We start from the raw sequence: 144179 nt of genomic DNA, 5'->3' as shown, positions 1-144179 counted from the left end.
CCGGAGACCTCCCCAAAAGCCTGGGGAAAATTGCAATGCTTTTTCAAGTTACGTGCATAGGTCACCCAGTTAGAGCACTATATCATCTGCATAGAGACAGATACAAAGCACGATTCCACAAGATGGATGCCCATATAGAGGCATCCACTCTAGGCCATGAATGTCAGGGGCTCCACTGCGTGGGCAAAAAGCAGGGGTGACAACGGGCAACCTTGGCGGGTGTCTCTTTCTACTGCACACTGATCGGAGATCACCCGACTCATTCTGACCCTTGCCCACAGGGTGTGTGTAGAGCAGGTAAGTCCACCCGTCCCAGTCCCATACAGAACATGACATTGCGAAGAAAGTCCCAGTCCAGGCTGTTGACGGACTCCTCAATGTCAACAAACATGATGCCAGACCAATCTGGTGAAACTGGGCCATCGTCCAGAATCGCCAGCAAGCGGCGAATATGAAGCACCATGCTACAGTCAGGAATAAACCTAGATCGATCAGTATGGATCAGATCATGCATGTGGGGCAGCAACTGCTGCGCTGGGACTCTACTTAGGAGCTTATTATTGACATTCAACATCAATAACGGCCTATATTCCAGTATATCTGTAGCAGGCTTCTCAGGTTTGAGCAGGGAGATAATAAGGGCTTCTCATAGAGTGAGCAGCAAAACACACAAGATGATGGACGGAATGTTGCACAATGGCAAAACATTCACCCCCAGTCACAGATCTGGGTTTTTAATCCATCGTGGGAGTTTGGGCTGGACTGTTCCCATGAGGCACAGGGTCAAGACTGATTTGCATATGGCCATGTCTGAACTGGGGTGGCTTGGTGAGCAAAATAACGATCTGTGACTGGGGGTGAATTTTTTCCATTGTGCAGCATTCCGTCCATCATCTTGCGTGTTTTGCTGTTCTCATAGAGTGAGGGCATGAGCAGTAAGTGCCTCCTTTTATAATGCAGCTAGACAGGGAACAAACATCAATCTAGGTCGCTTACATTTCTACCGGGAGACCATAAGCCCCTGCAACCTTCCCAGTGCCATATGGCAAACCTCAGCATTGATCTCATCCTCCAAAATGCCCCGTCTATCGCTTCCACCACCTCCAGCAGTAGTTGGTTAGGTGTGAGATCAGTTGGACACTCACGAGCTGGCCGTTTCCGCGGTACAATCCCCGTCATATAGTCTGGCATAAAAACTCAAAAAACGATCTGTCAATCTCAGCTCCAGGTTTGGGGAGCTGCGTCTAGGGGTTTGGCTAACCATACAAATGCGAGCCACATCTTCTCACTCCTTGAGTGCACAAATCATGTACTCTTTGTATTTGAAACAGCTCCAGATGTTCTGCCACTCTTTTTTCCGCTTACAATACAGCCTGGTGTACATCCGGCATCTCAGGTCGCGATCAGTCTATGATCTCTAAATGCTCATTCATGGATAAATAACAACCTTCCCCAAGAGGGTCTGCCGTGCCCCCTTTCCCCTGGAGAATGACCTTAGATGTCTCAAATTCAGTTAATATTTAGGATGTAGTACCCTCATCCTCGACAAAAAAGCGCCGGATCACTTTCTGATTAGTCTCTTTCTTTGTAAACTAACTTTATTAGCATTCTATATAATGGCAGAGTACAAACAGTGTTGCATGCACGTGATCATAACAACGTAGGCATCAACGAGTATGCTATCCCTCCAGTAGGTAACAACAAACACGAATAATCTGCAAATACTCATTTCAGGGAGTATCAATCTTCCTAGTTTTTATGATTACTATCCTGATAGTAAAAAAGAATATATTCCATTTTAGCTAGCCACCCCATACACAACTGCAGCTGCACCGCCAGGTGATAAGACTCCAAGTCTGGGGTATTCCCCCCCCTCTCTGTGGAAGGCCACTGTAACTTAGTTAGTGTAACACGTCTTCGACCTTTATTCGATATCAAGTCATTCAAAATTGTATCCAGATCTCAAAACATATTTGCAGCACCACAAACGGGAGGACTGCACAGAAGGACAGGAGACGGGGCAGCGCTATCATCTTAGCTAAGGTTATACTGTCCGCCAGTGACACAAGCAGCGTCTTCCAGAAGCTTGTGCCCGGTAGATCGCCACCCACACACTATTGCCCTCTAATACGTCATGGGTCATACAGTACATCCAGACCCCGATAATATTTCACTATTTCCTGCTGCCACCACATGCAAGACAAGCTTGGGGGTTCAGGTCTGTCACCACGGATCAGGAACAAACTGGTCTTGAGCTAATTCATGGAAAGGCCTGAGACCTCCCCAAAGGCTGGGGAAAATTGCAATGCTTTTCCAAGTTACGTGCATAGGTCACCCAGTTAGAGCACTATATCATCTGCATAGAGACAGATATAAAGCGAGATTCCACAAGATGGATGCCCGTATAGAGGCATCCACTCTGGGCCCTGAATGTCAGGGGCTCCAATGCGTGGGCAAAAAGCAGGGGTGACAACGGGCAACCTTGGCAGGTGTCTCTTTCTACTGCACACTGATCGGAGATCACCCACCTCATTCTGACCCTTGCCAACGGGTGTGTGTCGAGCAGCAAAGTCCACCCTAAAAAGCGGCATCCCAGTCCCATACGGAACATGACATTGTGAAGAAAGTCCCAGTCCAGGCTGTTGAAGGACTCCCCAATGTCAACAAACATGATGCCAGACCAATCTGGTAAAACTGAGCCACCGTCCAGAATCGCCAGCAAGTGGCGAATATGAAGCACCATGCTACAGCCGGGAATAAACCCAGATCGATCAGTGTGGATCAGATCATGCATGAGGGGCAGCAACTGCTGCGCTAGGACTCTACTGAGGAGCTTATTATTGACATTCAACATCAATAATGGCCTATATTCCAGTATATCTGTAGCAGGCTTCTCAGGTTAAGCAGGGAGATAATAAGGGCCTCTCATAGAGTGAGGGCATGAGCAGTGAGTGCCTCCTTTTATAATGGAGCTAGACAGGGAACAAACTATCAATCTAGGTCGCTTAAATTTCTAACGGGGGACCATCAGTCCCTGATACCTTCCCAGGGCCATATGGCAAACCTCAGCATTGATCTCTTCCTCCAAAATATCCTGTCTATCGCTTCCACCACCTCCAGCAGTAATTGGTTAGGTGTGAGATCAGTTGGACACTCACGAGCTGGCCGTATCCGCGGTACATTCCCCGGCGTCTAGTCTGGCATAAAACCTCAAAAAAGATCTGTTACTCTCAGCTCCAGGACTGGGGAGCTGCGTCTAGGGGTTTGGCTAACCATACAAATGCGAGCCACGTCTTCTCACTCCTTGAGTGCACAAATCATGTACTCTTTGCATTTGAAACAGCTCCAGATGTTCTGCCACTCTTTTTTCCGCTTACAATACAGCCTGGTGTACATCCGGCATCTCAGGTCGCGATCAGTCTATGATCTCTAAATGCTCATTCATGGATAAATAACAACCTTCCCAAAGAGGGTCTGCCGTGCCCCCTTTCCCCTGGAGAATAACCTTAGATGTCTCAAATTCAGTAAATATTTAGGATGTAGTACCCTCATCCTCGACAAAAAAGCGCCGGATCACGTCCTGATTAGTCTCGCGGAACATCGGGTACTCTTTGCTGTCAATCTTCCGACGCCAGTTCAGGCTGCACAGGCAGGCATTCCCCCACTGCAATGTCAACAGTAGGGGTTTGTGATCAGAAATGGTTCTAGCCTTAACAGATGCTCCCTCTCCCTTCTTTTTGTTTTCCATTTGCTTGTAAATATCGCGCAGCATGTTGGGCCGCCAGTTCGTCACGCAGCATGGGGCACCGGCGGATGTATGACGTTACAACGCATACTTTTACAACGCCTACCTTTACAACACATTTTTTACAACGCAACATCCATTACAACGCATTCCATTACAACGCATGCATTTACAACAAATTTTTAAAAACTACCTTTACAACGCATTCCATTACATCGCATACTACCTTTACAACGCATACCATTACAACGCATAACATTACATTGCATGTAAGGTAAGTATTGGATAGTGTAGGGGTAAAAATTACTATTCTAACTCCAGGGGGTGCAACAGTATGGTAAGTGTTGGATAGTGTAGGGGTAAAAATTACTATTCTAACTCCAGGGGGTGCAATAGTAGGGTAAGTGTAGGCTAGTGTAGAGGTAAAAATTACTATTCTAACTCCAGGGGGTGCAACAGTAGGGTAAGTGTAGGATAGTGTAAGGGTACTATGTGTGGTAATGCTATGCGTTGTAATGGTATGCGTTGTAATGACTGCGTTGTAATGACATGCGTTGTAGTGGTGTGCGTTGTAGTGTCATGCGTTGTAATGGTTGCGTTGTAAATGCATGCGTTGTAATGGATGTTGCGTTGTAAAAGTTTCATTGTAATGGTACTGCGTTGTAAAAGTTGCGTTGTAAAGGTTGTTTCCCGGCACCGGCAGCTCAAGAGGCTTGTAAATAAGCCCCAAGGTCTTTTTGGCTAATGCTGCACTAACTGTGACACACGCAGAGGCGAATTCTTGACAAGACAAATCTCCTTTTGCTAAAAGTTTAATTTCCTAGGAGTCACGTTTCATTTTCTGTTGTGTCCTGCTCGCATTGTAAAATATAAGTGACATGTTCTAAGGCAATAAAAATGAAGCGTGTGCTTTTAATCACTGCATCAACAGAATATGTCATGCAGAGATGAATGTCTCTGCAGAAAACCCTTCTTGACAGTCCAAGTGTCAGCTTAAGGTTTATGGGGGCCCCTGGCGAGAAATATTATAAAGGCTTCTGTTTGGGACAACTTTGAATTGTATTAGTCATTCATGGTTAAAGGAAGCTCAAAGTTAGCTAACCATATTGAATTATATGTGAAAGGTTAAAGTACAAAAATACATAGCAGTGAGCTACAGAGAGTAGAGCTACCATATACATTTTAATAGGATCAAAAGGTGGAGCTCTGGACAATTGCCCACTTTGCCAATGCCTTAAAACGCCTCTGGAGCGTTCAGATTAACCCACAAAGGTTGGAATCGTGTGCCATCGCTGCACGCCTCTTACAGGATCTGGCAGCTTTAGACCTCCATTTGCACAACTTTGATCCCACTCACATAGCGGGCAATCTTTTAGATCCCATTATTTCGAATCTTGTTGGCATCGCCTATCAATCCTCGACACCAGTCACCTGGTCAGATCACTTCGTTGTTGATTTCTCAATTACAATTGAGATGGTAAAACCCTCGATTCATGCTCTCCCTCATAAAGCTAGTAGGAACTGGAAGCATTTAGATATTGACAATCTTAACTTCACTCTTATTAAGGATAAACCTGCGCTTTCCAGTATAGCAACAAAGGACTTACCCATTATCAGACGATGGTTGACAACGGCCTTAGACACCTGTCTTCCAGCGCAAAAAAATAAACCTCAAATTCTTCATCCGCCAGCACCTTGGTTTACGGACGCGCTTCGTCAAGAAAAAGCATATTGTAAAAAACTGGAGCGCATTTGGCGTTCCAAGTACAACGCTGACCATAAAATAAAATACAAGGCAGCCCTTAAAGCCTATCATTTGTCTTGTGACGCCGCCAGAGCCAATTTTGCCAGTACTTCTATTCTAACGGCACAAAACAGACCTAAGGCGCTCTTTAAAATTGTTAAAGAGCTCTCTGGTGCGTCCACGGCACCTAAAGACCCTTGTCTAGATACTGATCAATGTGAGGTTTTGGCCAATTTTTTCGTTGAAAAAATTGATAAAATCTATGCTACTTTTAATTCTAATTCTGCGGTGTCTACTCACTCCGCTCCAACTGCATGCATCCCCACCCTTGATACTAACCTTGGTTCGTCTTCTGCTTGTCCTCCTCTGCTCGTCTGGGACCCCATTTCTCCTACACTCTTAAAAAAATATCTTCAAGATATTAAATCTGGCTCCCCCCTTGATCCAATGCCCCCACAAGTCTTGAGATCCTTAGATCCAGCTTTGCTTCAAATGATTTTAAAAATTCTGAATGCGTCGTTATCTGAAGCTATTGTCCCCAATGAATGGAAGCATGCTATGGTGGTTCCACTATTAAAAAAGGCCAATGCTGATCCTAATATTCCATCGAACTTCCGCCCCATCTCTTTGCTTTCATGCTTTTCCAAAATTTTGGAGAAACACGTTAATTCATTACTTTCTTCTTATGTTGAAACTTCTAATTTTCTTCACGACTCTCAATCCGGGTTTAGGGCTGGTTTTTCAACTGAAACCACGCTCCTTGGAGTATCGGAATCCATTAGACAAAAGGTGGACAATGGGGAGTCAGTGGCACTCATATTACTTGATTTGAGTGCCGCATTTGACACCGTCTCCCACTCCATCTTGTTGTCCACCTTGAAATCTATGGGTGTCGGTGGCTCGGCCCTGGCCTGGATTGCTAATTTTCTCCTTGATCGCACTTTTCAAGTGTTTTCTCCCACTTCTGCTTCATCCATCCTTCCTTCTAAACACGGTGTTCCACAAGGGTCCATTCTCAGTCCCCTTTTTTTTAATTTATACGTGAGACCCCTGGCCTTTTTGGCAGAGCAGGCAGGTCTCACGATTTACTCCTACGCTGATGACACGCAAGTCATCTATTCACTCTCCGCCAACAAAAATTCTTCTTCCTCGTCTCTTCAAAATGGACTCCGACAAATATCTGCATGGATGCATGATCATAAATTAAAATTAAACGGGGACAAGACGGAATTGCTTCTGTTTGGTCAAGATATTTCGTTATGGGGCCCACAGCACTGGCCTCCAGAGATGGGTCCTCTTCCTACTCCAACTACGAATGCTCGTAATCTTGGAGTCCTCCTCGACAACCAATTGTCCTTTAAGCAGCATGTAGTGAAAGTATCCGCCACCTGTACCAACATCATTAGGTGGCTGAGGAAAATCAGGTGGATGCTGCCTGCTGACACCCTGAGGACGGTAGTCCAGGCGCTTGTCATCTCACGCCTGGACTACGGGAACATCTTACTCTTGGGTGCCAGTAAGGAGGTAACTAGGAAATACCAGGTGGTACAAAATATGGCGGTTCGCCTTATTTGTAACCTTCCTGTTAGAACTTCGACCTCGTCTCACATGCGCAACCTGCATTGGCTGCGTATTGAGAACAGGACTAAATTTAAGGCGTTGTGTCTCATGCACAAAATCTTGACTGGAACAGCCCCCAACTATCTATCTGTTTTAGTGCAGCGTTATGTTCCATCTCGCGCACTCAGGTCCTCTACCCAAAATAAAGTGAAAGTACCGCGAATCAGGAGAGCCAAAATGGGTGGTCGGTCTTTTTCTTTGCTAGCCCCCTCTCTTTGGAACTCCTTACCTTTATTTCTTCGATCGGAAAGGTGTTTTCTGACCTTCCGTAAGGGTATCAAGACCTGGCTATTTGATATGTAAGCTTCTGCCTTTCTGTCTCCTTACCTTGTGTCTACTTTAGCGCCGGGAAACCTCCGGGTAGCTGCGCGCTTAATCAAGTGTAATTATAAATAAATAAATAAATAAAGACATTATCAACAACCCACACTTTACTGTTACCAATTCAAGAAACGCTTCAATGCCTCGTCTGGGTTACTAGGCACTATACAGATAATAATAGAAGTAATAGGTTTCAAAAACAAAGTGTATAAACTTTAATTCAAAAACAGAAGAAAAGACATAACAGGAGTAGCTAATAGTATCTTTTAGTCATGTAGATACATCTGTTACATATTTTCCTTTTTGCCAGGACATCCTTTACTTGACAAGAGGATTTGTTATGAAAGTATAGGGCACATTTCAGGTACTTTTAACTAGACAAAATATAATTAAGTTTAGAACTCGGCCACTGCATTCACCTCCCTAGGATCCAAGAAGAAGAAAGCTTTAGGTCGTTTAAAGAGTGGTTGAAATGGAAATATAAAAGTGTGGTTACTCAATATCTCAGAGTACCTATTTACTACTGAAAAATGCAGGGGCTCCCCCATCAAATGTATTGCACCCTTGTTGAGTACCTTTGCTGATACTCTCTGTGGGGATTGTGGTGTATTATATGGGATGGCTGTGCGACCTTACCTTGTAATACACTCACAAAACTGTCTCGGGACCAGTCAGGCTTGCTTGCAAAGCCTTTAGCTCAACCCTGGGTAGCTGTGGCTACGAGCAGAAATGCTTAAACAAAGGACTGGGTTAAAGCATTTAGAAGCACCAAACAACGAAAAAGGAAAGTCATGCAACTCGAAAGAAATCTGACACCAGTTTATAAAAATAGATTATATTGTTATTAACTTTTGATACCGAGATGAGCAAAATCCATCTCAGGGTTCCAGATATATAGATTTATAATTAAAACAATAGCAGCTCTTACTTACCGGTGGTGGTGGTGGTGGGGGTAGCTGTTCTCTTTGCCCACTTCCAGGCCTCCAGGGGTAGCATGCAGTAACAGGAAGCACCCAGGCTTCCAGGCTCCCATAGCCCATCCTGATGCAGCTGATAGCAGCGTTGTGATTGGTCTGAGCGCTGTGGTTCAGCTCACAGAGGAACTGGGAGCCTGGGCATGTTCTGCAGCCAGGCTGAGCAACACAGTCTGTTGGAGAACATGCTAAGTGTGCATGACTGTTTGGATGGCCCAAGACAAACTGTCATGTACACTTACAGAGTACCACCACTCCTCCCCCTGCTTGTCTGACACAGCCCAGCCCAGCCCCGCCCCTAACGTGTTGAGCAAGGAGAGAAAAAGAACAAGTATTTGCAATGCAATAGGTCTTGCATTTGCTGGAGTTGGAGCTATTGGCATTATTAATGGCAATGTTTTGGAGTGATTAGTTAAAGAAAAATGTGCACGCTATAACAAAATATAATGTTCATAGCAACTGTACAGTAAAGCAGCCGGGGCCTGTGCAGGTAATAGTGGTGGGGCAGCGGGGCCCAATGGGGGCGGATTTCAATGGAGGATGGCGAGGGAAAGTTAATTATTTAATTCGTTTTCACTTATCATCGTCCTTTGAAATCCGCCCAACCCGGCCCACCGCTCTTACCTACATGGGCCGCAGCTGCAGTAAAGCTATGGCAATGTTAGCAAAGTAGCTGGGAAAAGTACACACAACCATGGTAAACGCTGCTTAGAGCTCACTTTTGGATAAAAAAGGTGAACCGCAAGCAAGCACTCTGTGCAAGCAGTCATTGCACAAGATGTATATAGTTCACGCAGGTGTAACAGAGGAGTATAACACAAGTATGCACTGGTTAAAGACAGCTACGACTCAAATGTCGTGGACTAAAAAAGTTATGTAAAGAGTTTGGATATTCTAGCCCTGTTTGTGCTCAAGACGAATACTTAGACAATTTTTCAAATATTACATTGTTTACATTGAATTGGATTTCAGACTCAAAATACGCAGTTGTGTTTTTTGTTTTCTGATTTTGTGTGTGTTTTTCAGTGTATCATCAATTTTCAAACGTCCTCTCCTAAGTGCTAATAAAGTTGGCAGTTTCCCCTGTTAGCGCTAAAAAAGTAAAGTGATAACAGTGGTGATGGTGGACCATAAACCTCCATTATCCTTTAAGCAGAGACGCGTGCCCATGTTGCTGCCAGGGAGCCATCACCCTTAAATATTACATGCAGAGCTAATGGTAGTCCTAGGTTAATTTGAGAAGTGAGCCCTCGACAAACACTGCCCCAGCCATTGCCCCTTCTTTTGTTTGATGACGAATCACCCAGGAGCTAAATCCAATTTTTACCTGCTGTCTAATCCTGGAATATAATCATGCCTTATAGAACCTCTGTAAACACCAGCTGTGAGGAGGGGCACAGAGAGCAAGATCTGTGATCTGCTGGGGCAATGAAATTAAAATGCATTAAGTAGCAGGAGATATTTACAGGCTGCTAGAGAAGCGCGCATACCTAGACAGACAGGCAGCTGTGCACGTGTGCATAGAAAGATGCTTACACCGATCACACTCTTCGAACTCGGCATGTTATGGGCACAATGTCACATATTTGTAATATCGATGCTAGGACAGGGACACCAAAGGTTACTTTTTAAAACATTTCGTATTGTACTTAAGGAAAAGGGGTTACATGTATTTGCCAAAACACAACATAACCTGATTTTTACAGAGAGATGCCTGGCTTCGTTTGCACTTCACATCTGGCACCGTGGCTGACCGGCTGCCTTTCATTGGTTCTTTCCACTTCTGCAATGAGGGTCTGCACAGAAGACCCCCAAAGACCAAGCTTCCCCTCACAATCTACAGCACCAGAGCTCCTTGGGAGAATAAATACTGCCACCCAGCTCCTGGTCAAATAGGCCAGAAAAGAGGGCGGGAGGGGGGATTGGGGATTTGAAAAGTAAAGGTGCATACACATGCTACTGTGACTTATAGAGTGCGAGTAAATTACACTCTTCCTAAACTATGGATTTTAAAACTGGCAGGCAGAGTCTTGGCTGCTCCATGTGGCTAAACTGTGTGAGTTTGGAACAAACTCTTAAAAGCCCAGTGGCTCTGTTCCCTCATGCGTAAAAAGTGAGGACATAAAAAAAATATACATGCTCTGTTATCCAGATCCTTAATATACTGTACCATACAGTATATTAAGTCTGGATAACAGAGCATGCGTATACAAGCGTAGCAGTCTGTATACAAGTTGCTTCACACATGCTCATTTCCGTATCCTTCTTCCTGCGGTAGCATTTTCTTCAAAAGGGAAAGCAGGACACAAGTACTTGACAATTCCGTTGCCAGGTGCTCACTTCATTTCAACTCGAGGCAGGCCGGCTCCAGGAATTTTTATTTGGGTGGGCCAAGGGTGCATTTAGGTGGGTCACTGCAGGCTTCATTTGTCACATATATGTCTAGGCAGGCCTGCTTCAGGGCCCTCCTTTATCTCTTCTTAGTCTTACAAGGCCCAAAATCTCTTTCTAAATATTATCACTCTCAAAAAGCGTTTTTTCCATGGGATGTATGACGTTACAACGCATACTTTTACCACGCCTACCATTACCACGCATTTTTTACAACGCAGGATCCATGACAACGCATACCATTACCACGCATGTATTTACAACGCATATACCTTTACAACGCATACAATTACAACGTAAGTATTGGTAAGTATATAATATTTTTTAAATATTTAATTTAATTAAAATTAATATAATGTAATTTAATTTAATTTAATTAATTTAATTTAATTTAATGTAATTTAATTTAATTAATTTAATTTAATTAATTTAATTTAATGTAATTTAATTTAATTAATTTAATTTAATCAATTTAATTTAATGTAATTTAAATTTAAACCCAAAACTGACCTTGAACCCAAAAAATACCCCTTTTACCCAAAAACTCAAAACTGACCCTGAACCCTAAAAATACCCCTTTACCCAAAAACCCAAAACTGACCCTGAACCCAAAAAATACCCCTTTTACCCAAAAACCCAAAACTGACCCTGAACCCTAAAAATACCCTTTTACCCAAAAACCCAAAACTGACCCTGAACCCTAAAAATACCCCTTTACCCAAAAACCCAAAACTGACCCTGAACCCTAAAAATACCCCTTTACCCAAAAACTAAAAACTGACCCTGAACCCTAAAAATAACCCTTTACCCAAAAACTGAAAACTGACCCTGAACCCTAAAAATACCCCTTTACCCAAAAACTGAAAACTGACCCTGAACCCTAAAAATACCCCTTTACCCAAAAACTGAAAACTGACCCTAAACCCTAAAAATACCCCTTTACCCAAAAACTGAAAACTGACCCTGAACCCTAAAAATACCCCTTTACCCAAAAACTGAAAACTGACCCTGAACCCTAAAAATACCCCTTTACCCAAAAACTGAAAACTGACCCTGAACGCTAAAAATACCCTTTACCCAAAAACTGAAAACTGACCCTGAACCCTAAAAATACCCCTTTACCCAAAAACTGAAAACTGACCCTAACCCTAAAAATACCCCTTTACCCAAAAACTGAAAACTGACCCTAAACCCTAAAAATACCCCTTTACCCAAAAACTGAAAACTGACCCTGAACCCTAAAAATACCCCTTTACCCAAAAACCCAAAACTGACCCTGAACCCAAAAAATACCCCTTTACAAAAAAAAACAAATAATATTTTTAATAAAATAATATACTTACCAATACTTACGTTGTAATGGTATGCGTTGTAAAAGTACCTGCGTTGTAAATACATGCGTGGTAATGGTATGCGTTGTCATGGATCCTGCGTTGTAAAAAATGCGTGGTAATGGTAGGTCGTGGTAAAAGTTGCGTTGTAAAGGTTGTATACCTTTTCCATGTAATGTTCCTTTGATAGGAAGAGGAGGTTTCTGAGGTAGGAGTATCAGGCAAGTGACACTTCTCGGGTTCCCTCTGTGCGAGCCTTCAAGGAGAATCCCTCTTCATTACTGCCTCCACTTGACCCCAGACTCTGCAACACACTCCCTTACAGGCTTGATTATCCACTACTCCTCTCCAGTGCACCTTATCTCACAGATGACCTTGGGCACCAGCCTCAAATCAGGCACCATCAGGCTCCACTTTCATTTTTCCTGGTAAAAACATTAGTAAAATCACCTTCATACTAAAAAAACATCGAATATAGCAGTAAATATAATTAGCACGCACTTTAAAGTATGTTCCACAGTAGCCCTTATGGCCTGACTGCTAATTAAATAAACAAAAACAGAAAGGCCATGACAGGGCCGGCTTCAATGCAGATATGAAAGTCTTTTTTGGCGCCGCACCAATAACCTGTTTCTCCGTAAATACCTTTACTACCACCTTCCAAAAGTGCCCCTCATCCCTCCATGGCCCCCTATTGACCTCTTCCTCAGATTCCCTCACTGCCACACGCCACAAGTGCCCCTCATCTCCACATAGCCCCTCCCCCTTCTTACTTCCTCCTCAGATTCCCTCACTGCCACTCTCCACCAGTGCCCCTCATCTCTCTGTAGCCCCTCCCCCTCATGACCTCCTCCTCAGACTCCCTCACTCCCACCCTCCTACAGTGCCCCTCATCTCTCCGTAGCCCCCCTATTGAACTCCTCATCGGACTCCCTCACTACCACCCTCCACCAGTGCACCTCATCTCTCCATAGCCCCACCTATTGACCTCCTCATCGGATTCCCTCACTGCCACCCTTCACCAGTGCCCCTCATCTCTCTGTAGCCCCTCCCCCTCGTGACCTCCTCCTCAGACTCCCTCACTACCACCCATCATCAGTGCCCCTCATCTCTCCCTCATCCCTAGCTCCTCCCTCCACCCCATGACCTCTTCCTTGGAATTCCCTCACTACCACCCTCCATCAGTGCCCCTCATCTCTCCCTAGCTCCTCCCTCCACCCCATGACCTCTTACTTGGATTTCCCTCACTACCACCCTCCATCAGTGCCCCTCATCTCTGAGTAGCTCCTCCCTTCACCCCATGACCTCTTCCTCGGATTCCCTCACTGCCACCCTTCACCAGCCCCCCTCATCTTTACATAGCCCCTCTCTCATATGCATTTCATTTGTTGTATAGTGCTACTCATATCAGTGTAGTGTGTGTCAGTACTTTACACTATGCACACAACCGCCTTCCCTCTACCCTCATATGGAGGCCGCGAAGCGGTAGAGAGAGCAACCTCTGACCCTGTCACCAGGCAGTTCGCTCCCCTCACCGCCATGCAGCCCTCTGTGTGACCGGATCCGCTGCCTTTGCCTGCATCCCGGCTGTTGCTGTGTTGCCTAGGTTCTGGGCTGACTGCCCCTACTCGATTTCCTTCCCGTTTTTGCCTCGTTTTTTTCCCTTCCTTTTGTGCCTAGATTGCTTCTGTTTTGCCTCTGTTGTGCCCTTAACCCCTTTTTGCCTCCACCAGTTCCTTTTCCCCACTGTGCCCCTCTTTTCTTTCTGTTTTCCACCTCCCTCCGTACCCTCGCCGTTCCCGCCGCTGTGCCCCGTGGCACCGCCCCCTTCACTCCCATTGCCCCCCCCCGCTCGCACCTCCCAGCTGCTCCGCCCTCCCTCTACCCTCATATGGAGGCCGCGAAGAGGTAGAGAGAGCGACCTCTGACCCTGTCACCAGGCAGGTCGCTCCCCTCACCGCCACGCAGCCCCCTGTGTGACCGGATCCGCTGCCTTTGCCTGCATCCCGGCTGTTGCTGTGTTGCCTAGGTTCTGGGCTGACTGCCCCTGCTCGATTTCCTTCCCGTTTTTGCCTAGTTTTTTTTCCCTTCCTTTTGTGCCTAGATTGCTTCTGTTTTGCCTCTGTTGTGCCCTTAACCCATTTTTGCCTCCACCAGTTCCTTTTCCCCGCTGTGCCCCTCTTTTCTTTCTGTTATCCCCCTCCCTCCGTACCCTCGCCGTTCCCGCCGCTGTGCCCCGCGGCACCGCCCCCTTCACTCCCATTGGCCACCTCGCTCCCACCTCCCAGCTGCTCCGCCCTCCCTCTACCATCATATGGAGGCCGCGAAGCGGTAGAGAGAGCGACCTCTGACCCTGTCACCAGGCAGGTTGCTCCCCTCACCGCCACGCAGCCCCCTGTGTGACCGGATCCGCTGCCTTTGCCTGCATCCCGGTTGTTGCTGTGCTGCCTAGGTTCTGGGCTGACTGCCCCTGCTCGATTTCCTTCCCGTTTTTGCCTCGCCGTTTTGCACGCTGTCGAACTCTGGAACCTCCTCGACACACAACATTACCAGACGTCGCCTTCCTCACAGAAACCTGGAAGAACGCCTCCTCAGCCCCCGACATCGCCATAGCCATCCCGGGTGGCTACAAGATCAACTGGAGGGACCGCGTCAACCAAACCGGAGGAGGCGTCGCCATCGTCCACAGAAACACCATCCGAATCACGACCAACTACGACGACACCCTCACCGCCGCCGAGCACCTTCACTTCCAGATACACACCGACCCCAAGACCACCCTCAGAGGCACTCTCATCCACAGACCCCCGGGACCACGCACACAATTCAGCAAAGCCATCGCAGACTTCGTCAGCCCGCACGCCCTAACCTCCTCAGACTACATCCTCCTAGGGGACCTCAACTTGCACCTGGAGAACAACAATGACAGCAACTCCGCCACCCTACTGGACAACCTCGCCAACCTCGGACTCAAGCAACTGGTGAACACCCCCACCCACTACGCCAGCCACACGCTCGACCCCATCTTCTCCTCCAGCAAGCACATCTCCTTCAGCCACTCCACCGGACTACACTGGACAGATCACAGCTGCGTCCACTTCAACTTCAGGAGAACCACGACCCACCACCACCCGCAACAGTTTCCCCGCAGAAGCTGGAGCAAGATCACTGCCGACCAGCTCACCACCTCCCTCAGCCAGAACCCTCCCACCAACACGACGGACCCCAACGAAGCAGCCCGCAACCTCACACAGTGGCTCACCAACTGCGCCGATGACCTCGCACCACTGAAGAACCCTCCCAGCAGACCCAGCAGCAAGAAAGCCTCGTGGTTCACCAATGACCTCAAAAACTCCAAGAAAACCTGCCGCACCCTCGAGAAAGCCTGGCGCCTCGACCAGACAACAGAAAACACGACAGCCCTCAAGAACGCCACCCGCAAACACCACCAGCTGATCCGCACCACCAAAAGGACAACATTCAAAGAACGACTGGACAACACCCACAACAGCAAAGAACTCTTCAGCGTCGTTAAAGAGCTCTCCAACCCCAGCGCCTGCAACAACGACATCACACCCTCGCAAGACGTCTGCGACTCACTCGCCTCATTCTTTCACCGCAAGATCGCCGACATACACATCAGCATCGTCGCACAGACCACGCCCCCAACCACCGAACCAGCGCCCCCCACCACCACCCTCTGCACCTGGACCTCGGTCAGCACCGAAGTCACCACCGCACGATAACACCATCCACTCCGGCTCCCCAACCGACCCAGGCCCACACCACATCTTTAACAAAGCCGACTCCATCATCGCACCCCAACTCCGGGACATCATTAACAGTTCCTTCGCATCCGCCACCTTCTCGGAAAGCTGAAAACATGCTGAGCTCAGCGCCCTCCTGAAGAAACCCACCGCGGACCCCACGGACCTCAAGAACTTCCGCCCCATATCGCTCCTCCCTTTTCCTGCCAAAGTCATCGAGAAGACCGTCAACAAACAACTCTCCACCTTCCTCGAGACTAACGGATCCCTCGACCCCTCACAGTCCGGTTTCCGAGCAAACCACAGCACCGAGACCGCCCTCATCGCAGCTACCGACGACATCAGGTCCCTGCTCAACAACGGGGAAACAGCTGCCCTCGTCCTCCTGGACCTCTCAGCAGCCTTCGACACCGTATGCCACCGCACCCTGATACAGCGCCTCAGCAACACCGGAATCCAAGGAACGGCCTTGAAGTGGATCATCTCGTTCCTCGCTGGAAGAACCCAGAGTGTCCGCCTCCCCCTGTTCCGATCCGCGGCCACCGAAGGCATCTGCGGCGTACCGCAAGGATCCTCGCTCAGCCCCACCCTCTTCAACGTCTACATGAGCCCCCTCGCAGCCATCGCACGCCAACACAACCTCAACATCATCTCCTACACTGACGACACCCAGCTGATCCTCTCCCTCACCAACGACCCCGCCACCGCCAGAGCCAGCCTCAAGGAAGGAATAAAAGACGTCGCGGAATGGATGAAGCTCAGCCATCTGTAACTGAACTCAGACAAGACGGAAGTCTTCATCCTGGGCCCATCCCTCTCTGCCTGGGACGACTCCTGGTGGTCCCTGGCCCTGTGCACTGCCCCCAAGCCAACAGACCATGCACGCAACCTGGGCTTCATCAGGAACTCCTCCCTTACGATGACCAAGCAAGTCAACGCCGTCTCGTCATCCTGTTTCAACACCCTGCGCATGCTCCGAAAGATCTTCCGGTGGATCCCCACCGAAACCAGGAAGACGGTCACCCAAGCCCTCGTCACCAGCCGTCTGGACTACGGGAGCACCCTCTACGCTGGAACCACAGCCAAACTCCAGAAAAGACTCCAGCGCATACAGAACGCTTCGGCACGACTCATCATGGACATCCCCCGTCACAGCCACATCTCTGCCCATCTGAAAGACCTGCACTGGCTCTCCGTCAGCAAGAGGATCACGTTCAGACTCCTCACCCACGCACACAAGGCTCTCCACGACATGGGCCCCAAATACCTCAACAGCCGCCTCACATTCTACACACCCACCCACCAGCTCCAATCCGCCAGCCTCGCCTTCGCCTCCGTCCCACGAATTCGCAAAGCCACCGCGGGAGGAAGATCCTTCTCCTACCTGGCGGCCAAGACATGGAACTCCCTCCCCACCCACCTACGGCTGACCAAGAACCACCTCTCCTTCAGGAAACAACTCAAGATCTGGCTGTTCGAGCAGTAGCGACTCACCCCCAGTATATGTCCTGCTGGGCCTGTGCAGATTTTAAAAAGAAAAAATGTAGTAACACATTCTCTTACCAACTCCATTAATCAAACTTTGTGTCACTGCCTGATGTGATAAGCCACTGCAAGAGTCATGAAAGGTGACTAGGAATAAACAAACTTCTTTTCTCCTGCTGCTGCATAGAAAATAAATATCAACACAGCAGGACAGTAGGCAAAGGTTACCAAAGGTTACCAGTGTCAAAGAAAGGATTTGTCGCCTTTAGCCATGCAGAGATGAAGGGGTAAAAAAATAAACAAAGCCTTGGTAACATGTAAATGGTCTTTAAAGACCTGTGAAGTATTCGGGTGCGGCTGTGATCATCTCTAAAACTGTCTCTGTGTGCCTGGGAAGCTGTCTCGGCCCGGGCTGACACACACGACCTGTGCGTTGCACGCCTGCCTTCAAGTCCTCACTGCGAGGGCCAAGGCTCCTGTTTGGGTGGGCCAGGATCATGTTTAGGTGGGCCAGGATCATGTTTAGGTGGGCCTGGCCCACCAGGCCCACCCGCTAGAACCGGGCCTGACTCGAGGGTGTGGAGATCTGCTTTATCTGAGACCAACTATAACCCCTCACGAGATCTCAATCTGTCTGCTACTATGGTGAGCTAGAGTGCCCTGGTGTAATGAGTGAGTGGTCTAGATGTCACAGGCCGCTGCCGGATATGTCGCACCCACGCGCTCCCGCCGGTGGGCGGAGCGTGGATAATAAAACGAAGGGGCGTGCCCACTCGAAGCAGTCGGCACCTTTACTATGCTACTGGTGTGTGTGTCCATTCCTTTGCGCAACACGTGCATTAGCATACGTGCGGCCAGTACAGCCCTGCAGAGTTCACATTGGCAACGAGGGTGGCCGAATTCATGCTTCCACCCCTGCACCCCGTCGAGGACCCGCCGGCAGAACAACGCTGACACAACAAGGCTCACAGCTTGCTTCCTACAACCACGTGGTGGCTGCCCGCCACGAATCCGGCCCAGAGGACAGGCAACCACATACCGGGGTAGCAGTTGATCCACTCACTACACAGGCTCCAACTGCTGGAAAGGCAAAAACCCTGCCCCCATGCCACCGCCCACACGCAGAAGCGCCCACCTCACTTGCCTGCCTATGTGGGCCCTGGTTACACCGTGCATGAGGCCCACGAGAAACCACTGCGGGTGACACCAGAGTGGGCAGGCTACTCGCAAGCAGAGTGCTGCATGAGCTCACAGGGGCAGAAGACAGGCTACCTCCACCACAGGCCCCCATGGGCCCACCCACTCTTCGCCACAGCGGCAGCGAGTCCCCAGGAAAGGGAACACAGGAGGTACCAACCCCTGCCAGGCTTGAGCACGGCCACCAACCATGCCGCCCATGATAAAGAGAAAATGGGAGACAACCCAGATGGCCAGTAAGCGCCCATCCACGTCGTCACTCAACACACGCCTAAAGGCGTACTGCCCCCGTTCAGTGAGGTGGCTGACCCTACGACGGCGTCCCCACAATGGAAGACATAGCTGGGCCTTCTGGACATATACTTTATAGCCACCAGGGAGAGGGACGGGGCTGTTAAGCAGTTGCTCCTGCTCCACTATGCGGGGTAAGAGGTGTACTTACTATTCAAGCACCTCCCGGGCACTGGGGGCATAACTGAATATGAAGCAGCAGTGGCAGTGCTCAACACATACTTCAACCTGCAACTAAATCTGGACTATGAGAGATTCAAGTTGCGTGAAGAATGGGAAGGGGATTCTAATGAGACCTTCCATGCTAGATTGAGGGAGTTGGCGAGCATGCACCTAGTCGACGAAAGGGCCGTTGAGGAGATCCGAGCCCAGCTCATTCAGGGTGTGCGCAGCAGGTTCCTACGAGGGCTCATCCTGAGGCAGCCGAATATACCCCTAAATGAAACCTAGTCATGGCCCGGTCACACAACCTTTCTGCCACCCGGGCAGACTAAATGGACCTGGAGTTGACGAGCACGACCGAAAAAGAGCGCAACCGTCAAAACAGAGAGAGCCGACGCCGTCATGGCAGGGGACAAGAGGAGAAGGCCACGGGACCAAACCGCCCCAGACCCCGAGAGTCCAGTGTGGGTACTGTGGACATGAGGAACACACAAGTGCCCCGCCCCAGGGAAAACATGCACCAACTGTGGAATTCCGAACCATTTCGCGTCTGTGTGCCGGCGGAAGGGCCCATAAAGGAGAACAGAGGAGCTAAACTCATGCGCAAACTTGTGAGACAACTGTCGAGCATGTCTCTGACGTCATCCCAAGGAGGAAGAAAGAACGAGTGTGCCACCTACCAAGTCGAATACTCGTACACCGAAGACGACAAAGGAGAAATGTACCTCGTGTCATTCACACAGGCACTAAAGAAACGTAGAAGTCCACAGCCAACATGCACAGTGTAGATCGCTGGGTCAGAAGTAAGCGCTGTAATTGACACCGGCGTGTCAGTAAATGTCATGGGCATCCAACAATATAACCGGCTGAGGCCCAAACCAGAGCTCAAACCATCTAAGACAAAAATATTTGCATATGGGAGCGATTCACCCCTGCCACTCCGGGGTAAAAGTACAGTACCTATACGATTGAAAGACAATGAGATCATGACCGACATTCACGTCATCAACTAGGAGGCTGACATTCTACTGAGCAGCCAATCAGCAGAGGATCTGGGATTAGTAATGTTTGCAAAAAGTGTACAGGTGAACCAGTCCAAAGAGCTATTAGACCAGTTTGCAGGTTTGTTCCAAGGCCTGGGTCGGATCAAGAAAGCACCAGTCAAATTGCACATTGACCCGTCGATCACACTGACAGCATTGAGACACAGGAGGATTCCCTTCCACCTAAGACCCCTAGTGGAACAAGAACTGCAAAAACTATAGGACCAAGGGGTCATCGAAAGGATCTTGGGTTCACACTGTGGGTGTCCCCCATGGTGATAGACGAGAAGCCCCGATAGCCAGGGAAGATCAGGGTATGCATAGACATGCGCCTATCCAACAAGGCTATAATACACAAACGTCACTTCACACCAACGATTGATGACATAGTGGCTGAAGTCAACGGATCTCACTGTTTTTCTAAACTAGACCTGAAATCAGGTTATCATCAGCTGGTCTTAGCCAAAGAGAGCCGCTACATAACCACGTTCAGTACCCACCTTGGACTACAAAGATACAAATGCCTCAACTTCATGATATCGTCCGCAGCAGAGTTATTCCAGTACACAGTGAGGGAGAACCTAACTGACCTACTGGGGGTGCTGAACGTGAGTGATGATATCCTCATTCACTCGGAAACCGCTGACGAGCACTACCACCACCTGAGGGCCACCCTGAAGCGGCTTCAAGACCATGGTGTCACCCTACAAGGGAAAAAGTGCCTCTTTTTCCAGAAGCAAATAGAATTCTTTGACTACCTGTTTAATCAGGAAGGCTTCCAAGTGGACCCGCGGAAGTCCTAAGCGATCAAGGACACCCCAGCACCAGTGACAGTATCTAAAGTACGAACCTTCCTAGGGATGGCCACATACTGTGTCCGGTTCATCCCCGACCTAGCCACCATCGTGGAGCCACTCCACAATCTCACCCGAGCCGACGCCATGTGGAAGTGGGGAACCCTGGAAGAAACAGCATTCCAACGAATATAGGCACCCCTCCTCGACCTCACCACCCTGCTGTACTTAGACTCGACCAAGCGGACTGAAATATTGATCAATGTCAGCCCTGTGGGCCTAGGGGCAGTGATAACCCAAGAGCAAGGGCCCGGTAGATAGGTGGCTCTGGCATACACCAGCAAAGCGCTCTCGCCCACTGAAAGGCGCTATGTACAGATCAAGAAGGAAGCCCTGGCCATTCAGTGGGCATGCCGTCACATCCACTGTGGCCAGCAATTCAGAGTCATTACCGACCACCAACTCCAAGTGCTGCTGTTCAGGGGGTCTAAACCACATCCACCCCGAGGATTGAATGGTGGGCCATCGGACTCCAGCAGTTCGAGATAGAAGTGGCCTACCGTCCCGCACCACGAACCCCACCAACTTCCTCTCGAGACACCCAGCACCCCACAACGAACAAGGAGATGAGTCGATCATACATGCTCTGGAAGCCCAGTTGAACATGATTTCAATTATCACATGCCCAAGAGCCCTGACGTTAGAAGATATTGCCGCAGCCGCAGAGGGAGATCCCGTACTATCCAACGTGCGAACAGCCGTACAAGGAGGACATTGGCACCAATTCCTGCAATCGGCCAACGGCTGGGCAGGGCCTGAAAGGGAGTACCTCATGAAGATGTGGAGAATCAGGAGCGAGCTGAGCATAACCCAAGGAGGAATCCTGCTGAGAGAGTCCCAGATAGTCCTACTGACATCTCTACAACATCAAGCAACCCAGCTGACCCACGGAGGACACCAAGTAGTCGAGAGAATAAAGACCCGGATACGAGAAAAAGTGTGGTTTCCAGGCTTGGAGATGCAGGTAGAAGCAGCAGTGAAAAGATGTCCGACCTGCCAGTTGACTAGTGCCTCAGAAAGACCGGCACCCGTCCATATGGAAGAGCAAGGAAAAGCCCCATGGGGGAAGGTGAGCATTGATTTCGGGAGTTTTCCTGATGGTCGGACAACCGTAGTGATGATCGACAGCTACTCCAAGTACCTCCTAGTAGAGGTGGTCAGCTCCACTGTGTTCTCCCAGGTGGCCCGAATACTTGAGAAGACCTTTGCAATGTTCGGGGGCCCAGAGGAAATCAAAAGCGACAACAGGCCTCCCTTCCAAGGGAGTGAGTTCCGTGACTTCATACGGCAACATGGCATACAACATTGCCGCATCACCCCAGAATGGCCACAAGCCAATGGGGAGGTTGAGAGGTTCATGAGGACCCTCAATAAAGGCTTGCGGATCGCCGTGGTGGAAAATACAGAACCTGAGTGACATCTACATTGTTCCTCCGGGAGTACAGGAGCACCCCCCACAGCACCACCCGATGCACATAGTGGGTGCTAATGTTCAATTGAGTTCGCAGAGACACCCTCCCTGTCTGTCCAAGATGAGCCCCGCCTCCATACTGCGAGGAAGATGTCCTAGAGTGGAGAAAGAATCAGAATGTCACTGCCAGCAGGACCCGGAGGGCAGCCCCTAGGGAACTACTAAGGGGAGATTCCATGATCATGGAGGACAGGAGGCCAGGAGGAAAGTTCCGGACCTGGTACGAGCCAGGCCACGTTGGACAGTGGTCAACGTGAAAGGGACCATAGTAACAGTGGCGAAAGGAGGAGAGAAAGTGACACGTAACAGCTCCTGGCTCAAAAGAGTGCCTGAACCTCGCTCTATGCCGATCGATTCAGGTACGATCTCCTCTCCCACTGCCTTCACCCGCTGATTACTAATTCTCGCCTTCTTGAGGCATTCTGTCACTTACATTACTCCTTATTTATTAACAGGACCTGTGCTCCGCATCTGGACGAAACTTTGATGGCCTCGACTCTTCAAAGACCCGTCAGTATTAATTTTGAGTTTTCCCTCCACCTCGATCTTCCTTTCCCTCCCACACGGCTCTCACCATTTCCTTTTTTTAGCCCCAGTGCCCTCGTGCAGACGCGGCGCGATCCGCCGTATACGAATTTCTCACGGATTAATTCATTGATCCCGCTGGTCCAACAGGTATGCGCCTTCTCCCATCAGCACTAGCTTCCGCCTGTCCTTTTGCCCACCATCCACGCATGCTACGTACCCTGTTCACTCAGTAGCTTCTCCAATACCGGCAAGCCTAACGAATCCCCGGTTTCCCTAATGCTCCCCCTGTGGTCATCCACCCCAGTGCACCGCCATACCCGCGCAGTCCAGACCCCTTCCTGGCACACAAGGGTTTTACCCGGTAGGCCTCCGAGACTCCTCATTTCCCTTCAGATCCCAGGGTAACGCACCGGGTCACACAACTGCTTGCACGGCCTAGTCATCCGGTAGCTAAGTCTCTACATGCCCACATGATTGTTGCACTACCCACTTGCCATCCACGGCCTCTCCATTTTCCTACCTGCCCACTGACCCTGGTCACCCCGCGCGGTGCTGAGCCATTCGTATGCGTTCCCTGATCCCAGCCTCCCCCTGAATTGTCCCCCTTTCTTCGCAGCACTTCATAAACAAGACAACCTTGTCCTGATGACGATCCCAATTCAAGAGGATCGAAACGCCGTTGACTCTACAGCGCAATACTAGGCGCACTTCTCATTGTGGCTCAATACGTATTACAAAATTACCGTATACAGTGATGTCACTTTGTCACAATACTTGAGCCACCCACTGTACATTATTTGCACCATTGTTCACTGTGCGCCGTCCACGCTGTTCACCCTATCACTTGCGTCGCCACGTTCTACACAGTCAAGTCCTTGAGCACCAAGTGCATTATGGTTGTCACAGAATTTGTTCTATACACTGCTGTTTTAACTGTATATGCCCGACCATGAATAATAACTTCTAAATACAAGATGATTCACAATCTTTAATCAACCGAATAGTGGTCTCCTTATTTCTGTCATTGTAATGCCTGTTGCATGCATGCTTATTTGTCTTATACTATTACCTGTTGGGACATTGTTTATTGATCTACCTTCTTAACCCAGTCCCGACGTGGTGTATGGGTCACACTCCTGTAAGTCTTTACTACGGCCCCTGAATCAAAACATTCATTTTAGCTTTTTGTTCCAAAGTACAAACAAATATTAGTAACTGTAAAGTTTAGAAACTTTTGTGTTCGACCACCCTGGCTAGAGTAGAGCGACCAAATCCAACAGGGAGAAGGTCAGGGGGGCCACCAAGTAGTATATGGACAGTTACCTGGTCACCAAAGCAGTTGCAAGTCCAGTTCCACACGTTACATCAGAGTCTTTAGTGCAAAAAGAGGCATTTCCTTACATTCTTTCATTAAATGCATTGTACCCGGTCTGAGAAGCGGTTGTAATCTCCCATTGAAAGTACTGTATCCCTGCTGAGAAGTGCTGGTACTCGCACTTACAAACTAAAGAATGTAGGTATTCAGTGCTGGTGAGTATCTGCCCATCTTAAGCACTCTGGCCTAATTTATGAGGCCCCTTGCACTGCTGGAACATCACTTTCTGTGACGTTCCGTGGCTCTGGAGCCTGTGCCATATTTACGAGGCAGCACTAAGCCACTTTTTCAGCCTAATGCTGCCTAGTAAATATCATTCCCTTTAACACCGTTTTCTTCGCTAAAGGGGGTGTGTTCCTAGCAACATCCATGACTTTTTGACACTGCCCCAGATTTAATAGAAATCATAAATCTGAGGGAGCTCCAAAAACTTATGCCTTCCAAGGGGAGGCATAAGGGGAGGCACAATGAGGAGAAATATCTTTATTTCTCTTAATTTTTTCTTTTTCAGTGAGTGCTGCATTCTGCAGCACACATAGAAAGAGGGAAAACGTCTCTTGTGATTGTTTTTGTGCAAGAAGGTAATAATCATCCCTGCAGTGCAGGCACCCTTGCACCATGGTGGAAAGGTGCCTGCATTGGCACACAGAGCCCATTGTGGACCGGCGCAGCGGGAATGACAGAAATGCGCTGTATTCCATAAATATGGTGCATTCCTGGCCTTTTCTTTTGTCATAGGGCAGCGCAGCAGCAAGGCCTGGAGCACTGCAATGCTGCGAAAAAATCATAAACGAGGCCCTCTCTTTCACTCCTTTAGACCTTTCACCGAGAGCAAACATTGACCTTAAACAGTGCAAGCTTCCATGGGAAATCTGCTGTGCTGTCCCATGCAAACCAGGGGCCGTATTATTAAATGCTGCATATTCTCCATGTTAGCACCAGGCGTACCGTCTAAAAGGAGCGCTCGGCGCTTAGAAGGAAAGTGCACCATTTTACATTGAATGTGCTGCCCCAGGGCAGCCGCTAACTCGTGCCGCCCTGGGGGCCGCTCCATGTTTCAATGTGCAGGCTGCAACCCTCCTGCAAGGGGAAGTCTAAGGGGTCCATACGACCCCCTTTCACCTTTTAAGAGGACAGCTATAAGGGGGCGCACTGACAACGTAGGTGACACACTGTCAGTGCGCTTCCTGACAGCTTCTTTGCCTCTGCTCCTGTGCTTTAATATATGGGTGCAGTGCCAAAGAAATGCCCTCATTTGCATGGGGCCACACCCCCATGCAAAGGAGGGAACACCCTCAAGTTATAGCGCTGGCACTATATGTGTGCCAGCGCTAACTGTATTACAGACTGAGCCTCACAACCGTCTGCAGCCCTTTCTCTAATACCAATGAGTTCCGGGGGCATGCAAGTGGGCGCACATGCCTGTTGCGCTCCTGGGGCACTTTCTATAATATGGCCCCAGGTATAGAAACTGTAGCCCTTATTTTCAGCAGACCTGGATACAAACACTTGCTAATCACGAACCGAGGGACTCATTTGTTAGGCACATTTATTGGCAGGCCATGGTATAGTTACTGCACGTGCTGCTATCTACTTGAGTCTAAGACTGGTGCCCTTGAAAGGAAAGTTATGCCTGTGCAGAATCAATCACATGTATGGCCAGATCCTTGGAACGCCTAGTAGAGCTGGACAGAGTTAATGACGTGTCACACGATTGATTGTGAAATAATGGTAAAGTTGGGGAAGAGATGCTTCGTATTTCATGATTGTACCATCGAAATATTGGGACAGCTATGGGAAGAGTTTATCACGTTATGCATGCCTCAATAATGGATGAATGAATGAACTGACTAATTAATCAATTAAATTCAATTTAGAGAGTGTACTTTTGCCTTCACGGGTCTCTTAGTGCTAAAAAGAACAAGAACAGAATCGGACACCCCACCCTTAAGGCAACAATTGACAGTAGTACTGATAAGCAGAAAATGTAGGTTTTAGTACTTTCCTGTAGTGTTGGAAGCGTGCAATGAAAGGAGACATGTTCAGTCTGTACTAGGTCTTGTGCAATAACACACAGTGGGGCATATGTACAAGCCCCTATCGCCATGGGAACGTCACATTTTGTGACGTTCCCATGGCGATAGGGGCCTTGCCTTATGTACAAGGCAGGGTTAGGCCAGGCTTAACGCTGCCTTGTACACTATGGTTGTTTTTCTCTCTTTATTTTCTTTCTGCCTCTGCCTCTGGTTTTTTGGCTTTTGCTTTTCTTTCTATCACTTTTTTCCCTGCTTTCTCCTTCATTGCCCCTGCCACTGCGATCCCCTGCGGCCCGCCCCCCCTCCAGTGACCCTTCCCGATCTCATGTTTTCCCGCCTCCCAACTGTCCAGCTGCCAGACAGCACTACTTAATGGAGGCCACACGCAGCGGGTGTGCCTTCGGTGTGCCAATGACAACCCAGTCTGTGCCTGTCTGCACCTGGACCATGCCTAGCGCCAAGGATTCTGGCTTTTGGACCTTCCATTGCTATGATGCTATCACCCTGCTCACAAATCTGGATGCCACACGGTCTGTCACCTAGTGTCACTAAAGGAGACCCATGGACCTTTCGCCTCCTGGATCTGCAACCACGCCTTCACCCATGCCAACACGCCAGCTTCTCTTGACGCCCACCCGACCAATACCATACCCCATCGGCTCAACTGCCTCCTCCTCAACGTGTGATCCCTTCACAAACATGCCACAGAAATCTGGGACCTTCTTGATGCCGCCTCTCCCTTCATCACCTTCTTCATGGAAACCTGGACCAACCCCAGTTCTGCACCAAACATCGCAACTGCCATCCCCAATAGCTACAAAATCACCTTCAAGGACCGCACCGAGGAGGAGGCATCACCATCATCCATAAGAAAACCCTCCGACTGACCACACACTCAAATGACCCAATCACAACCGGAAGCATTCATTACAACGCAGTCAATACTACGACCTACCTTTACAATACAACTGTTATGACCCAACTGCCTTTACATTGCATGCCATTACAACTCATGTCACTACAACGCATGCCATTACAACACATACCATTACAACACATGCCATTATAACGCGTTATAAGGTAAGTAATGGAGATTTGTTTGTATATGGGTGTTTATGGGTTTTGGGGCACATGGGAATAGTAAATGTTACCCCTACACTAGCCAACACTTTCCCTTTTGTTGCACTCACTGGAGTGGGAATAGTCATTTTTACCCCTACACAATCCAATACTTAGTAATTATTACCCCTACACTATCCAACACTTACCCTACTGTTACCCTAAAAGTATTATGTGTTGTAATGGTATGCGATGTAATGGAGTGCATTGTGATGGTAGTTTTAAATAATGTGTTGTAATGGCATGCGTTGTAAAATCATGCAATGTAATGGTAGTTGTGATGTAAAGACTGCGTTGTAAAAGCATGCATTAAAAATTGCATGCATTGTAACATCGTATATTCAATGACAACCTTGGAACATCTCGACTTCCAGATCCAGATCAACCCCAAGACCCTCCTCCGCAGCACCCTCGTCGACAGGCCACCTGATCCCGTTCACCGATGCCATCATAGACCTCATTGTACCCCAGACTCCCGCATCTACTGAGTACATCCTACTCGGGGACCTCAATTTCCACCTAGACTACCCCAGTGACCAGAACACAGCCTCCCTACTGGAGAACCTTGCTAACATCGGACTCAAGCAGCTAGTGACCCCACAGAACCACACAGCTTGACACACACGCGACCCAGTTTTCCACGCCAGCAAGAACATCACATACAGCCAAGCAGGAACATCACCTAAAGCCACATCACTGAGCTCCGCTGGAACGACTTCCACTGTGGGAAGCTCACCCTCGCCACTCCCACCTTACACCACTGCCCTCCTCGTCCCCTGTCGCAGCTGGAACAAGGTCACTGAAGAACGTCTTGTCGACCTCCTCTGCACAAGTACCCTAACAACACCAACAGACGCCAACACCGCAGCTCACAATCTTCACTGATGTATCTCCAACTGCGCCAACGCTCTGTCACCCCTCAAGAAGACACCAGGTAAGTCACACTCTAAGAAAGCAAGCTGGTTCCTCCTGCCCTCCACGAGTCCAGACATACCTGCTGATGACTGGAAAAGAGATGGAAGAACAACAAAACCCTGGAAACCCACCCAACCTTCAAATCAGCCGCCAATGCACAATATCTTCTCCTTATAACCACAAAGAAAATGGCCTTCTGAAACAGAATTAACGTCAATGCACATTGCAATAAAGAACTCTTCGCCATCATCAAGGAGTTCACCAGGCCTAGCAGCGAGACCACAGACGTCCCACGCTCCAAAGACCTCTGCAATAAACTCAGCACCTTCTTCCACCAGATGATCAGGCAGATCTATTATGGCTTCGACACCCAAGGCCCCGTAACCATGCCCACCACCTCCGCACACTACTACGCCGCACCCCAACAGATCACACTCAACTGGACTCCACTCACCACAGATGACACACTCAAAACCATGTAGACCCCTCCAGTGCCTTGAGACCCTCACGGATGAGCAGTCGCACTGTACAAACCCCTGATTGACTGATTGATTGATTGATTGATTGATTGATTGATTGATTGTGGAGCCCTGAGGGATTCCATGAAAAGTAACCTGTAAGGCCGACTTAAAAGGTGGAAGCATTACTGATTGTGGCCAATTAGTTAGAAAATAATGTGAACCAGGCTACCACTGTAGCCCAATGCCCGAAATCCACAAGATGCCTGACCATAATATAATGATCAACTCTTTCGAATGCTGAGGACTGGTCTAAGAGGATAATTGCAAAGGAGGCAGCCTGGTCAACAATCAGGCGTAGTTCTTCCAATGTCAAGGCGTATTCAGTCTCTGTAAAGCTAAACTGCCAGTCATCAAGGTAATTCTCTTCCTCAAGTAACTTTGCCAGTTTCTGCCAGCGATGGGGTGGGGGTGGGGTGGGGGGAGTCAACACATAAGGGAATCGGATTTAAATTTGTTTCCTATTCTGTATGTCGACCCCCCTCTTTCCCGTTCCTGCCCCACATCTCTCTGCTTACCTGCACTGGCCGCCACTGCAATCATTTTAACCACTTTGTCCATAACCGGGAGAAAGGAGATGGCTCTATAGTTACTTACATTGCTACTATCCTTTCTTTAGGATTGGTTTATTAGCCCTTCTTTTCCCAGTCATTCGGGAGTACACCAGCTTTTAACGAGAGGCTAATCAATTTGTTTTTTAGGGGATCAAAATCACTGACCCCTTATTTATTTATGTATTTATTTTAAAACGTTTTATATAGCGCTGGCTGGACCCTAGGGTATCAGAGCGCTTTACTTGGGTACATCAAGATAAGTATTAGGTTACAGCAAGTCAGGAGCAGTAATGCAAGAGAGGTGAGGTAACATTAGTAAAAAGGAAAAAAAATACAGACCAATAAGGTCAATAGAAACACTGACAAACATGAGTACCAAAGACTAATGACATCCGGATTAACAATATAATATAGCGAGTAAAGAGTGAAAAACAGCAAGCGTGGTTGGGCAGGCTGAAAAAGGGAGGGGGGGGACTTGGATGGGGCGACATTAAAAGGGGAAGGGTGAAGAAGCACTGGTTCAGTGAGGACTGGGGCTAAAAAAGGGGATTAAGGTTGAATGAGAGGGGGAGGAAGATTAAATGGTGTGGCTGTAGGATGAAGGGGGAAGAGGCAGTCAGGAGATTAATAAGGAGAGGACTGGACAGAGAGACGAGGGCTAAGACAATAAGAAGACTTAGTGAAATGGGTGGGTAATGAAGTAGGATAGGGTAGATTGTGAGAGAAGGGGAGGGAGGAGGAAGTCAGCAGATCAATGAGTGTGCAACAAAACAGTGAGACGCTGTATAGGGACAAGTATCTAGTGTAGGGATTAAGGACCCAGTAGAAGTTGAGAAGGTGTAATTTCAGGGCTTTTTTGAAGCTGTAGTTATGTTATGTTATGTTATATAGGTATTTGTAGCGCGCGCGACTACTCTTTAGTAGTAGGAGTGGTTGCAGCATAATTCTATGGGGAGTGAATTCCAGGTGGTTGTCACATTTCCAGAGAAGGAGCGTGATTGTGTGGATTTTTTATTTAAATTATTTAATTTTTTATTTAAAAAAGAGTCCAGGCACTCATCATCTGGAGATCCTAGTTTGATATTATTCAAGATAGACAAGGTTTCTGCTTCCTCAACTATCTGAAAAGAGGACCAGCTAGTCTTTGGGTAGCAGTGGAATCTATATATGAGCTACTATCCAACAACTCCCTATTCACTTTAACCTCTTGGATGCTATGGGAATTCCCCTGCTGTGCTGGGATTTCGCGATCCTCGCACATTCATGACGAGCTGGGCTCGTCATGAGCGTAGCAGGAGGCTACTGCATGACGAGCCCAGCTCGTCATGAGCGTCGAAGGGGTTAATACTCTCATAAAATTTGTTGATTTCCTTTATAAAATGACAGATAAGGGAGTCACAAAAATCTTGAGAGGATGTAAAGAACCTGTGGTGCAGCTAGGCTGGAGGCAAGATCTTAAGGTATAAAAGTTCCTAAGTTGTAGTCTGAGGCCCTCATTTATGAGAATTTAGCTTAGGGCAGCATCCCAGGTCTTCTTGCTGTGCTGCCCTACGCTACTGTGAAAGGGCAGGAATGCCCCATATTTATGAAAAACAGTTCATTCCTTTCCTGTCCCCCTGGGCTGCCTACTGCCTATGCAGGCACCCTTGCCCCATGGTGCAAGGCTGTCTCTGCTGCATACTTGATTGTTTTCGTGCAGAAAGTGGCACCTTCCTGCCCTTAAACAATCCCATGAGGCATTTTCCTCTTTTCATGTGTGCTGCAGAATGCAGCCCACAAAAAGAGAGGAAGAAACAAGAAAAAGAAAAATATTTCTCCTTGTTACATCTGCTCTGGGGAGGAGTAAAGATTTACCACTTCCCCAGGTTTACATGATATCCTAATTCTGGGAAAGCATCAAAATCCATGGGTGATGAGTGTGAACACCCGCTGTAATGCCCATGGAATGCCTCCCTAACACAGAGTAAGGCACCGCTGTGACTTGGGCTGCTTTGTCTTACTCCATTTCTATGTGGCCTTGCAAAGCCACGCAAAGAGGCGTTGCGTGGCCTCATTAATATGTTTGAGAGATATTCATCACTTGAGCATCAAAAAAAGTGATGCTTGGGTGGGGCAGGATGCTCGTAACTAAACCTCTGAAATTCTAACATAATATTGCACAGATGCCATTAAATGAGGGTATGAGGGGATGCCCAAGTCCAGAATCACCCAAGCAGGCTAGACACTCAGCTAGCACCACCACCAATCACTAAATGTGAAGGCAGATCAGAGAGCAAACAGGGTCACAGATAGCAAGAAAGACCACAGGGAGCAAACGATTTCTGCCCAATAATCTTTTCAGCAGATTGTATTTTACAGCTCCTACTTGCATAATACTGCACCCACCCAGTGTTGTGAGCTTGACAGGTGTTCTGTGTTGCCCATCTAAATGGCCCTCGCTGGAGGACAAGCTGAGCTGTCCTTGAGAGCTTACACGTTTCTGATCTGTAGGTTAAACCCGACGTTACTGTATAAAGGTCAGTTCAATTACTGTGTTGATAAAACGCCTCAAAAGCATGTATCACATGCGGACTGGGTGAACCATTTTAAACCCCAATATGCTTTAAATCTAGCAGGAGGGGAGGGCGAAATTATAAGAACATTATACCTGGATGAAACATATAGCAGGGCTGAGGTAGAGACAGCACTCAAATCAGTACTGGCTGGAAAGGCACCAGGGCCAGATGGCATCCCAGGGGACATCTTCTTATATGATAAGGATAGATGGTGCCGCTATCTTTTTTTGCTGTCAAATGCTACCGCCCAAGGACCCCCTGTACCCGACTCCTGGAAGGGAGTGGAGATCATCCCTGTTTATAAGAAAGGGGACAAATCATGCCCGGGGAACTGTAGGCCAATCAGCCTAATAGACTGTCTGCAGAAAATAACTGGGAGGCAAGTGCTCAATAGAGTACAAGAATGGATTGAGGATTCTGGGGTCTTGTCCCCCTTGCAAGCTGGATTTCGAGCCTTCCTTAGCACGATTGGTCAGGTGTTTCGGTTTGTTCTGATACACTGGAAGATAGTGACCATAGGCAAGGGAAGTCTTTATGCCGCCTTTGTAGATCTTAAATCGGCATTCAACCTCGTCCCTCATACCAAATTATGGTTAACCTTACAAGGACTAGGGATTCCATCAGAGCTCCTGTCTCTGATCATCAGATTGCATGAAGACAACAGCGCAAAAATTAGATGGGGTGGCCAAGGGGAAGTTAACGAATCATTCCCTGTAGAGAGAGGCGTGCGCCAAGGTTGCGAGATGGCCCCAACGCTATTCTCATTATATATATATTCACGGGATAGTAGATTACATGAGTTGTACCCCGTCAGATGCCCCTGTTTTGGCAGGCGACAAAGTGCCAATAGTAATGTTTGCTGATGACACATTGATCTTATCCAAGACCCCAAGCGGACTTCAGAAAGCCCTAAAGACATTCGAGGGATTCTGTTCACAGCGGGGCTTGGAGGTCAATGTGTCACAGACAAAATTAATGGCATTTAATCCACATAGGGCCTACAAGCGGGGCATGCGAATTAATGATAGGCCGTTAGAACTGGTTAACGAGTTCACCTATTTGGGGGTTAACTTTCAAGACAATATGAAGCGGGACCATCAGATTGATTTAGCCTCTCTGAAACATAGGCAACTGTCAGGGATTTTACACCTGGAACACAATTCTTCACATACCAAGCCCATTAGCCCAGTTTTAGAAATTTATAACATGAAAGTCATTAGCTCATCCCTCTACGGCTCAGAACTCTGGGGGTGTGAGAACCTATTAACTCTTACTTCTTTGGAAAGTAGGTTCTTGAGAAAAATTAGTAGACTGCCAAAAAGTACCCCAATGAGCCCATTATTATTTGATCTGGAGAGAAAACCGATCGCAGCCGTAGCTAAACTTCGACCCCTCCTTTATTGGAGGAGACTCTGGTCTACGCCGGAGCTCGCAGGCTATGTGAAAGGTTTTTTAGAAATAATAAGTGCTGATGCTCTACACCGCGTTAAATGGCTATGGACGGTCAGAGACCTTTTGTCTAACTTAAGTATGTCCTCCCTATGGTGTGATCCTGAAAACTCAAACTTTCCCACAAAGGAGGTCCTGAAGGCCAAATACTGGGAAAGGTTTCAGTATAACAACTTTAGAAAAAGTGAGCCATCCTCCACAACAGGCCTTTTTTTGGAACATTAAGCCATGCCGAAGCTGGAGACATACTGGGACCTAATCACAAAACCGCTAGACCGCAAACTGTACTTTCAGTTTAGGGTAGGCACTTTGCCAGTGAGAGCAGTCACTGCTAGATGGAACACGCTAGTAGTTGACACATGCCCGGTGTGTAAGTCTAGCAACAAATCTTTGGCTCATCTTCTTTTAGTTTGTGCTGCATTTGGTGCTCCGCATCGTGTCTGGCTGCTCCCAATTTGTAAGCTCCTGGGCACCGGACGGGCCTGCAAAGCCGAACGTATCCTGGGGACCAATACCTCACCATCCATTGCAATAGCCATGGCAAAATTCCTAGGGTGGTCATGGGTATTAAGGGCCTACTCATTACGTCTAAGTAAGGATACATAATGATGTGACATAACATAGCCATTCTCTACTAAGCAATATAGTATATAACAGTGAGAATTATTCAGCAATATTCAAATGAGTTTTAAACGTAGAAGGTGGACCATAACAATTGTTAACCTTATTTAAGATTGTAAAGTGTATTGTATATATTTAAAAAAAAAAAAATTATAACATTTTTTGTATGAGCTTTTATCAAGTTTTATGATAAGTGTATTCACCTTACCTTTTGAAGGCTGGGTTTTGCATGTACTATCACCGAGTCATATGATCACAAGATTTTACAGATGGTCTTAATTAGTGCACGTTTTTATTTAAAAAATACATAAAAGGAGGGAAAAAAAGAAATAACTCCCTTTTATAATCAATAATTGAATGTTTTTCCCATTGACAGCTGTTTTATCTAATTAATTCTATCTGTATATTTGTAAAAGCTTTCATGACTTAAATTTGTATAATAAAGCTGTTGAAATGGATAGAACGCCGATTGATGACGGTACACAGCCTCACAGCTGACTTGCAGAATGAAAAGGGTGCAGGCCGGTGATATTGAAAAAAATCCAAATTAATTGCATGCAAACAGCATCTGCGTGGACCTTCATTTGACCGCATTAGCTATTAAAGCCAGAACGATTAGCTTTGCCAGTGGTTGTTTAAACAGTTTTGTGCAGGATACAATTGCAGGTCATTGGCACTGCAGTGTGGTGAAGGTTATGCAATGGTTACCTGTGGGCTGCAGTCCATCTCTGGTATACACGGAGCTCAGATGGCAGCCTTCTCAGACTGGCACCACTTACAAGCAGTGCACGTGCACCAGCGCTGGGTCACTGCACCCCATTATCTGCGAGAAATACCCATCAGATAAAAATCCATTGGCCACGCGGCCCCTGCTTCACACATGCAGAGACTGCCGAGCGCGTTCCGATCGACACGTGCGCAGGGGCAGGCTGAGTGGTTTCCAGGAAGACGTGAACCCCGGGAGAGCAATTCAATTGCAGGTATCCTCTGTAAGGGAAATAACACACGGCTAAAAGGCGGTTTTAATTTCACCGATAATGGGGCCGAAGCATCTGCCCTGTATGTAGAGATCACAGCGTAGATTGCATTGCACTGCGCATGTGCCAACCAGGGCTTTAAGTGGGGTGAAAAAAGTGATGTGTTCCAAAAGTGGAGTGGCCGATGAGTGGCTGTGCATGGCCTCATAGATATGGAGTAAGACAAAGCAGTGCAACCCTCTGCGTTGCTTTATTCTGCCCCAGAGAGGCGTTACGATGTGCTTTCCCATGCAACACCCATGGATTTTGATGATGACCCGAAGTTACTTAATCACGTAAACCTGGGGAAGCACCAAAACCTTACGCCTACCCAAAGCAGGTGTGGCGAGGACACATATTTTTACTTCTCCATCTTTTTACCTCTTTCCATGTGTGCTGAGACTCCTCTTTGGATTGTTTTTGTGCATAAAGGTTCCCTTCCCTCCATGAAAACAATCCTGCTCGCAATGGAGACACCCTTAAATCATGGCGCAAATTGGGCAACACAGCAGGGAAAAGAACGTGAATGCAGCATATTTCATAAAGACGGTGCGTTCCTGCCCTTTCAAATTGGCGTAGGGCAGCGCAGCAAGACTTGCTGCGGTGCCTTATGCCAGTTCCTCATAAATGAGACCCCTAATTTCTGTGATTTTCATAGTGCGCCACCCGAACAGTATTTTGGTCCCTCTCTAAGCTATCTGTTATTGTATCCAGATACACAACAACTGACATACACCTACAACTAACCAGGACTACTGGATTTGTTAATGATGTTTGTAGTTAATTAATATTGAATATTTTTTTAAATATGAGACTGTCAATTTTAACAACTGTGTGCCTCCTTTATACACATTTGCAAAGAATACAAATTGCAAATGAATTTCATGAAGTGCGCTCTGCAGAGAGTCCAAGGACACATTTTAATGTCCATTCTCAATTACTGTCCGCTCTGATGCCCAGACAGACTGGCCCACTTATAGCCCTGGTGCCAGTCCTTCATTGAAAGGAAGGACACACAACCTGCTCTGTCATTTCACAGATTGGCATTCAGTACATGCTGTCTTACTTCCTGCCAGTGTGGCTGATGGCATCTGTAGTGGAATTTACATGATGCGCACTTTGCCCCCTCCATAAAGCGTCAACAGAGACGGACTGGGCATCAAAAGCAGCCTTGGCAGAAATGCTCAAACCAGCCCACTCCCTTACGCTCCGCGTTCTATCTTTCCAGCCGTTCTCGCACTCTCTCCATCCTCCCCATCCTCAAAGCATGAAAATGATTCCACATCTTTATTTCTCAGCGTGTAACCGTTAACTGAACATTCTACTTCAAGCATTCCATCACCCACACCCAAACACTTACCTCACTGTTCTACAGAGTCTGTCAGGAACCAAAAGGGTCCCGTCAACTCTAACCCACAAGACACTACACTCTTCTCCCACTCTTCTCCCCCTCTGATGTCTCTCACTCTCTCCCATCCTCCCATCCTTTCCTCCTCCCTCTCTCTCTCACTCTTTTGAAGCTCCTCTGTGTCTGGTCCCATTCACCTCCATGAGGGGGAGAGTGACAGAGGCACCAGCAAAGATCCTGTAGTTTCAAACCCGACATCCAGTGGTTCTGCCCCCTGGGGAAATATCTGGTGGAAAAAAGGCCAGTCCAGGCCTGAACATCAAGGGATGACCATTAGTCCTACCTCTAGCTCTTCTGCAGATTTCTATGCTTAAGGCAAGGATTAGAAAGGACAGACAATAAACATGGCTACGGTAGTGGCCCTAGGTGTCCCGGATTTGTTGAGATACCATTGTAGTATTTGGAAGGTTGTGCCAGTACCTCAGCACCTTTACATAAATTAAACATATATGTCCCTGATTTGAGAGACATGGTGGAGAAGCATTTTGTACTAAATTGTGACGCCAACCCTTTGTGTGTTTCATGGTATTCCTCAATGGAGTGGCAGCAAGCTGGCATCACCTAAAAAACAATTATCCTTTCACTGTACTTCAGACACGCCTTGCAGCTGGCAGAGCAGGTGAGAGTGTTTGGTGTGACTGGCACGTGTTGCATAGTCCTTTGTTTCTGTCATGATTGCTGTTCAACTACAGGCCTTTCACTATTTCTATGACCTGTCGTGGTTTCAGTTTAAAAAATATGGTCGCTTTACTTTGAGAACAGTTTTTTATTTGGAACCTGTCTCTGCATTCGTCAACCATTATATATGGCGAGGAGAGGCCAGTGCTACGGTAGCAAAGAGCAAGCAGGGGTCGCAGCTGCAACGCCTGACTTAGCCATAAATGGCATTCATAGATACTAAGGGCCTGGTTTATAGTTTGAGAGATGGGTAATTCAGTCACAAAAATGATGGACGTCCAGTCCGCCTTATTACAAGTGCATTATATCCAATGGCGCTCGTAAAACGGATGACAGGATATCTGTTGTGATGGAGTAGCCGTCAACAAACTCTAAATCAGGCTTAAGTGCTTAGGTCTCCTGCATCTCTGGGCCTGAATAAACAAACTGTGCAGGGCCTAGTGATGCAAACTCTTCCAGAAGCTTGCATGGATTAGGAGTGAGTCTCTTCTCTATATTTATCAGTCCTGCTGCTTCATTAGCGGTTGTGTTGGCAATGACTGTGACAAGTCTTCTTTTACACCTGGGGGACTTTGTAGCTGTTCCTAAAATGACCATCTAAATCCGCTTCTGTCTCCATGCATTGGAAGAGAGGCATTTGAGGAGCAAACCATTGTAGTGGTAATGCAGCAAGAGGAGGATAGCATCAGGCAATTCTAGGCAGAATTAAAGTTTTAGTTGGAAAAGGTGGGATCAGTGTATTCTGGCTGTAAGTCTCCTGGAAGGAGGATAGAAGTTCCAAGGACCATTAGCAGCTCCATGGAATGACTGCTTTAGAACTAGGGAAGTGTCCGGGCCGGTCTTTGGAGGAGGAGCGAGTTCTTGCTCCTAGATCGTCTCTCACCACTCCTGATGGAGCGATGTTCCGCAAGACGGAGGGGTCCTGAGATACATGGCCTTGTGAATGAGACAACCAAGTTTGAATTGATTTCAGGCATAGATAGGAAAATTATAAAGAACAACGCTAATGTTAGTATTGGCATGGAAAAATATAAAGTGCAGTGTCAGTTTGCACCACATTTTCGGAACCCAGGGAATTCTGCTGAGCCCAGAGGCGTCAGGAGCAGTGTACATCAGTCTATAAGTCAATATGAACTGTAGGTCTTTGCTGCTCATTGTGAATGCATGCAGCAGGGAGGGTGCAGAAGATGGTCCTTCAGGGGAAACTTGCAATATGTCAAAAAATCAATGCCATCATTTCCACTACTGAGAGATCTGAAAAAAAGAATTCTGCTTTTCAACTCATTAACAGTGGCATAACACATTCTCATACCACCACATGCTCTTCTACATCAGTGAAACAAATTCATGTTTGCACCCTGCATGTGCTGCAAGTTCAGAACTCTAAGAATTGCTACATTTCCTTCATCTCCCTTCAGAAGTTGGCAGAGTATTCTAGGTAATTTGTAGAAATTTCTGCTTGAATATCTCGGGCCATGCATAAGGTAGATGGCACTGTGGGGCATATTATCAAGGAACGGCTTTAAAATTATCACCTCTTTAGCGGCAGGAAACTGCCGCTAAAATGGTGCTAATGGGCTTGATAATATGCCGTAGAGAATTCCAATAGAAGCTCAGGTTAACACTAGAACATGGGCTTCTATTGGAATTCTCAAGGGCATATTATCAAGCCTACTATCGGTGTTTTAGCGGCAGGAAACTGCTGCTAAGGCGGCGATAATTTTACCCCCGTTTCTTGATAATATGCCCCTTGGTCTTTATTCAGATGTGATTTCTTTTTTTTACAGCCTGGGCTCTGATCCTTGCCGTTAATCTTAAAAAGATTTCCAACCAATCTCTTTCGCCAGAAATAGTCCCTCTGCTGTAATTGTTACTTTCTGATTGCAAAAATGGCTCATTAATGGATGAACCATTACATTTCCAACCTACTTAGCTCTTAACAGAGGCTAACAGGCTCTAGAAACAGCAATAGGACATAACCCCAACTCCCCGTGAGTGGCAGGCCGTCTAAAGAACCCACCCTTCGCAAATTGTTTTTGTAATTCATTTTACTGGTCCCAAGACCTATCAACCCTAAACTGTCTGTCTGTCTGTCTGTCCGTCCGTCCGTCCGTCCGTCCGTCCGTCCGTCCGTCTGTCTGTCTGTCTGTCTGTCTATCTATCTATCCATCTATCTATCTATCTATCTATCTATCGATCTATCTATCTATCTATCTATCTATCTATCTATCTAGCAATCTATCTATCTATCTATCTATCTATCTATCTATCTATCTATCTATCTATCTATCTATCTATCTATCTATCTATCTAATCAATCTACTGAAAACACCAGTTTTACTTTGTATTAAAAAAGAACCACTGAAATTCACCCAAAGTGACTATAACTCGCACCATCGCCATGCTCTGATAATGACCTCACATATTCCATCACTTATGACATGTTCTATGACACCATTGGTAACATCAATGCAACATCTGAAATAACATAAGTGATGACAACACTGCACTCGGGGGAGCACGATATATAGTTACTTTAGGCATGAGTTATAGCACTCCATTTCATCATTAGTGTAAGATGTTATGTTTTTGGTTGAGAGGGTGGAAACCCCACTCAAGCAACAACTACACTCCTTGTGAGGGTGAACCACAAAAATAACTACATTGACGTGTGCTTTATCCTCTGGTACCTTGGGGGAAAAGCAGTTTGGCCTAACTTAGAGGCAATGTGTACAGTGTTTATGCAGTACACAAATATTAATAAAAATGAAAACACAACACAAGAAAAATCCCATGCCAAGTTGGAAAGTTTGAGTAAATTTTAATTTGAAAAAAATGATTTTTTGTAAAAATAGCATAAAAAAGCAGAAAGCACCACACGCGGTTATCAAGCCCCACTAGTCTGGGGGAAAGTCACAAGTGCAGGCAGACTGGGATGGAGTGCTGGTTGTCACAGGAACCAGGTTAGTCCTGCTGAAGAGTTACCTTCCTAAGTCTGGCACTAAGAGTTCTGTTCACATTGGAGGAGGCCACGAACAGCAGGTTGAGTGTCATGGACAGTCATGGCTGTAACATAAAAATCCGGTCATTGCAGGACTTTGTGTTCATGATAGGCATGGGCTGTTGCTGCTGTAGTGCGAAGTGCAGGGCTCGCGTTACCGGTTGTCGCAGACAGTCACTGTCAATGTGAAGAGCTGGTCTCACTGCAGCTTCGCACTGGCGGTCGTTGCGGGTGGTGTGAACAGGCAGATTGAAGTGATTCATTCTTATAGTTTATACTAGCAGCCCGTCCCGACGTTGTCCGGGTATGAAATAGAATGTGTGTAATGTGTGTATTTGGCAAGGGCAATTTATTTTAAAATCTCGCGGTAGACAACATTTTTTGTTTCATTAGAATAGGGATGGAGATGGCCCAGCTGCAGCCCTGGTTGATGTTAGCAGGCGCGTGTAATTGGTGTCGTGTTCCGCCGCCTGAGCCCGGCTACAGCCCTGGTTGATGTTAGCAGGCGCGTGTAATGTCGTTGAATGAGAGAGTTATCAGCCGCGGGTAAATCCGTTTAATGAGAGAGTTGAGTGACAGCGAGTAGGAGAGGCTGCAGTAATTGTCCCCACAGACACGCTCATTTGCGTGTTCCCCTGCTTGAGGCCCAGATGCAGCCCTGGTTGATGTTATCAGGCTCGTGTAATTAGTGTACTGATCCGCTGCCTGAGCCCGGCTAGTGCCCTGGTTGATGGTAGCAGGCGCGTGTAATTTCGTTGAATGAGAGAGTTCAGTAACAGCGTGCAGGAGAGGCTGCAGTAACGTTACTTACCAGGCCTCCAGGTGAACGCGTTTGTCACGCCCCCAGCACACGGCCACAAAAGACGATCTTCTGATTAATGTACGACCCACATGGCATGAAGAGCGGAACGTAGCACACGCCCCCAGCATTTCTCAGGCCCCCAGCGTGCCCCTTGATGCGGCGCATTTGCGTTCACATGGCATGAAGGCCGGACACACGCCCCCAGCATTTCTCATGCCCCCAGTGTGTCACGCCCCCAGTGTGCCCCTTGATGCTGCGCAGCAACGTATTTGGCGCTTGTATGTACGACTCACATGGCATGAAGGGCGGACACACGCCCCAGCATTTGTTACACCCCCAGCTTTTGTCACGCCCCCAGCACACGCCCACAGCCCACGATGTGATGGCCGTACCACACGCCCCCAGCGTTAGTCACGCCCCCAACCCACGCCCACAGCACAACGCAGACACGCCCACAAGGGACTACTTTGCTGGCACGGTTCTTTTACCTTTTAAATGTATAGAGGAGTTGGCCTAACGGCTAAGGCGCTCGACCTCGGACCTGGGGATCTGGGTTCGAGTCTTGGTAACAACGCCAAACATCCTGTGATTCTGGGCAAATCACTTAATCTCCCCGTGCCTAACAAAAATGAATGTGTGTCCTCATGTAACGTAACTGGTGCTATGTAAAGCGCTCTGATACCTGATTCAGTTTGGGTCAAGTTTGCGCTATATAAAACTCTGCAAAAACAAAAAATAATAATAAATATGGTGGCCGTCTGCATCGCCTATGTCCTTCTGCGGCAACTGCCCTTTCCAACGCTGTATTGGGTGTTGTGATTGGTGCTGTGGTTACTGAGATTACCCGCCTCAAAGGTTTGGGCTCTCTCTTTATAATATTAGTATGGATTTCAACTTTATATGTGAAATGGGAAACAATGCCAGATTTCCCATATTTTCTCTATTTTTACTGAACTTGACATAAAAATACTGGCCAGGCTCGTAAAATACTGGCCACAGGGCAGCCCTAGTTATCATAGACCCTCAGCTTGCCCTCAGGCACCCACAGCCTTTGATTGAATATCCCTCTCCTGCTCTCAGAGACTCTTGCTCTGTCCCTAGATCCTCAGCGTACCCTTAGCCTGCCCTCGGTCACCCACAGCTTGTCATCATACTCCACAGCTGCCCTTTTGAGTTGCTCTGTCGATCCGGGGATACCATAAGCAGCCACCAAAAGCCCCGCAGATTGTCCCCGGGTTTCTCAGCACAACTTTCAACACCAGTGCCTGTGGTATTTAAATCAGCTATTCTGAGCAGTGACCCTCGATGTGCACTCAGGCTCAGCCATCATGTACTAAGAATCCCTCGGGCACCCTCAAATTGGTCCTACCCACATCTTGTCCTTACATGTTTTCATTTGCCCTCAGAAACCATTGGTGTGTCTCTCTCCGGCCAGTCCTCAAGAGACCCTCAATTCATAAACCAATCACGTGTTTGTTAAGCGCTAATACTCACCTGTGAGGGTCTCAAGGCGGTGGGGGAGGGGGTTTTACATGTTCCAGTCTATCAAGGAGGGAGGTCTGTCAAAGAAGTGGTTTTGAGGTTTTCTGTGAAGATGGGGAGAGATGTTGCCTGTCTGAGGTGGAGAGGGAGGGCATTCCAGGCTCTGGCCACGCGGAAGGAGAAGGAGCAGCCTCCTGATCTGGTCTTTCTGGTGCGGGGGACCACGGCGTAGGAGAGCTGGGCTGATCGCAGGGTCCTTTGGGGTGCGTGGAATTGGAGTTGGCTGTTCAGGTATGCTGGACCGGTTCAGGTATGCTGGTCCTGAGCCTGTCTTCAGTGACCACAGCTGGTAATTAAATTCCAACAGACTATTAGGTCGTGAGTCTGCCCCCAGGCTCCTAAAAAAAAACCTTGTTGCACCCTCCCAGACCCTAAGCCCGACCTCACAGCTCCCCTCCAGAAGCAACCAGTTGCCCTTCGGTGAGTGACATCCAGTCTTCAGTCATCATCAATTGAATCTCGACAGGCGAGTATTTATTCCGCACGTCTTCGATGACATAAGTTCAATCAAATCTGGTAAGGGGCTCCATAATACCCTCAATTATATTTACAAACTTTCAGTCATGCAGACACCCTGGTCCGACCAGGGGTCTCCATGACAGGCTGGAGCTGCAGGATCTTAAGGCTAGCCCCTGTCAGACATATTGTGTGATCTTGGGCTTCTGCCTTTATCTGTTATTTCATTTCTTTATTCAGTTCCAGTGGATTCGATCATTACCTTTTCTGGTAGGAAGCAATAAGGAAGATATTTAACAGGCTTTTAGAAACCACTGCGCACAGCATCCCCTCACTCTTATTCTATTTGTGGAAAAGCACAGTCTGAAAGTAGGTAATTTCCTGTGGGAGCCCTTAGATGTGAGCGCATCCCAGTTAGAGCAGTTGGTTCTCCTTGGGGTGTCATTGAGCTCTTCTCCCTTTAGTTCTCATTTCGCAGGTCATTTACATAACACTTTGCCTGGTATTTCACTTGGTTGTTAAAAGGTAATAAAAGAAATGCATGACCGGATGAGGGGGGAGCGTAAAATGTCATTTTTAAATCTGGGACTTGTAGACGGGTGGTATGCTTCATGCGCAAGAGCACAGCGGTATTTATAGAAAGGAGAGCGCATACGTGGCACGAGGGTGGGAGGCGGTACCTCAGTCTCCTAGATACAGGGGAGGATGGAGGAGCAGGAGTCAGTGACCAAAATGCAGATGTGGCAGGTTTGGTAACTGGGTCCACCCACCCATCCCTCCCCCGGCTCCTTAAAATTATACCAACAAGAGAGAACATGCTCTGATTACTTACCGGTAATTGCATTACTCTGAGTCTTGCATAACTCTGAGTCCTACTTTCTGTCCATTAATTATAAATTGAAGCCTCCATGCCTCTCAGACACATTCCCCTTGAAAATAAAGAACCCTCCTTACTTCTTGTTAAAATTTCAGGCCCATCAGCAGCAGCTAAACTTGAACCTTAGGGTTGGAGGAAGGGTATAATTAATGGAAGTTGGTTTATGTCTAAGAGTAATGCAATTAACTTAACTTGGACACCAACCCAACCCACCTGGAGATGCTGAAGTGGATGATGGAGTGATAGGGCCATGTGAGTTTTGTGACATGGCTGTATTTGACGCAGTTGCTGGAGGTGGAAATTGGGTCCAGCGTGTGTCCTGTGGTGTGTGTAGGGTTGTGGACAATCCGGTCAATCCAAGGCGGCTCATACTGTCGAGTAGGTGTGTGGTGCTTTTGTCGTTGGGGTCATCGATGTGGAAATTTAGGTCACCTAGGAAGATGTAGTCCTTGGAGTCTAAGGCTAGGGGCGGAATGTTGTCTGCGATGATGTTGCAGAAGTGGGAGTTCAGGACTGGGGGTCAGTATGTGAAGGTGCTTTTGATGGTTGCCTTTTTGTTCGTGTGGAGCTTAAAGTTGAGATACTCCATGGGGTGGTGGTGTTGTCAGTGCTGGTGGTACACTGTATGGTCTCTTTGTGGATGATCACTGTTCCTCTTCCCGGCTCCTTGGTGCGGTCCTGGTGAGTGATTTTATATCCGCCGGGGATCACTGTTGCAATGTCAGGGGCAGATGTGGGGTTGAGCCAGGTCTCAGTGAGGTAGACAATGTTGGGTGAGAGAGTGGAGATGAGATCCTATAATTCAGTGGAATGCTTGCCCTTGTAAAGAAGGGCGCATGCAAGTTGGTGTTTTTGTTCAGGTGGTGTCTGTGGTGTGTTTAGGGGTGGGGCTGGTCAGTGTGCTGGTATGTGTACAGTGGCAGGTGATGTGGCAGTGGGTGCAGGTGAAAGGTCCTACTGTGGAGCGTGGGTCGGTGTGATGGGGTCTGTGTGATGGCAGTGTTTGTTGGGGCGCCCGAGGTGCAAAGCTTGATGATGGTGTATCTTTGGGGGGTAGGAGGGCCAGATGTCGTGGCACAGTGCACAGTCCAGGAGCAGACGGGCACAGACAGGCTTGTCTTCGGTGTCACTCAGGTGCGCCCGCTGCATGTATTCGCAGCACTGTCGCTTTGCAGTCCTCATTAAATAGGTCCTGGAGTGGGTGGGTCTTCAGTTGAAGGGAAGAATGATAAGTGGGAAAGCCTGGTTGGAAACCCCCAGCGGGAAAACCCGCACAGCAGCGGTGTCACTGGAACAGTCTGGAACAAGCAGGAACTGGAGGCCAAAGGCAAGTGGCAAGCTAGGTGTCCAGGTACCCACATAAGGGTATTTAGGCATTGAATAACAGATGTTTATTGTTACCCACCTCAATGGTACTCATTGTATCAACCTCAGAAGGATGAAAGGCTGAGTGGATCTGTCCAGATGCGAACCTGTGACCATGAGGTCCAACACAGGCCCCTGCAGTGGACGCAGTAGTCCACTAAACCACCAGAGCCAGCCTTTACGACCCACACTGACTTTGCCTCCGATTCTACTCTGCATGATCTGCAGTCCTTGCTTGCAGCTGTGGAAGAAGTGGAAGACAGAGTCCCCTTCTGGAGATAATGGAAAAACAGATCCACTTTTAACTGAGTTCAGTGCTTCTTAATAGCAGCTCAGTCCTTGCACCACTAGAAATATTTCTGGCGAATGAGGAAGCCCGAGGATGAAGCTTGACACTGGGGTAGGTGTTTGATGACATTTTTGTAATATGTCCACCTCCCTTGGGCATTTACACAGGACACACACACAGTACCTACCCCCTTATTTGGAGAATTCCCACTTCTGCTACAGTATTTTTCGGCTGTTGCTTTTTGTTTTGTGCATTTGTATTTGGGAAGAGTCTAGTTAGCTGAGGACTGACTGGGAGAGGAGCATATATGTTTAAATGTTTCTTTTCTTTTCTTGTTAGTGGCCTTTCAAGGGGATAGTTAACGTCGTTTACACGGAATGATGAACATTAGCGAGCATTACCCACGTCTCTGAACGCACAGATACACAGTGTACTGACTCCGGCTAATTAAATGGCTTTCCAGACTATAGATTTCTCTGACTAGACTTTGTTGTCGATGATAATTAGTTAAAAGCAATAAACACTGAACAGGCCGCAATAAACACTGAACAGGGAAAGGCCTCGGTGGCGGCATTCTCTTATGAAATGCTTTTTTCCGCTCCCTGTGGGGCTTGTGTGTCGGCCTCATTAACACCTGCTTTTCCTGTCTCTGCTGAACACAAAACGTCCTCTAAAGGAGAGCTAAATGGCTGGCAGGAAAAAAAAATGTTTTTCCTATATAAATGTGTACCTTAGAAGTGTTGGCAGCAGAGTCGAGCTCAGGAAGCTAAACGGTCAGGCCCGGGTGTGCATCAGGGTTGGGCTGCCCCGTCACTCCATGGGCAAGAAAGCAAAAGACACACAATTGATGGATGGAATGCAGAATAAATCAAAACATTCACCCCAGTCAAGAGATAAATCCATCATTCTTTTGCTCCACATGCCACCCCAGTTTAGACATGGCCATATGCAAATCAGTCTTGACCATGTGCCTCATGGGAACAGTCCAGCCCGAACTGCCAAGCCAGGTCCTCCCTGGACCAGAAAGAAGCATCCTAGGACCGGTTTCGGGGTTTCACCCCTCATCAGCCGTCACTCCATGCCAACTGAACTTTTCAGACCCTGGCTCTTTAAATCAGCATTGCATTGTGGGAAACTCCCTGTAGGTGAAGGGATCAAGAGACCCTTCCTATGATAAAGATCAATTCAAAATGGTCAGGCGATTTCAGTTGATGTTTCCTAAGTTAAATTTGCCCGGCGTAAAACGCCTCTAATACCATACGAAGTTATTCAATAAAGAGGCAGGCGCTGGAGACAGGAAGACAGGAAACAAGTTTATTCCGACGGAGTAGAACACATCAGATCAGACAACAAGGTATCGTCTCGAGGTGCTCTCCCAACCTCTCTGAGACCTGGTCTTTTATACACTGGTTTAAGACATGTGAGCGTTCTTTATGACAACAAGGGCATTGTGAAGCATGAGAACGATATCACCGGCACCCCCCCAGTTCCGGCCCATTCCAACACATGACAACAGTAGAGGCCCTTTCCCCTCATGTGATTGGGGGGGGGCTATCACGCAGCTGAGTGTTCTGCCGATTCCTTTGGAATGTGTGCGCCTGATCGAATCTCTGGGGGTGGGGACGTCATGATCAATAGTGGCCTCTTTCAGGAGAGGCGAGTGCATACGGTAGTGGGCAATAAACTGCATCCTCGGGCTAAAGGATGACCAGCGGTTCGTACATGCAGTTGGGCTCAGGGGAAGGGGTCATCAAAGGAGGGGTATTCATGGACGGAAAGGAGGTGTTGGTCAGGCGCGGGGTGTGATTCCCTGAGACAGAGTCATGGGAGGGGAGGGTTCATGACTTGTGCATGTGAGTGCGGGGGCAGCCAGGGTGCGCGGGGAAGGCTTGCAAGGTTCAGGGAAGTGTGCTGACGGACGATCGTGAACAGGGAGACCATGGTACCTAAAATGGCTGTCGTGTATGCTCATACGTGAGTCTGCAAGATGGCGAAGATGATGTTCAGTACACAAACTAAAATTCCACAGTCCTCCCTTTAACATGTCTCGCCAGCTTGTCAGTTCGGATCAACCCCCATGAGACCACGCACCTCTATCTCATATAGGGGACTATAGGTGTGAGAAAACCCTGAAGCCAACCAACAACAGTCTGAACGTCAGTGAGTTAACTGAGCACTACTTAACCTCAATAGGAAATATCGTCAATGACACCATGCCACAGACACTGAAAAGAGTATCCGAGAAACCTAAAAATCCTTGGTTCAGTGAGTCATTAAATGAGGACAGGCGCAAACTGAGAATGGTCGAAAGGAAATGGAGACAACATCCCTCCTCTCCCGAGCTGATAACCCTCAGGAATACCAGAAGCCAATATAACAAGAAGATTCTAAAAACCAAAAAAGATTTTATAAAAGCCGAACTTGACAATGCCTCGAACAGACCTCGGAAACTCTTTGAGATCTTAAAACAACAGTCGAATAAGCTAGCTAAAACAGTTCACGAGAATCCAAAAACTCCCATAAGTTGTGAGGAATTCTCTACATTCTTCACGGAGAAAACCAAACTGCTGGAAGAGGAACTCGCAACTGCTGCAATGAATATCGCGACCCTTACCTCACCTACAAAAAAGACCAAGGAGCCAAAAGAGAGTTCACAAACAAAAAATAAGGCAAAATGGGACACATTCGAACTTTATGACCAAGATAAGATCACCAAAACGCTAATGGAAATCAGACCGAACAACCACTACCAAGACCCTCTACCGGCAAAGTGCGTAAGAACAATTAGCCATACCCTAGTTCCGATGTGGACTGAGATAATAAATGCCTCACTGACCCAAGGGACTCTACCCGACTGCCTAAAAACAGGGCAGGTTGTGCCCATCATCAAAAAACCTACAGCAGATGCAAATGACCCGAACAACTACCGACCAGTGACCAACATACCTTTATTAGCCAAAATCATTGAGAAATGCGTACAAGGTCAACTGAGCCAACACATCGCTAAGTTCTCACTACTAGATGACTGCCAATCTGGATTCAGAGCTGGGCACAGTACTGAAACTGCGATCCTACATATCGTGGACGACGCCCTATTAGCCCTTGATAGAAATCAAGCATGCCTACTGATTCTCCTAGACCTGTCATCTGCATTTGACACAGTAAATCATGAAATGCTGATGAACAGGCTACAAGAAAGGATGGGCCTGTCGGGTATGGTGCTGAATTGGTTTAAATCCTTCTTGCAGAACAGGACTCAACGTTTCCTGGTCAATCAAAAGACCTCATCGCCTTGTCCTACTGCCGTCGGGGTACCACAAGGTTCAACGTTATCCCCAGATCTATTCAACCTATATGTTGAACCTCTCACGGAGATCCTTCGGAGCTCACAGATACCATATCACATGTACGCAGATGACACGCAGATATACTTAAAGATCGCCTCCCGTGCTGACATTGACCTAATGAACAAGACACTAAAGAGAGCCCTACAATGGTTATCCACGAACCATTTGAAACTAAATGCCCATAAAACAGAATTCCTGCTAATTTCATCGACAAAAAACCGTCCAGAGGTTAAGGAACTGACGAAACTGGTGACAGCACTGAACTGCACCCCTACCCTAGTTAAGTCAGCTAAATCACTTGGAATTACCTTGGATGAGAACCTTGACATGAAAGATCACATAAACTCAATGGCCAAAGGTGCCCGCTTCCATCTGAACTATCTAAGAAAATTGAAACCGTACATCTCAAAGACGGACTTAAAGCTGGCTGTACAATCCCTAGTTATTTCAAGGATTGAATACGGTTGCACTACGTTAGCGGGTCTACCCAAAACATCCATAGCACCGCTAAAAGCCTGTCTCAATGCAGCAGCAAGACTGATCACGGGATCGAGGAAATTCGACCGCATAACCCCTCACCTGAAGACACTAAACTGGCTACCCTATGAAGCCAGAATTCAAATGAAGATTGCTTGTATCACCCACAGAGCAGTTCACTTCAACACGCCGAGATACCTTGCCAAGAAAATTAAGCTATCGGGAAGCAACAGACCAACGAGAAGCGCTGAAGAACTGCTACTGAGGCCAGCCCTCTTCCGTAAGAAAAAGACCTACAACAGAGCATTCTCAGGAGCCGCCCCCAGAGTCTGGAATTCACTACCCCCTAACATCAGGAAGATTAAAAACTTGATATTATTTAAACGCGAACTGAAGAACCACATGATGAGCAAATACCTCTCTTAAGAATGAGTACTGATTACCGTTGAGAATATCTTCATCAAAAGAGACGGCCTCGACTTGACCTTCTTGAGCATCAATTATCTGTTAACAGACCGAATTCGTGCTTATACATTGGCCACGCATGTCACTACTACCTAAAATCATGGGGACTCAAAACCCATATCTTTCAGCCAATACGATATACCCTCTACCTCACTTTGCTTTGGTGCCTAGGATCCCGGATATGTGGAAATACTTTCTATGACTTAACGTTATCTACACATGATATTTGCAATGTTATGCTATACAACCCTACCTCACTCCCCTCCCCATACTAATGAGATAGGCTGAAGAACTCTTACTTATAATCCCCCTACAGCCTATCGCCTCAAACCTTTTACCCATGTTTATCTTATAATCCCCCTTACCCCACGATATTTGCACTGTTTTTGCTATACAACACTACCTCACTCACCTCCTTACACTAATTGTATAGGCTGATGAACTCCTACTTATAACCCCTTTACAGCTTATTGGCTTAGACCCTTATATTCTTGTATACCTATGTTTGAATTGCCACCGTAATGTATGTAACTTATCCTTCTTGTGAAGCGCTCTGATACCCACGGGTCTTGTTCGCGCTATACAAAACTCTATAAATAAATAAATAAAATAAAATAAAATGTGCTCAGTTTTAAAGTTCAAAGTCTTTGGGCACATACAGTTGGAAATGAGTGCACATAAAGGTGGTAAACATTGAATACCTAAGCAACACCCACACAGTATCATGATTGGTATCAATAAAAACGTTAACAATCTCCATCCCCAGTTCTTCAAAGTGTCCCAGAACCAGCCTCCAAGCGACCATCCTTCTTGTTCCTGGTGAACCTCCGAGGACAGTCTGTGGAGGTGTTCGATTGCTTTGTAGACTGAAGGTGAGTTATCTGGCACGTAGGTGCAACAGCTGGAGCCGATGATGCGGCATGCACCTCCACGGTCGGCCAGAACCACATCTAGAACAAGACGGTTTTGAAGAGCCACCAAGCGGACTGCCTGAAGCTCAGCCGTGTTGTTAGCAAGGATGCCAGCGGTGATGTTAATGGTTGTTTCTACTGCCTGAGTCAGGTGTCGGATAGCGCGGCTATTTGCCATTGGTCCCCACAGAGGAACAAGTCCCTTTGCTGCATCCAGGAACTGTGCTCCGGTGGAGTCGGCTTGTTCAACATCTCCGGCGCGCTTTTGCCGGTGGTGGTAGGCTGAAGCCACATACGTGGGAGGAAGAATGAAGGCGATGTAGCACGTACCCCTCCAGCCTTTTGGGAGCCACGTGTAAGCTTTGGTGCCACAAACAAAGTACATATTCGGGGAAGCAACAAAGGAGGGGGGGTCAGCTGAGACCAATGTTTTGGTGATGCGACAAGAACTGTGACCCACCAGCTGCGTTCCTTGTCCTTCGAGGCATACGAGTCCTGTGACATTGATGACAGACAGGGCCACGGTCAGGGTGGCAGCCGTTTGTTTCCGCAGGTGGGAGAAGGTGGGTCTGGCTGGATTGTGGAGCACCTGCATTTCGACCCTTTCTTTGGCAGGGATGTTCGTAAGGAAGGTTGAACCTGAAATTGCAGGACAAAAGGGAGCAGACGTCTTTCCTGTTTTGTTCAGCCAGAACCCATAGTAGAAGTGTGACACTGTTTGACCAGAAGCGGCGTTGTCCTTGTGGCTTTCCTGCATGAGGATCAACCAGGCGAGGCAGGAGCCGTGAACTGAGAAAGGAGAAGGGATGAAGGGGATGGAGTGTCCGGTAGCATGTGGGAGCAACCCACAGATCCAGCAGTTCGTGGCATTTGCAGCAAGGTTGTGCTGGTGCAACAGTTATACGAAGGAATTGTTCCAGAACTCCTTACGCCTTTCTCGGAGCTGAGGCGAAAGGGTGATCAGGTGGTGCTCTTTCATGGTGGTTGGCTGGACGGTGGTTGGCAACATCTGGTGAGCGGGTGTGCTTTCCTCCAAGATCCAGAAGGAAGTCATGAGGAGGAGGCAAAAGAGGAAGACAATGAAGAAAGCGATTGTCTTTGATTTGTGCAAATTATCAGTCTTTGGGTTACTGTAGTGGGTATTTCCTGTTGCTTCCGACGTCTTCTTATTTGGCGCTTCCATCATCTTCTTATCTGGCGCTTCCATCATCTTCATCTTCAAGGTGCTCGGTAGTGGGCAGAACCACAGACTTTGTTTAGCTTCTCTCCAGGTAACCCTTGGTTGTTTTGGGTCACCGTCTGAGATTTTTAACTTAGTCAGTCAGTGGCCTACTTAGCTGAAGCTCCCTCCTTTCGACGCAGGAAATACCCTTCTCGGGAAGGCACAGTGGGATCAGAGTGTTTTGCAAGTTCAAGTGCCTCGGTATCAGGATAGCAGTTCAGTGATGGTCGGTCTTTGTTCAGGAGCTCTTCTTGGATGCTGACGTTGTCCGTCGTGGCCAGGGTCGAGGAAACCTTTTTTCAGTGGTGGGCGTGCAGCCAGTGCTTCTTCCCCTCTACTCGAAGAGCCGTCCGAGTGGTGATCAGTACTTGCCAGGGGCCCGTCCACCGGGGTTCCAGACTCTTCGCTCGTTGAAAGTTCCGGACTAGGATGTAGTCCCCCGGTTGGATATCGTGACCGGGACCCCTGGAAGCATCGGGGATAGCCTGCTGCACCTGTTGATGAATGACAGACAACGTTTTAGTTAACTTGTATAAATAATCTGACAGCAGGACGTCGGGGACGTCGTGAATGGAAGTCGGTTTGGGGGCAGTCCAGAGGTTCATAGGCCGCCCAAACACAACTTCATAGGGGGTCAAGTGGTGCTTAGTGGGAGTGGAGCGCATCGATAGTAATGCCAGTGGAAGGGCATCTGGCCACTTAAGTCCTGTGGTGGCCACTATTTTTGACAGTTTCAGTTTCAGTGTAGCGTTGTGTCGTTCAACCAGGCCAGCGGATTGGGGGTGGAAGACTGCGTGGAACCTCTGCTTCACCCCCAACCCCTTCAGGATTAGTTGGATAACTTCAGCTATGAAGTGGGGGCCATTGTCGCTCCATAAAATTCGACAAAGGCCCTAGCGGGGGAAAAACTCTTTTAGTAGTACTTTGGCAGTAGTCATGGCAGTGTTATCACGGGTCGGATAGGCTTCCACCCATTTGCTGAAGGCACATACAATGACTAATACGTACTTCAAGCCTTGGCACCTTTCTAATTGGATGTAATCCATCTGGAGGACCTCAAAGGGGTGGTCGGGGATCCCAAACCCTCCCCGGGGTACCACAGTTCCTTTCCCAGGGTTGTGTTGTAGGCAGATAAAGCACTGCTGGACCAGGCGTTTGGCTGAGTCGGGGATCTTGTTGTTGTGCCAGACTCTGGAAATGAGTTCAATCATGGGGGCAGAGCCTATGTGTGCAGGGGAGTGTGCCATTGTCAGTATGGGGATCAAATATGCATCAGGCAGCAACCATTTGCTCGTGTCTTTTGTCCGCCAGCAGCCTTCATCGTCCCTTAGACCCACCCGCGCCCACTCAGTCAATTCGTGTGGTGTGCTGGCCGATTGGATGTCCCTGATCGTTTCCCTAGCGTCAGTCCATTTTTCTGCTTGTGACCTGGTCACATACATGCGTGTCGCTGTCCTATTCTCAGCTGTGGTTCGGGCAGTGATGTCGGCTAGTGCGTTTCCCTGTCCAACTAAATCTGTCACCTTCTTGTGTGCCTGGCATTTGATCACTGCTAATCGCTTGGGGAGAAGAACTGCTTCGATCAGGGCGGAGACTAGATCTCCATGAAGGATGGGCGTACCGTGGGACGTCAGGAATCCCCTTTCCCTCCACAGGAGCCCAAAATGATGAACCACCCCGAAGGCGTACTGGCTGTCCGTGTAAATGTTTGCCGTGGTCCCTGCTGCTATGATACATGCTCGTGTGAGGGCAATTAATTCTGCTGCCTGTGCGGATCGTTGTGTGATGGGAGCTGTTTCAACTACTGTTCGAGCTGTCGTCACCGCATAGGCAGCAGAAGTGGTGCCGTCTGGGAGTTTGATACAAGAGCCATCTACCCATAGTTCTCCATCAGGATCTATAAAAGCAATGTCTCGGAGGTCAATTCTACTCCTAGTCTGTTCATCCGTGAGGGTCACACAGTCGTGTATAGGGGGCACATCGGGGTCCTTTTCAGGCAAGGGTAACAGTGTAGCAGGATTCAATGTTGTGCATCTCTTCAGAGTGATGTGGGGCGCAAGTAAAGTCAATTCGTATCCTGTCAGTCGTGCACTAGTCAGGTGTTGAGTCTTGGTCTGGTTCAAAAGGGTGTCAACTGCATGGGGTACTAATACCGTGAGAGAGCTCGAAAGTACAATTCCCTCACTCTGTCGGATAGAGACAGCAGCAGCGGCTACTGCTCCAAGGCAGGCAGGTAGAGCTCTGGCGACTGGATCAAGAGTGGCAGAGAAGTAGGCACAAGGGCGTTGTTTGGCGCCGATGGGCTGAGTTACAACAGACAATGCGCATCCCTCCCTTTCGTGAGTGAAGAGGGAGAAGGGTTTGGAGTAATCTGGTGTTCCTAGAACGGGTGCCGAGCAAAGGGCATCCCGCAACTCCTTAAAGGATGCTTGGCATTCGGGAGTCCAAGGGAGTGGGAACGGAACATCTTTGGCCAACAGGGAAAGTAGGGGTTTTATAATGAGACTGAAATTTGGTAACCACTGTCGACAAAAAGAGGTAAGGCCCACCAATGAACGGACTTGCTTCTGTGTTTTTGGAATGGGGGTGTCTAGGATGGTTTGGATTCGGTCGGGCGTAAGTTTCCTCCCTTCTTTGGACAGGAGATGGCCTAGGTATGTTACTTGGGGCTGGCAGAACTGCAGTTTCTTTTTGGAGACTTTGTGGCCATTCTCCGCAAGAAAGTGCAAGAGTTGGATAGTGGCTGTGATTGCAAGTGGAGTGGTGTTGGCCGCCAAAAGGATATCATCGACATATTGGATCAACACCACTCCATCTGGTAGCTGGACGGCGTCCAGCTGTCTTTTGAGAGCCTGGCTGTAAATGCTGGGACTTTCAGTGTAGCCCTGGGGAGCTCTACAAAATCGGTAGGAACGGTTTTTTAAAGTGAAGCCGAAGAGGTAACGGCTGTCTGGATGGATGGGGATAGAGAAAAATGCATTTTTAAGATCAATAACGGTGAAGGTGGTGGCAGTGGACGGGATGAGAGTCAGAATGGTGGCGATGTCTGAGACTACGGGGTACTGTGGCACCACCACTTTGTTGACTTCTCGCAGGTCGATGATGAAGCGGTAAGCTTTCTCATCTCCCACACCTTGCTTCTTAACAATGGGTAGGATAGGGCTATTGCAGACATTACTAACCACTTCCTCTACCACCCCTGCATCTACTAAGGACTGAATAATCACCTACCAATGCCTTCTCGCCTTCGGGCGATATCCGGTACTGTGGGAGTTTCGGGAGTATTGCATCTGGTCGAACAGTTATGTGTACAGGATCGATCATCATTCGACCTACATCCGAGTCGCTTCTAGCCCATAGGTACAGGGGTAGGGTATCGAGCAAGGATAGGTCAGCATCTGTTATGGTGTACATATGTCGTGCGGGGTAGGGTCTGGACATGCTCGGGTTGTCGTACAGGATGACTCGGACTCCATCCGGGGAACACCTAATAGTAGCTCGGAAATGTTTCAGTAAATCAATACCCATAATGGCGTCAGGGGAGTTGGAGGAGAGCAGAAACGTGGTGTCAGTGGGATTGTTTCCTAGGTCAAAGGAGATAGGTACAGACAGGGGATTAGTGGAGGGCGTTCCATCGAAACCTATCGAGGTAATGTGTGAGCCAGACAAGGGTGCCCTTGGAATCAGTCGTTTTGATAATACACTACGTGTCGCTCCAGTGTCTACCAAAAATTGAGACTTTGTACCCAGGACCTTAGCAGTGACGTAAGACCTTGCTGGTCAACACAGAGCTCGACTGGATCCCTCCCTTGCCCCTGGCAGTCCTATGCAAAGTCGTGGGCATTGTTGCAATCGGACTGTTGGCACTGATTCTGTCGGGGGCGGTCAAATGTGTTTGGTCTGCCAGATCGGTCATTGGTGGTGTCGTGGGTCTGTCCTCGTCCCTGCCCTCCAGTTTTGGGGCCATTTGCCATGTCCCTTGTCTCTTTATTTTTAATCAGTTCACGGAGGGCCAGGCATTGAGACTTCCAATGTCCAAATTCTTTGCAAAATGCACACTGGTTCTCATCGAGGTCGGTTCGTGGAGTGCCAGGTGTGGGGTTGCGGTCTCTAGGGGCCGAATTCCTAGGGGCATTCGACTGGTAGTTTCCCCTATACCGTTCCCTTCCTGTAGTCACTCCCTGCAATTGAGCAATCATTACTCGTTCCTTTAAGTCCTTTTTCTTTTTCTCAGTTGCCCTCTCGTTCTCGTTCTTTTGGTGTTCGTAATACTGAGCCATCTGAAGGATAGCTGCAGGTTTAGAGGCTCCCCAACTACTCTCGCTCGTCTGTAACTTTTGGGACACCTCTTGCGATAACCCTTTTACGTAGTTTTGCACGAATAGGTGTTGTCCGGTTGCGGTGGTCATGTCTTGGCCACTGTAGTCAGAGAAAACCGTTTCAAATCGGGAGAAGTATTCTGATACGTCTTCCTGGGGTTTCTGGCGGCAAGCCGTGACTACCGACCAGTCTACCTTCTTTTCTGGGATCAACGTCTTTAGCTTCTGCACTATTTTGTCGGGAGTTCCAGTATGTCTTTTACAGGTTTCTTTCCGGGCTCTCGCTGCCTATCTAGTTCATCGAGTTTTGTCCAGGTGTGTCCGAACAGATCTGTGTGGTCGGCTTTCCGGATTTGCTTCCACACATCAGCCGGCAGACACAACCCAAAAAACAAATCCATGTCCGCTAGAGTCATTATGGTTGAGCCCAAGGCTGTGCCTAGTTCGGTATAAAATGCTGTAGGGTTCTTTCTTAAATCGGGCAGGGTTTGCCTAAAAGTTAAAATATCTTGCCGATCCCATGGTTGGTAAACCCAGTTGTACACAACACTCCCTTTGGCATCTGCGTGGTTGATATCATCGTTTGTTCCCTGACCTCTTGGGGGAACCCAGTAGGGGGCGGCTTCTCTGATAGGCATCATAGTGTTGGCTGCTTCTAACGGGGGTTCAATCGTCCCAGGGACTGTGATCTTGACCTCTGATTTCTGTTCCGCGAGGTGGCGGAAAACCTCAAGCGTTTGCATGAAGAGGTCCGTCACATCGCTCTCAGTCCCATCTCCAATATCGACCCTTCTATATAGAGCCGTCAATTTAGCAGGACCTTTATTCTGGTACCTATCCTCATACGCGTTCAGGGTGTGGTAGCTGAACCGTAAAATGAAATGCCGTCTGTGACTACCGGCATGTGAATTGTGCATATTCATTGTATATTCTTCGCTCTCCTTCCGTTCTACCAGGGTTTTTGCTATCTGGTCGATTCCATCCCGCTCATCTTTGCTCAACCTATTTGGCCTGGCTGTTAGCTGCCTGTTAGTCTCATGTTCATCTGCTGTTGTTACCAATGCGGCTGGTGCAAAGGCCGTAAGAGCCGGGGCACTAGCGCTAGGGTCACCCTCGCCTGCATTTTGAACTGGTGAGTGTTGTGCTAGAGGCTGGCAGGGAGCATAAGGAGGAGGCATGTAGATAATTGGAGGACCGAGCAATAACTCGTCATTTGCCCGCTGTTTGGAGGGCATCTCCGGGTAGAGCGTAGAGGGGGTCCTGACAGGGCATTGGCCTGCCGGTCCTGATTCTTGTGTTTGCTTAACTTCCTCTCTTCTTCTTATTTCTTCATCTAGTTCTTTTGCGGCCAGATGGGCGGCTTTTCGTAACTCTTTCACTATTTTTGCTTCTTCTCTTTTCCTTCGATGTTCTGCTTCTTTGCGCCACATGCCAATACTATCGAGCATAGTGGGCGTTGCCTTATTTATTTTTACAGCTGCTTCTAGTGTTTTTATTTTATTTTCATCAAAAGAACCTATCAGTGGCCACTGACTTTCAGGATCCTTTTTTGTATATTTATGCCATAACTTACTATAAGCTATAGCGACTAGTCCTTGCTTAGTAAACATGTCCTTATTAGGGGTGCCTTCCAGTGGAGCTGGATGGTTCATCTCTAATAAGCGGTCCGGGTTGACCCAACTATTAACCAATGGGGAGAAGATAGGCATGACGGATTACAATGGGGGGCAAAAGCCTGCACTACCTATCTTTTCACTACTTGCAAAGACTGGACAGAATATTCTATTCTACACTATTTGCAAATAGAGAATACCTCCAGAAAGAACCAATTCCAAACAGTCAATGTTTGGACAAACAATCAATCAATGAGGAATGAAATAGGCACGACGTGTTAAAGGTTTGCGTTACCTACCCTTCACTATCGGCAAAGGGAGAGAGAATATTCCTATTCTTCCCCGTTTGCGGGCAGAGAAGATCCTTTAAGAGAACCAACTTCGAACAATTCAATGCTCGATTCAATCAATCAATCAATGGGGAGAAAAATAGGCACGACGTGTTAAAGGCTTGCGTTGCCTACCCTTCACTATCTGCAAAGACTAAACAGAGTATGGCGATTCTGTGCTTGTTTGCAAATAGAGAATTTCTCAGAAACAGTCAATAAGTAATACTAGTATTTTCAAACAATCAATCAATCAATTTCGCAATTTGTCGTGTGTCACAACCTTACCCGGACCGCATGGACCGTTTCTCGTCTTCCGCTTCCAGCGCCCGATCGTCCTCTATTCTCTGTTGCTATCGCGGCACTCCTGGTGGTTCCCAGTCAGGACCGTAGATCACTCGGGAGAGGTCTGCTCGGAATCAGTGAAGTTCAGATGATCGGCTGTCAGACGAGGGTCTATCGGACAGGAGCTCTCCCGATCGTTGCAGTCGTTCACTCGGTCGTCGGGACCTCTCCCACTGGATCCACGTGTCGCTGATGGGCCCCGCGTTTGGGACGCCAATTGATAAAGATCAATTCAAAATGGTCAGGCGATTTCAGTTGATGTTTCCTAAGTTAAATTTGCCCGGCGTAAAACGCCTCTAATACCATACGAAGTTATTCAATAAAGAGGCAGGCGCTGGAGACAGGAAGACAGGAAACAAGTTTATTCCGACGGAGTAGAACACATCAGATCAGACAACAAGGTATCGTCTCGAGGTGCTCTCCCAACCTCTCTGAGACCTGGTCTTTTATACACTGGTTTAAGACATGTGAGCGTTCTTTATGACAACAAGGGCATTGTGAAGCATGAGAACGATATCACCGGCACCCCCCCAGTTCCGGCCCATTCCAACACATGACAACAGTAGAGGCCCTTTCCCCTCATGTGATTGGGAGGGGGCTATCACGCAGCTGAGTGTTCTGCCGATTCCTTTGGAATGTGTGCGCCTGATCGAATCTCTGGGGGTGGGGACGTCATGATCAATAGTGGCCTCTTTCAGGAGAGGCGAGTGCATACGGTAGTGGGCAATAAACTGCATCCTCGGGCTAAAGGATGACCAGCGGTTCGTACATGCAGTTGGGCTCAGGGGAAGGGGTCATCAAAGGAGGGGTATTCATGGACGGAAAGGAGGTGTTGGTCAGGCGTGGGGTGTGATTCCCTGAGACAGAGTCATGGGAGGGGAGGGTTCATGACTTGTGCATGTGAGTGCGGGGGCAGCCAGGGTGCGCGAGGAAGGCTTGCAAGGTTCAGGGAAGTGTGCTGACGGACGATCGTGAACAGGGAGACCATGGTACCTAAAATGGCTGTCGTGTATGCTCATACGTGAGTCTGCAAGATGGCGAAGATGATGTTCAGTACACGAACTAAAATTCCACACCTAAAACAAGAACAGTAAGAACACAGGCCAGCATGTTTAGGCAGTGGGTCTAAAGGATGTGCAGATATGTTAGAAATCCCCTGGCTATGTGTACTGTATTGCACGTCAAGGAGCAGAGGCGTAGCTTAGTCAGTGAGATTCGCGGGTGTGAATCTCAAATTTCACAACCAAAAAGCAGTGGACCACAGGGTGAATGTGTGAGGTGACCAGGGTTCGGGATAAACTGCTCCCATGAGGAGCAGGAGCAATACTGATTTGCTATAGATGGCCCTCTGGGGCTGATTGAGTGTTTGTTGGGCAAGAACTCAGGGACAGATGTAACAAAGGGTTTTGCCCATTCTGTGTCTATGGGGAAATGTGTTGATACATATGGCCATCAGTTGCTACGGTGACGGAGTACCCTTTACACCAATTTCAAGTTCTTCCCATACTCTCTTGAGTTGGGCGGAGAGCAAGTTTTATGCTCACTGGGTAAAATTTACTCCATCATTTTAAAATATCCTGCGATGGCCCGACCGAGTAGGTGTCATCAGAATAAGCCATCTGATTATCCACCCTATTTAGAGTGGACAGTCAAATGGCTTTTTCCTTTTAGGTACATACTCGCAGTAAGGCAAAGTTAAAAACGACTTCCACGCCATGGGAGAGAATTGGTGTGGGGGGTCATGATTTGTTTTTGTTTTTCAATAACAAACTCTAACTTTGGGAGTTTGTTTTAAAACTTTGACAGTCAGCTGTTATGTTTAAGAGAGCTGTCCGTTAAACTTTATCTTTATTGACTGGAACCACTATGATGACGGTTCGCAGACAATGTAGGGAGGTGTACACCCAGCTGGCGCACATCTATAAATTTGGCAGTTGGAGTAAAGCCAGTAAAGCTCTCTGCTACTCTGTCTGCCTTTACTCCATCTGCTTCTCCTTGTTACACCATCCTGAGACAAGTGCACCGTTTTGGCACAAGCCCAGCCTAGAACTCTTTGGAAGTATGTTTTTGCATCTAAATGCGTAGGTGGATGCATGGGAGTGCCATGGAAGGCCTAACTGGCAAAAGTAATGCAAAGTAACACAATGCTCTGTATTACTTTTCATACAAAGCCACACAAACTGACATTTGCACTGCTTTGTAAATATCAAAAGCGATTTAGCGTCAGGCTGTGCCAAAAAAGTAATGCAATCCAGGGGCAAAATCTTTATAAACCTGAAACTGTGTAAATATTGATTTGTGTCAAACTGCAGGTGTGGGTGCACAGGAAGACCCATGGAATGCCTACCTGATGCAAAGTAAAGCAAGGTAGCTCAATGTACTATGGTATGTTGCTTTCATGTACAGCGCCACGCAAATCAGCAATTGTGTGGCTTGGTAAATACCAAAAAGGCTTTTGTGTCATGGAGCCGACGCAAAATCTTGGAACCCTGGGCCAAAATATATTGAAGTTTCGGATCCAAAAAATGAACAAGTTAAAACCTCGTAGAAAAATCTAAATAACAAGAAAAAAAAAACACAGACATAGCAGTGCCCCGAGACTCAAATACCAATCCAAGAATGTATTTATTTGGGGGGTCCACATGAAGCTTTGCCCCTGCCAATGAGTATCACCTGTAAACATTGATCTCTTGTAACCAATACTAGTGCTGTCATGTGTGCACGGCCCATTGTAGTTTTCCCTGTTTTAGCCTAATTGTGCACGTTTTAGGCCGCATTTTCATTTGCACACATTACTAGACAAACATATTTGCTTTGTGCACACTTTACTTTAACACTGAATCTGCATATGTTTTTGCATTTTTTTCTTTTCTTGGGATTTAGCCTGAACACCCTAGACAAGGTCAAACAACAATGCCCCTTGTTATTCTCTCTGGTCAGGCGCTAGCACCTAGACATAACACTGGAACGCAGATGCTGTTTATAAGCACAAATATCCTGTCATATAACTGAGTATTAGAGAGTAAGACAACACACGGAGCAAGAGTTCTGGAACAGGATCATTGCGGCAGTAGGGATGTAGAGCGGCCATCTCTACTTGCTTAGGGATGGCTCCACTACTAATCCCAGAGATCTTTGTTATGTAATCATTTAACTTCAATAGAAAATGGGGGGATGGGGGGATTAGGTTGACCTGTCTTATACCATGCAAGAACTTTTTATAGTATATGGTTTCATAGCCATGCTAACTGTATGTTTGATACACAATTGTCTTCGAATTGTGGCACATATACTGCATTTCAGGACACTACAGTTTGAATAGTGGAGAGGTTTGGTGCAGTGGCCAGGGCAGCTGACTTCGGAGCACAGGGTTCTCAGTTCGATCTCTGGCGGCAGCTCAGCTCAGCACCATGTGACTCTGGGCAATAGCTCACTTAATTTCCACGATGGCCCCCAGCGCTTTGAGACCTGTAAGGGTGAGTAGTTCGCACTTTACAAATACAGATTTACATTTTACAATAAATAATTTAAACTTCCTTCGTGCCTCTTGTTTATTTTATTGTGGACGAATACGAGTGAGAGGGAAAGGGTGTGTCCTGTTACCTCGATCCCAGAGAGGGTCGAGAGTGTTGCGTCCTTGGGTTACAGCTCAGTTGTTTCTCTGGTAAGGTTAGGAGGGCAGTGAAGCACTATAGCTAATCGAATTCGGACTCATAGGTTCTGAGGTAGTATGGTGACTCAGTCCCTACATGCCGATGTCCTATTTTCCCAGGCATAGTTCTGTTCTTAAGCAGAATCCCTGCAACTGAGAAGTACAACTATAAAAAAGGAGAACCAGAACAATCTATTGCTCTAACTAGAAGGATGAGCGTTGCTCAAGCTGAGTGTGGACCAGCCAACTCCATCCAGGTGAGCCAGCTATTAGCCTTTACTTATAACAAGAAGAATAGCAGATGATAAGATACTTGGTCCAAATAATGAACAGTATTCATCTATGTAATTAACATTACCACACTGGAAGTATAACTACGAATCATGAGTAAACAAAACAATATGGAGAAAAAAAACAGACTAGTATCAGTGGCAAAGTTATTTGAAGAAGATATTCTGCAAGGGACCTCTTCAATTAGTGATTATAGCCAACTAAGTGCTGAACCATCCATTTCTTTGAAACTGAAACTAAACAAACAGAGAAACTATAATGACAGGTTGCCAAACAAAATAATAGCAGGAAACAAGCAGTATCCACGGAATTAAGCTTCTTCATCTAACTTGGACACAGACCTGGACAGTGTAAAGACAAAGGAACAAGAAGAAGAGAATAGCAGAAAACATATTTTGTTAGGTAAATTTCAGCTGCTCGAAAAGCAACCACAAAAAGCAGGGAAGTAGAAAAAGAAAATCAAGGAGACGCAAGCACGGGAAACAATAAGCAAAGAAATATCTGAGGAAGAGAGACTATTGAAAATAAAATAGGTTACATATAATAATATACTGGTGAATATTTCTCAAAACAACTTAACAATGCAATAGTCAAGTGTGTTAAATCTTGCACTCAATTGCTGTTTAGTGGGACATTTTGACCATGCATATGTTATGTTAGAGTTGTTTATTGAGCTTAACGTATCAACATGAGCAGGGTCTCTCAGCATTGCAGCTCTACAGATCCTGAACCAGACCTGAATAGATATATTTCAATATATCAGGAAATTAAAAAAGAATAGTTTGCCCAAAACCATCCTTCCACAAGACTACAAAGATATGTTATCAGGACTGAAATACAAATTTCAGACTTAGACACACTACATGAGCAATCAACTAAGAGTAGTGAGGATGAAGAGCAAGCATGGCTTAAAGAGTCAGAGATAGAAAATTGTACAACCAACTCTAATGTCTGAAATATGAGTCAAAATACCTCACTCAGATGAGTAATGATGCCATGGACATCTTCCATGAACCAGTGATAAAACATCCTATGTGATTTACCTAAAGGCCTTTCATAAAAATATCACTTGCAGTGATAAAAGACCACCACAATTCAAGGCTTACAGAACAACTGTGAGTTATAATTAAGATAGATGAAAAGAAAGAAAATGTGATGTTTCTAAGAAAAAAGTATTATGTGTTCAAAGGTTTGAGATAGCTCAAAGATAATAGTTGCTATAAAGTGTACACTAAAACAAAATATAAAGTCACTATACACACCATTATGAATAAATAAGTAAAGCACTGAATATGAGGAATACCATTTCTTGAAGTCATTTATCTCTGTTACCAGTAATTAATTGTATTCTGAAAATACACAAGAACAAGGCTGATAGTGTCATCATTGGGGAGTTTGTTAGGATCCACCTCAGACTATATTTATTCCTTTTTACAACTCAATGTCAAGTTGCTACCATTAGAAATAACAGACAGTGCAGATTTCTTATTGAAGATTACAGACATGATAGCAAGACAAAACTGTTGGCTAATTGCAATGGACGTGACTGCTCTGCGCACTTCTAAGGATGGAATAAAGTCTTGTGAATATTATCTACAAACACACTAATGTCACTATTTGAAACATACTAAGATGTTATTAACAATGAACAAGTGTTGACTGAACAACATCTTTATGGTTGAGAACTAGTACTACAGGCAAGTGCAATTCACGATGATGGGCACCACATTTGCCTGAACCTATGAAAATCTCTTCATGGTTTGGTTGGAAAAGAGTGTAGTGTGACTTCTGAAAATGAACAATGCAGAATACATATTGTATCTTGGTATCAATTTTATGATGATCTTTTTATGATATGGCAAGGGAAAAAAGTGAAATCACTGAAGTTGGCATGAACTTACATTTCAAAAGTACAATGAGCAGGAAAAGCCATTTAGATGTTAAAAAAGAATAAAGTAGTTTATACAGAATTGCACAGAAATGAGTCTACACAAAATTACAGAGAAACAAAACTACGGGGAACAACATTCTACATGGGTCATGCTCCCATCCTTAACCATTAAAGTGAGATATCCCATATGAAGAACTCATAATGTCCTATTCACAACTTCCATACTGTAGTACATTTTGTAGTACTACAAAAGTAGTGCAAAACGTGCTACAAAATGCCATTCACAAACATGCATGCAGATGGTATGCCTCCGCCTCTCCTATATTTTACTATGTGGAGATTCCGCCCTGACTGTGGAGTCTCTGCACACATAAGTTCATAAGTATATGTGTTAGTACTAAGTGTGGGAGGAATAGCGAGAGTGGCTTGAAAATGAGGAATTCTCATGATTTAAGAGGGGAATTAGGAAACAGTAATGAGGAGTTGTCATTGTCATAGCAAGGGCCACTCACCTGAATTCCCAGGATGTCTGTGGAAGCAAAGATCTTCCACCACTTTCTTCTGTGGGTAATCCTTAGTATCTACAGAGAAAAATGACATAAGCAACTGTGGGTAAGAGTGGCTTGGAGATAGAGAGAGAGAGAGAGAGAGAGAGAGAGAGAGAGAGAATAATAGTTGTGTTGTATCTGGAGTGTCCGTGGAAAGAATGTCGGTGTGTGTTGATGCTTTTTAAAATAGGACCATTCAGGTTCTAGTGGTAATGCCCACTCCTTCTGCCAAGAGAGGTACTCTATGACAAAATAACACAATCACTTTAGGCACCATGAATGCTTTACAATCAGCTTGAGCATGCTTTTCTTGCCCCCTTCAGTTATTTGTAGCTTACCTCCACCATACTTAAATCCAATAGAGAAGACCACCATTGAGTTTACCTTTCTACTCTCTGTAAGTTAAAATTAGACTTATGTGGAAAATTGCTATTTTTTTTAAAGTTAATTTATAGAGTTTTTTGGGAGCAGGTCCTTGAGAAAACATCAGACTAGAATTAATGAAAAAAATCCGAGCTCACTTGTGGGTCCTATCCCTGTCAGCAGGCTCTGTCTGGACACTTCTGTTTACCAAACGCTCACTCATTAGGAAATTAACTTTTCAGGTTGACGACTTGTGTATGGCATTGTAGTGATCTGATACACATTTTGGCATTTTTAATCTTTTTTGACACACTACTTGATGCATGCAGGAAGCTTGGATCGGTGTGTTAATTTGTCCCATAGGAGAACACACACGGTCTCATATATAGATTGAATCACCCATCATGCCATCCTTTTACACATGATTGGTGCTTGCTTCTCTACACTGTTCTCTCTTGTGGGGGCCCTTTTTTGATTGGTGTCACATGGACACATGGTTGGATATATAAAACATGTTCAAATCATTTAAATGTTAAATTGAACCTATGGATTTGCAGCCTTGAAAAAGTCTGAGTGGACGAAACACCTGCTTCTTGTTGGAATATAACATGTACAGAACCCATCTAGAAATTAAAAATGAAGAATGTATCATCATCTATGACTGAATTTAACTTTTTTATCAAGGACCAGAGAGAAACTGCAGTGTGTGTGCTTTGGCGCCATTGTTTGTATATGCCTTTTGTATTGTCTTTTGCTTCACACAACTCACATTGCTTCTTTTTGTTCTGCTAAAACTCCCTCATTTAAATTCACACTGTAAAGACTGTGCCTCAAGAGTGTTAAAACCAAAAACAAGAGGTGCCTGCCTAGTGCAGTAGGCTGAGGTCTGGCTAATGAGCTGAAGTAGCTGGAGCATTGAACGGTGATATGAGAACGATGGTCGTAGTTAAGGCAAAGGAGGTAGGGTTTAAAGTTGCAGCAAGTCATCTAGAAGAGATGGGATTCCAAGAGAGGCTGCAGGCCCCCAGCGTCACCCCTCTTCAGCTAGGATAGCTTTAATCCAGTGGCACAGTGAGCCCGAGACCCACATCTGGGCATACCCGGCGCACTTAGGGCGAGAAAGATGGACGCCGTCCACCCTGCCAAGAAGTTGGGCCCCACTGAATAATGTGCTGAATTTGTCCCGGTGTCATTTGCAAACGATGGGACACATTCAGCAGCGCCTGCATTTTGTTGCCTGCTTTGTTCCACAATAACGTGCAGGAGGGGAAGGGACTTTCTTAGTCCAGACTCCTGCTGGGCCCATAACAACGGCCCAGTCTGAGGGGTCATCAGGCCTCTTTTTGTCCCATCCTCCTGGCTGCAAGCAGTCAGGAACCTCATACCTAGAAGCAAATGGAGCAGAGGGGAAACAAAGGTCATACCTTGTTAGCACTTCTCACATACTTGAGAGAGGCAACTTTTCACTTTGTTTAGGAGATATGCATGCACTGTAAGAATGTCAGATGTATTGGTCTGTCACAGCATTTACATAAAATAAATAGCATTTATATAGTGCTTACTACCCCTGAGAAGGTGTTGTAATAATTTAAATATCACTTTTTTCATGTAAAGCATTATGGGTATAGGAAGTTTACGCTGGCAAAAGGCAACACTGTTTTATGTGCAGCTTACAAAAACGTGAATCTTCTGCCTAAATCAGCAGGGTTTCCCTGTATACTCGAAATTTGCTCCAATGTACTCATGGTAAATATATATGTGAGGGCTTAAGATCTGATGTCACTTCCTGTGATGCCACTTCCTGCGATGTCAATTCCTGTGATGTCACGTGCTGTGATGCCACTTCCTGTGATGTCACGGGCCGTGATGTCTTGCGCCCGTGATTGCATCATACTGATTAACTAGGTTAGTCCCCCCACTTATTTTTTTAGGACTTGTGCCCTGTGTATACTCCTTGCATGTAGGTGCAGCGGGTGTGGGCATCAGCCTTCACGGGGATGCCTGGAGTGTTCCTGGGGACCCTGTGCCCTCTCACGAGGGGCTACCTTAGGGGACATCTATGTGGTGTACAGTCAAGGCGCCTTTTGCAGGCTTTTTGCTTTTCCACCTGCATGAGGGTGCAAAGGTAAAGGATTCCCTCATTTGCGTGGCCACGCCCCTTCTTTATTACTAGTGTCCTGGGGCCCCAAATGCTGGTGAAAATGTGTCTTCAGCCGCATATAACTATGGAAGAAGCACTTACTTTGCACCTCTATTCCTTCATAGACCAAGACTCAGTTGAACTGTCCCGCACTGACCTTGGGCGAGGAAGGTGAGGGGCTCTCATGTTACTCATCTACCCCCCTCCCCCCACCGCCCCCTCCCCACGCACCCAGACCCTGCTACCTTGATTTTAGTTTATGCTTGTTTGAAGAGTTCCTTGGTGAATTGCAGTCAGTTCAGAAAATTCCTTATTCAGCTCACACTACCATAAAAGAATATTACTTCATACAATGCAATGTATAATCGTATTCATGTAATACAGCAAATAATTCAACACACTAAACAGTATGTCAATTAGAACGCTGTAAAATACAGTAATCTCAAACCCACCCATCCTGAAAACCAAGCTGGCCATACCGTATCCTAATATAAAGTGCTTCTCTGGTGTAATTTATCATGGCATAGCAGATTTCCGGGGTTTCAAGGTTAGACCCCTTCGACGCTCATGACGAGCTCAGCTCGTCATGGAGTTTCCATTGATTTCAATGGAAATTACATTGAAGCGCAGGAATGTCCTTAGCATCCAACATCTAAAACGTTCACGGTACAGGCTTGTTCATAACAAGATGACTTAATTAGGGTTTTGGCTGATCGCCAGGGGATCTGAGTTGGTTCTTTATAAATCTCTAGAAATCCTATCCCCTGAAGGCTGTGACGTATATATCTAAGCCCGGGGATACTTGGGGGCATATTATCAAGGGGGTTTATCTCCGCTTTTTTGGCTTTAAAAGCCAAGAAAGCGGAGATAAAATTATCTCCCTATTAGCTAGCTGTCGCTAACACCAGTTAGCGACAGCTAGTAGGAGATAGCGACCATCTTGGGCCCCACTTTGCATGTCAGTGATATTTATCACTAATGACATGCAAAATGGGCGTGCCAAGATGTTAGCGACTGGAAACAGTCGCTAACATCGCTATCTCCTATTACCAACTTTTGGAGATATTCGCTCTAAGCGCGAATATCTACAAAAGCTAACACCTGCCCCTGAGCAGTTCTTAGCCATGTTATCCAATGGGAGGTGGATAACATGGCTAAGAGCATTAGCTCGGTAATGCATGAATATCGCTGACTTTTCAGCGATATTCATGGATTGTGGCCGTTTTTTATCGCATTTGCGATAAACCTTGATAATAGCAAGGTTTATCTGCGATAATTTCTGACGATGCTTAGCGTTAAAAAATTCGATGCTAAGCATCGTTAGCGATAAATATCGCTTAACGTTGGTAATATGCCCCTTGGAGCTTAATCCGGGGCTAAATAGTCCTGAAGGATCAGTCTGAAAAATGGTAGTTCAGGTGTTGTCCGGATTGCAGTCAATGCTTTGGAGAACGGTGATGTTTTTTGGCATCCGGATTATTCGCAGAGTGACAGCTCCTTAGCACAGTTCAGGGAGTTTTCCTCCAATCAGCGCTTCGCCCCTTGGGTGCAGGCTGCACACCAGCATTAGACTCGCTGCCTCCTCAGAAATAGGAGTTCCTTATAACACAGCCTCGGGGGGAGGCTGAATGGTGAATTTTTCATGTTTTTTTTGCTGCCACAGCAAGCACATTGTCACCTCGTCAGTCGCAGGGTATTAATAGAGATTCCCTCCTACTAAATGGAAAGTGGGACGAAGAATGGCGCGCTTCTGCAAAACGCAGACAGATATTGAGTTCTGCTCGAATTAAATGTGAAATCGAAACCAGCGCTGAGCTTGAAAGCAGACACGAAATGACATCAGGTGTGACAGGAGCTCCTCGGTTCTGTGTCGACCCTCGTCAGATGAATGAAAGACAATTTACATAATCCTTTATTGAATGTAATGAGTGGTGAAGTTCTGAGAGACTGCTGTAAATATACAGCTAAAAACGAATGGAGGTAACTGACAAAAAGTCAAAATTCTGAGATGTGCAGCAAAGAATTCTGATACCCTATCAAACTCACACACCTGGCAGATGCACGCTGAACCTGCCTGTCAATTGTGGGAGAAGATCACATAATAAGGCAATCACAATCATTTCTGGCTTGTCTCTATTTAGAGAGTTTCCATAATAATTAAAGACTGCTTTCACACAGGCGGAACATCATATCATGCATTTATTTACCCAATAAGGCCTGTCGCCTTGTGCTTGGGGGAATGTGGGAGAAGGACCCATCGTCATCCCACTGGTCCTTGCACTGGTCATTCACTAGATCGTTGCATGTGCTGCATGTCAGTCCTCCTGGGAACAGTCTATCCCAGTCTAGACTGACTCCTGCCTTATGCTAACTAGTACTGATCCTGCTCTTCTTGAAAGCTGTCCATCCCAGTCTAGACCGACTCCTACCTTATGCTAACTAGTACTGACCTTGTTTTTCCTGGGAACAGTCTATCCCAGTCTAGACTGACCCCTGCCTTATGCTAACTAGTACTGACCTTGTTTTTCCTGGGAACAGTCTATCCCAGTCTAGACTGACCCCTGCCTTATGCTAACTTGTACTGTCCTTGCTCCTCCTGGGAACAGTCTGTCCCAGTCTAGACTGACCCCTGCCTTATGCTAACTAGTACTGACCTTGCTCCTTCTGGGAACAGTCTATCCCAGTCTAGACTGACCCCTGATTTATGCTAACTAGTATTGACCTTGCTCTTCCTGGGAACAGTCTATCCCAGTTTAGACTGACTCCTACCTTATGCTAACTAGTACTGATCCTGCTCTTCTTGGAAGCTCTCCATCCCAGTCTAGACTGACCCCTGCCTTATGCTAACTAGTACTGACCTTGCTCCTCCTGGGAACAGTCTGTCCCAGTCTAGACTGACCCCTGATTTATGCTAACTAGTATTGACCTTGCTCTTCCTGGGAACAGTCTATCCCAGTTTAGACTGACTCCTGCCTTATGCTAACTAGTACTGATCCTGCTCTTCTTGGAAGCTCTCCATCCCAGTCTAGACTGACTCCTGCCTTATGCTAACTAGTACTGACCTTGCTCTTCCTGGGAATAGTCTATCCCAGTCTAGACTGACCCTGCCTAATGCTAACTAGTACTGACCTTGCTCCTCCTGGGAACAGTCTGTCCCAGTCTAGACTGACCCCTGATTTATGCTAACTAGTACTAACCTTGCTCTTCCCGGGAACAGTCTATCCCAGTCTAGACTGAGTCCCGCCTTATGCTAACTGACACTGATCCTGCTCTTCTTGGAAGCTGTCCATTCCAGTCTAGACTGACCCCTGATTTATGCTAACTAGTACTGACCTTGCTCTTCCTGGTAACAGTTCATCCCAGTCTAGACTGAGTCCCGCCTTATGCTAACTAGTACTGACCCTGCCTTCCTAAGAACAGTCAATCCCAGTCTAGACTGACACCTGCCTTATGCAAACTAGTACTGACCCAGCTCTTCCTAAGGACAGTCAATCCCAGTTTAGTATGACTCCTGCCTTATGCTAACTAGTGCTGACCCTGCTCTTCCTGGGAACAGTCCATCCAAGTCTAGACTGAGTCCTGCCATATGCTAACTAGTACTGACCCTGCTCTTCTAAGGAACAGTCTATCCCAGACAGTCAGACCAAGCCTCCTCCTGAAAGAAACACAAATAACCCTAGACTTGTTTCGACCTATTTCGGCCTCATCGGTGAGGTATAGCCTGATCCTCTGGCACATGGTGCAAGGGACGTATGCATGGGCGTTCTGAAAAGACCAAGCTTAGCTTTTTCTTCATTTAAGACAACTTCCTTGGGAAACTGTAGATGAGGGGCGAATCATGGGATGAGCATTGCCCATCCCCAGCCTCTCAGAAGGATCACTTTCAGTGGTTATAGAGTGGGTTAACATTGATGTGGCATGTCATTTATTTATTTATTTGAAGTTTTTGCACAGTGCTTTGTGTCGTCTTCGGGTTCATTCAAAGCTAGAGAAGAGACGTAGGAAAACAGTCATAATTGTTTTACACTAAATTCAGTAAATTGCAAATTTGATTAGGTTGGTTTTCAAAGGTTTTCTGAACCACCTAAATATTATATTGGTCCAGTAACAAAAAATGAGTCTATATTTTATGTGCAGTGAAACATCTCTATGGTTTTGGAGCATCACCAGCCCTCCAGTCCCAAACCTTTCCGTATCCATCCTGTACAACAGCCAAGCTTCTCTTTAAATCCGAAAGCGTACAGGATCCTCACCAGTTTCTTGAACCTCTACCTTGTCATGAGTGTCTCCTGGGTTGCACACTCATCCTTTGTCTTACTGAAGTTCCCCAGGGCAGCATCCTCTGTTTCAGCTCTGGCAGACACATTAGTATCAGTGTAGGGATCCTTCCTCACTCCCCTCCAGCACCAAACCACAGCTGTGATCAGCAACACTGGGATATTTTTCCAGGCACCCCATTACAATCGTCAAGCTCCTGCAGACAATTCAAAATGCGGCTGCCAGGCTGAATCTTGTTGTACCTAAGCATCTGTCCGTGGAATCCTACCTTTCCTCTCTACATTGTCTCCCAATGCACAAAAGAATGTCTTTAAGACTCTTTGATTTGTACACAGAGCTCTTCAGCATTCCAGACCTACATATCTTAAGTTAGAATTCCCTGTTTACAAACTCCTTCGCAGTCTCTGATCAGCATCTAACAATCCTACGGTCAAGTTCTACTGACTGGAAGGTGGATCCTTCTCATACCTCTGGGTCAAATTATGAACCCAAGGGGCATATTATCAACAGACAGCCATAATTATCGGTGGCGGTGCTTAGCGATAATTTTATTATCGCAGGCTATCTCTGGAATTTATCGCCCTGGTAGCGCGTTATTAACAATGCGTTACTCCAGGGCGATAAAAATTCTAGAGATAGCGAGGTTATCGCCGTTTTGCAGGGAACATCGCTGGTTTTCCAGCGATGTTCCCTGCAAAACGGCGATAACCTTGCTGATACGATCCACAGAGTCGTATCAGCATAATCCACTCCAATGTTAGGGATAGGTACGTCTGCATTTTTCAGACGTTAGTTTTTGGAGAAATCAGCAGTTTTCTTCCAAAACTAACGTGTGCTAAAATGCTGGGGCAGCCTTGTAAATATCATGATGTGAACATCAGCAAAATTTGCAAGGTTGTCCATCCAGGGTACGCCCAGTGACGCCCACTTTGCATCTCAATAGAGATGCAAAGGGAGGCGTTGGGAAAAAGGGTGCTAACATGCGATTATGTATGTTAGCACCCTCTTGTAAATAGCGTGATCATTTTATCTCCGCTTTTTTGGCTTTTTAAGCTAAAAGAGCGGCGATAAAGCCCTTGTAAATATGCCCGTTATTCCTTTATCATGGAGATGCATTCAAGGAAGCTAACTCCAATGGCATGCTGGAGCGCTGGCCACTGGAGTAAGGGCATCGCACCGCCGGCCCCATTTGGGCCTGAAAGTCTGATGCCCTTTTTTCTGTCTAACACCACAAGGAAAACTGAAACTAAGAATAGTGACAACCAACACTCAGGGATAACAACTAGGGTGTGAGGGCCATTAGTTGCTTGTGTTTCAAAAATAAACTCCTACTTTTGGAACTAGTTTTAGAAAAACAAAAGTTTTGGTGGACGGGTGATGGTGGTTTTGACGGCCATTCACCAAACTTTTGGTGCCTTCAGAGGAACCGCCGTGACAGCGGTTCCTTGTAAGGTACAGAAGATCACTGCTGGGTCGGCTGCACTCTTCAACTACAGCTGATTTCTGTACCTCAAGGGGGTGGATGTTATGTCCTCCACCACCCTGATGGATTGAACACTTACCACCATACTGTAAATCAGGCCCTTAGTCTCAGACACTGGCAGTCAGGCGAAGACGTGTTTAGAGGCTGGATTTTGATGTGTCTGACTACTATATTTGTCAGCAGTTGCAGATAGGTTGACAGGCTCCTCTCAGTGAACTTAAACAGGGGTGTTTATTTCTGATTTGGAGTTTTTGTTCCCTATAAAATGTATGCATGTGGACTTGTTACTTACTATAGCAGAATTCCAGTAAAAAGAAGTGATAGACTTTCTACCACTGAGACCATTGTAGGTTGTTCCAGCAATCAACCACGCTGCTGGTCACTTGAAAGAAATAAACAGCAATTCTCTCCCCAATGTACATTACACAAGATTTTGTATTTTTTTATATAGCACACTTCTACCCAGAGGTCTCGTAGCGCTGTATTCATACCGTTGTGGAACCCATCCTGGCTTTCCTGTGGAATGTCCACTCCTGGGCACCCCCAACGTGAAGCCAGGCATCCAATCGCTGCTTGGGCCGTTGTGGAGATTAAGCAAGCTATTGCCCACAGTCACAGAGTGGTACCCATGATTAGACTAGGCACCGAGGCGAGAATTATCAGGTCCAGGGAAATTGAGTCCAAGAGCCGCCGAGGCAGGAATTGATCCCTGGTCCCGGGCCAGACCTCTGCATCAGGGTCTGCCGCTCTAACCATTGAGCCACGCTTCTCCACAAGATGCCCCTTGATTAAATCCCTTTAATCTCTGGTGATTAATAATGCATAAGTGTACCTCCTGCAATTCAGCCAGCATTAAAAACATGCTTCTGGAGAGATTGCATTCCAACCCTGTAGAGATCTTAAATTGGAGACTTGTTATGGCTTCCGATTTTTGGGCTGCCTATGGAATCGAGTCACAGAAACATGAGGCGTTTGCCCAGGATCATGCTTTTTTTGATTAAGTGGTGAAGCCAGTAAGGGAAGCCTATTTTCTTAGCTTTGCACAAAGTACTTAAGGGCTTGATTATGACTGTGGTGGTGCCGCGCAGGCTTTGCGCTGGCACTGCACCGCCAAAGCTGTGCATGGTCAGCCCGCCAGATTACGAGTTCAACTGGTGTCTGGCAGGGTTTTATTTTGCTGTTCCCACGGTGGTGCCCTGAAAATGGGCAGAACTCAAAAGCAGTTCCAGCATGACACGGACTGTGACGTCTATGTCTTGCTGGAACTTGGGGTGCATGCAAACAGAGGGGCACATGCTGTTCCCCCCTGAATGCATCCCCATGGCGGAGGGGACATGGGGGCCCTGTAGGCCCCCTTTGTCTCCCTACGTCATCCTTTTCATGGCAGGCTCACCGGCATGAAAACACTGGCGTTGGGGAAACTCTACATATGCTTGGCGGACCATGGCAGCTCTGCCTCGCATATTGTATACCCCTGTCCGCTGCACCACTGCCAGGGAATGGCTGTTCCCTGGTGCATCCATCGCTGCAGTGGCTGTGCAAATGGCTACATCAGAATGCGGCGACTGCAGGACCGCCACAGCTGCGCCACCGCGAGTCTGGCGGTCAAAAACCGTCAGACTTGTAATTTGGTCCTAAGTTTTGTGGATCCCTTTGTCCAACATACAGTAACATACCAAGCTCTCTGATTGTCCATCCTTTCTTGAATTTCGAATTCTAACAGAACTCTTTGATCTTCCACCCTGTTTTTCTCCATGCATTACCCTCTCTTAAGCTTGTTAACACCTACGGTGCTCATGCCGAGCTCAGCTCATCATGAGGCACAGTGGCGCTGTGCTCATGACGAGCTGAGCTCGTCATGAACGCCGCGGAACGCCCACGCAGGGATAATTCCCCTGCTGTGCTGAGCGCTCCATGAAAACGGGTGTGGTCATGACGAGCTCAGCTCGTCATGAGCACAGCGCCACCGTGCGCGGCCCCCCTCCCCCGCATCGCGGGGGAATTCGCCCCGCGGCGAAGGGGTTAAGAGGTCCAGGCCAAATCACTCTTGATGAGAGTCAGTTTTCCCAAGTGAAACGCAGAATTTATTTTGGGGGCCTTCACCATCCTTTCAAGCAGATCTTTCTGTCTGGACTCCAAGCACAGTACTCCGGGAGAGTGGTTTTCCGAGAAGATGACCACAAGGAGCAAGATTATGGAACAAATACGAGCGATGAGCGCGTGTTGTCTTAAAAGCCAACTACTTCCTCGCGTCTGACGCCTGAAAGGAGCTGCGGCGCTTTCAGAAACTCTTTTTCCATTTACCTCTTGATGGATGTGGAAAATTAATATTAATTCTCATGAATAATTCACTCATGCATAGAATTAAGGCATTATTGTTTAACCAAAATTGAAGTCATTAATACTGCAGTGGAGAATATCACAGTTGCTCTTTGAGAAATTGCTCTATTTTCTTTCTGTGGTTTTCTAAGATCTGAGTGAGACTGAAGTCTGATGCAGGAGCATGGGGAGAGGTGCTCACTTGTGTCTTTTTATTTTTATCAACTATTAAACAGATCCAATTAGACAAGCTGTGGATGGAGAGCAGAAACAGCAGTGAAACCAAAGGCACCTACCAGAGGCCTGAAGAAGGGCGCAGCGTGGGGGTGAGTGATTGAAACATATGGGGGCTGCAGGACATTTGCAGCTCAGGCTGTGCTAGTAATTGGAGACTAGGAAAGAACTGTACTTGGAGCAATAATGAGTCAGACCATCTTTGCAATACCAGAGATCATTAAATTGGTTTTGGAGAAAAGAAACATGTTTAGACGATGTAAATGGAAAATATTCTAAGCTGTTAAAGTAACGCGGGCGGCTGCGCTGGTTATCGACTAGAATATGTGCCCACTGACGAAATATTAGTCAGGACATTGATTGGAGTGCTGAATGTGAGATAGCCAATTAGGTTCATCAGATTACAGTATGTAACTGCTGTTAATGGACTGCTCTGGAATCTCCCTCAGAACACGATTGATTATGACTATGGGTATTATTATTGTTAACATTTTTATAATTATTATGATTATTATTATGATCATCATCATCGTCATTTATGTTTTGTTAATTTTTAATGATAATCAGAAGGCATGTTCTTATTGCTCTTTTTCATCTTCTCCATTTTCTTTTTCTTCTTCTTACTATTTTTAATAATAATTATATTTTCCTCGCATTTTATTCCGTCTGTGTGTATTTGGATATCTTGAAGACACCCTGCATGATTTAAAATCATTTGTAGGTGCTGCAGGACTCCAGTGGGCTCTGATGTTTACACCACCAATGTCCTGAATAAAGCAAGAACGTTTTAAGGACTTAACTAAACAGAAGGTGTTCTGGGCGGTGGACTTGTGGCAAAGAGTGAAAAAAGAGGCGTCTTCGGCCTTTACCTGAGTAGTTTACTCATACTTTAATGAGACCTCGCCCTGAGATTATGGCCAAGCGAGTATCTTTGAAATGTGTATCAGAGGAGTTGGGGGGGGGGGGGGGGGTTGTTGTCCTGTCACTGCTTTGTGCTCCAATGTGAGTGCTCAAGTCCACCAAAGAGCTTCTGTGTGTTCAGGGTTCTCATTACAGACTATTTATTTGTTTATAAACACTATTACAATAAACAGGTAAAATATGCAAAGGTTTTATGTCGAAACATGAAAACACAGGGGCATATTTAGAGGGGCTAAATGTTACAGGAACGTCACTTTTTGTGACTTTCTTGTGGCATTAGGTCCTTCAACTTATATACAAGGTGGCGTTAAGCCACTTGAGGTGGGTTAATACTGCCTTGTAAATATGTCCCCCTTTCACGCTACACTTAGTGTGAAAGGGACAGGCAATGAGTGTTGTAGTGGGCGTTCCGAACCAACACCCATTGATTTTGACGCTGCCCCCTATTTACAAGTGTAGCATACATATGGGGCAGCACCAAAATTAAGACCATGGGAAACCTGGTCTCAACATGGCAAAACAAGGAGAAATGTTTAATTTCTTCTAGTTTTTGCTGTTTCTATATATGCTGATTGTGCGGCACACATAGAAACAGCAAATCGCCATGAATGATTGTTTATGTGCAGGAAGGGTCTGTGGAAAATGACTAAAATCGGTATACATAAGCGGCGTTCATTTATGTTCACCACAGCCACTGTTGAAAGTAGAGCGACAATCATGAAAACAGTAGCCACGCCATCTTGTCCCTTTTAGGCCCCATCGCGAAAGTAGGTGGCAGCCATTTTTCTGTCACGACCCCTCTGCCCAGTACCAATAGCCTGCGCGCCTCTCCCCCTCACACCCCAGCCTCGCAAGCATTCCCCCGCACCCCGACAGCCCCCGGTTTCTCCTGCTTGGACCATAAGCGCACCTCTAGCGCGACCCTGTCTCCGGGCCACATCCCGTGCTGAACCCCCTCGCTCTTTCATCTCATTCAAAGAACAGGCCCTTTTTGATAACCTCTTCCTCCCTGCCCGATAGTCCAGCCCGATCCCAGGCCATCACCTAGCCCGACAGATGCAGTTTATTGCCCCCTACAGTCGGGCCCCGCCTCACATCAAAGGAGCGGTGGTTAATCAATACCCTCACACCTCCAGATCCGACCGATCGCCCCCTTTCCCGTTCCCAGCAGAATGTCCAGCTGCGCGACAACCACCACATGCTGAGGTCGAGGTGGGAACTCTACTGTAAATATGTGTGGGAACGGGGGTGAAGCGGGGATTCCGAGGATGCCTTTCCGTACATCAAAGTATTAACAAGAATGTGTTTTATGTAATAAAGCAATAAACCTGTGTATAAGAGGCCAGGCCTCAAGGATGCATTTAGAGCACCTCGAGAAGATACCCTGTTGTCTGATTTGACGTGTTCTGCTCCGTCGGAATAAACTCCTGTTTCTTGCCTTCTGTCTCCAGCGCCTGCCTCTTTGTTTGGTAATCTCGAATGGTATGAGAGGCGGCTAACGCCGGGCAAATACTGAAGGGTTCTTGGTCGAATTCGGCCCTACCTTTCGACAATTGGCGTCCTAAACGTGGGGCCCATCAGCGACGCGTGGATCCAGTGAGAGAGGTCCCAACGACAGAGTGAATGACTGCAATGATCGGGAAGTGCACCTGCCCGATAGACCCTCGTCTGGCAGCCGATCATCCGAACTTCACCGGTTCCGAGCAGACCTCTCTCGAGTGATCTACGGTCCTGACTGGGAACCATCAGGAGTTCCACAGCAATTACAGAGAATAGAGGACGATCAGGCGCTGGATGCGGAAGATGAGAAACCGTCCATGCGGTCCGGGTAAGGTCGTGTAAACACGACGAATTGCGAATTGATTGTTTGAAAATACTAGTATTACTCATTTGATTGTTTCTGAGAGATTCTCTATTTGCAAACAAGCACAGAGTCGCCATACTCTGTTTAGTCTTTGCAGATAGTGAAGGGTAGGTAACGCAGGCCTTTGCCCCCGTTGTAACCCGTCGTGCCTACTTCCCTCTCCATTTGATTGATTGTTATCCAAGCATTTACTGTTTTGGAATTGGTTCTCTTTGGATCATTCTCTATTTACAAAAAAGCACAGAGTCGCAATACTCTGTTTAGTCCTTGTGAATAGTGAAGGATAGGTAACGCAGGCTTTTGCCCCCGTTGTAATCCGTCGCGCCTATTTTTATCCCTCATTTGATTGATTGTTTGACCGAACATTGATCGTTCGGAGTTGGTTCTCTTTGGGTTATTCTCTATTCACAAATAAGCACAGGGTCGCAATACTCTGTTTAGTCTTTGCGGATAGTGAAGGATAGGTAGTGCAGACTTTTGTCCCCTTTGTAACCCGTCATGCCTATCTTTGCCCCGGTAGTTGGTTCAGCCCGGACCGTTTATTAGAGGCAGATCATCCGGCTCCACCGGAAGACGCCCCTAATAAAAAGGACATATATATATAAAAAAAAAAAAATTTGCGGGTTAGCCGCTGTATCGTGCTAGCAAACTAAAAAAAAAAAAAAAAAAAAAAATATCGTTAGGAAAAACAAAAGGAATCGAGCAAAATCAGTAGGCCACTAATGGGATCTCTTTTCTGACCTCGCTAAAATAGAAACATTAGGAACAACCCCTCATGAGAAATATGAAACTAGTGAGAAGAATCGAGCTCGACGCCATGATGGCTGCAAGACAACTCGGCTCCACCGCCCACCCCGCCCAAATAACGACAAACCCTATGCAAACATTATAAATATATACAACACTCCAGCAAAGTAACATGTTAAACTTTTTATTAAACAACTATTTAAAACTTTTTATTACACAACTATTTACATGGCAGCCGGCTGCAACAACAAACCCAACGCATTCGCCGTCTGCTTAACGCTGTTCCTGTCCCGCCTTCAATGTTGGGCTACTTTGAGCTACTTTTGAGTAGGCTTTGGGCTATAAAAAGTCTACAAAAGCCATCAGCCGGCGAGGCAGCGTCGGTAGCGACCCGTTGAGCGAATAGGCCGGAGGCTACCCAACGCGCCAAGGTCTTGCTGGCAGCCATCGGCCGAAGAGGCCGTCGGGTGGATGGCCCGGAAGCACCACGGCCACGATGTCGTTGTACTGGCCTTCCCATTCGTCAGCCCTGAGGTGGCATCCGGACGGCGTGGGGTGCGCTGGGAGGGAGAGGCGTCGCGAACGAGCCTCCCCCACCTCCCCAGGTGGAGGTGCCTCAGCTACACCCCAGCGCTTCACTCGGCCAACTGAGTTGCGCCCGCTCTTGCGGCACAGTGCCTCGCTCGGCCAGCTGAGTTGCGCCCGCTCTGGCGGAACAGTGTCTCATCCACCATCCAGCTGAATTGCACCCGCTCTTGCGGTGCAGCGACAGGCGGCTGCCACGGAGCTCACAAAATGGCGGCTGACACCCCGGATTTGGGCCTGGTCCATTGGAGTGGCGCTGGGCTGCCTTGGAACTCGGATGCTTGCCTGCTCGGGCATGAGCCCCACTCTTGAAGACGTCCTCTCAGTTTTAAAAATTCTTCGAAAGTCACTGGCCCTCGGCTACCGCAGGCTTCCGGTGGGGGCCACCGCCACTGTTGCTCGACTATCCCCCATGGATATGCCACTGCCCCGGGCGACCGCCACCTTATCCACATCTGGTATCGAAGGAAAGACTGATTCAATGTGTCGGTGGAGGGATACACCTGCTGTCCCGCACTCCGGAGTGGCCACAACGTTGTCACAAGATGGTGGTGCTCTCGTGCTGACACCGGCCTTTGTCCGAATCACTAAGAGACACTGTAGACTGCCAAACTCGATCAGCTCCGGTGGGACCTCAGCGTGACCCGGTAGGGAAGATTTTTGCCTTCCTCGCCTTTAAGCCGCAGTCCACGCCGCTTGTCCTCTCTGTTGGCGCTAACAAACTTTTTGGACTACCGAAAGGGATTCTGGTCCGGCCGCTAGTTGTCGGAGGCATTTGAACTATACTCTGGACCCACCCGGCCACGCCCCAAAATGGCGCCAGTATAGGCGAGACTTGCAACTCCTTATGACGTTTTAGTTACGTAGCCTTGATATTATGGGATATGTATACGGTCCTTGAGCACGTGGCGGGCGGGGAAGGGTACTGACTGGGCATGCGGACAACCCTACTGATATTGGTTCTTATTCACTATTGATTATTGTATTTTCGAAGTAATGCTACTCATGATGCTCGCCCATGGTATGCGTATAAACGATTTTATTGTAACTGATCTTGTTTTACTTTCAATTATAAAATCAACCTTCATTGATCCTGCAACCATTTGTCTCGTTTGAGTTTTTACAAGTAAAATGAAGCAATTTTGGTTAGGAAAAATTAGAAAGGCATGGTACATACGAACAATGCGAAAAGAATAGTCAAGATCTGTCGTATTTTTTGCATTCCTGCAGCATAAGCAATAGGTAAAAGACTCGGATATTTAGATATATCTATGAATAGGACGATAGACCAGTTCCTCTGGGCTGCAATGCCGAGATGCAAGGTACTGCTTCCCAAAGAAGATAAGTTAGGCACGTGGTAGGTAAAAACATTTTCGTGTTTTCGCGCGTTGATGTGCTTTGTACGCTGTCACCCCCCCCTTCTCTTTCTCTGCAGGTTAATATCGGAATTTCAGCTGGAGTATGGAGAAGACCCAGAATGCACCGTGTTACACGCAGAAAGAAGAAGAATTGTATGGTATGAATGTGCGCGTGGGCCCCGATTTGTGTTGTATGAATGCTCATGTGTGGCGCACGTCTGGGTTGACGGACGAATGCTTTTCTTGTATGACTGAGGTATGGATCGAGTGGTTAATGGAATAAGAAAAACAAGCCCGAACATGATACCTGCATGTGAAGGACGAGAAAGAATATAGCACTTACCCTACCTAGGAACGACTCTCTCTCTCTCTCTCTCCCTCTCTGGAGCTAGTGAATGGGAGAGTGGCCTACGCCAGAAACTTGAAGGGTTATTGTAGTACCTCGGACCCCAACCGATATCCCAAATGAACGCCCTAAATGACGCGCACCAGTGAGTCAACTTAATGTGCAGACTAGATGAGAAAAGTTAAGGATACCCCGGGTTGGGATTCATCTAAAACCCCCCCTCAGCCCAGAAAATAGGGATATTGTCATGTTTTAGATTCACCCCCTCTTCTTCCATCCTCATAGAAAAGTCAGAATTGCACCATCGCACATCCGACAGACACCCCTCCTTTACCTCAACTCGGATCGTCATTTGTTAGATGTTGGAAGGCCCCACCGTGAGTATAAGCACGACTGGACCAGTGTCCGACCAATTAAAAGGAGTAAGTATTTATTGAAGCGAGGTTACCAACAGAAATTGTCTGCTATTAGGAAGGAAGGAGAACGAAGAGCTCGACCCCCAAATGAATTAAATGGAGTACTGAAAATATGCAACACGCATGAAAAGGCTCTTTCGCCAAAAATAGCCCTCTGTTTTTTCTTAAGTTTTCGTACTTGATGTATGTACTGTCGCACCCTATCTGGTATTTGTGTATACGTAAACTATGAATTTATGTTTTCCCTCAGCTTGTGTTTTTTTTACGTGAAACTGACCCGTACTGATCTATATGTGTGTGCACTGAATAGCCTATTATTGTACACGTCTCTCCCTCTCTCTCCCTCTTTTTATGTTGTACGTGTACTAATAGCCTATTTGGTACGCACGACGCTCTCTCCCTCTGAGGGCTCCCTCGCTCCCTTTTGAATAAATGACGACACTGTACCTCGCCGGTACGGGAATAATTGGCTCTTAGACACAACAGTGTTTGAACAAATGGACAGAAACAAAACGATCGTATTTTTGCCATATTACTGCCTCTCCTTTCTGTAAAATGATGAAACTTAATTGGCTGAGAAAGAAAGGACAGGTGAGACGACTGATGTCCCCTAATCTGACCCTTAAAAAGGGAATTATATGTCAGTGGCTTTTGTCTTAAGTACTTTGGTAACACCACCCTCATCGTTCGGATTACCTCCGCCCATTGTACAAAAATAGAATGTCCGATATGTCCCCGTTCCTCCAGAATGGTCCCAGTTCTGTACCAGCCGTCCCAGAAAATCTTAAAGACTGTAGCTATAGTCCCATGATAACAGCATTTCACAATTTTTATAAATTAACAGACCTTGAAGAAATATATAGCTCAACAGGGTTTGTTTTAGACAAACGCGAGTCTCTACTGAAGGAGCCGGTTTGAATTCGATAAACTATGTAATTTTTAGACATCAGACTTCTTGCCACGTTCGCAAATATAACTAGAGTAAAACGCCAGACAGACGTGTTGTTGAAAATAAAAAATGCTTGCCAACCTGCACTACAGCAATGATGCATGAGTTAACAACATATACCGATGTAAGGATTACTAAGCATCCACCCTATCGTGACCAATGAACGTTTCCCCAACTACTTGGGGTTGGGAGAGAAATTAAAGTGTGTAAACGTCTTCCCCTGCCAATTCTCTAAAAATTGTTTTTTATATACTCATTCAAGGATAACGTGCAGTCGTCGGGAGGAGAGAGGCCGGATGTGACGCACAGCCTGGCTGCAGATCGGGGAAAATCTATGACCTCGACCTAGGGGGAGCAGCAGAGCAAAGAGTTGCGGGACAAGGCACCGTTCTCAGCGTGGAAAGTGAAGGAAAGAAGGGCCACCCAGAAGCCCCTGCACGTTGATGAGCTTGTGCCGAAAGTCCCAGCCCATTGTGCCCGATTGATTGGCCCGCTTGCTTGAAATTTCTGCCCTCCTTGGTCCGTTTCAGATCTGATCCCACTCTACCCTCTCTTCCCTCGGCCTCCCAAAGCACGCCCCCATAACCCCCCCCTTTTTTTCATATGGAACTTTTGAACTTGACTCTGAGGACAAACACAGGACTGTGGTCCAAGAGCAAAGAATGGCCACACCCTGCAACGCGAGATCTGAAGTAGAGCCGGACGCGTAGCTCCACCGCCGGTGCTCAACAGCGCCAACGAAAGAGGAAGAACGATGAGAGCCTACCAGTGATGGCTCGCTGTAAAAAGACACTGGACAGACGAACCCTTTTTGAACATTGCCACCCCTTGACTGTCCCTTGTCAAGTTGAATTTCTCTCCCAACCGCTTCGTATTCATTACCTCCCAATTGAGTTTTCATAACCTTACATCGGCCACTTTTCAATTGTACAAGGATAACTAAGAAGGCGTTAACTCTATACCTTGATGATTGTAGAACACCAGTTATGCACATGAACATGCTGTTTAGTTTTGATCCCCATGAAGTCCAGACCTCAAGTGATAATAGCCCTTATTCTGCCAGAACATTTTCTGTATGACATCATGCTTGTATTCGAACAAATTTCCTACATCGCCTAAATAATGTCCCCGTCTCCAAGGTCTAACGTATGACACAGCTAATGTAATTTTATATGCACTGCCTCCTCGCCTATCGCATTGACTAAATGTGGTTATGTACGATTCTGTCAGCACTTATAGTAGGATTATTTCCATCTGCCCGTAATGCATATGGGCTACCAAAGACCTCGAAAGACAGCCCAGCCACATGCTTCCCTTATTAGTATAACTAGATGTCAGCTTGTACGTCCTGACCTCAGACATAAACAGAAATGAACTAGCTCATGATAAAAACTGGGGACTGTGGAAAATGACTAAAATCGGTATACATAAGCGGCGTTCATTTATGTTCACCACAGCCACTGTTGAAAGTAGAGCGACAATCATGAAAACAGTAGCCACGCCATCTTGTCCCTTTTAGGCCCCATCGCGAAAGTAGGTGGCAGCCATTTTTGTGTCACGACCCCTCTGCCCACTACCAATAGCCTGCGCGCCTCTCCCCCTCACACCCCAGCCTCGCAAGCATTCCCCCGCGCCCCGACAGCCCCCGGTTTCTCCTGCTTGGACCATAAGCGCACCTCTAGCGCGACCCTGTCTCCGGGCCACATCCCGTGCTGAACCCCCTCGCTCTTTCATCTCATTCAAAGAACAGGCCCTTTTTGATAACCTCTTCCTCCCTGCCCGATAGTCCAGCCCGATCCCAGGCCATCACCTAGCCCGACAGATGCAGTTTATTGCCCCCTACAGTAGGGCCCCGCCTCACATCAAAGGAGCGGTGGTTAATCAATTCCCTCACACCTCCAGATCCGACCGATCGCCCCCTTTCCCGTTCCCATCAGAATGTCCAGCTGCGCGACAACCACCACATGCTGAGGTCGAGGTGGGAACTCTACTGTAAATATGTGTGGGAACGAGGGTGAAGCGGGGATTCCGAGGATGCCTTTCTGTACATCAAAGTATTAACAAGAATGTGTTTTATGTAATAAAGCAATAAACCTGTGTATAAGAGGCCAGGCCTCAAGGATGCGTTGAGAGCACCTCGAGAAGATACCCTGTTGTCTGATTTGACGTGTTCTGCTCCGTCGGAATAAACTCCTGTTTCCTGCCTTCTGTCTCCAGCGCCTGCCTCTTTGTTTGGTAATCTCGAATGGTATGAGAGGCGGCTAACGCCGGGCAAATACTGAAGGGTTCTTGGTCGAATTCGGCCCTACCTTTCGACAGGTCACCTTCCTGCACATAAACACTCATTACTTCAATGCAGGCACCCTGGCACTAGGGTGCAATGGTGCTTGCTTTGGAGCTAGGCATCTGAATTTAGCGCTAGCAAAAACGCAGGGATGTGCAGTACCATTGTAAATATGGTGCATCCCTTCATTTTCAAAATGGCAGAGCGTGGCGTTAGCAATTTTTGATTAATGCCATGCTTCGCCATTCACTAGTAAATATGCCATAAAGTCTGGCGCAAGTTGAGAACCTGGGCCTGTACATTCCTTCCATCTGTACATAGCACACACCTATCAATCTGACCTCAAGCTATGGCTAGTGAGGCCTAGTTCATGCGCGGTCATGGGAGTTGTGGCTGGTTCATGCACTGACATGGGAGTTGTGGCCAGTGAGGCCTGGTTTATGCATGGTCATGGGAGTTGTGACCAGTGGGGTCTAGTCTGTGCATGTAATGAGAGTTTTGGCTAGTGGGTCTGGTCATGCAGAGTCATGGGAGGTATGGCTAGTGGGGTCTAGTTCATGCACGGTCATGGGAGTTGTGGCTAGTTCATGCACTGTCATGGGAGTTGTGGCTAGTGAAGCCTAGTTTATGCATGGTCATGGGAGTTGTGGCCAGTGGGCTCTAGTCTGTGCATGTAATTAGAGTTTTGGCTAGTGGATCTGGTCATGCAGAGTCATGGGAGGTATAGCTAGTGAGGCCTAGTTCATGCAGAGTCATTGGAGGTATGGCTAGTGAGGCCTAGTTCATGCACGGTCATGGGAGTTGTGGCTAGTTCATGCACTGTCATGGGAGTTGTGGCTAGTGAAGCCTAGTTTATGCATGGTCATGGGAGTTGTGGCCAGTGGGGTCTAGTCTGTGCATGTAATGAGAGTTTTGGCTAGTGGATCTGGTCATGCAGAGTCATAGGTGGTATAACTAGTGAGGCCTAGTTCATGCAGAGTCATGGGAGGTATGGCTAGTGAGGCCTAGTTCATGCACGGTCATGGGAGTTGTGGCTAGTTCATGCACTGTCATGGGAGTTGTGGCTAGTGAAGCCTAGTTTATGCATGGTCATGGGAGTTGTGGCCAGTGGGGTCTAGTCTGTGCATGTAATGAGAGTTTTGGCTAGTGGGTCTGGTCATGCAGAGTCATGGGAGGTATAGCTAGTGATGCCTAGTTCATGCACGGTCATGGGAGTTGTGGCTAATTCATGCACAGTCATGGGAGTTGTGGCTAGTGAGGTCCAGTTCATGCACTGTCATGGGAGTTGTGGCTAGTGAGGCCTACTTTATGCACGGTCATGGGAGTTGTGGCTAGTGGGGTCTAGTTTGTGCATGTAATGGGAGTTTTGGCTAGTGGGTCTGGTCATGCAAGATATGGCTAGTGGGGTCTAGTTTGAGCATGGCCAGTGGGGTGTGGATTATGCTGAGTGATGGTAATTGTGGCTAGTGGGGTACAGTTTGAACACTATCATGGATAGTGGGGTCTGGTTTTTGCACAGTCATGGGAGCTATGGCTAGTGAGGTCTAGTTCATGCACGGTCACGGGAGCTGTGGTTACTGGGGTCTGGTTCATGCACTGTCATGAGAGTTGTGGCAAGTGAGGCCTAGTTCATGCACGGCCATTTGAGTTGTGGCTAATGGGCTTTACTTTGTGCACGGTCATGGGAGTTATGGCTAGTGAGGTCTAGCTTGTGCACAGTCATGGGAGTTTTGGCTAGTAGGGTCCGGTTTATGCACAATCATAAGGGTTAAGGCGATTGTGTTCAGGTTCCCTGTTGAAGGGGAAGAAGTGAGGTGGGCGAAGTTGTCTTGGTGAGGTAGAGGTTTTCCTAAATTGGTTGGTCTTAGGGCTCTGTTCAACGCTAGTAAGTTCTGATGGTTCTTCATGTGTGGGTCTGCCTTCACTTCGAGTGACTGCACAAAACTTTTGCATGTTGTTCACTTCAAAATAGTTAATTTCTCTACAGTGACAAAGCACTTTCAAAGTGTTTTTTAAAATTTTATTTTTGTATATTGTTTTACAAAAAGGCTGGCTCCCTTGCTTACACTTTGGGTGGCTAGTTACATGGGGATTGTACTTCCTGTCTGCTTTGTAAAGTTGCTGTAATACAGTGTTTAAGTGAAATTGTGATGTTGTAATTTGAGTACTGGCTTGGGTGGTGATTTATATTGCAATCATATGGTGTCCACATTTAGGTAATGATGTGTTCTTTTTTCTTCCAATTTTTTTTTGGGGCAGATGCTTGCATTGAAAGGGCAAAACAAATAATCACTGCACTAATGTGCCAAGGCCAGAACCATTGGCCTTGCCAATGCTTGTTACTTTCTGTGTTGGTGAGAGTGGGTTTCTTGCAATGGTGTGTTGGTGCCTCACACTTCACCTGTAACAGACCAAGACACACCTTTATGACTGCAATACTTGCTCACACCTCCAGCTCCCTGGGTGAGAACGTTTGCCATGCAGTTGTACAGCAGAATTGACAATGTGCTCAGGCCACTCTCCGATTAGTTTCGTACCTGGCACTAGGCTTCTGTGAAGAGGCTGAGGTGGTGGTTGAAGCAATGGCAGCAGCTAGCTACCACTCACCATATGACTTGTCTGGCCTTTGTGGTTTGACCAACGCCAATTTAGGATTCCTCTTTACTTGGATCAAATAGGGTGTGACAGTACGGTGTCCCGAAATGAACAAAATGTCCCCAAGGATCAGTGGTACACGCAGGCACTGGTTTTAGCCAGGTGGTCTGATTACTCTGCCCTCCTAGTGAGAAGACCAAAATGTTACACCATTTACGCAATGCGAAACCATGGGCGACCTATTCCTGACAAATGCCCTGGACCAGTTATGGCCCCTATTCTAGGGGACAAAAATATGTTAACACTTAACTAAGGGTCTGCATTGTACAGATTCTACAGCATATTGATTTTGCATATGTTATATGGTGGGACTAATGACATTTCTATAAAAAATCTGCTCTTTTTCATGCATGTTTTCTATCTCATTGCTACGAAGGCATACTACTCCCATTCTATTTCAAAGAGTTTTATTGGGTATTTCAATAAATCAATGCTGTTTTACACTGTAAATCTGTTTAATAAGCATCACTCCACTGTGAACATTTAGAAAATGTCCTACACATGTTCAGACTAATAAAATGCACATAAGTATTCTTCAACAGGCAAATATTTTAATAAATGTATAGTTGCAATCTCTCATTATTGCTAGTAATATATGTCTCTAAAGACGAGTCTCAATTATCCTTAAGCTTTTAGGTGGCATATTTTCATCAACTAGCGATATTTATCGACATTTAAGCTTAGCGACAATTTTTCTATCGCCGTGCATCGCTTGATTTTATCGCAGAGATAACGTGCTATTAGCAACGTTTATCTCAAATGCGATAAAATATCCAGTGATAGCGGCTTTATGCGTGAATATCGCTGGAAATCCAGCGATATTTAGGCATTAACGCCAATAGGGTCTTAACCTGAATATCCACCTCCCATTGGATATACAGGTTAAGAAGTGGTCTCAGCAGGTGTTAGTTTTCAGCGATATTCGCGCTTAGCGCAAATTTTTTCATCGCTAGGCCTGCGTTGATAATAGGCGATAGCAATGTTAGCGGCTGCTTTCAGTTACTAACAGGTTGGGTACGCCCACTTTGCATGTCATTAGCGATAAATATCGTTGACATGGAAAGCGGGCCCCAAAAAACTCGCTATCACCTAAAAGTTGTCACTAACTGATGTTAGCGACATCTTGCTAATGGGGCGATGAAATTATGGCCGCTTTGCGGCCGAAAACGGTCGCAAAAGTGGCGATAATTTCATATCGCCCGCCTTGCTAATATGCCCCTTATTCTACCATATTTTGCTGATAGACACCAGGTTTATCAGGATAACTACTCTCATTCTAAAGTGCTCCACTGGAAGCCCATGGTGGGGATCCTTGTGAACCAAGGTGAGGAGCAGTCTGATGATGTAGTAATCCACTTCAGTGGGTGAGAGCCTTCATCCCAATAGAGTTTCTCCTTCCGCTGAGTCCCATATCTCAGTTGTAGAGGTCCTACTGCTGAGTGTCGGATACCTTTCTGTTATATAGTAATTTTGCGAGGGTGTATGTTCAACATTAAAAATCTTTCTTTATTGTTTTACTCCCTCTTCCTGTGAACGTGGCAATATTTGGTTGCGGTCTTAGGGAAAAAAGAATGTTTCTTCATTGGCTTATATTTATGTCTGTATTTTTCTGTATTCCTGTATTTCTGCCATTGTGATTAGTAGGCTGTTTGCTGCAAAATGGATTTTCATTTACTTACAAGAAGCTTTGAGGAATCTTACTCTCTGACGTGGGATTTCGCTTGGCTTAAAGTCTTTCCTCCAGCCTCTCTCTAGGTCACATTCCAGTACTGTCATGTTTCGCAAGTTGGAGTTGCAACTGAGTCTTTGTTGTCATTTTTTAAACACAAATAATGTCAGTATCATACCAAAATTGGGGCCACTATGTAAAGTATCTTGATGATTATGTTGAACTTCAAGCTCTTGAGGAGCAAAAACAGATCTGCCTCTGCTGGAGTCTGTAAGGGTGGATGCAGGGTGTGGATGGGTCCTCAGAATTTGGTCAAGGACGCCTTCCGCCATGTACAGCCTGATTGAAGGACCACAATCTGGAATCTTGTGATGAGATTCAGAAGTTCTAGAATATATGGTCATTGCAATCACTACTGAGTGCAAATATGACTTGAATTTGACCACTGTGCCCAATATGTTCAGGCTGCAAGCATGCACTAGGATCATTTTGGAATTTGGGAGGAATATATTTGGATGAATCCTAGGGTTGCAGGCTTTCAACTACCTGCTATCGTTTTTAATTTGGATATTCATGCGATAAACCAAAGTCCTACATAGATAGAAACTCATCTTTTGAGACATGAACAAAGTGTTTAATACTGGATCACCCATAGGCTCCAGCAACTGGGCCTTTAACTTAGTTTCTGTGATGTATTCCTATAGGTACTGTATCCATTCCCCTATTCCTGACCCTGGTTTGGTTAATAATTAACTAGCAGCCATCCAACGGTGCAAAAACCGTTATCTGATTAAGCCACACCACGGCACAGAAGCGCGTTATCTGATTAGGTCATAACGCATGCCATCTAATTAGACAAGCGATATTCCTCCAGCCCCTGATAAGGCATACGGAGTTCTCAAAACAAATCAAACCTACAGCGACCTGGGAAATTCCCATAGCCATTGTTTTGATTTCACCGAGAACTTCAGCAAAGAATGTGCGAACGAGCCCGTTCATATGACATCCTTATTGACGTATATATGTCCATCCTTACGTCAATCTCGGCACCTTTCAGGTATAAATATTACCGACATTGCCTTAAGCAAACACATGCGGTGGTGACGAGATCGGAGCAGCAAGACGTGCTGAGGAGCCCAGCAGAGAGCGAAGCCCACAGACGCTGCCCCGCCTTCCTGACGCGCTGAGAACGAGACGCTGCCTTTCTCCTGCCGAGAAATCCAGCTCCGGCGCTTCCAAGCAGCCCTCGCAGGCAGCTGGAATATCAAGACCTGGGATAAGAGATACCAGCCCTCCATCATTCTAGATCTCAGGTACAGAACTGAATAACCCCTGATTGATTGATTGATAAAAATTTATAACGCGCAAAAACAATAACCCGAAGGTATCAAGGCGCCTAACAATAACATCAAAATTGAAACATACATCCTTACACATAGGCTTGCAGGAAGAGGCGGGTTTTAAGGGCCCTTCGGAATTTCTGAAGGGAAGGTAGAGACCTGAGATCCAAAGGAAGATCATTCCACCATTTGGGGGCCAAGGTGGAAAAGGCCCTACCACCCCACTTGGCTCTTCGAATGCGAGGGGCTGTCAGGAGCAGTTTCCCGGAGGAACGCAAGTTCCTTCCAGGAACATAGTGGGAAATGATGGACCCAACTCCCGTGTCAATATTTTTTGCAATGGCTCTATAGGTCATGCATAGAACCTTAAACCGTACTCGGTGTTCTACCGGTAGCCAGTGCAACGCTTTCCTGGCCGACGTGGCCGAGGAGCATCTGGGAACATCCAGAGCAAATCTGGATGTGGCATTCTGAACTACCTGTAAGCGCTGCAGGAGGCTCCTGTTTAGCCCCGCATACAGCGCATTACAGTAGTCCAGACGTGAGCCAATGAGGGCAACAGCTATTTGCTTTCTGGACTGCAAGGAGAGGTATTTCCTAATCCTTCGTAGGGTGTGAATTAGGCCCCAGCAGGTGGTGATGGTTCTACTCACCTGTCTGCCCATATCCAGGGCAGGGTCTATCATCACCCCAAGATTCTTAGCCGATGTTGTGGGGGAAGGACACACTCCTAGCGAGTCAGGCCACCAGCTGGCTGACCAGATGTTCTCTTTCCCTCCAAACACCATCACCTCAGTTTTCTCCCCATTCAGCTTGAGTGAATTCTTGATCATCCACTGACCAACCGCCTCCATACAAGATCTAAATTTGGAGGCAGTGTGTACATCTGAATGGGGAAGAGAAACGAGGATTTGGGTGTCATCAGCGTAAGAGACTACCTCCATCCCGAAAGATCTTATTAGTCTGGCTAGTGGGGTCACATAGATGTTGAATAGGGTCGGACTAAGGGCCGACCCTTGTGGGACCCCACACCGCACAGGTCGGGATGGAGATAGGAACTCCCCCAGCTTGACTCTTTGTACCCTTCCGTCAAGGAAGGAGGTCAGTAGATCTAGAGCTGCGTCCCTCACCACCACTTCCCTCAGCCGAGATGTAAGTACTGAGGGGGAGAGGGTATCAAAGGCCGCAGTTAGGTCTAACAGGACCAGGAGGGAGGTCTGGCCCCCATCCACAGTCGTGCGGATCTTATCGAGCACGATGGTGAGGGCCGACTCGGTCCTATGTTCCCTCCTGAATCCGTGCTGGGAAAAGTCCAGACAGCCCGAGCCTTCCACAAAGGCAGCAAGATGCTTGTTTAGAAGTGCCTCAAGCATCTTCGCTGGGGCTGGAAGAAGCGAGATTGGACGGAAGTTTTTTAGGACCTCCGGATCCAGGGAAGCCTTCTTTAACAGAGGCTTCACAACTGCACTCTTCCACTCCAGGGGGAAGATACCATCTCTCATAGCTAGATTGATTATTTCTAGCAGAGGAGGTAGAAGGGTCACCCTACACTGTTTGATGATTTTCAGAGGGCAGGTATCCAGGGGGGAGCCGGATTTGGTCTTGTTAAGCAAGATCTCCAGATCTTGCAAGGCCAGCGGAGGAAAGGAGTCCAGGGTGCTCAAAAGGGGGATGTCAGGGGAGGTCATATTCATCTCAACCCGAGCAGAAGGCGCGCTAATACGAGCTCTTTGTTCCTCAAGAGCCAGATGGATATCCTGTATTTTGGTGTGAAAGAAGGAAGCAATCCTATCACATAGATCTTGCGATGGAACAACAGAGTCAGGAGTTTGTAGGGTGACTAGGGAATCTACAATTTTGAAAATCTCCTTCGGTGAGGAGAGCGAAGTTGTCAGGGCCACGAAATGGTCTTGTTTGGCCTGGATAATCTCAGCTTTGCATTTCCTGACAAGAGATTTGTGGGCTTCCTTATTTTTAAGGTCCCAACTAGAGTGCCAGAGCCTCTCCTTCCTCCTCACTTCTTGCCTGAGGAGTCTGAGGGAGTCTGAGAACCATGGGGCAGATGGTCTCTTTCTCGCTCAGCGGCGGGTCTGTACTGGGGCCAATTCATTCAAGGCCTCAGTGGTAACTTGTTCAAAATGGCCAACCGCGGTCTGTACCGTGTCCAGGCCAGTGATAGACAGGCTGGCAGCCCAAGGCGCAAAGGAATCACTGGTGATATTCCTAAAATTTCTGGCAGTTTCCATTATATGATTCACTTTTTTGCTTCCATCCGCCCTATGGTATTCCAAAAGAAATGGAACCGCAAGGTGATCGGACCATGACAAATGCACAGGATCCATGGTGGTCAAACGATGGTCGTTGGAAAAAATACCATCTAGAGTATGGCCTGCACGATGTGTGCCCCCGCTGACTCGCTGCGTAAGTCCGCAGGACCCCAAAGACTCAATAAGACTTGAGGTATCGAATGAGTCATGTCGTTCTAGATGGTAATTGAAATCACCTAAGATGGAAAAGTTTTCTCGACCAAAGTATGGTTCCAGTGACTGAAGAAAGTTGTGCGTAAAATCAGTCCTTGGACCAGGAGGTCGATATAATAAAATTCCATTGAAAAAGGGGCATTGTGCTTCCTTTATTGTAAAATAAAGAGCTTGGAAACAATCCGGGAAGTCGGGTATGGGCACAGTGTGACATTGCATATGGTCTCTGTGAAGGATCGCTATACCCCCTCCCACTCTTCCCTGTCTGTCCAATCTAACCAGGCAGTACCCTTCAGGGACCGCTTCGATTAGATCAGGGCCAGATGAGTCTTTCGCCCCTTGCAGAGAATTCTCGAATCAGTCCCTTGGCAAAACAAACTTAACTTAAACTGCTACTTATCTACTCCCGCCCACGTATTAGGCTTAGGTCAGGTACACTGGGGTAGGCGTGGTTAGAAGCACCAGTTGAGTATGATTAGTCAAATGTATATATGTATGTATCTATTTTATCCATTTTAAAGTATCATATGGCTCAGAAACCATATCAATGCTTTTACAGTATTATTTTATAATTCTGTCTCTACTGTATGCACTTTACTTAACTACAAGTATTGCAATAATAGCGATTCATTTCTCCTGTATGAGAAAAGAGACTGATCAATAAATAACATCTTTTATTGAACCACGCCCATCTCTTATTTCTCTACAAACTGGTGAAACTAAGAATGCACGTACTGACTGAGTAAAATAAGTTGTCTATTGTTTTCACACGACTCTAGAGATACACTCTTGATTAGGGGAGAGCAAAGTTGTCATGTTCTATGGTTGTCAGAAACTAAATCCCTTCTTGTCTATCCAGGGAGGTTAAAATCCTCCTTGCCTATTCGAGAAAGTTTCTAGTGAACTCTGAGCTAGCTGGCAAACACAACACTTTAAGTCTAATATCGTCGGTAGAAGACCTAGTTAACCTCTGCCCTAGGTCTATACTATTGAAGATATTATTCCAATGCGCAGAGCCTATTGGGATAATAGGAACTACACTACATGGCGCCCAACGTTTGGATAGGCGATAAAACTAACGCAAGACATTAGAGTAACTCAGTCGTGCTTTTTCACACAGAACCCCTTTTTTTCCCATAATACTCCAAAGACGTCTGGAGTGGGTGAAAGGTCATATCCGCCAAACCTCGCAGGAGGAGACTCCTATGTATGGTTCTTGGTTTATTCAACGTTGAAGGATACACTGTTCCAAAATATTGTGCATCTAATCTTTGTTTCATAAGAAACCTGATCTGCAAACAAACAGCATAACCTTTCTGTAAAATGACAGAAAGTGAAGACGAAAGGGAGACAGTTAGACTAGCAGCTGAACTCCTAGAAGCAGACAATACTCTGCTGGAAAATGCCCCAAATGCAATACTCATCCCGGTCAACATAAGGAAATCTATAACCTTGAAACTTATAGAAAATGGACTGACACCAAGAGGTGGTACAGTCATATTCGTAATTGAGGCACACGAATATCGGCAGACAGAGGTATTCTATTCATGGATAAACTTTCCAGCAGCAAACGCTGTAACAAAGGACTTCCACTATTACAAAATAGAGGAACCTCCTAGTGAGTACACTCCTTTCGAGGAACTGGAAATACCACTCAAATTCCAAGAGCACCTGCTCTTGTTTCATGGCGCCCTAAAACATAATAATCACATCACCAGGCTCGGTCCACTAGGTAGACCAGGAGCAACGTGGCCGGTCCTAGCCGGATATACACCACATCCAGACATTGAAGAAATGCCTGCACCAGAGCTTTTAGCACAGCTAAAACAATTAATAAAAATACATAGACAATTAGTCCAATATGTAATGCGGACTTCAACAATCCAACCAGCAATTAAAATTCCACAGCTGACCACTCATCAGGGGAACACAAATTAAATGACACCTCAGAACATACAGTCCTGTCTAGGTAAAGTACCCGCAAAACGGGAACAAATTCCTTTCTGGCTAGCACAAAAAATCACTCAAATAGAGGCGGTGTTTCCAGATACCACCCCTGTTGAGAAACATAGGATTCTGACTATCTGTCTCCCAATGGGAATCGCACCACATGTGGAGGACTGTGACACTTGCGGAACAGTCTTTGCTTCCATTTACACAAAAACACATGGTGTACCATCCATGTCAGTAATACCAGATGTGCTAAAACAGATTCAAGATGAATACGGTCCAGAACCCGCTTTAACTCTCGGTATGAAACTACTGAAAGATTTCAAGCAGGTCTCGGCAATATTATTAGCCAACATAAAGGGAGAAGCAGCAAATGTGGCGATTCACCAGAGGTTAAAAGAGACAAATATAGCAGACCAACCATCTGAAATTGCCAGAATCATAGAAAAATCCTATGAAGAACTAGGAAGAGATAGTTTGGGTGGAATACCAGTGAAACCCCAACTAGTTGAAAGTCCTGAAAAGGTATTTATAAAAAATGATTTAAACAATCAAAAAAAGAGCTGGGATGGAAATAAACAATCCAATCCTAAAGAAAAAAGATTCCAGTCCAGAGGAAAGTCTCCTTGGCAGAGAGAAAGATCTCCCGACCAAGGACGCAAGTCTCCCCAACGGGAGCCCTCTGTGAAAAAATACAACCTTAGAAATAGGGATAATATAAAGAAACCTGATAGATATCAAGATATTGATACACGTCCCTCTAAATCTTTTCAGACTTCCTCGCAGAAATCGGAAAGAAGAGGACGATCAGAACAAAGGGAAGAGCATGTCAAGTCCAAAGACAAAGAACCTGCTCATCTGAATAAAAAATTACAATTTCCAAAAAAGAAGGTAGCCAGTATTAAAGTAATCAACAATGCCGAGAATACTGAGGACACAGCTGAAAAACGGAGAATGGGCTCAGACAATGCTAGACAGTGCAGCAGAAGTGAGCATAGCTCGCAAAGTCCTTATGAATCATCTGGAGACAGTGGACACGAATGAATACATTCAGGTGGAAACTGCAGATACCAGAGTTAGCAAACCTCATAAAATATATGAAATAACATTGCGTATAGAGGGGGATAAGACTAGAAAAATAAGGGGACTATTTTGGGATAATCTGTCCAAGGGCTATGACATGCTTCTAGCTGAACAAGACTGGCCTCCAGAGTTTGTCAGGGAGTGCCCACATGGCGAAGAAATAATTATGCCTGCCTTCTCAAACCATATTCCAATTCATAAAAAATATACACTTGCAAGAAAGTGGGCAGTAGCTCAAGCCCCTGCCTTATATAAAAATCATGTGGGATGGGATGAGGACTCTCCTCCTCACAAAATCCAGTTAAACTCACAACCTACTGCACAGAGGCAGTACCCGATTAAGCAAGAAGCTAAAAAACAGGTAAAAGAGATCCTAGATCAACTTGAATACCAGGGGGTGATTGAAACTTGCACCTCACAAATGAATACCCCTTTGTTTCCTGTCTCCAAGCCAGACAATTCATATCGTCTTGTTTTGGACTACAGACACCTTAACTCATGTTGCAAAACATTTGCAGTACAAAACTCGCACAGTGCTGCACTAATGAATAACATAGTGCGCAAAAAATACAAAACAACCTTAGACATTTCTAGCGGTTTCTTTTGTCAATATATAGCACCAGAGAGCAGATATTTGACGGCGTTCTCAATAAATGGCACGCAAAAGAATTTCTGTCGTTTGCCCCAGGGGTTCAAGAACAGCCCAGGGTTATTCTCAGCGAGGGTAACAGAGTTACTACAAACTTATGATGACGAGGCATTATCTTATGTCGACGACATCTATCTAACAGACTTGGATACTCACTTGAAGAGAGTGAACATCGTAATACTTGGGTTTGCAGCAGAGGGTTACAAATTTAACTTTAAAAAGTCAAGAATTGCCCATCTAACAGTCCTGTTTTTAGGATATGAACTATCAAGTGAAGGCAAAAGCCTGGCTGACAATTTCCTAGAGAAATGTGCTGTAATCCAAGCACCCAGAACACTAAAAAACCTACAATCAATTCTAGGCTTCCTGAATTTCGGAAGAACTTATATTATAAATTATGCAGAAAGGGTCAAACCCCTTTATGATCTAATAAAACCAGATTTTAAAAGAATCAATTGGACTCAAAAACACACAGAAATTTTGAAATCTTTACAAACAGACATGTTAATTAAAACAAAATTACAAACACGTGACAACACACGCAACCTTGTGATTCGAGTCATCTCAGGAAGATGCGGATTCACATACCTGACCTCTAATGAGGGAGAGAAGGTACCAATAGCATACAAATCACATTTGTACACAGAAGCTGAAAAAAGGTTCAGCATTAAGGAAAACATTGTTCATGCGGTTCAAACAGCTGTAGGAAAAGAAAAATACCAAGCAGACGGTAGACAGGTTACAGTCAGAACAGCAGAATCAGCTTTTGAGGCATTAACAACACCATGTAATTTACCGACAACTGCACTAAATCCAGAATGGATACAATGGGTAAATTCTGTTGCTACAGACAAAGTAAAATACTATTTTGACCCGGAAATGAAAGAATTAAAATATCTAGAATATGAGAAAGAATACCCTCTGCCAATCGACATTCTGCCTTTACGACAGTATGCCTGTGTAATACATACAGACGGGCATGCTCAACCCTCAGTTTGGGGAGAGCTGGCTTACAAGGCCACATGCGAAATTGTAAAAGAAGTGTGGCGCGGAGGTAAATTAAGACCTCTACTTACAAAAACACACTCAGTGGAAAATAATTCAGAACAACAAACGGAAATAATTTCATTAAAAATGGCGCTAGATCATGCCGATCGCGAATTCCCGACACTTATTGTGTGTGATTCGTATTACTGCGTCAAAACATACAATAACGATTTGAAGAAATGGATTCAAAACGGTTACAGAGATGACACAGGTGCAACAATAAAGCAAAAAGTGCTTTGGGAACAAGTAGTTCTTTTACAGAAAGAACTACCAAAAACTCACGTGATACATTCACTGAGTCATCAGCGTGATGGCGTTCACGTTTCAGGGAATTCATTGGCTGAGAAAGCCACAGCGGGAGCAACTAAACCGGCTTCCGTAGCTACAAAGAAGCGTGCAGTAAAATACATTGACGGTGAAACTGTGCTGGCGTTGAAAACGTCATCAAAAGGCGACTGTTCAGCACTACCGATCAATTATCCACTCAATTATACATACATAATCGATGCAAACTCAGTCCCTTTTGCTCGAATCCCTGGAGTGGGGGATAGAGTGATTCCAAACACGGACAGGAGAGGCTTGTTAATAGCAGACGCACATATGGGTGAGGGTCTCAGACACCTTAAGCTAAAAGATTCTCTGGAAGAATTACAATCAGTGTACTGGTGGCCAGGCATGAGTCTGCATCATCACATTTTTGTAAAAAACTGCCCAGACTGCAATAGAGATCGCAGTGGCGAGCGGGGAGGACTATTACCATGGCATTTCACTCCAGATAAACAACAACAATAAGAAAGCCCCCATCATGAAAAAAAAAAAAGCGTTATATTAACATAAAAGACTAATTTTCACTTATAATGTAGACCCCAGCGCTCGGCTGACGTCTGGACTGTTATAAAAGGATTTGCGAGTCTATAATGGCATATACGCTAGGAGCATGCTACGTTTTGACTAATGTATTCCTTTTAGCCTTCAAGCTTATGGGGAAGCATGGCCAAATGAGCATAGCATAGCGGGACTCTTCTCACTTCCTTCCTGAGGGATACGGGATGGTGTAAAGAAAAAACCAAGACATAAAGCAATCTATAACGGAAAAGGTATTAGGTTCGGGTACTGGGTGGGTCAAACATCTAATAAGTGTCCAACGTAGTCTAAATAACCTGCCAAGGAATTCTCTGAAAGGGTTCAGTCCGTACGAACTATTGTTCGGGACTAGAATGATGATCCAAGATCTTGATAGTCAGACTTCAGTGGTAAAAGACAAAAGCTTTGATATCAAAGATCATTTGGCTATTTTACAGGACTTAAATGAAACAAGAAAAGACCTGAGCAACATAAAGTTGAAACAACAGCCAACAACCACTGAAGAGAAACCACCTGTCCCAGCAAGGCCTGTCTGGATTCCAAAAGTCGGGGATCTAGTCAGAGAGAAGATCGCGGTAAAGAAGGAAGTTGGGCCTTCTTACAGAAAAGCAATTCCTGTCTTGTCTGTCAACGGGACAAGATCAGTAGTACTACCGCCCCTTGCTGGTAAAAAGGAGAACCGAGTTGTATCCATCGACCTGGTTAAACCACAATCATGTGGCCGATAACAAACAGTAGGCCAAGTGGACTCCCAAGAAGTAGCAGAACACCAATGTTTGCTACGAATACAGAGGCTCAAACTGGAAGACTGATCACATTTGGGAAATCTACAGTGAATCAACAAGGACTATGCAACAAAGCAATGGAACTTGAACCTCTTAAAACCCAAATTAAAACTTTTCATCAAGAAACAACAACCTATGATGATGTAACTGCAGACTTTGCTAATGAAACAAAGCAAAATCCAAAAACAATTGGAACAATTGACAGAACAGCATCCGGCTACTTCATCAACTTCGATGATTCATCTGAAGACCTGAGTGAAACAAAGAAACAGCCATCAACAAAAACTTTTAAAGACAAAGCTAAGGAACTTTTTCAACAACTGAAAGAAACCTATCTGATCTCTCCATGGATTGAATTTTGGGTGGCCTTCGGTGCATTTATCCTCATTCTTTGGCTCATCTTAGTACTATGTTTGGGACATTTCATTGAAGGGAAATATGCTAAAATGGACACAGCAAGCCAGAAAATCAACTTGGTCCTTAAACCACACACATCTTCACACATCGAGAAAAGAGAACTTTCTTCAGTAAACTTCACAGCCAATCCTATACCAGGCGGTGTAGCATGGGACAAAACTGATTATGAAATATATGGTCCGGTTGAAATCCTGAAGTATCCACACCAATTCAAGATCTCATTGAGTGACTTTGTAAAACCAAGCTCATTTGCGGATGATTGGTACTTTGAAAGTATTAATGATATGATGTCTGATCTTGTGATGTCTGCTAAATTTACAGAACATGATTATTTGCAGGGTTCGTCTAATTATGATCAGATGTTCTGCTACAACCATTATGGTAACCATTATCTACATAAATCTGCTCAACCTAGAAATGTTTTAAATTATAACCAATGGGAACATTGTGCTACTCCTCCAAAAGAACGCTCAAAAACATTTTATGATAAATATTCATACTTTTCAGGGTTTAACACAAGTAATGCAGAAACATTTTATTTCAAATTGTCAAATAAGACATGTATGAAGACCATGCTTACAAACACAAAATTGATATATTCCGATTCATTCTTTGAACAAATGAATACATTTGGGTTTGATTTCTGGAACAATAATATTGAAGCAAAAACTGTTTGGGGTACAAGAGATTGGCAAGTACAAGGTATAGAATCATTGTTTAGAGCCTGCATGATCCCAGAACAAATTATATTTTTGAACGACACTATTCAACAAACTACCTGTCTTGGCTTAGCCAAAATCAAAGATTTGAACAAACCGTCTATTCCAAAGCCAACAGTGAACAGTAATAGTGTGGCTCACTGATTAGAGGAGGCAGACCCGGAAGCAGAGGTCAGCCCGGGACCAGGGTTCAATTCCCGGCTCGGCGGGGTCTTGAGTCCTAAAATGTCCATGGACTCGACAATTCTCGCTCCGGTGCCTACTCGATTCACGGGTTCACACTCTGCGACTCTGGGCAATAGCTTGCTTAATCTCCACAACGGCCCCTCGCGGCGGGATGCCTGGCTTTCACCTTGCGGATACCCTGCCGGGGTTATCTCACAGGGGAATACCAGGACGGGTTCCCTAAGCAAGCGCTTAGAAACCGCTCGGTGATTTGCGCTATATAAATTCCTGTACATTTACATTTACATGTTGAGCTAGCCGTAAACCATATATTAAACCAAAACAGAACACATCCTGAATGGAAAAAATGGTTGATCTGGCCCACAGATACAAATAACTGTCAAGACAGATTCCTGAACAAAGAACAGGGGTTCACATTGACTAGGCCAGACCCTAGATATTCCCAAAGACAACATCCAGGGATAGTAACAACCTACAGCGAGGGCAAGCTCTGCCTTCAATGGCTACAAACGTCCACACTGGCTGAAATTAAGCAACACCTAACTTTACTTACAGAAGGTGCTGACTTGCGTGATTTCATATTGGGACCACGCAAACAGCGTCAAAAACGTTTCATAGCGGCCTCTATATATGCAGCTTATAACGAAGTCTGGAAAGTAACTCAAATTGAGACAGCAGAAAAAATACGGGAAATTGACCGTATTAATTTGGAAAAATCACTTTCTGTGGTGGACAATGGGTTAATGACTCTGTCCTCCAGAATATATTCTCTGGACAGCATTGTGTCTTCAGCAATCGATATAATATCGCAAGACTTACTGATGTTACAACACGGTCAGTCCCAATTACGTTCTATTGTACAGCTTGGCTGGACGTTACAAAATTTGCGTTCTGGCTATGTGCCTTGGCGTTTAATCAACACAACGTCATTATTTAATATCTTTAACCTCACTGATAAACAAATCAGTTTGGCACAGAAGGGTGCTGACTATACAATTCTGAGCATTGAAAAACTTGAGAGGTTACCATTGACAATGTCAGAACGACCTGTCATTAAATGGATAATGCATGGGATAATAAATATTCCGATAACTACTTTCCAGTTTCAATTCTGCCAAAAATATATACAGGCAGGCCAGTATGAAAGGTTGGGTAAAGGATACATTAAGTCAATATGGAACTTGCCCTATACACACGAATGTGTCAGCAATAAAGGCCAGAAAGTGTTTCTCAGTGGCGATAATTGTGCAAGATCACTGAGCGGTACACTTCTGTGTCAGGGTATTAGTTTGCACGGAGCCTGTGAAGGGACTTCAAATAACCTTTCATGTTACCAGCTACGCACACCTGCAACACGAATAGAACCATTCTTTAGGAGACTCTCGAACGGGAGTTACATTCTAATAGTAGATCGCAGATGTTGTAGTTTGCTGCCCGGAAAACCTTATCTCATAACTGTGACTAGGAAGGTCATGTGCTGTCAACATGTATTGTTCCCCAGCGAGTCTGCAGACAGGGAGGCAAGGTTATGGCCCGATTTGAAAATTGCTTCTATTCGAATAGATACTTTAAGCAGAATGAAGACTTTGCTCCTACAGACGCCGACAAGGCTCACGTCATCAAAAGAAACGTATGATCTCCAAGTTGCAAGGACAACAGAAGAGATTCATTCATTATTATCAACTAATTCCCCCATACATTTCGCAGAAATACTGAACGAAATCTTAAATATTTCTGATACCACTGGTATCTCCAGTGTATTTAAAGCAGTGTTTTCGGGTGCTTTAACTCCATTCAAAGCCATCCTGGGTATTTTTCCAGACTTTGTCCATTCCATTTTTGGCGGACTTCCACTCCTTTTGGGACTAGTAGCGGGTATTCTATTTTTGATCCTGTTATTTCGCTATGGCAAACCATGTCACAGACAAAACACCTGCGACAAGGGAAGAAATGATCCTAGCCATTGGCTACCGGGACCGGGTAACTAAAATCCTTGGACTATCCCGGCTCAGAGACCTGAACATGACTTGGTTTCTTTCATTTAGACCAATGTGGGAAAGTTGTGTTATGCCTGTATTAAGGTGCTTGCTATGCGGCGAAGAATGCGTGTTGGACACCTGTCTGGCACTACAATCGGATGTGCCAATGGACGCAGATACCTTGTTGGGTCCGGTAACGGCTCATGCATTGTGCTGTCCCCAGCGGCTACCAATCCTGATGACGGCATTCGTGGAGTCTTCACCACTACGATTGAGGGGTAGTGAAGTACAAGATGAAAGCAGCATCGATCAGGTACGACCTTCAGTCAGCTATGCTGATCCAAACATCAATGGAGGCAAACATGCTCAGGCTCATGAATGCATGGTAACAACCTTTTCCGAATTAGTGGAACTTACGCAAGAAGCTGTTGACAGTTTTTTCAACAGTCTAAATAATATGATGTTTTCACCAGAGCAGCAGGAATAACTTGAGCAAACTAGCACTTGGAGTTCCCTACATGCTGAATTTGGCCTTCAACCTTTTGAAGAAAAGCGATATGAAAAAAAAAATTCTCATAATTTTTTTCAGAGTGCAAGAACTTTTTCCCCAATTCGACAATATTTGCGATTTTTGGGACACTTATCTTCTGCTTAAAGTAGACGTTATTCTTAGAGAACTAAATTTCTATTTTTAGGTAGTCACAAGACATTCGCTATGCTAGCACTGTTATACATAAATTTATGATTGTGATGAAATGGTCTCGCACTTTTTTTCTGTATTAAGAGCCATTTCATGTGTGGTTTTCGCATTTAGATTATGCTGAATTTTTAACATATGAGTAGCATTATTAGACTGCTTGTGCTTATAGTACACGTGACAGTACATGTGATTGTGTTTCGCATATTTTATAAAATCCAATTTTCGGAATGCATATAAATGTATTTTGGGGTGGTACGGTATACACAAACGCTACTGATATTCACTATGCCTAGATTTGTAAATATGGACATAGTCTACGTGGAGTGGGTGTGATGTATTCCTATAGGTACTGTATCGATTCCCCTATTCCTGACCCTGGTTTGGTTAATAATTAACTAGCAGCCATCCAACGGTGCAAAAACCGTTATCTGATTAAGCCACACCACGGCACAGAAGCGCGTTATCTGATTAGGTCATAACGCATGCCATCTAATTAGACAAGCGATATTCCTCCAGCCCCTGATAAGGCATACGGAGTTCTCAAAACAAATCAAACCTACAGCGACCTGGGAAATTCCCATAGCCATTGTTTTGATTTCACCGAGAACTTCAGCAAAGAATGTGCGAACGAGCCCGTTCATATGACATCCTTATTGACGTATATATGTCCATCCTTACGTCAATCTCGGCACCTTTCAGGTATAAATATTACCGACATTGCCTTAAGCAAACACATGCGGTTGTGACGAGATCGGAGCAGCAAGACGTGCTGAGGAGCCCAGCAGAGAGCGAAGCCCACAGACGCTGCCCCGCCTTCCTGACGCGCTGAGAACAAGACGCTGCCTTTCTCCTGCCGAGAAATCCAGCTCCGGCGCTTCCAAGCAGCCCTCGCAGGCAGCTGGAATATCAAGACCTGGGATAAGAGATACCAGCCCTCCATCATTCTAGATCTCAGGTACAGAACTGAATAACCCCTTGCAGAGAATTCTCGAATCAGTCCCTTGGCAAAACAAACTTAACTTAAACTGCTACTTATCTACTCCCGCCCACGTATTAGGCTTAGGTCAGGTACACTGGGGTAGGCGTGGTTAGAAGCACCAGTTGAGTATGATTAGTCAAATGTATATATGTATGTATCTATTTTATCCATTTTAAAGTATCATATGGCTCAGAAACCATATCAATGCTTTTACAGTATTATTTTATAATTCTGTCTCTACTGTATGCACTTTACTTAACTACAAGTATTGCAATAATAGCGATTCATTTCTCCTGTATGAGAAAAGAGACTGATCAATAAATAACATCTTTTATTGAACCACGCCCATCTCTTATTTCTCTACAAACTGGTGAAACTAAGAATGCACGTACTGACTGAGTAAAATAAGTTGTCTATTGTTTTCACACGACTCTAGAGATACACTCTTGATTAGGGGAGAGCAAAGTTGTCATGTTCTATGGTTGTCAGAAACTAAATCCCTTCTTGTCTATCCAGGGAGGTTAAAATCCTCCTTGCCTATTCGAGAAAGTTTCTAGTGAACTCTGAGCTAGCTGGCAAACACAACACTTTAAGTCTAATATCGTCGGTAGAAGACCTAGTTAACCTCTGCCCTAGGTCTATACTATTGAAGATATTATTCTAATGCGCAGAGCCTATTGGGATAATAGGAACTACACTACAAGTGCACTGAGGCGATAGGAAATGAATTCAAACATGTGCGGCATTGTTTATCTGTTCAAACCGCAGTTACCTTGAGTCAAACGAATCCTGGTAGGTAAGAATTTATGACTGGATCTGATTGAATCCACCTTCCTTTCCAAGGGAATAGTTCATTGAGAAGCTTTTTATAGTACAGTGTGAAAAACTCATTAAAAAAGCCCATGCATGTTCTTGACCCAGATCAATTAACCCTAGGATATAGCAGCTCCTGCTCCCCCTCATATATTGTGGAGTGTGTTACCTAGACTTTAACTCTGCTCACCATCAATCTACCGTGTTGTGATCCTCTTGTAGATTGAAGGGGAGCTTCATGGTAAATGAAGTTTTCATTTGGCACCCTGTATAGGCAGAGACCACCACCTTCTTGACGCTGGATGTATCTGATACTAGGAATGTAACTTGTATTATTTGCTAAAAGGTAAGAATATAATTCTGTGTATTTTTGTTTAGTAGAATGTATGAATGTAGTATAAAAGCATATACCATATTATCACCATTATTATTATTATTGTTATTGTTATGAATATTATTATTATTATTATTAGTAGTAGTAGCAGCAGTAATATTTCCTATGTATAATGTGCACTACAATTTTACGGTAGAATCGACTAAACACAGAGAAAAAAAAAGATACTCTAGAAGATGTCTGGATAAATCCCCAAAATGCGTACATTGCTTGCGTCCTTTAATGTATCTAGATTTAGAGAATGCGCAGTTCATAAATGTTACACCACCAACACAATGAAATCCAGAGACATAATGCTCTGTCAGTTTATGGGAAATCCTGAGCAGACCCTAGCGGTTAGTCAAGATGAGCATGATGCACACGTTTGTCTTTTGTATCCCACATGAAGGTGGCGTTGGGAAGAGGCCATTTTCAAGACGGAGGGCCAAAGAACCATAGATCTGTCAGGATCAGAGCTTTAGATTTTGCAGGGCCCTTAACCCGTTCACTGCGGGTGTCGGGTAACGGCTGTCGCAAGCACTACCTCGGTAGTGCTGCACACGTCCATTGGCCGACGCAGCCCTGCCCGTTTATTAGAACGTTCCGCACTGGCGCGGAACGTTCGAAGCAGTTAAGGCGTTAATCAGTAAGGACTAGTGTCCCAAAAGCAGCTGAAGGGGTTACTCTACGCATACAACGGCAGCTACCTTGGTATTAGGGTCAATGTTCCAGGCGATATAAAGGGACTAAGGGACAGCTTACATGCACTCTCTTATGGAATTCGGCTTTTTAGGTTGAAGCACGGGTCTGGCTGTTGTCCCCAAAATACACAAAGCTCGAATGGGGGGCAGATCATTCCGGCTTCTTGCAGCCAAGAATTGGAATATGCTACCCTCCGAACTACGGCTTGAACCCTCTGAGACCAAATTCCGTAGAGCCCTTAAGACCCATCTCTTCCGTCAAGCATTGATGTAAACTCTTGTCTTCTCTTCTCATCTGTATACTCTCAGCGCGTGGACACGCCGGTGCGCGTAACCATGCGCTTTATAAATCTCCTAAATAAATAAATAAATAAATAAAGCCTGCCAGACTGCACAGCTGTCTAGTTGCAGAAGACTTATTGGGGAAGTATTGCTAGCTGAGCTGGAAAGCAACTCAGCCCACAGCTTTCCATTGGCTTTTTGTTTTATCACGTTTATTTACATGCTATCCATATTGTGGTTTCCTTTGTTTTAGCTTGTCCAACTCATGCTTGTTGCTACTGTGGAGCAGAACTTGCTTACCACTCTCTGATTGGGTGCTTCTATGCCACCAACTGTGTCCAAGTTTCAGGAAGATTTTTTTTCTTCTTTTTTTTGTGAAGCACTCCATAGGAGACCTGGAAACCCTACCGGGTCCAGGACGGCAGAGTCAGCACAAGGCGCGAAAGGAGGATCTACAGGTAGCACGAGGGAAACACTTCCGAAAGACCAGATAAGTACAAGTATCCCTCTTATATTTTTTTACCAACCCCTTCCTCCTTCTTCAAATTGTAGAAAAAAGACCTCCCTACAGACTCCCTGGGTACCCGCGGAAGCACGTAATAACACGTGCAGAGGTACGTGTATTGCATGTAATATTAAATACACCGGGAATGGATTAGGATGTTTTTTTTAAAAAAACGTATTTCATACAAAGATATCATACAGGCTAACATCTAGCACTGGAACAATTAAAGGTTCTGGGATATATCTAAAATGCACTGCTTTGAATATGAGCGCAGATGAATAGTCGCTAATAATGGCAAAGATGTGAAAGTACAACAGGAGAAAATGCATATGATTAACGACCTGATAATGTTGAGATTAGGAAATACTAACTTCTTATATATAAAAAGAATCTCATGAAATAGATTTTGAACACTCTGTGATTTACGAGGAACTTCACTTAAAGAATGAGGGCTGATGGTTCCAAACTAAACTCGCAACTAAGATACTAGAAACGATTAATTGTGATTACAACATAAGATTGAAAAACCACTAGGTCTGACAAAGAGTAGGACTTGGGTATGTGGTTACTGTGGACAGGATGATGGCTGAGCGTTGCATGGCGATGTAATGAATGTATTTCGAGCATAGAGCTGACAATTTAATTTAAAAAACATATGTAGAACATGTCCCCTAACCCTCCCCCAAGGTGATATAATTTTTATTTTATAGGCACAAAAATTGACTCCAACGAGAAGGGATTAATACGTCGCCTTCGCACAATTCACACCACGGTCCTGAAGAAAGCCCAATGATCATTTTGACAAACAAGGGCTGAAACATGTCGACCTTTTAGATCACGAAAATAGGTAGCGTAGAGAATCCTAGAAAACTCTCTGAACGCATACCAATAATATTTTCACCACTATTAACTCGAATCCGGAACAATAAATTCACCTTCTGGCTGTCCGAGTTATTTTAAATGTCACCACTTCCACTAATCACTGGACACTACTGCACATAACCTTGGATGACTACCTCCTGGTGGAGGCTGCATACCAAATAACCCTGTGATTATGCAGACACTCGAGCATCATAGCGGAGAATCAAGATATACCGCCATTTACGACTCCATCTCGAGTGCATGAGGGTTTTTTACCAAGGGACGTACCGAATACCTGAGGAATCCAGGTTGGCAGGACAAGTGATCCACCCCCTATTGATAGAAAGGCACTCCATAGGAGTGCATGAGTTTTCCATTCAACGTCTTGGTCAGGTGCTCCGCACCCCATCCCTGATACCGATTTTCACTTTTCTCTGTCTCCTCTGTACTTGTATTTGCCAACTACGTTTCTTGATGGACAGAGTGAAGGACATTTTGCAAACAGACCACACACACTAGTTCACACTCCTTTCTGTGCCTTATTCATGTGAGGACAATAGAACTGACTTTGTTGGGGAAAAAAGCATTGAGAAAAAAACCACTAACAAGGTTAGATACAAACTAGAAGGCACCTGGTTACGATTAGCTTGCAATATTCAGACCCATCCGTTAACCCGGGCTTATGCATAGTTCCGAATAATGGGTTTGAAGATATTTAAGGCATCTGATATTTATCGGATGTGTTAAATATCTCGGGCCGTGCGTCACTTTTAGGGCGCCGGTGCGTCACATTTTGTGACGCACCAGCAGCGTAAAAAACTGTGCCTTGTTGCACCATATTTCCAAAGTGACGCATGTAGGTAGATGCGTTACTTTGTAAACCCCTGCGCCACATTATACATGCGCCAGGTATAATGTATGCAGTGGGGGCGTTCTGGCGCAAGAAAGGGTCACTTCTAGGACGCAAATGCGTCAATATCTTACGCCTGCCTCGCAAGCCCATGTGAAAGGACACATTGCTGGAGTTGCGTCACTTTTGTGACACACTCCAGCAATGCGTCACTTTTGCGCCATACAGATACGTCAGAAATACTGACGTATCTGTAACTCCTTGCGACATGATGCGTCATACAGTAAATATGACGCATCAATCATGTCGCAAGGAGGGTGCACTGAGAAGTGACGCATCGCTGCTTTCACGCAACGATGCGTCACTTTTCATAAATGAGGCCCCTCAACTCTAGGTAAATTTCAGCAGGTCAAACCTACCGAAATTTAATAGAGGAAAACATAAGGTATTTACCTTATCATGCGGATTTTTGGTGTGTTAAACTCCAAAATCTGCATGTTATTTCCCATAAACTCATAATAGGTGGTATTTATCGCTCCTGATAAATGACATACTCCTTGGTATCGTTATCTGGGGCGATAAACAATGCCTCAACTTGAAACCAGAGCCTAAGAAGAATCCATTTGTTTACCGGACATTAGAAGCACCATTTGTTTGATACAGCTAGCAGCCTGAGGCAATTGTTTTGTTTTTGATTGAGGAAGCAGACAGGACGCACCAGACAGCCAAATACGCTCAGAAACGAGAAAATAGAGGCCATGAGTTTTGTTGTTCAGCAATAACCAGGTAATTTCTGTTTGAGCTGCTTGTCTGTGTTTAACCTTGCCCAGTTTCAGACATTGCAGGCAGACTTAACAGTGCTGCCAACTAGGTGCTCCATTAAACTTCTACGAGGAAAGACAAAGTGAAAGAGACTCTGAGATCTATGTACAAGGGGGTAGCACAACCAGAACGTCACTCTTAGTGACATTCTGGTGTTGACGTTCTGGTGGCCCTATGTGCCCTTCACCATATTTACAAAGCAGCGTTAATGCCGCCTTGTAAATACCGCCCCTTTACAAGCATCACTTAGGGTGAAGGGGTGTGCAATGGGTGTGCAGTGGGTGTTTCTGTGGGCCTTCCACCGCAGCACCCATTGCTTTTTGAGGATCTGTAAATCTGAGGAAGTGCCAAAAACGAATGCCATACAAGAGCAGCTGTTAGAATAGTGCAACAAGGAGAAATACTTTTATTTCTCCTCATCTTTGCTTTTTCTATGTGTGCTGCATTTTGCAGAAAGAGCAAAACGCCATAAATGATTGTTTATGTGCAGGAAGATGTCCCTTCCTGCACGTAAACAATCATTAAATAATGAAAATGTGCTACTTGTATGTGTGCTGCAGAATGCAGCACACAGAAAAAGCAAATCACCATTATGGATTATTTATGTTCAGGAAGAGACAAATCATCCCCTACAACACAGGCACTCTTGCACTAGTGTGCAACAAAGGAGAATGCCTCCCCTAGTTCCCTTTCGCTGGTCCGTATAACACCAGTCTGACCTACCTTAATTCCATTAATCTGATTTCTATTTTGATCAGTCTTGCTTTTTCAATGCTAAGAGTTTTACCGCCCCTCCCCATACTCAAAATAAGTCAGCTTACTTGAATCCCATCTTCTTTTAATTTGAGTTGGAGGATTTTTTCCATACGTTTTTTCAACAGTCACAGTCTCTCTTCTGCCATGATCCTGCCATGATCCCACTATTATTATCTATATTTGTGTTTATTTTTGTATTTAGCTTTTCCATTTCTTCCTCCAGCTGGGCTATTTCCTGTCTGCATTGTTTATTTCTAAAGCTAAGTGTGTTGTAATCTTACCCCTAATAAAAGCTTTGAGCGTGTCCCATATTAGTCCTGTGGGAGCGGAATCACTGTTAATGTTGAGAAATTCTCCCACTTCAACTTTCAAGTTTTCCACTGTTGTTGTATTTGCCAAGATAATATGGTCTAGGGTCCACCTCCTTTCTGTAGACTGGCAAATATTGCTAATTGTTATGGTTGCCGCTGAGTAGTCTGACAAATGGGCCATCACATACCCAATATCTGGTATATTTTCTATAAGACTTCACTCCACTAGAAAGTAATCAATCCTTGACCTGTGCCCATATTTCTAGTTATAAAACGAGGCACCCTGCAATGTTCCCTATTTCTCTCTCCATAAAACACTAAGAGAGTGTTGCTTCATCATGGACTTCAAAAAGGCTCAGGATTTGGGAGTGGGTATATGTCTGCTTTTACTAGATTTGTCTTAATTCAAATCCAAAATAACATTTGGTCCATAATATCCCACTAATGTTAGTAGACTGTCATTTATTTTTAAACTTATTACTATCTACCTGCCACCCTCATCTACTCTTATGTCCATATGCTACACATGTCCCCCTTGTCTTTTATTCACTATTGCCACCCCTCTTATATTAGAGGTTTCTTCTGTGCATATTATCTGCTGCACCCATCTTTGCCTTTTAAACAACTCCATACACTCTTCTTTTACCAAGTGTGTTTCTTTTAAAATCAAGATTTTTGCTGGACAGTCTCTAAGATACTGTAGCATCTTATCCCTTCTTTCTTCCGTACAGAGCCTGTTGATATTCCATGTTAATATCGGAGTCGTCATCTCCCTGCTACACTCCGCCCATCCTTTACTTGAACCCTATAGTCCCTATTATCTATCCTATGTCTCTCCGAGGTGTTTGAGGAATTTTTAATAAAAAAATCCACATGCTCCCCACCCAGTGCTCCCCCCCTAACATTCCCCCTCCCTTTGTATAACTCATCCATACTTCCTCCTGGACCTGGTATTCATGCAACTTTCTTCCCAGCCCACCGGTGTTCACCACCACCCACCTATATACATAAAAAGAAGTGCATCTTAACCCCCAAAATGCTCCTGTGTTTTCTCTGTCTCTGATGTTTTTTTATTTTCACACATCGATCTCTAGGTTCTTTTCTCTCATTTTTGATGGCCTCTAAGCGATCATCAGCCTCTCTTACGCTTCTTAACAAATGCATTTTATTGTTGTGCATGACTCTCAAAGATGCCGGCAATCTAAGCTGAGCTGTTGCCCCTGCTTTTTTTTTACTCTCCAAGCGCTTTCCCAGTTCCCACTGTCTATCCAAAGTGACCCGGGCTAATTCTGATCTAATCTCAAATTTGAAGTCCTTCCCCCTTAAAGTCTTCTATTTCAGTACACAGAAGAGTATTTGTTTTAGCGCATATGTTTGGAAATTAGGAAAGATCTTCTGCTGCTTCACCCTATTTGGGTTTTTTCTAAAGGGGTCCCTGTGTGCCCGTTGGATATCTTTCTCGATGGTTGCCCTACTCTCCTCCATCTGAACCGCTTTCTTTATTAAGAAGACCACAAACGTTTTCAAATCATCACCTTCCTTTCCCTCCAGGACGTTCAAATTTCTCAAGTTATTTCTTCTCGAGTTTCAACTCCCCAACATTAGCCTCCAGTGTTTGTGTTCTTACTGTCAGGGAGTCTATTTTCTTCTCTAGAGACTCACAAAAGTTATGTATCCCACCCTGGTAAGCTTCTGATATTGCAAAGCCCTGTCTGATGTCCCCGAGAGTGAGGAAAACATGGTCTATAAAGAAGTGTTTTTCCCCCTCACCTCTTCTTCCTCTCCTACATGGTCCTTTAAGGGTCTATCCAGCTGAAATTCCTCCCTATTTTTATCTAGCACCCAAGCGCCACCGCCTTCACCCACCTGGGATCCACTCTTCTCATTCCCGGCTTCTTCTATTGTTGTACCTTGACTAGGCTTTGTGGGGCAGGCTGCCTCCCCTCTGCAGACATCTCAGACATGGTTGGGGGGGGGGTACCAAGCTTTTTTGCTGGCTTTGGAGAATAACCAGGGGTGGAAGTACCTTAAAAAGGTAATCAAGGATGGAGTAACTTTAACTTTACAACTCAAGATTTGGTTCCTTCCTCTTTTCCCTCCCCCTAGCCTTTGTGACTTTTTTCCTGGTTTCCGCGTCAATCTGCAGCCCTGCGAGCCCTGTGAACCTGGCCCTTATGTACTAATCTCAAGAATACCAGCCCGGACATCTGGGGGTGCTACTTAAGGCTGTTCGGAGCATGTTTGTTCATTGCTCTCCTCCCCCAAGTTACTGGCATCTTCTTTCTGTCCTTTACCCGTGTCAGGACTGTGCATTTGCGTCCCTAGACTAACCCCCCTACCTCTCTGATGTAGCATTGCCTTGCATAAGCGCTGGCTCTCAGCTTTTCCTCCTTTCTTTCTGCCAGCAAGGAGTTTCTCTCTCCTCTCTCTCAGCCCCAGGGAAACCTACAGACCTCCCACTGATGCGAGAGCAGCACTTTTGCTGACGCTGCTCCCACTGCCCCGGAGGAGACTTCGCGATGCTGCCCTGCGGCTCTTCCTGAGCTCCAGGGCGGCTCTTACCCAGCAGGTCTCCCTGACCCAAAACAGCAAGTTTTTTTCATCAATTGCCGGCACCACTGGCACTCCAGGCGCAGTCAGGAATGACGCGCGGGATGGGAGGGCTCACTTTGCCTGGTGGTGGTGAGCCTTCAGCAGATCCTAGCGATCCAAGTACATTGCAGACTCCATGTTTTGCTGTAGCCAGATTCATTCTTGACATTTCCAGGCACCAGGCAGCCACCACGGGACTGGAGGTCTTACATTGGCTCCCTATCAGAAAGCTCATCATGTTTAAATCTCTCTGCATAGTGTATAAGGCCCTTTTTCTCCCCAGTACATCGAGAATTAAAAAAAGTTTAGCTGGCACTCTCCAGGGAGAAAGTTGCTATCAACACATCAAAATCGGCTCATGGTGCCTAGAACTAAAAGGAAGAAATTGGGTGACAGAGCATACTTAATTGCATCAAGCAGAAACTCGCTCCCGCAAAGCCTGAGGGCTATCCCTCAGTAGTGGGCTTTCAGGAAAGCACTTAAGACCTGGCTCTATACGCTATGGACAACTCGTTCCTGAATATTTATAGTCTGAGCATGGTTCTCTGGATGGTCAGCCACAGTGCCTTGACACCTTATGGTGATTGTCACGCTATATACAATTTAAAATCAAATCAAATCAATACATCCATCAAAGAACCTACCATGAATTATGACAGGTGCTTTTTGCTCCTTGGTAGAAACATTTTCACACAGTCTCTAAAACTCAGATGTTTGGTAAGTTGCAATTCTCTGTTGGTCTGGGGAAGGAATGACAGTTATCAGTAGATTTTATAGAGACTCTGCTTTGTTTTTCTTGGGCTAGGGGGAGGGTCTTTAAACTCTGCTTTCTTTATCAAGACCTGGGGTGAGGGATCCAAAGGGTAGAAGGGTAAGCTAGTTTTACACATATATGCTTCTATTCATGACATATTGCCTCAGTGCTGTGATTGGAAACTGTTAGAACTGAGGGTCTCTAGTTGGCTGAGGTAGGTACCTTAGTCCACACAGGGATCCTTGCTTCTAGTCAGGGAAAGGAGGGACACCCTCTTAGATAACCCCTGCTCACCCCCCGGTAGCTTGGCACAAGCAGCCAGGCTTATCTCCTAGGCAATGTGTAAAGTATTTGCAACCACACTCCCAGTAACACAGTGATAACACCACAAAAGGACACCGCACTAATGTAGGAAAATGGCAGTATCTTTATCAAGAAACAATACGATGAGACCAAATGATAAAAATATCCAGCATATGCGTATTCGTAATATTTCACTGGGCCGGTTATTAGGCCAACAAACACTTGTAGGTTCTTGCGGTACTAATTAACAGTTCATGATGATATAATGCAGTACTAATGCAATGCTTTGCAGTTCGTAATGCAGTTCATTATGTAGACAATAAGACAGTCCTTAATTCAAATACTAATGCGGATCGTTAAACAAGTAATAATGCAGTACGTAGTGCAAGGTTCTAATGCGGATCGTGAAACAAGTAAGAAGGCAGTTCGACTCGGGGGCGGGGCTAGGGAGAACATGGCGGCTAGCTAGAGAGACTGGTCGAGAGTGCCGGTCGCAGGCGGCGTGCTGCAGCGGGTGAAAGTGCGGAAGCATGAAGTGATAGCGGCGGATAGAGGCGGCTTTTAAATACGCAAGCCCATGTAAGCTAATGTGTACGAATGTGTGCAAGGAGCGATAATTGTTGTACGGCGGCACAGTCGAGGCTCGTGTTGTGAGCTGAGAACAGGCAAAGCAGGCCGACAAGCGGAGACGGCTGAGGCGGCAGCTTATGGAGAACGCGGAGGGGGGCTGTATAAGCTGCACTGCTTTAGTGGCAGTGAAAACAGTGGAAGATACCGAAAACGGAGTTGACGAGGGAGCAGCAGGAGCATCGGCAATATTAACGGAGGTCCCCTTGCCGAAGGGCTTTGAACGCTGGAGCCGTGCAGCCCTAGAGAGAGGCAGAGGTAGGCGGGCAGCGGCGAGACTTCAATTCTCGGCAGGTGGGGCTGTGGGGAGAGGGACAGCACATCTCCAGGCAGGTATTTCCTCACCACTAAAGAACAGTGTCCCCTCCCGCTCTGAAATTTCCTTGCAGGATTTGGCTGGGGGACAAAAAAACTGTAAGGAACTAATTAACTGTAAGGCGCAGGACTCACGGTCTAAGGAGAAAGGGAAATTCAATTCAGGTTATGCACTGAGGAGTGCAGGGAAGCCTATAGCGGGGGGTGGGAGCCCTCATAATACAGCCCACAAGCTGAACTTAAAGTTAAAGAAAATACAAACAAGAAGGTCAGGAATTATTGGGAAAAAAGTCTCCATTAACCCATCCTTAAATTCCTATTTCAAACCCGTTCCCAAGACTTTGGTTCTTACAAGAGGGGGGAGCAAGGAGACTTAACAACTGGGGATTGGGCAGAACATTTGAGTCCAAACCGCTATAAAATTTTGGAGGTGGAGGAGGTCCCAGACGCAGAAGCAAGAGAGATGGAGCCCGAGGCTGTCAGTCCGTCGGAAACTCCAATAGAAGGGGGAACACCTAAAAATCCGACAGAATCAGGAAAATACATGGAAGAACAGCAGATGAGAATGGGGATAGGACTGACGGGATTGAAGAGGAGGGTGCCGTTTTAGGAGAAGTTGCAATGCATTCAGATAGCGTGGTTATAGCCCTCCTGAGAAAATTAGATTTAGATGTTCATCGGGGGTTTGAGGAATCTAAAAGCAAGCAGGATGGTATCAGGGAAGCAGTGGGATTACTGGAGACAAAGTTTGATGAGTTAAATATACGGACAGGAAAACTTCAACAGGAGGTTAAGGAGATGCAGGCGGCAGTGGAAGATAACTGTAAAGAGCTCGAAGAGGTTAAACTTAGAGAGAGAGCTTATGAAGACCGGTTGGAAAGGCGTAGAAATAATTTGAAAATTTTGAAGCTTCCGGAAGGAAAGGAGGGAGAGGATTTAAAAGGTTTTGTGGTCCATTTATTAAAATCTGAGCTGCAGATAGAGGAGTCTGAAGAGGAGATTGCTGCTGATATACAGAGGGTTCATCGCGATCCCTTCAGACTGAAGCCAAATCGGTCCAAGCCAAGAAAGGTACTGATTAATTTCCTTACGTATAGCCTAAAAGAAAAGATCCTCGCCATGTCACTGAAGAAGGGCTTTCTTATAGTGGGGGAAGTGAAAATCGAGATCAGATCTGACCTGTCGGTAGTTACCGCAAATCGGCAGTGGGAGCTGGGGAAGCGAATTGAGCCCCTAAGGAAATTGGGGGTGACGGTGCAGTTAAGATTCCCAGCTATCTTAAAAGTTATGTGGAATAATAAAATGTACTCCTTTAGATTTGTGGATGATGTGGATAGTTTTTTGGAACACTGCCAAGGTGGTGGCGCTTAATTAACTGACGCAGCTTTGAATTCATGGGATGCGTAATATGTAAATAGAACAGAACAAAATAAAGAAAAAAAAAAATGGGTTATGTATAGCAGTTAGGATAGCACGTCTGCTGGTGACCGGCACTCAAGGGGCCTAGGTTTGGGCCTTAGGTAGCTGGAAGGGTTTTCCCAGGGAGGGGGGGGTATGGAGGGGTGGTACGGTTAGGGTATAGAAGTGGGGAGGTGGGATAGGTAGAAGGGGGGGTAAAAAACAAAAATGTTCTCATGTGCTAGAGACCACCTTAAGGGTAAGAAGTTGGAGATCAGTATATGATGGCGGAGAGTAAGAGCATGAGGGGAAAAACACAAATGGTGAGATGGCTTTCATGGAATGTTAATGGCCTAAGGGTTAAAGCAAGAAGAGAAAGGATCCTGAAATATTTAAGAGATACTTCAGCTAATATAATGACCCTTCAAGAGAACCACTTAACCGACGAGGAGTGCAAACAGCTTCTGGGCCGACTTCGGTGGATAAGGCACTTCTATAGTTCACCACAAACGAGGGTTACTAGAGGAATATTGGTGATAGTCAGAAAAGGGTTAGATTGCAAGGTAGAGAGTATCACAGCGGATAAGAAAGGTCGGTGGTTGATTCTGACCTTAAAGATAGTGGGCACACTATTTCATATTATTGGTTATTATGGCCCCAATCAAGACGATGTCACCCCGTTGCTAGAACTAACAAAAGAGATGACCGGGTTGTCAGGTTACATAGTTCTTGCAGGGGACTTCAATACAGTATTAGACGCCAAGCTAGACAGATCCGCGAATAGTAGAGCGTTGGGGAATTGCAAAATGGCGGCCAGTGTTAAAAATCTAATAGAGCAGTTTGGGTTATGCGATATTTGGAGGAGGCTGGCTGGGACTGAGCTTGGATATACATATTACAATAAAAAATACAGTCACAGATCTAGAATAGACTTCTTTTTATTAGATGCAAGAATACTGGATAAAGTGAAAGAGGTGGCACACGTAGGGGTTCATCTGTCTGACCACTCAGCGGTTTGCTTAGAACTGGAAATCGGGAGTTGCGTTGTGGATTCAGTCTGGAGGCTAGACCGTACAGTTTTGTATGATCAGGAAGCAATGCAGTCCCTTCAACAGGAGCTTGAGGTCTTTATCGAGCAGAACATAGGATCAACCAGACTGGATATTGTTTGGGAGACCACTAAGGCCTTTCTTAGAGGGAGACTGGGATCTTTGGGGGCTAAGAGAAGGAGAGCATACTACCAGGAAGTACAAAGTTTGGAGCAAGATATTCGAAAGTATGAAACCATTATCATAAATCCTGGGGGCGCCCCTGAGGAAACTCTGCAAAAACTGGAAGGCTTAAAGGAACAACTCACTGTCGTGATTAATAAAAGGGTGAAGGAGAGATGGGAGGCTTCCAGACAGGATCATATTGAATTTGGGGAAAATTCTGGCAAACTTCTAGCATGGAAGGGCAGGAAAGCTCGGGTTAGAAACATGATAGAGGAGATTAGGATAGGCGAGGAAGGAAAAATAGCCTCAAATACAAATGAGATTGTGGAAGCATTTTATAATTACTTCGTGGAAGTGTATAGTGAAGAGTTGTATCCTGATAAACAGGAGATGGAGGAGTGGGTCAGATTTCTAAAGCCCTCTACGGAAGATCACCGAAGATCCTTGAACAGAGAGATCAGGCAGGTAGAGGTAGAGGAGGGTATTAGGCAGGCAAAAAAAGGCAAAGCACCTGGCCCCGATGGCCTCCCTGTAGAAGTTTATAAGACTTTGATGCAGGAGCTGGCACCATTACTAACAAAGGTGTTCAATGAGGTGTTTTCTGAAAAAAGGGAGATTCCGGCATCGTGGGATCAGGCAAATATAATCATTATACCTAAAGCTGGCAAATCTCCGAGATATAGGGATTCATACAGACCCATCTCACTTTTTTTTTTTTTTTTTTTTTGAAAACCTTTATTGTACAGAGAGAGCTCACAAATACGGGCCTACAACCCACCGGGCTGGCCACCACAGAGCCGAATGTCAGGAACAATGCACAGAGTATCACAGTATACAAAGGCCTAGAAACAGGAGAAATAACAAGCATCGTAGAGCAGTCACAGGAGACAAGAATTAGAAAGGTAGTTTTCTCATTTTTTAAAGGACGGGTTAGGGAGCACAGGAGTATATCGGGCCGAGAATAAACCAAAGGGGCGGGGCCGCGGCGGGCAGCAACACAACGATCGTAAAAACCCAGGAAAAACAAATACGAAATAGGCATACCAATAAGCACCGGTCAAAACAACGGACAGGAGGAAAGGCCACTGCACACATCGTCCAATGCCCGCCCACCGCAGCCACCACCGTCCCACCAAACAGCACAGAAAAGGACCCAAATACAAAAACAATACGAAACGTACCCCCAATAAAAGAAGAGAACCCCACAGAAGGAGGGGGGGGAAGGGAAGGGGGAAAAAGGAAAAAGGAAGGGACTCTTACCCAAACACCCGCCCCCGGGCGACGAAACAGGAATACAATAACCCGGCACAAAATAGACATTAAAAATAAAGAAAACACATCCAACAAGCCAGAATCATCGCGATACCGGAAAAATACCCCAGAAAGACACCAGGGGGACAGACGACGAGACAGAGCCCCGAAAGAGGGGATACACAAGGGCCATAGAACCAAAAGGGGAGAAGAAAGGAGGAAAAAGACCCTCCAAAAACAGCAATAGACCCCCCCCCCCACCCCACAAGCCCACCCTACACCCCTGCAGAAGGCTACGGCCAACCCCCCAGCAGCGTGCCTGTCGCCCTAAATAGAACCCGAAATATAGAAGAAAGAAACAAGGTAGAAACTAAGGCAAAAGAGAAGGGCCAGGGAAAGGAAGGAACAATACACACGGGGGAGGGCGAAAAAACAATATTATCCGCAACCATCCCACCACCTGTGAAAAGGGAAAAGGCATAGCCCACGGGAAGTTAACGATATCAGGATAAGTTTCAGGAGTCCCAAAAAGTTACGCAACATCACAACAGCACATGTCGGTCGTAGATCAAAAACAAGACCACCGCATATAATAAGTCATTTCAGCCCTGTCCGCTTTTGTCCAAAGTTGTAATCATCCAAACAAACAAAGTCCAAACGACGAGGGACACAGGGTCCAGGAGTAAATCCAGCGGCAGTCCTGAGAAGAAACGTGAAAGCAAATACAAAGGATACAAAAAAGTTACGGTACAACCTTCGCACCGCAGGCACAGTTCTAAGGACAGGTCCAACGAGGCGAGCCCAGCTGGGTCGGCACAGGCGCCCCGGCCGGGGAGCCGACGCGATGAGAAACAGAAAGGATCAACGAGGCCTGGACAGGATGCAAACGGACCGCAGACCAGCGGCCGAGGCAACAAAGCAGGACGACGAAGGGCGTCGGAGAGTCTCCAATCCAAGGATGCGGTCACCGCCGGAGGTACGGAGATCAGGAGCACACCAGCCGTACCCTGCAACGAGGAAGCCAAATCCAACGATGGGGGCCCGCATAATTCAAAAAGCGGGTCCGCCTCCACAGGGGAAACAGGCGCAGCCACAGAAGTCCGCCAGGAGTATAGTGCATCCAGGACAATTTGAAGTGCAGGAAACCCTTCACAAGATCCGACCTCCGGGCCGTGTGGCGGGCCCCCAGTGCTCGCCCAGGCCCGGCAGAGACTTCCAGGGTCGGCCGCCATCTTAGGAGCCCAGCAAGCCCTCGGTCGTCGGGGGCCCCGGCCGGAGCTACACCAAAGCAAAAGGAGATCAGCCGAACTGCGGCGGGGCGCCCCAAGGCAGGAAGGAGACCCACCAGAAGAAGGATGTTCGTCGGCCCCCTCGTGCCGCCGGCCCCGTTCTCCGAGCCCGGGCGGAAAACCCAAAATGGCCGGGCCGGGGAACAAAGGGGGGACCAAGCTGGATAAATGAGGAGGCTCTCCCGCAGGAGGCAGCGTCCGCACCCCAAGGCCCAGGCCAGTCGGGTCCGCCAACGGGCACAGCCGGCCTATTCGCACATCAGCCTCCGCAACCAGATCCACAGCGCCAGCCAGGGCCGACCATCGCGCTTCGTCACGTCCCGTCGCTGCAAGGAGGTCCAGGCCAGTACGCCCCGAAGGCTCCGAGCGGGACCACCGCACAGGATCGACAGCACCAGGATCACCGGAGCAACGGGTAAGTGTCCGCAAAGTGCCCACAATACCGAAACACAGCAAGGAGGGCTTCCCGGGGCAGGAGAAATACAGGATAATCGAAGAAAACAGGCGGTTGAACGGAGCCGAGCTAAAACGCGGCCATCTCGGTCGCGAGCTAGGCTCCTCCCCCCATCTCACTTTTAAACTGTGATTACAAATTTTTTGCCAAGATTTTGGCAGATAGGCTGGGAAAAGTGATTCCGTATTTTATTCACGAAGATCAAAAAGGATTTGTGAAAGGCAGGCATCTAAATGAATTAACGTTTTCCCTGATAGGCAGCATAGATGTCGCTGTTGATCAAAAGCTTCCTCTGGCGGTGGTGGCTCTGGACGCTGCTAAAGCTTTTGATCGAGTAAATTGGGAGTTTTTGAAAATTTTACTAGAGCATCTACAGCTAGGGGAAAACTTTCTTCAAACGATGTCAAGATTATACCACACGCCAAATTCTAAGGTTTTGGTTAACGGAGTTCTTACAAAATCTATCAAGATCATGCGGGGAACCAGGCAGGGGTGCCCCCTGTCCCCGCTGTTATTTGACCTGTATATTGAGCCTTTGGCCTGCAAAATAAGAGAGACAGAAAATATTCCTGCATTTACGTTTCAGGGATGGTCAAGGAAGATAGGGTTATATGCGGACGACATTGTAGTTTTAACATCAAATTTGGCAAAAGCACTGGCGGAAATTGAAAACACCACAAAGAAGTTTGGGGAAGTCTCAGGATATCGTTTAAATTCTGAGAAAACTGAAATTATGGCTTGGAATATGGCGGTAGAGCCTGGACTTTCAAAAAAACAGATCAGATATTTGGGGATACAAATAACTCAAGATATAAGACAGTTAACAGCGGTAAACCTGGCTAAGGCAAGGAAAGACATTACTGTATTATTGAAAAATTGGAGCTCACTACCATTAACTATGATTGGTCGGGTAAATTTAGTTAAGATGATGGTGCTTCCTAAGTTGACTTTTTTATTTGACTCGGTTCCTCTCATGTTTGAGAAAGAAGGGGTAGCTAAATTACAGAGCGAAATTGTTTCATTTATTTGGGGCTCCAAGGAGTCAAGGTTATCTTGGAAAAAAATTCGGAGAAAATATGCTAAGGGAGGTCTAGCAGCACCTGATTTTCAAGTTTATTCTTGGGCCTTTTTGCTCAAGAATTGTAGAATGCTTCTTGGTTTCCCCAATAACTCATCAATAGGGGTCCTCTTTGCGGCAATGCTGAAAGTAGAAAAATGCCATCTGCGGGGCTTTTTATACAAATTCGCAGATCCAAAATACTTTAAAAAAGTTAGACTGAAGGTGTTAAGAGACTTAGCTGCGGTGTGGTACCGCATCAGGCGAGCGATAAAAATTCCATATTTTAGTGCGGCTGCACCAATCTGGGAGACACCGGGGGCCCCAAGTTGGACGGAAGATGAATTAGCTAGGGCATTAAAAACAGAGGGCCCACAGGTTTGGGGCGAGTTGTTTTGTGAAGGAGTTTTGTTTCCGTGGGCAGTCTGTGAGCATCTTTGGGGTCGTAACTTTGCAAAATTCAAGTATCTGCAGATACAAAGCTGGGCGATAGGTAAGGGAAAATTAATTGGACGATACAACGAGTTCGAAGAGAAGCTGGCCTCAAGCAGTCGGATCAAAAAAGAAGTGGCAGCGTGGTATTGGGAATTAATCGAAATGGAGGATGGTCCTTTCCTACTTCCAGAGGTCCTGTGGGGAGCGTGCTTGCCGAGGATCGCAACAGAAGAACAATGGCAAGTAGATATGTTGATTCTTTATAAAGTGGTAAAGCCTGCAAATTTAAGGAGGAATCACTTGTTCACTCTCCACAGGGCATATTGGACCCCAAAGAGGCTTGCTAAATTCAAAGATGGGGGCACGGTGCTATGCCCTAAGTGTAAAGGTCCGAATGAAGATGACATTCATATGTTTGTGACATGCCCAGAGATTCAAGACTTCTGGGCAGCTGTAAGTACAACGCTATCAAAAGTGTTGGAGCTAAATATTACGGTAAGCCCTGAACAGATTATCTCGGGCAGGCTGGATACACAAGGTGAGGGCCTCGATGATAATTCTAAGTTGTTTTTTTATGCCATATTGATTGCTCGGAGAGAAATATGCAAATTATGGGTATCGTCAGAGCCTCCGACAGACTTAACGTGGATTAGAGCTATGAGAGCCATAGCTAAGTTGGACATGGCTGGACAAAATAATAGGAAGCACCAGTTTTGGAATTTATTCTTAAATCACTATGGGTGAGGGAAATGGGAGAGCAATATCTTTTGTCTTTAAGGATGAGAGAAGAAAAACGGTCCGATGATTAAGTCACTTTGAATGCTCTTGGAGGTCAATGTAGTCTATATGCTTTCCTGCTCTAGGTACGGCTGTGGCACTTCCCATCCCCTCTTAAGCCGTGCAGGCTTGCAGTAAAAGCAGTAGGAAACAACCTCTCATAGTTGAGTTGAAAACCACCTAAGGGCGCCATAATTTTTAAGAAGGGGTGGAAAGTGGCGTATGAGGACAAAAAAAAAAAGAAAAAAAAAAAAAAAAAAAGTAAGAAGGCAGTTCGTAGTGCAGGTACTAATGAGGATCATAAAAACAATTAATAGGGCAGTTCCTAGTGCACGTTCTAATGCGGATCATAAAACAAGTAATAAGTCAATTCGTAGTGCAGCTACTAATGTGGATCGTAAAAACAATTTGCCATCGATCGCGCTGCTTGTGAAGGTCTCTATGCCACTCCTGGCTGACTCGCGGTCAGCGGTTGCCAAAATATGCTCCCAATCCGGTTACGAAGGAAACAATCTGAACACGGTACTGCCACTCCTTGGCGAGTAAGGGCTGCGATACTGACTTGAGCTGCAAAGATGTGAAAGGCCGAGAGTGGTCTCTCGTAGCACGCACTCCGCCCCAGGTGGCGACACAGGCACGCCCACTGAGCGTTACCTGAGGGGGTGCAGTCTCTCTCTCTTCTCCTTGCAGCTTGAACGTCATGCTGTGCGGCTTCAGGTTGGCGGCGGCTGCTCCTCACAGCGACAGTCGGGCTGCCAGGCAACGGCCTCGCAGCTGATTGGCTCCCGGCGTAACTCATTGATCTTGGGCAAATGACCTCGGATCCACGATGGTGAAGATTCACAGGTCTCTCTTTGGCAAAGGCAGGGTCGGGCTGACGGCAGTGATTTTCTCACGGCTTCCCCTTGGGACGATGGTCCGGGCCGACAGCAATACGGCCATAGCACTTCTTGTCACAGTGTCGATTGAAGCAATGCGCAAGATTGCTCCGGGGCACATGGTCACGGAGAAATTCTCACGACGGTCTCAGGCTGCAAAAAGCACATGCACACAGCGTCGCTGAGACAGACTTGCCTTGGCAAAGACAGGCTCGGGCAAGTGGTGGTGATTTCTCACGGGTCCCCCTTGGGACAACTGTCCAGGCCGATGACGATAACAATCACAGCACTTCTGCTCATGCTGTAGATCGAAGCAGAGCGCAAGACTGCTCCTGGGCACATGGTCATGGGGCAGTTCTCACGACGGTCTGCAAAAAGCACCCACACACAGTGTCGCTGAGTCATACTTGGAAACTTTTATGTTCCTGAGTTTCCACAACAGGGAGCTTCTCCTCTCTGGCCCTTGGAAACAAGTTACTTCAGGACAGAGCACACAGCAAAGTCCTTTCAAGCAGGGGGATACAGCACACAGCAAAGTCCCTTGTCCTCTGCTTAGTCAAATCAGCAAACTGCAGGCTAGCCCCAGAACACACAGCAAGGGCAGTCCTTTTTTTCAGTCTCTTCAGCTGTTCTTCCTTGGCAGAGGTTCCTCTTGATCATGTAGTAGTTTCCATCCTTTTTCAGGCTTGAGTTCAGTCTTGAGTTCAGGGGTTTCATCTCTCACATTTATACCCCTAAATGCCTTTGAAGTCTTTGTGTTCAGGGGGCTCTGAGCCCAGTCCAAACCAGATCTGGGTGTCTTCCTGCCAGTGCACACCCATTTCCTTTAATAGTGAAGGTCTGGGCCCCAGACGCTCAGCAAGAGGTGGAGCCATCCTTTGGTGGAAGCAACACAGCCCTCTTCGCATCCAGGGAACTACTCCTTCCCCCACATCCAATGCAGGCCAGCCTTTTGCTGTCTCACCTACTCCTCTCTGCTGTCAGGACACTCCCCAGACCCTGTCACATACAAACCTAGACAGTCAATACACAGCCAGGCAGAGGCACACTTCTAAAAGTGTGGTTTCTAAACACACAATTTAAAAAACATCTTTACTAAAAGATGTGTTATCGAATTCTGAGTTCAGGCGCACTAAACTTCATCCCTCCATCTTATGCCTATGGGAAGATATGCTGGAAACATGGGACACACCATTCCCCATTCTGTCATAAGGGCCAGATGGCCTTCCAACAGTGAAAAACGAATTTTGCAATATTTCACTGTCAGGACACGGTACACACCTCAGTACCTGTCCTACCTTTCACATACACTGCACCCTGCCCAGGGGGGTACCTTGGGCCTACTATAGGGGTGTCTGATGTGCATATAAAGGGAAGGGTAAGGCCTGGCAAGTGGGTTCACTTGTCAGGACAACAAGGCAGTTAATAAACTGTGTGCAGGCACTGCAGTGGCAGGCCTGAGATCTCTTTTTAGAGCTACTTGTGTGAGTGGCACAATTAGTGCTGCAGGCCCACTAGTAGCATTTGCATTACCAGACCTGGTACACATAGTGCACTTTACTTGGGACTTTATTAGTAAGGCAAACATACCCATTATGGACAACCAATTACCATAACCATAAGACTTTATACAGGGAGCACTTGCACTTTGACACTGATCAGCAGTGGCAAAGTGCCCAAAGCATCTAAGCCAGCAAAACGAAATCCATCACAGCATCAAAAATAGAGGAGGGAAAGGCAAAAAGTCAGGGGTAACAATGCCAAGAAATGCCAGGTCTAACAGAAACCACTGGGTGGAAGTAAATCATGTTATACCCATATTCTGGTTGAGCTGTTGCTGCTATCCTTAGAAAGGCAACAGGCCATGAATTTGTTTTACACTGTGTTGATATCACAAGTAATAGCAAGTTTTGAAATGTCTCTTTACTAGTAGTTCAATCAATCAATCAAGAATTTGTAGAGCGCATTGTTACCCGTGAGAGTCTCAAGGCGCTGGGGGAAAAAAAGGGGGTGGGGGCACTACTGGTCGAACAGCCAGGTCTTGAGTAGCCTCATGAAGGTCAGTAGGTCTTGGGTCTGTCGTAGGCTCAGTGGGAGGGTGTTCCAGGTCTTGGAGGCAAGGTGGGAGAAGGATCTGCCGCCGGTGGTTGTTCTTCAGATGCGAAGGACGGTGGCGAGGGTGAGGTTGGTGGAGCGGAGCTGGTGGTTGGGGACGTAGAAGAAAAGTCGTCTGTTGAGGTAGGCTGGGCCAGTCTTGTGTAGTGCCTTGTGTGCGTGGATGAGGAGCTTGAAGGAAATCCTATTGTTGACGGAAAGCCAGTGCAGGTTTCTCAGGTGGGAGGTGATGTGGCTGTGGTGTGGTACTTCGAGGATCAGGCATGCAGAAGTGTTTTGAATGTGTTGCAGTCATTTGATGAGCTTGGCCGGAGCTTCCACATAGAGGGTGTTTCCATAGTCGAGTCTGCTACTGACAAGGGCCTAGGTGACTGTTCTTCTTGTATCTGTTGGGATCCACCTGTAGATATTGCGGAGCATGGGGAGAGTGTTGAAGCAGGAGGAGGAGACTGCGTTGACTTGCTTGGTCATGGAGAGTGTTGAGTCGAGGATGACTCCCAGGTTGCGTGGATGGTCGGTGGGTGTTGGGGCTGCCCCCAGTGCCGTAGGCCACCAGGAGTCAACTCAGGCTGAAGGGTTGGAGCCGAGGATGAGGACCTCCGTCTTGTCCGTGTTCGGCTTCAGTCGGCTGATCTACATCCAGTCGGCGACAGCCTTCATTCCTTCGTGGAGATTGCATTTGGCGGTGAGGGGGTCCTTGGTGAGGGAGAGGATCAGTTGAGTGTCGTCAGCGTAGGAGATTATGCTGAGGTCGTTCTGTCGGGCGACTTGTGCAAGCGGGGTCATGTAGATGTTGAACAGTGTCGGGCTGAGGGATGATCCCTGGGGTATGCCGCAGATCTTGGAGGCTTTGGATCGGAATGGGGGAGGCGGACACTCTGGGTTCTGCCAGAGGGGAAGGAGGTGGTCCATTCCAGGGCCTTGCCTCGGATCCCTGCATCATGGAGGCGCGTGCGCAGTGTGCAGTGGCAGACAGTGTCGAAGGCGGCGGAGAGGTCAAGGAGGATGAGGGCCGCGGCCTCACCATTGTCCAGCAGGGTCCTGATGTCGTCGGTGGCGGCGATGAGGGCAGTCTCGGTGCTGTGGTTGCTGTAGAACCCTGTCTGGAATGGGTCCAGGATGCTGTTTTCTGGTCCACCTTGGATTTTTTGAGTAGGGCGTTGATCTCGGCGTGTTTCCAGCTCTCTGGGAAGGTCACGGTCTCGAAGGAGAGATTGATGACGTTGCGCAGGTGGGGTGCGATGGAGCTGCTGGCTTTATTGAAGATGTGGTGCAGGAGTGGGTCTAACGGGGAGCTGCAGTGGATTGTGCTCATGGTCTTGATGGTGTCATCGATGTTCGCATTGGCCCAGGCTGGCAGGGGGTCGTGGTTGATGGTGTGCGGAGAGTCTGGAGTGTCGATGTCTGTTGGGGCTGTTTGGGCGTTGAAGTTGTTGTGGATGTCAGCATTCTGTGTAGTATTGGTTTGGGGCATCTTTCTGCCTGGCCTGCTTCTCATAGTGTGTTCCTATTCATGAACGCAATGTGTGAATGGCTAAAAACATCTGTTGGTTTAGACTATTTATCTATATGTTCATCTGCTTATTTTGAGCTTTTTCTGTACATGCTGCTATACCATACGTAGTGCATACTAATATGGATCACTTTGGGTCAACATAGGATACTGAGTGTGGCTATTTTGTGTAAGCCGAGCCTGCCACACACTGTAAGACTTCTAGTTGTCAAATACCTTGTAGACCGGGCTTGTGGATCAGGGCTGACTGGGATATTGGGTGTAGGGTCTGGAGCAGGTCTAATGGCTGTATCAGTTTGCACAGTAGGGATTAGAAGGACACCAGGTCTTGCAGGAAAGAGGGTTTTATTGGGATCACACGTTTTGTATTGAGCATCAAAGTTCTCCTGGTTCTAAACGTGAGTCTTTCCCTGGCAAATTGACTGGGATCCGTTTTGGCAGCGCGGGTGTCCTCTTCTAGGTCTTCTGGTCTCAGGGCTTGTCCTCAAGGTCTGGTCAAGGAGGCAGCTCGCCGCTCCGGAGCCCATGTAAAGGAAGACCAACAGAGAGGGAACCGTTAGTTCTACTGTCTTCCGGGGAGTGCACCTTTGGGGCCGTGTGATGTGAGGCTGGGAGGAGTTCACCGGTGTACAACGTGCAGGCAAACCACTGTCGGTGATGTGGGGAGGCTTACAGACGGTGAGGGTCAAACGCGGGGTAAAGGAACAGAGGAAGGGAAAGACGCGGGATACAAACACGGGTCTAATTACACTATTTACACGCTCTTTCTTCCCGCCCACACCGCCATACGCTGCCGTACCTGGGTCAGCCACGCTCCTCCCCTGGGAGAGTGGCACGGCGGCTCACGGGGTCGTTGGCCTCCTGGCACTCCGTAGGTCTCGCCTCCTCCTCCGGGATGTTCTTCGGGGTTCCTTCGTTGTCCTTCGCAATCGCCTTCTCCTCCGCTCCGTCCAAACCGCTCTCCGACGCCGCTCCTCGCCTTCTCCTCCTCCGGGGTGATGTCACACACCTCGTACCTTGCTTCCGGGGGTTTATCCAGTCCGGGCTCGCCGACGTATACAGGGGGAGTGGTCTCCTCCTCCTCCGAGAACGCCCATTTAAAGGCACCGTGTTCCTCATCCAGTTCGTCTAGTCCTGTATCCCAGGGGTCCGTCTGTAAGGAAGGAGGCACAACAGGGTCATTTCTGGGAGCCCACCACTCCTCGGTATCACTCCGCCTCGCTTCGTTACATTCCACCCCCCCTGGCTTCTCCCGATCGGGGAGAACCGGCATGCGAGAGAGGAAATCAGCGTTCCCATTGTCCCTCCCCTTCCTGTGGACTACTGTAAATGCAAAGGGCTGGAGAAAGAGGAACCAACGCAGTATCCGAGCATTCTGAGTCCTGTCCCTCTGCATCCACTGCAGCGGGGCATGATCGGAGTACAGAATGAACGCCCTGCCCTCCAGGTAGTAACGTAGTTTATCAATAGCCCACCGTATGGCCAAGCACTCCTTCTCAACGGTGGGATACTTCCGTTCCCGGGGGTGGAGTTTACGGCTGATGTATAGTATGGGATGTTCAGACTTGTCCACCCCTATCTGTGATAGAACCGCCCCAATACCAGTCTCCGAAGCATCAGTGGCAAGGGAAAAGGGGCGTCCGAAATCAGGAGGTATAAGCACAGGACTGGTGGTAATGGCTCTCTTCAAGTGAAGGAAGGCGTCCCTGGCTTCTTGTGTAGGGGGATGCGGCAGTGCGTTTCGGACGTTCTTTTGCAGCAGATTAGTCAGGGGGGTGGCTATGTCTGCGAAGTTCTGTATGAACCGTCGATAGTACCCCACCAGGCCCAGGAATGCTCTGAGCTCCCTTTTTGTGGAGGGAAAAGGGGTCTCTGTGATAGCCTTTATTTTCTCCTCCTGGGGAGCTATGACCCCATCCCCTAGCATGAAACCGAGGTATTTCACCTTTGGGAAGGTAGCTCGGGATTTCTTGGCATTGATGTGTAGACGGGCCTCTCCCAGAGAGGACAGTACTGCAGCCAGGTGTTCTAAGTGCTCTTTCCATGACTGACTGAAGATGACGATGTCATCAAGATACACAGAACTGTACCTGGTATGCGGAGCCAACACTTTATTCATTAGCCTCTGGAACGTTGCAGGTGCCCCGTGGAGTCCGAAGGGGAGGACGTTGAATTCATATAAACCGTCCTCGGTGGCAAAGGCGGTTTTGTGTCGGTCCTCCTCCCTTAGTGGCACCTGCCAATACCCTTTTGTCAGGTCCAGTGTTGTGATGTATTTTGCGTCTCCTATTCGTTCTATGAGTTCGTCGACCCTAGGTATGGGGAACGCATCGAACGTGGACACTGCATTTAAAGCCCTGAAGTCCATGCAAAAACGGGTGGACCCGTCGGGCTTGGGCACCATGACTATGGGGGATGACCAGCTGCTTTTAGATGGTCTGATGACCCCCAGCTCCAACATGCTAGCGACTTCCTTTCTTACGTCTGCCCTTTTTGCTGCAGGGATGCGATAAGCTCTTTGTTTTACTATGCTCCCTGGGGCCGTATGAATCTCATGTTCAGCTAGGTGGGTGCACCCAGGAGTGTCTGAGAACAAGTGAGAATAAGGGCCGAGTCCTTCACGTAAGGCCTGTTTCTTCGCTTCTGTGAGTTCTGGGTTGGTGGGTAGGCTATCTAGGGTGGACTCAGGTCTATCTTCAGGTAACGCTAGATGAGACGGTTGGGGAACTGGTCCTAACCACTTCTTTAGGAGATTTATGTGGTAGGTTTGAGTGCGTTTGGGCGACATTCGTATCTTATAGGTCGTGCTGCCGTATCTCTCCAGGACTTGGTACGGTCCCTTCCATTCACTCCGGAATTTCTGCGTGGACGAAGGGAGCAACACTAAAGCCCAATCCCCTATGCTTAGTTCCCTCCTCCTTTTCCCTTTGTCATAGTATCGCTTTTGGTGACTCTGGGCCGACTTTAGGTTTGAATAAGCCAGATCTCTCAACTTGCCCAATCTGGACCTTAACTGCTGGGTGTAGTCAAGCAGGGAGCGCTGCTCCTGCGCCTCTTCCCTTTCCCATGCTTCTCTGGTTATTTCTAGTAGGGACCTCGGTTGTCGGCCATACAATAGTTCAAAAGGGGAATAACCTAAGCTGCTCTGAACCTGGGATCTTACTACATACAACGCTAACGGGAGCATTTTGTCCCATTCCTTATTTTCAGAACTCAACAGCTTCTTCAGCGTGGTTTTCAACGTCCTATTGTATCTTTCCACTAAACCATCCGTTTGGGGGTGGTAAGCGGAAGTGCGGATGTGTTTGAGATCCAATGTCTTGCAGACCTCTCCCATCATTCATGACACAAAGGGTGTCCCCTGATCAGTTAGTATTTCACGGGGGAATCCTACTCTCGTGAACAGTTCTACCAGCTTCTCCGCTACATTCTTGGTGGTCGGGGCGGTTAGTGGGAAAGCCTCGGGGAATCTGGTGGAATAGTCCACTATCACCAGGGCGTATGTGTGGCCCCTAGTGGTGCGTGGTAAGGGTCCTATGAGGTCCATTCCCACTCGTTCCCAAGGATTACCTATGATGGGCAGGGGTTGTAGGGGTACTGCAGGGGGTTTAGTCAGGTTTTTCCTCTGACATACCTCGCAACGCTGACAGTATGCCTCCGTCTCTTTATATATACCAGGCCAATAAAACAGACGCAGTACGTTTTGGGTGGTCTTTTCGGCCCCACTGTGTCCTGCGGTTAGATGAGTATGTGCATAGAACAATATCTGTTCACTGAACTCTTTTGGTACCACCAGTTGCCCCTGGTCTCCCTCTTTTCCTTCTCGATAGAGAAGATCGCTTTTGATACTAAATCGGGGGTATCGTTGCCCAGTGGCCATTGTTTGCACTACGTGAGCCGCCTCCCACGCATTCAAGAGGGTAGGGTCGTTGGCTTGCGCAAATTTGAACCCCTTGTCTAAGATCCAGGGCTCGGCAGACAGGAAGGCTTCCACCGGACGATTGGCTAACTCCCTTTTGAACAGGGCCAGGAAATGCGGATTATCCACCCCTAGTATCAGTTCCTCCGGCAGTGACGCCACCACCCCTACTCTCACTGAGCAAGGATCCCCTCCTATAGGTGTTATGGTGATGCGTGCGATGGGATATGTCTTTACGTCCCCGTGGACGCACCGGATGTGTACTTTTCCCTCCCACCTTATCTGGGAAGGGACCAGCAGAGTCTCCCGTATGACTGATTGCCTGCACCCGGAATCCAAGAGTGCCTTTACAGGGGCGGGGTTCACCAGTACCCTTACGTAGTATGATGGTCCCATTTCGGCGGTGTACAGTACAGCTTTGGGGATATACCCGACTTCCATGGGTTCCTCGACTGGTTTTTTTCGGGGGCACATACGTGCTATGTGGCCCCACTCCCCGCATTCAAAGCACTGGGGACCCCTCATTGGAGCGACCTCCGGTCTGAATGGCCGTGGCTTTAGGGGTTCGTGGACGGGTTTTTTTTTCTCTGTCTTAGCGGGTTGCACCGGTGTCTTTGTGGTTTTATCAGTCTCCCAGGGAAAAGATCTAGGTGCAGCTCTGGTGTAGTTGGCCGCCATCTCAATGGCCTGAGCTGCAGTCAGTCCTGGATGCTGTCTTAGCCATCTTTGTGTCCCGTAGGGCAGGGCTTCCATGAACTGCTCTAGTACTATACTGGTCATGACGTCCTCTTTGCTCCGGTCGTCGGGGCGCAACCATTTTTCCGCTGCCATTTTCAGGAGTAGATACAGGGTTTTGGGGTTTTCCCCTGTGACCCCTTTTTCCTTCCGAAACCTGATGCGATATGCTTCGGCGTCCATCCCAAGGTGATCCAGTATCACCTCCTTGATGGCGGTATACGAGGAGGTACCCGCGTGGTTTGCAACCTGGTATGCCGTCTGTGCTTCACCCGTCAACAAGGGTGCGAGAAAGAAGGGCCACTTTTCCTCCGGCCACCCACACGCACGGGCTGCCCTCTCGAAATTGACCAGGAAGGCGTCCGGGTCTTCTCCTGTGACGTACTTCTGTAAGGCTACTCCGGCTGGATGAGGACCTGCCGGTCTTCTGTCCCCCGAGACCGCGGACCCTGGGGTCTGTACCACTTTCTGCAAGTTATCCATTTGCTGTGTCATAGTGCTGCAGAACAAGGCACGATCCGCGTCCGCTGTACTGATTTGTTGGCTGATGGCCCATTCCAGCTTCTGTTGCCCTTCGATTAGTGTTTGTATGACTTGGTCCACCATTGTTTCGTGATCTGAGGGAGTAGATCCCACTTCTGACACCACTGTAGACCGGGCTTGTGGATCAGGGCTGACTGGGATATTGGGTGTAGGGTCTGGAGCAGGTCTAATGGCTGTATCAGTTTGCACAGTAGGGATTAGAAGGACACCAGGTCTTGCAGGTAAAGAGGGTTTTATTGGGATCACACGTTTTGTATTGAGCATCAAAGTTCTCCTGGTTCTAAACGTGAGTCTTTCCCTGGCAAATTGACTGGGATCCGTTTTGGCAGCGCGGGTGTCCTCTTCTAGGTCTTCTGGTCTCAGGGCTTGTCCTCAAGGTCTGGTCAAGGAGGCAGCTCGCCGCTCCGGAGCCCATGTAAAGGAAGACCAACAGAGAGGGAACCGTTAGTTCTACTGTCTTCCGGGGAGTGCACCTTTGGGGCCGTGTGATGTGAGGCTGGGAGGAGTTCACCGGTGTACAACGTGCAGGCAAACCACTGTCGCTGATGTGGAGAGGCTTACAGACGGTGAGGGTCAAACGCGGGGTAAAGGAACAGAAGGAAGGGAAAGACGCGGGATACAAACACGGGTCTAATTACACTATTTACACGCCCACACCGCCATACGCTGCCGTACCTGGGTCAGCCACGCTCCTCCCCTGGGAGAGTGGCACGGCGGCTCACGGGGTCGTTGGCCTCCTGGCACTCCGTAGGTCTCGCCTCCTCCTCCGGGATGTTCTTCGGGGTTCCTTCGTTGTCCTTCGCAATCGCCTTCTCCTCCGCTCCGTCCAAACCGCTCTCCGACGCCGCTCCTCGCCTTCTCCTCCTCCGGGGTGATGTCACACACCTTGTACCTTGCTTCCGGGGGTTTATCCAGTCCGGGCTCGCCGACGTATACAGGGGGAGTGGTCTCCTCCTCCTCCAAGAACGCCCATTTAAAGGCACCGTGTTCCTCATCCAGTTCGTCTAGTCCTGTATCCCAGGGGTCCGTCTGTAAGGAAGGAGGCACAACAGGGTCATTTCTGGGAGCCCACCACTCCTCGGTATCACTCCGCCTCGCTTCGTTACATACCTATTGTTGGAACACCTAGAATTTGCAGGAGTTTACAGCCCATCCTTTTGCCTGTGATTGGTTGACGGTATTGTCAATCTTATTTGCTTTCTAATTCAATGGCTTTCCATGTCTCAGAGTGTCAATCTTATGTTTGCCCCTCCCCTGGAGTATAGCCTCTCTACCATCTTTGATTGCCTTGCTTCTATCCTTCTACTGCTCAATTTTAGGGAACTTTTGTATTTGGAGAGCTAAGCACTACATGATACTCCATGAGAGTGCATTTGTTTTCCATACTACTTCTCTCCCCTTTGTCCTCCCCTGCAAATGCTCACCCCCACATTCTGTGTTTCTTGTGTACGTACCACCCTCACCAACTCCCACTCATGTTGCTCTTGTCCTCATATGTTTCTACTTTGCTTCCAGGTGTTGGTGCCACTTTTGAGTGCTTCGCCACCCGCTTCCCTGTGCTCCGTGTTTTTTTATCCCCTTCTCCTGCACTGTTCTTCTCTTCAAGTGTTCTTCTCCCCACCCCGTATCGCTCTCCTTCTGTGCAATGTTTCTCCGTTCCTCTTCCCTCACTAGCTTTCCCATTTGATCTTCCACTACCCATGAGCCCTGCAGTACTTTTATATTTCCAAGCAACACAAGGCCACCTTGCATGGCCCTGTATTGCCTGGTAAATCTAGAGTGAGACAACGCAGAGCAAATCGCCGACTTGAGTTACTCTGTGCCAGGGAGGTGGCCCATTGGAGGAGCATGTGTGTTTGCATGCATCCGCCCATGTATTTTGGTGCATTCTCATATTTACCAGTAGTGGTATATCTGGGAATGCGTCAAAATGCTACACCTTCCCAGGCGAGGCCCAACGAGGAGAAAAATCCTTGTTTCTCCTAGTTGTTTCCTCTTTCTAAGTGTTTTGCGTTCTGCAGCACACATAGAAAGTGGAAAATGTGTCTAAAGTTTATTTTTGTGCGGAAAGATGTCCCTTTCCATACAAAAACAATCCTGCCTACAATGCAGGCACCCATGCACTATGGCGCAAAGGTGCCTGCATAGGTGCTCGGCCATTCCTACCCTCTCCCCTTTACGCAGCGCAGCAAGTTGTCTCGCTGGGTGGCGTGAATAATGATAGATCTGCCCCCCATTTATTGCTATTGTGCAAATCAGTGTGCAAGGGGTCATAATCAATACAAAACAAGACCAGGTAACTCTACTTTCATTGGCACAGAGGCGTTGGTGCACCTGTTATCGCGTATTTCCCTACAGGCAGTATGTCTTCACATATGACCCTAAGCAGCTGCTCTTTCCATTCCTCCCTCACTTAAGCTATCTCCTCTCTTTCGAAACTCTCTCTCTCACTCCCTCCCTCAGTCTCTGTCTCTCTCCTTTTGTGTCTCTTCTTCACCCTCTCCTCTACTTCTGACTGTCCCCCTAGTGTCTCCACTGGATGCAGAATATTTTCGATGTTATTGAACAAAAAAGTAGGAGAAGATATGAATTCATTGACGATGTAATATTAGTCTCATTGAATACAGAGTTAATGTTTTTCTTTAAATTGCATTCCAAAGCGGGAGGTTGGTAGTTGACGAAGGGGGTAATCAGGGCTTAACCCGATGAAATAATAAAGCACAACACTCCGAGAGACCAGTCTTAGGGACGCACTCTGTCTCTTTCACTTTATCTATTTCCATACTCTGCATCCTTTGTTACTACTCTTTGTCTTCTCACTGTGTTTGTCACCTTTTGTTTTTTAGATTTCCTTCTTACCTTTAATGTTCTTCTTTTCTCTCTCCTCCTTCTCTCCCCTTTTCTCAATTCTGTCCAGTCTGTTTCGCATCTTTCCTCCCTCTCTCTTTGCCCTTCCTCCCTCCTCACTCTTTCGTCTTTCTCCATTTCTCTCCCCCTATCTCATTAAATCTCCTTGGTCCATTTCTTACTTCTCTCCTCCCTTCACTCAATATTTCTCCTCTCTCTGTCACCCCATATTTTTGCAGGGCTGTGCCAGGGGCCGGGAATGAGTACTTCTGCTCCCCCTGCCCATTCCTAAACCATCCCCCTCCTACCTGAACATGACTTTTGGAGCAGTGTTAAAAAGGCGCAGCAAGTGGAAATGGTTTGTGAAAGCCCAGACCATGTATGTTTGTAGTGGTTGATAACCATTGGCGTAACAAGACTTGAGGGGGCCGCCCTGCAAAGTATATGGAGCCCTCCCACCCAACCAACCACATATCACTTTGCCCCACCGCCCAAAAATCTGGTATATTTTGAATTGAAACCTCCAACATTTAACAAAGTGCCTCTATAACATTATTGTCAAGAGCAGAGTATTTAACTGCTACAGCAATCAGAGCAATGCTAATGAGCGGTCCTATTGTCTCAGGAACTGCCTATTGCTGAACAACAAAGAACAACTACATAGGGTCTGAATTAGAATTCACATCGATGGAAAACAACTTGAAAATTTGAAAGACTAACAAAAACCTGCAAATTCACAGACTCGACATGAATATACACAAGGAGTACACAAGATATAACTCAGTATCCTGCCAGCTCCAAGAGAAATACACCGGTGTGAATTATCTGCATGCTACACACTTGCATCTGACAGGGATTGTGCATGATTAATACACATTCTCTAGTATTTAAAATGCACTGAGGAAGCAATTTCAATTTCTACCATCATGGCTTTCTTAGGAAGGAAGACAAAAGCAGGCAGGAGAATAAGGCTGAGGATGTAAATTGCTTGGATGCTTCAGAACATTGATGCAGATGTTTGTCTGTTTGTATTTATCATATCTGTAGGGTAAGTAATGCTAATTACAAGATTTAAGGCCCACATCTTATAGGCAAGGACAAAACACCGTAAATAACATGTAGAATAAAAAAAACATATTAGCAAGTACCTAAAGACAGAATTTATACTAATTGTAGTTGGTGAAGCAACAGAAAAAGTGCAGATACTTTCGAAGTGCATTATAAAGCAATCACCAGTCCATCCACCAATATACAAAAATCAAGTGAGTTTTGAAAAACAATCCCCTTTTCTTCTTGCATCAGGGTGAAAATACTTTCAAAGTGCATGATAAAAACAAGTCCAGCAGTATGCAAAAATGAAGCAAGGTTAGTCAAAAAATCCCCCTTTCATTTGTGCATGAAGGCACACATATTTCAAAGAGTCTTATCAAACAAAAACAGGTGCAACATCCTACAAAAATCAAACAAGTTTAATCAAACTATGGCCCTTTGGTTTGGGCATTAGGGTGCACATATTTCAAAGTGACTGTTAAAACAATAACAAGTACAGCAGGCAGCAGGATACAAAAACAAATGTAGTTTAGTCAACCCATGCCTCTTTGGTTTGTGGATGAAGGTGCAAATATTTCAAAGTGATTGGCAACACAATAACACGCTCAGCAGCATAAAAATCAAACTCTCATGCAAACAATTCCCTTTTTGAAAGCACAAATGCTTCAAAGTAACTGGTAAAACAATAACAAGTTCAGAAGGATAAAAATCCATCCAGTTTAAGCAAACAATTCCCTTTTTGAAGGCACAAATATTTCAAAGTGACTAAAGAAACCAACAAAAAGTTCAGCCGCATAAACATCAAACCAGTTTAAACAAACAATTTCCTTTTTGAAGGTGCAAACATTTTAAAGTGACTGGTGAAACAACAAGTTCAGCAGCATAAAAAACAAACCAGCATATGTGAGGGCCTGTTTTGATCTAAAATAAACTTTTGTGGTTGTTGCATGAAACATAAAGACAAACTTTCCCTGTAAAATGCATGTAAGAGACTTTCACACATCTTCCATATTAAGAATACATTTTCAACTACCTGGGCATTACCCTGTCATATAATCTAGATTGGAAGCAGCACATTAATCAGCTAGCTACTAGGCATGCATAACTGACAGGAGCACTCATCAAGGAATTATTCTCTTCTTACACCAGACCTATCAGTCCAGTCTTAAAGATCTATAACGCAAAGGTTGGAGCAGCAGTCCTTTATGGGGCTGAATTTTGGGGGCCAAGTAATCTTACTAAGTTGACGGTAGCTCAAAATAAATTTTTCCGCAACATAACTGGCCTGCCAATATCAACCCCTCTGTTACCTCTCCACTACGATTTGGGATTCCATAGCTTTGAGGACCTGGCCAGGTACAGATCAGTAGCCTACTGGAGGAGGTTGTGGGTTACTCCAGAACTTTCTCAGTACGCTCAGGGCTTCCTTGAGGTCAGAGCCTTGGATAAAAACCGAAAATTAACATGGATGAGAGAGGTTAAAACAATCTATATGGCTATGGGTCTGTCCCAATTATGGGTCGACCCTGAAAGTAATGCTTTCCCACCCAAGAAAACACTTCGAGATATCTATTGGAACATGGTTGAGACAAAGTGTATTGGTAGTCGTATTGATCGATCTTTTACTACTGAGTTCCTAGATCTCAAGCATTCACCGGCTCTAGAATTGTATTGGGACTGGATTACCGTCCCCGGAGATCGTAAGAAGTATCATCAGTTGCGGGTGGGGACATTTCCTTTAAATGCTCTAACTGAAAGATGGTATAAGAATCAAGACTCGAGGTGCCCTTTCTGTCCTGACCAAAAAGAAAATATTGGTCATGTGTTGTTTGCCTGCCCTGAATATAATGCCCCCAGACGATCATGGCTAAAACCGATTTGTGCCCAGATGGGCTTTAAATCTGCGAATGAAGCTGTTAGGATCTTAAGATCTGATACATCGCAACCAATTGTAATAGCCATGTCTAAATTTCTCCACTGGATGTGGATTATTCGGGCGCGTAAAATGAGCCTGGAATAATCTAAGGGCAAGTCGCTATATGCTGCTATTCAAGTGTTTACATTGTATTAACTAAAGGATACATTACGCATGCTGTGAAAAGTAACTGATATATTTTGCACTGACAGATTTCGATTCCCTTTTTTATAATTGTTTTAATCTTTTAAATGTACTATATTTTAAACTTATGTAAATAAGGATGAGTTAGGCTGCTATTTTAATAATATGTGAAATGACTCATGTTGGATCTTGACTTTGTTTTCTCTTATGTGGGATGTGGGGGGTAAAATCAAACAATTTTTTTTAATTATGTAAATGTCTTTTATGATTGAAAAAAATCGAATAAAGACTTTTTTTGAATTGAATTGAATTGAATAAATTCCAGGAAACTATATTTAAAACTATCTGTTTATGAGTCAAGGTCATCAGGGAAAGACTCTGCAGAACAGAGCTGGCTCTATCAGGGCCTGCCCTGTAAGGCTCAAGACTTGGGCTGAAGCCCACTTTGCCCATGCCTTAAAACGTCTCTGAATGTGCCTGAAAGGAAGACTCACCCTCTCCATGCAGCACATTTCTGCCCTGTGGCCAGTAACTAGCCCTGCACGGGAAAAGCAGCCTGCATTGTGCCACTATGTTTTCATGATATTAATAGGTGAGGCGGGAAGGGCAGGACATGAGGCATCAATATTGCCGCTGCTGGCCCGGTACACTCCCCCAGATAACCTGCACCACCACCAGCACCATTCAATGGGTCTTAGTTGTGACAGCAGGGTGAGGTGACTGAAAATATACTGCACATCTGCACCTTGGTGGTGCATGTGCCGGTGTCGTAGTAGTACCAATTGCATTGCACGCTGCATGGCTTCGCTATGCTTATTTCACACTTCCTACTGTGGCATTGGCAGCAGTCTGAGCAGTGGCAGGGCAGGGCGCAGAGTAGACGCTTAGCTGGTTCGGTCTGGTCCAGTTTCGAATTCCACTGTAAGTTATGCGCAAGCGCAGCCCACGCATGACTGACCAACCCTCATGTGCCCCACCAAATGTGAACGTTCTGGACTGCATGACCGCACGGGCTGAACCTTCATCTCCATGCAGGCCCAGGGGCACGCATGTTAAATTAATAATGGCCCGCCCCCATACCCATGGCCATAATACAGCAAGTGCCGTGCACGGACGTGGCGGCAGGCAATTAAAACGTGGCGCAGAGACTGTGCCACGGAGGCTGAGCTTCAGACAGTTCTTGTGCCACTTAGTGGCACAGCTGCAGCTAATTAAACTAATTGGCCCCACCCCGTCGACTGCTTCCTCCCCCAACGCAGTCCTGCTCTCAACTCAGTCTCAGAGCCGGTTTGTATTTGTGGTGAGTGTCGTGTTCTGGTTGGGCCTACTAGCTACACAAAAGGAGACCACACAGTGTAACGGTAGTGGTCAGTGCAAAGCCTGCCACGCCCAGGGTCCTGGGCTTTTTATTATCTCTGGAACGTGCCCTCCGTCTCCACGTCGGGCGGAGCCATTCAACTTACGCTTGGGGGGAGATAACAATTACAGTAACACTGCTTGTGGGCCAAAGTGGTTGCGCCCACCTAGCACAACACTACATTCCTCCTTTACCCTAGAGGAAAACAAACAAAATCAACATGACATCATATCTTAACTTTTCTGCTTACAGTCTCCGAGGTTTCCAAATGCAAAAAGAACAGTCTTACTTATGCGATCGTTGCCGTGCAGCTCGGACTCTCTCAGCGTTTGCAACAGGCCACGAAGTCCCGGTACTTCTGGGATGGCTTTGGGCAGGGACGCAGGTTGTATCTGCTCTGGCTGCGCTCGCCCGACTGGGTGGGAGTCAGTTCTTCAGAGTCCTTGGCTACAGCAGTTCCAAGGTGGCTTTGGGCCACCTTCGGCTCTTGTTCATTCCTGACTGGTGTGGTTGGGTCTGCTTGCGGGGCTTCTTCTTCGCTGGGAGCGTCCTCTCCCTCTGTTTCTCGTGGGCCTTGGGTCGGCCCTGGGTATTTCTCAGCTGAGTCCGGGAACCCGTCGTCCTCCCCATTCGAGATTCTTTTGAAAAATGATACATTTCTGGTGACTGTCTCTCTCCCTCTCATTGCAGTGATCATGGTGCCGTTGACATTAGTGACAGTCCACGGGTGCAACTCGAACGGGAGGCGGAACTTCCCTCCCGGGTGGCGATCTCTCACCAGCACCCGGTCGCCAACTTGAATGGGGCTGTCCGCAGCTCTCCTCCGCTTTGACGCGTCCCTGTTGGACTTTGTTCGCTGTTCCATGGACCGGTTGTTCGGAGTTGGAGCTGAGGCCCACATGGGATGGTGTGGGAGAGTGTCCACCACTGCTCTGTTGAAGCATAGGCGGCTTGGAGGGATCCCGGTGGTGCAGTGGGGTGTCAGTCTGTATTCTCTCAAAAACTGGAAGAGGGCTAGTTCTAGGTTTTGGCCATCTGCCATGGCAATTTGGATAGTCTTATTTAGAGTTCTCATCAGTCTCTCGACCTCGCCATTGGCTTGAGGCCACCTTGGGGTTATCTTCCGGTGCTTGATGCGGTGTGATTGTAGATATTCTGCCAGTTCACCGCCGTTGAAGGGGGGTCCGTTATCAGTGCGTAGTTCTCCTATGAGGCCATGGGTCGCAATGATTTTCTCTAGCTTTGGGATCACTTCGGAGGCTGCGGTGGAGGGCAGGATTTCAATTTCAAGGTACCTTGAGAAGTCGCCTACCACAACAAACATGTACTTCCCCCCCGGGAGGCTGCCAAAGTCTGCGCTGGCTCGTGCCCACGGGGCAGTCGGTCCTTCTTCTGTGATTACAGGTGCTGGAGGGTTGGGCATGCTGGTCGCTAGGCACACTGGACATCATTGGATGACTTCTTTGACTTTCTTGTCAAGCCCTGGGAACCAGAGTTTGGTTTGGATACGATTCTTCGATTTCACAATGCCCTGGTGAGCGCCATGGGCTAGGAGGACTGCTTGCTGGGTGAGGCTGTCCGGCAGTACTAGGCGGGGGCCTCTCAGGAGGCATCGTTCTGGCGAGATGGATAACTCGCTCTGGACTTGGTAGAGTGCTTTTAGCGTGGCCTGGGCTTCTAGGGTGCGGAATGACGCCGGGCTCTGTAGTGGTTTCCAGTTTCCCGACTGGATGGCCTGGATGGCAATTTGCAGGCAGTCATCGTCTTTGGTGGCTCGCGTCACGTCTTCAAGGGAGATTGGCAGCGGCCTTGAACGCTCTACAATCATTCTGACATACTCTTCAGTGGCGTCGGCTTCCGCGGCTTCTGCTTCAGTGACCGGGCGGGCATGTCGCGACGGGTAGTCGGCGGGGTTTTTGGAGCCTTGCCAAAACTCCACTGCGAATTGGTATTCTTGGAGCTGGAGCACCCATTTCTCGATGCGAGGGGGGGGCCGAGAGGAGGACCCTTGGAACAGTGGAAGAAGTGGCTTGTGGTCAGTGATCACTACGAATGGGTGTCCGTACAAGTAGATATGGAAGTGACGGCACCCCCATAGGATGGCGATGGCCTCTCTTTCGATTTGTGAATATCTTTGTTCTGTCGCAGTGAGAGTCCTGCTTGCGTACGCGACGGGTGCCCACTCTCCGCATGGTTGTTGTTGGGTCAGGACAGCACCGAGGCCGGTCGGACTGGCATCCACCATGAGTTGGGACTCATATCGAGGGTTGAAGTAGGCCAGGGTCGTGTCTGCTGAGAGTGCCGCTTTGGTCTTCTGGAAGGCTTCTTGCTGTTCCCGTCCCCACTCCCAGGTGGCTGTGGACTTTGTGAGGTCACGAAGAGGGCCGGTGAGGTCGGACAAGTCTTTAATGAAACGCCCACAGTATGTCACCATCCCAAGAAAACTGTGGACAGCGGTCACTGATGTCGGGGCGGGAGCATCATGGATGTCTTTGACTTTGTCCGGGTCCCGCCCAACGCCCTGGTCGGAGAATCTGTACCCGAAGAAGCTGATATCTTTTCGGAGGAACTCGCACTTCTCCCTGTGAAGTGTCAGACCCCTCTCTTGCAGCCTGGCAAAGACAGCTTGGAGGCGACGGATGTGTTCGTCCAGCGTCGCCGCGTGGACTAAGATGTCGTCGCTCACGTTCAGTACGCCGTCTAAACCTTGCAGGACGTTTTGAATGATGTTCTGAAATACTTCGGCTGCACTGGAGATCCCGAAGTTGAGTCTGGTGTACCTCCACAGGCCTGCGTGGGTGGAGAAGGTTGTTATCGAGCAGGAGTCCGGGTGCAGAGGGATCTGGTGGTATCTGGACCTCAGGTCCATCTTCGAAAACCACTTTGAACCTGACAGCTCACCGATGATGTCGTCTATGGTTGGTGTCAGATGGCGTTCTCTTTTGATCGCGAGGTTAGGAATGCGCATGTCCACGCAGATCCGCACGGCGTCTGGTTGCTTCGGTTTCTTGGCTACCACGATGGGCGACACCCATGGAGTGGGCCCGCTGACTCTTTCTATGATTCCGGCTCTCTCGAGCACACGTAGTTCCGCTTCCACTTTGGGCCGCAGGTGGAACGCTATGCGCCGGTGTCTGAGGGCCACTGGAGCGACTGAGTGATCTATGTGAAGGCGAACGGCGGGTCCTCTCAAACAGCCGATCCCGTCGAACAGTGAGGTGTGTTGCAACACGAGATGGTCGAGGCTGTGGGCTTGGACTGTGAGGGCGAAGTGGATCAGCCCTAGGTCTTGGGCGGTCCGGCAGCCGAGCAAGAACCCAGACCCTTCTTGCGACACGTAGATCTTGGTGTGTACATGACGGGAGTCATGTGATACTGTTGTCCGGAACACTCCGCACAGGCGGAGGGGTCGACTGGTGCCGTAGGCATACACCTGTACCCTCGTGGGATGGAGCACTGGTGGTGTCTCTAATGTCCGGTATACGCTGACGGCCATTAGATTGATCGTTGCCCCGGTGTCGATGAGGGCTGCCACTGCTTGACCCTGTACATTCACTGTGCACATAGGTTCTGCGGATGGTGTTGCGGCTAACGTGTTGAGCATTCGCACTACGTGGACGGACGCTGCGTCCGCTTCATCATCGTCCATGTCGCTGTTGGCGGCGGTATCTGGCAGCGGTTCTATTTGCCTCACTCTTCGGGGCGGGCCGTTGGACTTTTTCCTCTG

Source organism: Lissotriton helveticus, chromosome 2_1 (assembly GCF_964261635.1).
Source record: "Lissotriton helveticus chromosome 2_1, aLisHel1.1, whole genome shotgun sequence".
Taxonomy (NCBI): domain Eukaryota; kingdom Metazoa; phylum Chordata; class Amphibia; order Caudata; family Salamandridae; genus Lissotriton; species Lissotriton helveticus.
This window is presented reverse-complemented; position numbering follows the sequence as displayed.